General features: G+C 43.0%; 1 protein-coding gene across 1 annotated transcript; it reads left to right on the top strand.

The window, feature by feature from the left end:
- Window positions 1-51,584: 51,584 nt before the first annotated feature.
- On the top strand, window positions 51,585-117,351 carry CYTL1 (cytokine like 1). Its single transcript, XM_069202938.1, has 4 exons — window positions 51,585-51,818; window positions 51,931-51,975; window positions 115,700-115,828; window positions 115,948-117,351. Exons 1-4 carry the CDS (start codon window positions 51,675-51,677, stop codon window positions 116,044-116,046), a joined length of 417 nt encoding a protein of 138 aa, XP_069059039.1. The 5' UTR covers window positions 51,585-51,674; the 3' UTR covers window positions 116,047-117,351.
- Window positions 117,352-144,179: the final 26,828 nt, after the last annotated feature.

Here is a 144,179-nt window from a genome sequence, read left to right as displayed (position 1 = left end):
GTTACCATGGGGACGCGGAAGCGACGTGAGTGAGCCGGTCAAATGGTGCCGGCTCACGGAGGTAGGAGACGTGGTCACGGAGACCCGTCTACAGAGTGCAAGTACAACCTCTTTCCTGTTTGGAATATTAAACATTTGTCAGCTGTGTTCCTCATGATGATCCATTTAACGATTGAATAGACGTGACATGTACCTACCTAGACAACCAAAAGTAAAACAGGCTTTTCTAACTGCAATAGTCAATGCACTAGACTGGTGTCTGAAGTAAAGAAGTGAAGTGTTGTCGTGCTCATCTTCATAGAAAATGACTAGCTTCCATCACACAGGGGAGGATTAACTTACTCCAAGTCATTACGTCCTCTAGCAAGGGTTCCCTGCTTAACCAGCCACAAAAAACAGAGGAGTGCAAAACACACCCACAGAATTGTAAGGTTAGACCATCAGAACCCCCAATGCTCCAGGGTCAATACAAGTAAACAAGACTTCCACCTCTAATACATTTAGGGAAATTAAATCTTTGATCAACACACACTTAAGACCAGACCTACTCTCTTTCAGAAACGGCTAAATCACCTGACATGCCTGCAGTTCTGAGAGCAAACCAGTGAGAGCAGATCTTGCGAGCAATTGGACAGCACCAAGATCTACAACCCCATGAATATTAAACCCCAGTAACCTTTTGTCGGATTGTTAATAGTTTTACATTTGTGGCTTGCCTTTAATGTTGGATTCCTGGTTTTACAAATCCTTCAATGAAACAAAATAAATTGTAAGCCCTGTTGTCCACCACCTGTGTCATATCCTTGGTTTTGCAATCAGAGAAACTACAGTCAGATTGTGTGCTACACAAGCACCAATAAACAATAAAAACCATGTGTAATTGATAGTTTTACTCTATAGTTGTGATTCTCTATGCAATTCCGTTTTTCAAATTCGATCATTTTTGTAAACTGCTTGTAGCAGTTTAGAGCAAAGGCCTGGCCCGATAATACCATCTTTTTAGCCTTTTAACCTCTGGTTTGCAATCCCTATAAAACTATACACTACAACACTATACTAAATTATAAAACTATAATCCACTCTACAACACTATAACCACTCCACAACACTTTACAATTCTTTAACCTACTTCATAACAGGCTGGCCCTCTATGTGGTGTGCAAACTAGGCACACTGTGTAGAGGGTCCAGACAACCACATGTTGGTTTACAGAGGTAGACCATCTGATGCTTTAATTTTTATGGTAGCTAGGTCCAGCAGTTAGACTAATTTTGGAGAAGTGCAAAGCATTGTTGTGCATACAATATCAATAAAGCAAGACACACACTCAATAGAAAAACTCAAGACCATTTAAAAAAGTACTTCAGATTTTTATTAAAAAACGTTAAGAACAAGATCATCAGAATCAGGTTATGAATTTTTGAAGTTTAATGAAATTTTTCTGTAACTACGCACCATAGGAATCAATGGTGGAAATGCTTTAAAAATACATATAAAATCTGGTAGTGAGATTACCAAGTTCTCATTTTGCAGGTAAGTAGAGGTCATTTATGGCCGCTATTGGTCAGTGCAGCAGTTTGTGTGGCTCCCAGTTCCGGTGGGAGAAGTGAGAAGTAGTTTTTGGAGCTGGTGCCAGGCCACTGCGGGAGGCCACTTTGAAAAGTACTGCAGAGGCGGACATGAAGGTATGTCAAGGGGATCCCCTTGGAGTGTTGAGGTCGCAAGGGGTGGGAGACCCTTAGAGCACAGCTGGTTCTTCAGTGCAGGGTACAGGGCAGCTGGGTGCAGAGAGAATTGGTGAGCCCGGAGCTGTGCGTAAAGATGCCCTTGAAAGCATGAGGTAGGCTAGTTCAAGGGTCTCTTGCAGGTCAGCAGGGGCACTCTGGTGGGAGGTCCTGGTGTTTTCTAAAGTCCCTTGAATGGGGCTTCCTTGTGGTCATTTTACAGTCCAGAGTGGACTGTCATTCCGGGTGTCCGATGTGAGTTGACCACTACATGGTGTACTAGTGTGGTTCGGCCAATGGAGGGCGCAGTGCCAGCAAACTTGGCACACCAGTGGGGTTTATCCTAATGGTCTGCTGTGTGGATGTTGGTCCTGATGCAGTGTCCAGTGCCTTTGTCAGCAGTCAGTCAATGAAGTGGACCTCACTGGCTTGTTAGTTCCTTGTTGCTGTAGAGTAATGCCTTCACTCTGGAGGGAGGTTTCTGGCAAATTTCGAAGAGTGAAGGTCCTCTGGGGGTTTCAAGAGTTGTTCCAATGTCTAAGCAACCCCTCAGTGGTGATTATCAAATCCTGGTTGCAGCAGGCAGGGTTGGGTGCCTTTTCTTTGTGCAGCAGGTCTTCAGGTCTCGTGCCTTGGGTCTTCTTTGTTGTTGGTTTTCTTGTGTCCTTAGGCTCTGCTTTCTTGGTCTAGGGATGGCCACTAAATACTTCTTTTTAGGGGGTCCATAGTAGTGATCAGTGGGTCATCTACCTTAGGTTGGCTACACCCACTAAGAGACTACTTCCTGTAGACAGAGGTCACTTCCCTACACCTGATTGGCTATTTTTGGTCCATGCAAGATGGGGGGGAAATGAAATGGAGGGGTCACCTTGCATGCAACACCTTGGGGGTGGTGCAAGCTAGGACTGACCTCTCCTCCTGATCTTTGTCTGGTTTACCGGTGTTGCTCCCTCCAAAAGTGGGAGTTCGAAATGGGGACAACCATCTGCTGCTAGCAGCAGGCTTAGGGGTCAAGTTTCAAGGGTTGTAAACTCTTTGAAGCTTTCTAGCAGGACAGTGCACATTCCTGAGGGAGGGAGTGTTTTACACCTTCATCCAGGAAGGGCTTTGTTCTGAGTCCCGGAAGTAGGATCTCTCACCCCAGGGGTCCATAATCTTGTCTGGTGGAGGCAGGATGGTTGTGACCGTCCGGCAACAATGCCAGGGTAGATAGCTTTTGCCAGGGGCACCTCTAAGATGACACCTGGGCACATTTTGTGATTTTGTGATGAATCCAATACTGATACCAGTTTGGATTTATCATTTTGAGTTGTTTGATAACAACCCAGGGCTTAGAGTGGATATCATATAGCTGTGAAACTCATACAGACCAGTTTCCAGTACATGCATTTAAAAGGCTGCTCTGGTCACTTACTGTGTCCCAGGTCTGGCAAGGATATAGGAGGGGCATATTGCTCATGCAACTATGTCCTCAGACACAGTATAGTGCACCCTGCCTTAGGGCTAGAAGGCCTCCCAGAGGGTTACCTTACCTATTTAGCATGCAGTGTTTAGTGGGCAGGTCACACAAGCTGTCTGCCATGTTCAGTTTGCTGTTTAGGTCTGCACCAGGACACTCAGCCTGCAATGGCAGTGATGGATGCATCTGGATACATGGTCCTTGAGGGTGGCACAATTGTGCTGCTGCCCTCAGTGACCTACCCTTAGTACCCCAGGCCCTGAGTGCCTAAGTACCATTTACTAGGGAATTAGAGTGGCAGATAAAGGTGTTGTCAATTGCATCAATACCTTTGCAATTTTCTAGGGAATGAACACTAGCACTGTGGACCTAGTTAGCAGGATCCCAGTGCACTCCAGTCCAAGTTACATCCAGAAACAAGGCAACAATTTGAGAGGTACTGCAACAGAGTGCCAGTTTCCCTCACTACTCTTCACTCCTATCCACACCAGTAAACTCCACTATAGGGAGAGATACTATTGGCATTGCCATTGCTTGGTTTTTTTTGCAGTTTTATATATATCCTAAGGTACTGGGGTGCTTCACATGAGCACCTGTTACATTACACAACCACACATTCATTTTTGGAAGTCACAGGGAGATTAAGGCCCTCATTACAACCCTGGCTGTAAACACCACTTACCGCCGTGCTGACGGCCGCCAACATACCGTGACCGCTGCGGTAATCTGCCTCGGGTATTATGACCCACACATAGAAATCCGCCACTATACAGACACCCACACAAGTCTGCCACACCAAACTGGCAATAGCAAAATCCACACTGTTACACCAACAGGAGTACGCCCACAGTATCACGACCCATGAATCAATGCAGCGGTCTTTCAACTGTGGTAAACCATTGGCGGTACACACCACCGCGAAATACACACACACTTACAAGACTACACCACATTGGACAATTCAAACTACACACACCTGACACACATGCACACACCACACCCACACACCCAATCCAATTTAAAACACACACCCACATTACCCACAACCCTTTACGAGAAAAAAAAGATTGCGAACAGATAGAGACACAAGCCAGGAGCATCCACACAATCTGAGCCACAGAACACCATCACCCATACACCATCCATGCACCTCACAGCAAACACCACAACACAGCACCCCACACCTCACCCCACACATCCTCACACACACGGAGAATCGTGGACAGGGTCAACACCGTGGGACTGCATCCAAGAACCAGGGATGACATCAGGCAGAGGTGGAACAACCTACGGGGGAAGGTGCATTCTGTGGTTTTAAGACACCAGATTGCTGTACAGAGGACTGGCAGTGGACCCCCACCTCCTCCCCCACAACTAACAACATGGGAGGAGCAAGTCTTGGTGATCATGCATCCTGAGAGCCTCGCAGGAGTAGCAGGAGGACAGGACTGGTAAGTCAAAGCTTTACTACTATATCCCCCCTACCTGCATGCCATCACAAACTCGTACCCCCACCCCCATCACTCCACCAACTCACATATACCCCACTAACACAACCCACCCATTCCTATACCAAGCCCTGCATGCACCTGAATGTATTGACACCCATCACAGGCCTGCATGGACACCAATCACCCCAGCATGCCCAATACAGAGACTCACCCAGCCCACAAAACCACCACTCACACAAGGCCAAGCCAACAGGGAAATGACATTCACAGGGGGAAACACAGCCATGCACAAGATGGCACACGCAGATACATTAACAATGCATTTTCCTCCCAACAGGACCCCTACCCAACATCACCGGAGAGGAGGTGCCAGCCACATCCAGCCCCCCCCAGAAGAGGCCCACAGTGATGACAGCAGCTCTGCATGCCTGGACCACGATGACTAACCTGGCCCATCAGGAACCTCCGGACAGTCGGTTACCCTGCCACAGTCCCAAACCACCACTGAGCCTCCCCCCTCAGGAAACACCAGCACAGCACCCACCCAGCGGGCCCATGTCACTGTCCCCAGGACACATTAATCAGCAGTGTGTCCACCATTACAGGGACCCCAGGTAACCCCACAAACACAGGACAATCAGGGACCTGGGGTCAGTGGCAGTGGGCACACGGTTCAGGGGACAGAGTCACAGGACAACAGGGAAGCTGGGAGGACTGATGTGCGACAGGGGGAGGACAGGCCCAGGGAACCGACCCTCCGTGAGGCACTCTCAAACAGCATGGGAGTGTACCACCATTCCCAGGAGACCATGGGCCAGGTACTGGCCAAGTTACAGGAGACCCAGCGGCTGCAGGAGGGACAGTACCTGGGGGTCAGGGAGTACCTAACAAAAATATACACCATCCTATTCACCATTGCAGGGGTGCTGGCTGACATGGGCAAGACCATGAGTGAGGCAGTGGCACATTAAGAGTATATTTCTCAACCTTAGTTTCCGTTTCTCATCGCCACATGTCTAGTGGGAGTCTTTATCCCTATTTCTAATTCTCAATTTCTACTTCGTTTCACGTGCACATCAAACTTTTGGTGATATTTATAATAATAACAATTTTATTACTTGTGGTAGACTGTAATACCAGTTTTCTCTCTGTGGCTCCGTTTGGTAAAGTCACTTGATGATTTTAGACACTCACGTGGTTCTGGTGAAGGACTTGGCCACGATTTTAGTGCCAGGTATTAATTTTCCATAATCATGTATAACTACAGATTATGACCAAGCTCATTATTATGTTTCTTACAGCCCTGAGGAAGTCAATGAGATTAATTTCTCGGAGACGAAACATGTGTTGGCTGTTGGATGTTGTTGTGATGACCACATATGGAATCTTTCTGATGTGATGAACATGTATGAAAACCTCGCACAAGAATAAAGACACTGAACTGTAACTCTGTTTGGATTATATATTGATTCTCTGAAGACCAAGAACCTAACTGCACAGACTCTTATCTTATTTCATACGAGTGCCCTGGCCTTTTGAATCAGTTTGGTTTTTCCTTTGGAGAAACACTGGAGGTGCTGGGAGGACCCTCCGTTCGGGAGCACCGTATTTACTATTTATTGTTAAGAAATGTCTTGGTGATATTCTGTAAGCGCCTATCCCTATAGTTTTCCCCCCTTTTCTTCACAACTTTTAATGTCTAAAAGAGTACTGAAAAGTAAAGTTGAGTTACAGTCTCATACCTGTGTGTCACTGGAAGTACTGCTGTATAATGATTGATCTGTTGTCCACATTTTCTTCATCTGCCTCCTCTTCCTCACTGTCCACAGGCTCCACCACTGCCACAAGACCATCTCCAGGCTCATCCTCCTGCAGAAAAGGCACCTGATGTCTCAAGGTCAGGTTGTTTGACATACAACATGCCACGATGATCTGGAACACCTTCTTCGGTGAGTAGTACAGGGATCCACCTGTTAGATGGAGGCACCGGAACATGGCCTTCAGGAGGCCGAAGGTTCTCGCAATAATCCTCCTTGTACGCCCATGTGCCTCATTGTAACGTTCCTCTGCCCTTGTCCTGGGATTCCTCACTGGGGTCAGTAGCCATGAGAGGTTGGGGTAACTAGAGTCACCTGTAAATATCAAAGGACAACTGTTAGACACACACTAACCCTTAGGCACAACCCCATACCCAGACACCTACTTATAGTGGGTATAGACCTTGGGCTCACCTATTAGCCACACCCGGTCCCTCTGGAGTTGGCCCATCACATAAGGGATGCTTCTATTCCTCAAGATATAGGCGTCATGCACAGAGCCAGGATATTTGGCATTCACATGGGAGATGTACTGGTCTGCCAAACACACCATCTGCACATTCATCAAGTGATAGCTTTTCATATTCCTGTGAACCTGTGCATTTCTCCGGGGGGGGGGGGAACAAATGCCACTTGTGTACCATCAATGGCACCAATGCTGTTGGGGATATGTCCCAGGGCATAGAAGTCAGCTTTCACTGTGGCTAAATCATCCACCTGGGGGCAGTGCTTAATTTGTAAATAACAAGGTGCCGGCGCTCAAAGCCCTTCTCTTAAACACGCGGCTGCTGCAATTAAATGTGCGAACACGGAATACTGAGACAGCTTAATCCCGAAGCCATCTCAGGCCTCTTTAATCCATTTAAAACCACTCCCCACCCCTTCAGCTCACATTTGCAGCTTTCTGCTTTCTCTCATTGTGACGCTTTTTCGATTTTCTCTTCCTCCGTCTATCCCAAATGTGTCTTTTACTAGCTGCAAATGCTTGAGGCAGAAGACTAAGCACCGGCCCTCAAAAATAAACCGGAAGCAACAAGCACAAATTAAGCACTGCCTGGGGGAACACGATGTAACTGTGCATGTGTTTCAGCAGGGCAGACAACACTCTGGACAACACGTTGGAGAACATTGGCTGAGACATTCCTGATGCCATGGCCACTGTAGTTTGAAAGGAACCACTTGCCAGGAAAGGCAACACTGACAGAACCTGCACTAGTGGGGGTATTCCTGTGGGCTGGCGGATAGCTTACATCAGGTCTGGCTCTAATTCGGCACACAGTTCTTGAATTGTGGCACGATCAAGTCTGTCTGTGATGATAATGTGTCTGTCCTTCATTGTTGACAGGTCCACCAGGGGTCTGTACACCGGAGGATGGCGCCATCTCATCATCTGCCTCAGCGGTTGTAGCCTATGGAGGTGAACGGTGAGCAGAAGGTCATATTTCCACATAGAATGCACAACTGTTGCAGAATTTAGGTCACACAAGCAGTATATGAAGTCGAGAGTCAGTTAACGGGCCAATGTCTGCTGTGACGCAGTTAGGTGCTATGCCATGTGCCCCCCTAAAATGGCGGCTGCCTGACCTGTGAGGAGGGCCAAGTGGAAATGAGGTGAGTGTGCTGGCGTTGTGTGCCGTCGTGGTAGGCTGTCGATGACCACTGCGCAACTTCGCATTGGTAACATTGGGCCCAATGGGTTCCAGGAGGCAATGGTGATGTACGCCGGCGGTGACGGTACGCACCGCTGCGGACATCATCCCCATTTTCTAACTATTCACTCACTTGCTACCTGACCATCAGCTATTCACTCACTTGCTACCTGACCATCAACAAGAAAGGACCTACACTGCAAGTGCTGCTGTGACCTGAGTCTAGAAGCGACAATGGCTACCGTGTCTGGGGAAAGGGCCCCTGCCTTCACTCCAGAGGAGTTGGAGAAACTGGTGGAGGGGTCCTGCCCCAGTACACATTACTCTACAGTCCTTCAGACAAACAGGTGAGTTCACTGTGAGCATGATGTGTGGGCAATGCATGTTTGGAGTGGTGTGGATGTAAGCCACATGTTGGGGGGTGCTGATGCGTCCTGGCCTGAGTGCTGCCTGAGAGGTGGTCAGTGTATGTGGGTCAGGGCATGGGTGGGAACTGGTGGACAATGAGTATGCCGGTCCGGACGGGTGAGTAATTTCCTTTTCCACTATCTTTTCCCTCTAGGTCAGCGCCCACCAGAAAAATGGGTATTTGGCGTACCATCGCCAAGGAGGTGCGGACCCTGGGGGTCTATCACAGGCGGAGCACCCACTGCGGCAAGGGATGGCAGGACCTGCACTGCTGGACCAAGAAAGCGGCAGAGGCCCAGCCGAGGCTGGCCTCCCAACGTGGAAGGGGTGCCCGCCGCACCATGACCCCCCTGATGTTCCGCATCCTGGCGGTGGCCTATCCGGAGTTAGATGGGCGCTTAACTGCATCACAGCAGCCACAAGGGGGTGAGTACAGATCCTGACTTTGCACGCTTTAGGAGCTAGCTGGGTGGGGATGTGGGCTGTGGGTGCCCCTAGGCCAGGGCGATCATGGCAGGGTAGGTCCCTTGTGTGCAGGCTCTGAAGCACTCCAAACCCAATAGTGTAAGGGGGGCATATACTACTGGGCAGGGTCCTGTGGGTGTCAGGTGTGCAGATGCTGGCATTAGACATTGTACCCCATGGGCTTGTGACAACCTTAGTGACTGGTTGGGCATGGCCTAGTGCATAGGGCAGCTCCCTGTGTGTTGTGTACATCAACGGTAGTGTTGTTGCTGGCATTGCCCAATGTATCCTCTCTCTCTCACCCCCCTTTTTGTTTTGTCACCCTGTCTTTGTGTGCATTAGCATCATCTGGTGGAGGAGCAGAGGCACCGGTGACGGAGGGAGCTGCATCCCATGTGGCCCATGAGGCCGAATCCACCGAGGGTGAAGGCACCAGTGGGACAGAGGGCGAGGGGAGCACCACGACTGGGACAGGAGGGGAGACCAGTGAAAGTGACTCCTCCTCCGATGGAAGCTCCCTGGCGGTGGCAGACACCTCTGTGCCCACCCCAACAACAGGTACAGCCGCCATCCCCCCTACCAGCCCTTCAGCGTGTTTCCCGTGCCCGCTCACCCAGGAGGGTGGGCATCTCCTTTGCCTCAGGCACCTCAGGCCCTGTCCTAGTCAGCCCTGCTGCCCTCAGTTAGGAGGCTATGACCTACTGAGATCCCTAACTTTTGGGCAGTCAACCATTCTGAATGCCATCCAGGGTGTCGAGATGCATTTGCAACAAACAAATGCATACCTGGAGGGCATTCATTCTGGCGTGATGGCCCAACAGAGAGCAATTCAGGCCTCAGCACTAATGGCAGCCATTGTCCCTCTGTCTAGCCTCCCCCCTCCAACTTCCTCTACCCAGTCCCAATCCCCTCAACCCCAGCCTATCCTAAGCACACCTTCAGACCAACAAAAACCCGAATCAACACACAGAAGTGGCTCAGGCAAACACAAACACCACACTTCATCACACAGGCACTCACACAAGCACCATCCCCATGCAGACACACCAACATCCACTGCCTCCACTGTGTCCCCCTCCTCCTCCTCATCCACCCCCTCCCAGTATCGTCTCCACTCACACCTGCATGCCCTACACCCTCATCCACCACGTCCATCACCAGCACGCCCTTCACAACACACCGCTCACGAGCAGTCGTCACCCCCACAACCATGCACACGTCCCCCGTGTCCTCTCCCAGTGTGTCTGTGACCCCTCCTCCCAAAGTACACAAACACCCACCCACCCAACAGCCATCCACCTCACAACAGCATCCAGCCCATGCACCTCCACCCAAACTCAGCAGAAAGATACCTCCTACAACCACTCCCACTTCCTCCACTCCCAAACCCTCTCCATCTTCCCGTCCCCAATGTGTCTAAAAAACTTTTCCTTGCAAACTTTGACCTTCCCTACGAGTCAGCCCCCCCCCCCATCCTTCCCCTCGGGCCAGGGTGTCAAGATCCCAGACCAGCACCTCAGCCACCAAGTCAGCATCCACTGTGGTACCTGCAAGTCCCATGGGATCAAAGGAGGCGCCCATCAGGGCTGCCAGTGTGCCACTGACCCCTGCAAAGAACCAACACATTCCGCCACCTGCCAAGGTGAAGAAGGTGTCAGCATGCAGCATGGCCAAGAAGCACGACCCACCCAGCAAGGCCTCCTCCAAAACTGCAACGGCCAGTGTCAAGGTCCCAGCAACGTCTGCCAAGGTGGGAAGGGCAAGAAAACCCAAGGCAAGTCACTTCAGGGCTCGGAGCCTCCAGGTGAGGGACTGGTGCCCACCATCAGTACTGACAGCCCAGCAACCTGTACCGCGGAAAGCACTGCCACCTGCGCTGCCATCTGCCCCGCCATCTGCACCACCCCCTGCACATCCACCTGCACCGCCGCTGCCACAACAACAATCAGCAGCATCATCCCCAGTGGGCAGCCATCCGAGGCTGGAGGCGACGGCCTGGTGTTTCTCTCCACTACTACCAGCACCTGCACCACAGCCAGCACCGGCAGCATCTCCTCCTCAGACACCGCCGCAAGCACGCCACCTGCACCGACAAATGCCCAGCTGGTGCCACTACATCTGTCATCAGCAGCAACTCCAGTGGGCAGCCATCTGGGGATGCAGGAGGTGGCCTGGACCCTCCACCCACCACTTGAAGCACCACCACCAGCAACGGCACTACCAGCGGTTTGCAGCCTGAATTGCTGCAGGATGGAGTCTGGCTTGGCCTCCATGGAGTATCATGCTACCTGTTCCCTGCACATCTCATGCCTCAGACACCCAGGTGAGGGAATGGGAACTGCCACACCACAGGTGCAGCATCACTGGGCACAAGGCCCCCTCCAGAACCAGTGGAGATATGTATCCAGTAGCACTTTCCTTGGCAGGATGAAGCAGACTGGGAACAAGGCCCCCTCTAGAACCAGTGGAGATATGCATCCACTATCACTTTCCTTGGCAGGATGAAGCACACTGGGCTCAAGGCCCCCTTAGAACCAGTGGAGATATGCATCCACTATCACTTACCTTCACAGGATGAAGCACACTGGGCACTAAACCCCCTCCAGAACCAGTGGAACATGTCCCCCACTCGAGAGACTGTGGCTTTGCACTCCCCAGGACTAAGCAGTGGGCAAACCACCCACTTGAGAGACTTCAGAGACTGTGGCTTTGCACTCCACAGGAGCAAGCAGTGGGCAAACCACCCACATGAGAGACTATGGCTTTGCACTCCCCAGGACCAAGCAGTGGGCAGAGCACCCACTTGAGAGACTTGAGAGACTGTGGCTTTGCACTTCCCAGGACCAAGCAGTGGGCAGAGCACCCACTTGAGGGCTTTGCACTCCCCAGGAGCAAGCAGTGGGCAAACCACCCACTTGAGAGACTGTGGCTTTGCACTCCCCAGGACCAAGCAGTGGGCAGAGCACCCACTTGAGAGACTGTGGCTTTGCACTCCCCAGGACCAAGCGGTGGGCATGTTGGCCCCTCCAGGAGCAGTAGCATAGTACCAACTTACGGCTGAGGTACCCTCCCCCTGAGGTGCCTGTGTGTTTTCGACCTGATGCCCCTGCAGTGTTCTCTCCGTTTTGAGGCAGGAGTCAAGTGTGGGCTTCGACCATGTCTTTTTTTGCCCACTGGGGCACGGACATTTGCCAAGGACAGTCTACGGGCTTCTGTACATATTGTAAATATTTGTATATACTGTTGTTTACAATCATTAACTGTATCTGCATATTTCTAAACATCACTAGTTGCACTCAATTCCTTTTGTCCTTGCGTTCTTCCAGGGGGTTACGGGGTGTAAATGTAATGTTGATGCATGTTTTTGGGGGTATGGTGTTGTGGGTGAGGGTGGGGAGGGGGGTTGCGTGTGTGTGTCACTCTCTTTTTCCTCCCACCTCCCCTGTGTGCTAGGTTCAGTACTCCCCGTGGTCGTCGCCGCCACCTTCTTTGATATTCATGGTGTATTAGCCGATACCCCAGCATCGGCAGGACCTGTAGTTGAGGCTCAATGGCGTCCTGGTTCTCCGTTGAGTGTCGAAAGGTGAGCAGTTCCCCTTCTGTGTACTGTTTCCGCCGTGCTTTTGATGGCGTTGGTACCGCCCCGGAAAAGCTGGCGGATTGGTGGGTTGTGATAGGGTAGGTGGTACATTGTCTTCCGCCTGTCTGTTGGCTGTTACCACTGCAGTATTTGTTGCTACCGCCATGGCGGTCAGAGTGTTAAAGTGGCTGTCTGTGTTGGCGGTTTCCACGGTGGTTGTGATCCCATTTTTTTTACCGCCGGCCTGTTGGCAGTATTACTGCCGCTTTATCACCGAACCGCCAGGGTTGTAATGAAGGCCTAAGTGATTTACCCAGAATCACAGGAAGTGGAGCAGACACCAAGACTCGAGCCTAGTTCCCAGTGCTTAATTTGTAAACAAAAATGTGCTGGTTCCCAGAGCTCTCATCTCAGATACGCAGCTGCTGCAATTAAAAGTGCGAGCCCAGAACACTGAGGCATCGTAATCCTAAAGCCATCTTGGTCCTCCTTAATCCATTTGCAGCCACCCCTTCAGCTCACTCTTGTGATGCTTTTCCATCTTTCTCTTGCTCCGTCTTTCCCATTAGTGTCTTTTGATTGTATTGCCTGATGCAGGAAAATAAGTGCCGGCCCCCAAAAATAAGTGCTGGTGCCCTTTTTTGGCAACCGCTGTCTCAAATTAAGCACTGCTAGTTCGCCAGGTACAAAGTCGCCACCTCTGGTCCTTACTATCCATTGCATTCCATGAGTAATGTGTATAGACGGGCACTTCAGATGTTGTTAGTTTTACACACCTGCCCTCATCCCAACTGTGGGGGAGTATTATTATGTACAGGTCTTACATTCATCAAGTTGCATTGCAATTCCTCAGTCATTTGAAAAATAATATGTGACCTCATTTGGGGGTGGTGAGCAGTGCATTAGGGCAGTGGTGTAACGAATCTTAAGGGGGCCTCCCTGCAAATTACATGGAGGCCCCCCACTCCCAACTCGTTCAGGAGCTCTCAGGCCATGGTACTGTGCTGAGGGACCCCTCTGAAGCTCGCCCCCCCCCGCACCACAGGGGCTAAGGGGGCCTTTGTTACACCTTTGCATCAGGGGACTTTTGATTCCTTAGCTCACCACAACTGTCAGCTTTCAATGTTTGTTCTGTGTTGTCTCATCACTATAATGGCCTGCCCTATTTGATGAATGATTGCTTAATACATGGCTATGGTCTGAGTTTACATTGAAACATCTCGGGGTACAATCTGACTCCTGAGACACCACCATAACACTCACAAATATGGCAGTGAGAAGTGTATAATTGCAATTGTAAGCAATTTTAAGCAGATTAGACTGCACATCCTGTTGGACCTTTTACGGGTTTTCAAGCTTGTAAGTCACTCTCTGTGGTATAAATGCACTTTTGACATGTATGGATGCTCAATTGTGAACATTTTACCAGTGAGTTTTTTTTCTTCTAAATAGCATAAACATGCACAGTGTATGCATACATTGAGGTGTGGTTGTTCAAATAAAAGAAAGCCTGCTGTATTAAAATGCATTCCAGGCATGTTTAACTTGTCTAACAGCCATGAAGAGACTCAAAAAGGATGTCGCAAGTAATTACTTCTACTTGCTGGCTTTTGATGTAAACCTCTCTTTCCTAGTAAATAAGCTTGTTTTTACGGTGCTTGGTCTCTGAGAAACTTTATGAAATGATTCATTGATGTTTAAAACAGGAAATACAACTTTAAAAAGGAATTTGTTTTTATTGCGGAAATTCATGAAGGCCTCATACCCGAGGCTTGTGTTGACAAAACTAAAAATATCCAGCCCTTAATTCCAATGAGGCAAGTAGAATGCCTAGTGGTGCTCCCTTTACACGTAAATGTATGCAGTATTTTTCCAAAACACATTTTCTGCATTAAGGGGCCAGTGAATATCGCTGCGTTTATTTTTTTATTTTTTTTATTTTACGATTTAACGCGGGTATGTATTTGATTGGTAAAAGGTTAAAACGCACATTTGCAAATAGTTTGGTCTGAACACGTCTTACTTCCGCCCCGACTCTAAATTCACACCAATGAAGGCCCAAGCATAAGTATCCACATGTTGATTTCAAAAGTTGTTTTGGATTTTTTAAATCTTCAAAAATCTCAGATGCATTTCCACTTATGCTTAGGATAACAATTAATTTCTCTCTGAGACATTTACGCAGCTGAACTAGTAATCCTCTCATACTGACTACTTTCAAATAAATGGTTAGATGAGGCAAACAGGAGCACTTTCGCCACGTGTAACTTTATTTGTTTACTTTTTCTGCATTTAATGGCTTGTACATGGATGTGAGGTGGTAACTAGCCTCCATCTTGTGTGTTCTATACCATTTCTGTTGTACTAGAAACCTGATGTATAAGGCAAGTATTTTCACCATACGACTGTCAATACTCAATGTTTCTCATGTGGAACATCCATGTTCTCAACATTTTTCATGCACCTTCCTAATATTTGAGCACAAAACAAAACAAACTGCCTCAAAACGTATGGCTTTGCAGTATCTTATTTCAATACCCTCATAACCACATACTTGTTCGTTTTTTTCCTTGAGATTTGATTAATATAATTTCCCTTTTCTTCACCAAAGGACATACTTCATGTAAAAAAGACACGCAAGATAGTGTCAAGAGACCGATTCAAGTAGGAAATGTCTCTCTGAGATTTTTTCACTGCAAACTAATTTCTAATGAGCAAAATATACAAAATAAGAAAAGTATTATTTTGAGAAATTTCCAGAATTTCACAGAGTGCATAATTTAGGGATTCAGCATATAATTCAACTTTCGTCTAAGCATTCTCAACATGACAACTACGTAAATTATGATGATAAAGTGACATCTTTTATGTAAAAAAAAAATAACTAATAAGATACCAATTAATATGCAATGCATTTTATTTATTTATTTGATTTTGGTACTTGTGGGGAGTAAATACTTGTAAAAACTAGGCAAAAATATATAGAGAGCGTGGAGTGATACGACACAAAAATAACTTACAAAGGTTTGGGGAGTGTGAAGTGAACAGCATACTTTACAACTGAGAGGTAGGGGTGGTATTAGAATAAAGATGACAGTGATGAATCATTATTGCAGTTATATGCTGCATTGGTGGTATTTACATCAAAGTTACAACTTTGTGCCCTAATGGTAAAACTACCATTAGGGCAGAAAGAATTGTGCCACGGTAGACCATATTACATTCAATATTGACAGATGTGAAAAGCATGAGGAAGGTATCAGTGGTAATGCAATGACTGTCCTGCATCTTCTTTGCTTTGACATCCTACTTACTTTGTCAGTAGGCACACCAGGAGTCGTTGTGTGGAAAGTAATATACTGGATTGCATTGTATTAGAGATATGAAATTAACCAATTCCGACAACAACAACAAAAATCGAAAGGTATTAATTGAAAAAAGCTAAATATAAATTCGAATCTATCTGCTGCAGTGAGGCAGTACTGATGGCTGCAACTTCAATGCCACAGTTTCATCATTTTTTCAATGCAGTGATTGCTAGTTATGCCTTTCTGCTCAGGAGAGAGCACCAAACTCTAGTCTCCCCTACGCATTTCATCTTCCAGTTTCTTAGGCAGACCTCTATGAGCTACAACCCTTGCTGGCAGGTCACTTTTGCTACATCCGATATACTTTCTCATTTCCACTTCATGTCGTACGTTCCTCGGGCTTGCGTTCATGCCTATTCTGTCTTGCTTTGGCCCTCATCCTGTTTGAGTGTTGATATGATCCTTACCACTGTGAAGCTGCCACTTTTCTGCATGTCGCTCCAGCAGTAACAGTCAGGACACACGTATCACTCACCCACCATTAATCTAGCTTTGTTTGTAAGTGACAAAAACTGAGGCTCAAACAGTAATGAAAAGAATATGAAAGCGAATATGACGTAAGCGTGGATCCTACTTAATATTATTTAAGCAATCAGTGAGACTGTGCTATTAATAAACAAAAATGCCTATATAGGATTGTACAAAACGTATATATATTCCATAGTCCCCATTTATTTTCTTTGCCATCTGACATTTTGATACCTAAAGCAGCGGCTGGCTGCCTTCACTCTACCTAAAAATGAATAATATTTGTGTATTCAAAATTGAAATTTTTTACCATTTTGGTTATAGAATCTTGTTAGTAACAGACTACAACTTATCCCATAGGTGACAGGCAAACTAAGATAGGTAACTCCTTCCTCGACCGATGAGGGAATTTGCGTGCACACATAACAATTTCTCGCATTCATCGTCTCAACATACTCACTCAACAAGCGATAGAAATCATTAGAAGAAAGTTCCCCTTGTGCATTGTCTACGTGCAGATACTTCTCATCTAACCTAAACTTCTCTATCTCTGTTAATAATGCAGTAGTTGTCTCTAAAGCTGAAGTAAGGTTGGCAGGCACAATATCACACACACAATTGCCAAACAAACACTCATGTATTTATAGCACCTATTCTTCCAACCCTGTTGGCTAATGTTACTCATGATCTGTAAAAAATCAGAAAGCAGTAGAGAAAAATGTATAACTATGCAGCAAAATCATAAACAAAATATTCAATCTTCTTTCAGCAATTATCTACAGCTTTCAGTTTCACTTCCAGGATCCTTTGTCAAAATCGGTTTAGCAGCTTGTCAAATCAGGTTATCTTGTCACATCAGGTTATCAAAGTCTTTTCCAGTTATTTTCAAAAGTCTCTTTTTCTTCTTTGTATTTATCTCAGCTTGTAATTTCAACAATTCAGTTCATTGATTTCCTTCAATTACCAAATTATTGACCTGAAATGTCTCGATCAAAACAAAAAGACAAAAAATGTCTTTGACATTCACTAGTTGTTGCATACGCCCATTAAGGACCAGCGTATCTTCGACTTGCTATTCTCTTTCTTTTCAACTTTTGATCTCCATTCAATTTTCCTTCACTCAGATTGTCTCTCCTTGTCGTATCTACTTCTTCCTCGATTGTAGTCACAATAATTGCTTCCTTTCTTCTTGCTTGTGATACAGGCCATTTATTTCCTTTCAGTGGACCTTTGGTCAATGCTCTTTTCAGTGTTGAACTTGAGACTTCTTCATGCTCTGCAGGATTTTCGCTTGACGTACCTGCAATTGGTTCAGGAAGAGTCAGACCACATTGGCTTTGAGCCGCCTCAACTCCTTACCCCTTGGGGTCCGGCATTTGCTCTGTTTGTCACTCGACTTCATCTACTTCTGGGAGAGCCCTCCTCTGACCAGACTCTCCTGCTGCCTCAAATGAAATTTTCTCACTGTCACTCTCCTGGCGGTCTTCTCCTTCGTCTTCTACAGGAGTGACTGAACTGTTCTCAATGTGTTCAGAACCGGTTTCAGTTCCTCTTTCTTCTCTTTCCGGCTCTGAGGCTTGTCTGGTCGTTGTTGGTATTCTCAACAACTCCTCTTCATAGTCCTAAGGACATTCCACTTTTCTCTTGTGGCTTGTGTTAATCCAGTTCGGAACACCAGTGCACTTTACAGCTGTGGTAGTGGTCAGAAATACCTGGAAAGGGCCTTTCCACAGAGGTTCCAAAAACATCCTCCTCATGTGTTTTCGGACCACAACCCAGTCACCAGCTCTCAGGTTGTATCCTTGATCTTGAGACGGTTGCGGTGTGGTGGCTTCCACCTGCTGACTGCAAGAATGAATCTTTGCAATAGTCCAACACAACATCATCTGTTATGTTCACAAGAGCATTTGCAGGAACCCCTGGTAACCTCATTGCTCTAGCCATGAGGATCTCATGCAGTGACAATCCTGTCTTCCTGTTGGGTTGTTTCTCATTGTCAGCAGAACTAATGGTAGTGCATCAGGCCATTTCAGATTTGTGGACGCACACATTGTTGCCATTCAGGTCAGTTTTATTTGGGAAAATGTGATGTGTCCACATTGTGTTTTGGGGCATTTTCTCCTTGCGGGCACTATGCCTACCCACTCAAGTGAGGTACTATTTTTATCGGGAGACTTGGGGAAATGCTGAGTGGAAGGAAATTTGTGGGTCCTCTCAGATTCCAGAACTTTCTATCACTGAAATTTGAGGAAAAAGTGTTTTTTTGCCAAATTTTGAGGTTTCCAAAGGATTCTGGGTAACAGAACCTGGTGAGAGCCCCACAAGTCCTACCATCCTTGATTCCCCTAGGTGTCTAGTTTTAAAAAATGCACAGATTTGCTAGGCTTTCCTAAGTGCTGGCTGAGCTAGAGGCCAGAATCCACAGCTAGGCACTTTCCAAAAACCAAGTCAGATTTCATGTAAAAATGTGATGTGCCCATGTTGTGTTTCCTGTTGTGGGCATTAGGCCACCCAAGCAAGTGAGGTACTATTTTTATCGGGAGGCTTGGGGGAACAAAGGATAGAAGAACAAGTGTTATTGCCCCTTGTCTTTTTCTACATTTTTTCCATCCAAATATAAGACAGTGTGTAAAAATATGTGTATTTGAGACTGCCCTGTAATTCACATGCTGGTATGGAGACCCCGTAATTAAGAGATGTGCAAATAACCACTGCTTCTCAATACCTTATCTTGTGCCCAGTTTGGAAATATAAAGGTTTCCTTGATTCCTATTTTTCACTCTTTATATTTCAGCAAATGAATTGCTGTATACCCAGTATACAATGAAAACCCATTGCTAGGTGCAGCTCTTTTATTGGCACTGGGTACCTAGGGTTCTTGATAAACCTACAAGCCCTATATATCCCCGCAACCAGAAGAGTCCAGCAGATGTAACTGTATATTTCTTTCAAAAATCTGACATCACAGGAAAAAGATACAGAGTAAAACATGGAGAAAAATGGCACTTTTTTCACCTCAATTTCAATACTTTTTTATTTCAGCTGTTACTTTCTGTAGGAAAAGCTTGTAGGATCTACACAAATGACCCCTTGCTGAATTCAGAATTTTGTCAACTTTTCAGAAATGTTTAGCTGTCCAGGATCCAGCACTGGTTTCACACCCATTTCTGTCACTAACTGGAAGGAGGCTAGAAGCACAAAAATAGTAAAAATGGGGTATGTTCCAGTAAAATGTCAAAATTGTGTTGAAAAATGTTTTTTTTTTTATTCAAGTCTGCCTGTTCCTGAAAGCTTGGAAGATGGTTATTTTACTACCACAAACCCTTTGTTGATGCCATTTTCAGGACAAAAACCACAAGCCTTCTTCTGCAGCCCTTTTTCCTATTTTTTATACAATATTTTTGTGGTATTTTGGCTAATTTCTTGGTCTCCTCCGGGGGAACCAACAAACTCTGGGTACCTCTAGCATCCCTAAAATGTTTTACAAAAAGGACGCAAATAGGGTGTTGGTATCTTATGTGGACAAAAAGTTATGAGGGCCTAAGCGCAAACTGCCCCAAATAGCCAAAAAAAGGCCTGGCTCTTGGGGGGGGGGGGTGCGGAGGCCTAGCAGTGAAGGGTTTAAACAATATTGGTTCAATCCAAAATTTAGACAAGTTGCTGAAGCAGTTTGCCATCCTTACATCATTTGTCAACAAATGAATGCGGGAAAAGGAACAGTGGTCAATTTGAGCCACACCGCAAGAGCAGGAGGTCCATGAAGCAGAATGCAAATGGATTTTATTGAGATGCCTGTGTGTGGAGGATTGAGATATGTGTTAGTGATTGTCTGGATCTTTAGTCATTGGATTGAAGCTTACCGTACATGAAGAAATGACAGCCTCAAAGTAGCAAAATTACTGCTTAGGGAACTGATACCACATTTTGGGTTTCCAATCTCTTTAGAATCAGATAGAGGAAGTCACTTCAACAATGAAGTAGCCAAATTCCTATGTGCAGCCTTGAACATTGATCAAAAGTTGCATTTTAGTTTCTGCCCTGAAGCATCAGGACTAGTGGAACAATTCATCCTGTCACTGTACACATTTCATTTTGCTCCTTGATCGTTTTTCCTCCCTTTCAAAATTATTCTGCAGTGTTCTCAATTCTTCAATGTATCTATTACATGCAATGCATAACTTGGACATGCTTCATCTTCTTCAGGTAACAGTTCCCACTTATTCTTAAATGATATACAATTTAATGCGCAAAACCTTGCAACTCGATCCGCATATCCATTTCCCATTGACACAAAATCTAGTGATTTCAGATGTGCACTGCATTTCACAACTGCATTCTTTTCAGGCATTTAGATAGCTTGCAATAACTCTTGAATTCTCTCACCATTTATTACTGGTGAACCAGAAGAGGTCATGAAACCTCTCTGTGACCATAACTGGCCAAAGTTGTGCACTATTCCAAATCCATACTGGTTCTCCGTATAGATGGTAACTTTAAGCTACGCAGAAACATGGCACGCTCTAGTAAGGGCTACCAGTTCTGCTAATTGTGCAGAATAGAATCCTTGAAGCCAAGACGCTTCAAGTATACCAGAAATTGTGCACACAGCATATCCTGCTCTAGGTATTCCCGTATTGTCCCTTAGACAGGAACCGTCAAGAAAGATAATTTGCTAAAAAAAATTCCAATTGGGTGTCTCTAATATCAGGTCTCGGTTTTGTGCACAGATCAGTTACTTCAAGATGATCATGCTCAATGTCTTCCAACTTTTCGATTTCAACATTTTCATTCAGGAGTAAGGTTGCAGGGTTAAGCACTGTACAGTTTTTCAATGACCCATTAGGTGACCCTAAGCTCGTCCCGTAGCGCGTCAATCTGGCATCTTGGTTCTTGTAAGTAAAACTTAAATGGAGTGAGGGACCGTAATAGTCAGTGGATGTCCCATCACAATACCTTCACACTGTGCGAGGCTCTGTCCAACCACTGCAACTGCACGCAAACAGCCAGGTAAAGCTGCTGCAACTGGGTCCAAAGTAGCTGAAAAAATGCTACTGGCCTGTTTACACCTCCATGGACCTGCGTCAAAACAGACACTGAACATGTATCACGCTCATGAAAAAACAATGTGAAGGACTTGGTGTAGTCAGGCATTCCTAAAGCCGGAGCTTTGCACAGACTCTCTCTCAATTCAGAAAATGCTTTCATACAAGCCTGGTCTAACGCTAGGGGATCAGTGACTTTTTTGTGCATTAGCTTCTGCAATGGTTTGGAAATGGCTGAAAAATTGGGAATCCATTGGTGGCAGTAGCCTACCATCCCTAGGAACATCCTGTCATCTCTCTGTGTGGCTGGTGGATTCATCTGCAATATGGCTGTGACCCTTTCTCTGGATATTTTCCTTATTTCCGTCTCAATCTGGTGACCCAAGTATTTCACTTCTTTCTGACAGTTTTTTAATTTAAGTGGGGCACTTTATGACCATTCTTTCCCAAATGGTTCAGCAAGGTAACCGTGTCATACTTGCACTCTTCCTTCATTTTGGATGCAGTCAAAAAATCATCAATGTACTGTACCAATGTCAATTGGAACCGCATTTCTAATGACTCCAGGCTCTTTTTCAAGATTTGATTGAATATGAAAGATGATTCTGAAAACCCTTGAGGAATTCTACAGCAACAATAAACTCGATCTAAAAATTTGAAACAAAAGAGAAATTGACTATCTTCGTGAAGAGGCACAGAAAAGAAGGCTTGTGACAAGTCTATGATGGTGAACCATTCAGCATCACATAGAACCTGAAACAGATTCACGGCTGGATTTGGCATTAAGGGGCAACATTTGAACACAATGTCATTTATTTTTCTCACATTCTGGACAATTTGAGCTTTCCCACAGGGCTTTTTCCCATTATCGTTGAATTACATGGGCTGCTCAACACTTCTTTCAAGACTCCTTGGTTTACAAGTTCTGCAATTATGTGAGCAACTTTCACAAGGATGTGATACTGGGGAATCTGGGGAAAAATTATGTTTGGCTTTACAGGAACATTAACTGGATCAACTCCCTTTATCAGGCCAATCTCTTTCCCTGTCAAATCCCATACTCTCTCTTTAACCAATCCCTGTAAATCAGGAAGAAGCTCATTTACTGTGGGGTACTCCTCATTTATTGTCTCACACTCCGTATTTGAAACTGGGTCATCCTCATTGTCACTATTCGTCTGTATCTCGATTCCGTCATTTGAACAAGTAATTAAACACCTGGTTTTACACAGTAAGTCTCTCCCCAATAGTGATACAAGACTTTAATCACAGACTACAAATTTATGTAATCCTTTACAGTTTCCAATTTTAACCTGAACTAGTTTTGTGATTGGATTGGTCAAATACTGATTCGTTACTCCTACAATCTGGACTGACTTTCCTGAAAGGGGCAAGTTTCGAACTTCTGTAGTTTTCACTGTAGAGCGTGTACCTCCTGTGTCAACCAAGAATGAAACTTTATGACCCATTACTTTTCCCTTCACATATGGGCCTACTTCTAAAGACGCTGCAAGCACACATTCCTCTTCATCCAAACTCTTGCTTACCCAGTCCACGTTTATTCCATTCTCACTGTGTAATGGGAATTGGTGTACTGTGTTATTACTCAGGTAAAACTTCTGACCTGTGACCTGTTGAGGAAGCATCACCTGCTGCTGTTACATTGGGGCTTGAGGTATTTGAATTTACTGTCTAGGCACAATTTGAACCTGCTGTTGTATTGGCTGCAACTGTGTCATTTGTACACAAGGCATTTGCACCTGCTGCATGGGTTGAAAGTTTTGCATTTGACTCCCATTGTTATGAAAATTTGGATTATGACCTCTCAATCTTGGTCCTGTCATGTTTTGGAACAAATTGATGTCACTTGTTTGCTGAACAAAACCTTCTTGTACCACCATCAGACACTCCCACTTCCGACTGCTTCGCAAGCGTGACAAGGCAACAATCTCTTCATTCCCTGAACATCATTCTGAACCACTACAGTACCCAAATCGGGACTACGGTTTCCATTACCAATTCCTCTGTGACCTCTATCTCTCATCTGATGTTGAAATACCACATTTCCCTGCTGTTTCTGCTGCTGTGGAAAATGGCCCTGCATCCCTGTTTGTGGCGCTTTAATCTGCATAACCATCACCTTTTCTTTCAGCTCCCAATGCTTCAGCTCAGTCTCATTGTTAGAAATGGGGTTTCTGGTTGGCTAGGGTATGCACCTCAGCCAGGCAGAACCTACCCACTCTAGTCAGGGCTTGGGAGTTACACGTCCAAGATAACCCTTGCTCACCCCCTTGGTAGCTTGGCACGAGCAGTCAGGCTTAACCTGGAGGCAATGTGTAAAGCGTTTGCACAACACACAACACACGTGACGCAAGATGTACACCACAAAGTAAACACAACACTAAGCTATGTAAAAATAATCTGTATTGCACAAAACATAATTAGACCAACATTACACGTAAATAATACCCTGCTACCTTAGCAGTTGTCAGAAGGTTACACAAGTTACTATGCTCTGCAAGAATATGCAGTTGTCACATTAGAACACGTAAGTACTCAGGATTCTGCCACATAAGCAGTAGTCAGGAATTATAGTAAGAGGTATATGCACTTGTCATGAACAATTCTTAAATACCCATGAAAGGAACATTAGAGAATATACCACAAGTTATATACATACACATCAGCTAGGCATGCCTAGAAACTGAACATTAGCACATATATGTATCACCAGTAAACAAGTAGAAAATAGCAAACATCTGTAAGTTTGTATTAGGCTCCTAGAGCCAAAATTTTCTAAAGAGTACCTGTTTCTAGTGGATTAGGGCACTTCCAGTGCCTAAAGGTATGGGGTCCCCGGCGCTCCGGCGCGCAACACGGGGGCCACGTGATGTCTTGGAGGGAAGAGGGCGGTTAGCACCATCTCTTCCTGAACAGGCCCTTCCGGGGGCCTCCGTTCTGGGTGGGGGCCTGTCTCGGTCTCCGCACACCCTGTCCGTGGGGTGGGGGGCCGGGCGCGGCCCACTAAACAATTCTGGGGGGCCAAGGTGGGAAGGGACCTCCGTCGAGGCCTCCCTTCCTGATTTTAGAAGAAAGAAATGCCCCTGAAAAAGGAAAGGAGCGTCCCGCTCCTGTCGCAGTGACCGGGGAAGGGGGCGCTCCCTGCGCCTCACCCGGGTCCTGCCGCGCTGGTAGACTGAGACTCGGACCCCTCCGGGGGCCCAAGGAAACACTTGCCTGCACCCGATGTGGTGCACGAGTGAGGGAAGCCTCTCCCGAGCCGCCAGGAGGCTTCCTGGGGAATCAAAGGTGGCTGGTGCCCCGAGGGCGCTCCCGGATGCGGGAGGTGCCTCGGGGGTGCCGAGAGGAGCACGCTTGCTCCGAATCCTCTGTTATTGTGCCCCGGGGGCACTAGAAACAGCGCGAACCCGGCGCTGAAGGACAATTAAAAAAGCCAGGGTTGCGGCGGTGATCCTGGGCAGCCGAGCGCAGCGCTTTTCACAGCGCTAAAGGCAACTTGCAGCCTGGGCTGCGGCGGTGATCATTTCCAACAATTTTAAGGTCCCCAATATGGCGCTTTGTACAGCGCGGAAGCAAATGTTGGAGAGATCAATGCAGGGGTCAGGGGCACAGCACCCTGCCCCTGGGAGCAATCAAAAGTCCAAGGAAGCATAGGGCTGGAGGGCTCAACTACAGGCCAGCACAAGGGATGCAAATGGTGGCAGTTCCTCCTAGTGACCAGACAGGTCACAGGTCAGCACTTCAGTAGCACTCCAAGGTGGTTTACTGGTGAGTCCATTCATCAGCATCCTGTGTCCAGTTTCCAGTTCCAAGAATGTTCAAATTGTGGAGAAAATTCCCCTGTACTTATAGTCAGTTTTTACAGTGCTTCACAATGGTAGGGAGAGGAGGTTCCAGCCAGTTACAACTGGTTCTGGGAGTGCCCCCTCTCTCCTTTCAGCACAGGCTCCAAACATCAGTGGGGGGTTAACAACCCTATTGTGTGAGGCCAGGGCACAGTCTTTGCAAATGCAGGTGTGCCCCGCCTCTCCCTTCTCTCAGCCCAGGAAGGCTTTACCAGATGTAGATGCACATCTGTGTCACCTCCACCCTCCCTGTGTTCAGGCTGTCTGAGAAGTATGCACAAAGCCCCAACTGTCAGTCTGCCCAGACGTTGATTGGAGACAAGCTGAAAAACACCAAAGTTATAAGTACAGATAAATGCGCACTTTTTAGAAGTGGCATTTCTGTGATAGTAATCAAAAATACACTTACACCAGTAAGTAGCATTTCTTACCACGGTCACAACCATACCAAACATGCCTATGCTACCCCTCATAAATCAGACAATACCCCTTACACATAAGGCAGGGCATTTCCAATGCAATCCTATGAGAGGGCAGCACTCACAGTAGTGAGACACCAGTTAGGCAGTTTGTCACTACCAGGACAGGCCACGCAACATGGCACATGTCCTGCCTCGTACATACATGGCACCCTGCCCAGAGGGCTAGCTAGGGCGTACCTCAGGGGTGACTTACATGTAGTAAAAGGGGAGTTCTGGGCCTGGCAAGTAAATTTATAAGCCAGGTCCCTGTGGCAGGAAACTGCACACACAGGCTCTGCGCTAGCAGGCCTTAATTAGGTTTGACAGGCTACTTCAGTGGGTGGCGCAAGCAGCGCTGCAGGCCCACTGGTAGCATTTAATTTACAGGCCCAGGGTCTAGGGATACCACTTTACAAGGGACTTATAAGTAAATTAAATATGCCAATCAGGTATAATCCAATCCTACCAAATTTGTAAGAGAGAGCACATGCACTTTAGCACTGGTTAGCAGTGAAAAAGTGCTCAGAGTCAAAACGTCAGCCAACAAAGGTCAGAAAAATAAAGAGGCAAAAGCAAAAAGTCTGGGGAATGACCCTGTAAAAGGGCCAGGTCCAACACTCATCACTACAGTACTTTGCATACTGCAATACCTCATCAATCGGTTTTGCTTGCCAGCAAATCAAATGACTGTTAATCATCTGGTTAATTTCAGGTCTCAATTCTTCCACAAATCTAAACACTAAATGAATCATGTATTTTGGATCAATTGTCTCTGTACCACTGTTATGCTTAAATGCCTGCAACAATCGCTCGTAATACACATGTATTGATTCTTTCGCTTCCTGAGCCGTCCTGTCTATTCTCTGCCAGAGAATATTTTGGGCGAAATTCTCATTTACAAAAATTCAATCACTTTGTAATAGTATTTCATTACTTCAGGAGATGGCGCACCTGTAGCCTGATCTCTCTCTGGTTCTTTTGTTGGCCAATCTATACTCCTCTTGCACTCCATCCACAAATCAGCTAGAACCACTATCTCTAATTGAGTGTTCAAGTCATCCCACACACAGTTTGCAAGTTTCACAAACCTGTCTGTCTGTTGGTACCATTCTACTGGTTTCTCTCTCAACCTGGGATAATCATTTGTAAAGGATAGAATGTCACTTCTGCTCCAAGGGACATGAACCAAATCCCCCCATGGAATCTCTCTCATTGATAAAATGTTCACTGCATCCTTACTCTGCTGCAAATTTGCAGTCAGCTCCGCAGAATTCCTATTTCTTTTATCTCTTTTTTCTTCACCCATCTGCCTTCCCACTTGTCTAATGCTCCACACTTTGAAGTAATTTCCTAAGGTGTGCCTTCATTCCTGAAGATCTCATGCGTTTGAAATATTTTATGTGAAAATCTAACCTGTAATTTCTTTCAAATGTTTTGTTTTCTTTATTTCTATTCCGTATTTCTCTGCCACATATGCTAGCCTTTGATGTACACTGCTCGCTTCCCTCTTAATTTTCAGGCACAGATATCTCAATTCTGCTTCTGTTTAGGGTTCAAGTCTATTCACAGCCATAGTCCCTTCAATGAGCTCACCCGCTTCCACTCCTAGTCTCGTATAGTTCAAGTACTCCTCTCCCCTAGGAGCACTCTGTGGGATGTTCAGCTTATCTAACCATTCAGTCAATTGTTGGGCAGTCGACCTTGCAGCAAAATGTTGTTTGCCTGAGCATGTGGCAATAGTTGCACCACAACATTTGTAGACTGCGGTGTCAGTATTTTCAGTCTGTGACTAAAGTTCGACATTATTACAATATCCGGAGGAACTCCGATTGGGCTAAGTTATAGCAATGATCTCGATCCGTCAAAGGTCTGTCTCATAGGAGAGACTACTCGGGTATTCTTATTGAATCCTCCACTCATTGAATTCTGACTCAGGACTCCCTGTCCCTTTACACTGTTATTCTCTTGTGCAAACAAAGGAACAACAGGGCCAATAGTGACATGTACAGATACAGAATCTGGGCTTGGTCTGACACTCAAGTTCTGTGCGTGCATAATTCCCGTATTCTGGCTCATCAATACAGACACATCTGTCTGTGTTCGGAGTGTACTTTGGCATTGCTTGTGACTGTACATGAGGCAGTAAAAGTGGAGTTGGCTCTGTCTGAACCAATGTCGGTTTCAGGAAAACCTGTCCTGTTGGCACTATTAAGTTTGTGGCAGTTTCCACAATAGGTACATCTGGGTAAATTCTCCGGGCATTCGACTGTGGCACCTGATTTTGTGCTACCGGAGTAGAAGGTGCATTAAGATTGCTCTGCATTGGGCTCTGCATTATGCTAGGATTAATCTGCACTGGACGTGTCATCACGTTAACCTGTGTCGGTGCTGAGGGATTTACGCTAGTATTCGGACCGCTCTCTTGTGCTGCATGTGGGGAATAATTTCTCAATAAATGTAAAATAAACTTGTCATCGTCTGACTCTTCCTCAAGTGTAAAAGATCTTCTAGATTCCTTTGATCTCCACTCCCTACTCTCGGAGGGGCTTCTGTTTGTCTTTCTGGTAGCTTTCCTTCCTTCTCTCTTGCTTTCCTGGGTAATTGCAGGAAATAATTTAATCCCCTGTAAAGTCTCGGTTCTCAAGAATTTCTGATCGCTGTCCCATCTAGCCTCCACTAGTGTTTTCTCTGCCTTTCCCATTCTCCTCTCCAATTTCTGTTGCTATTGCTGTCTGGCTACCAATTCCCAGATTGTTAATGCCTTGAACTGTGCTGGTCTCTGAGGATGTTTCAGATCATACAGCACCCTCCTCAGATTCTCTAAGCTCCTCAAATTAAATGTTTCATGGGCAGGAAATGCTAAGCTCCCATTTTTCTCTGTCACATTGCACCACTGTTTCAGCCAAAGACATTGTGAGGCACCCTTTTCTTCGATTACAATGTAAGCTGGTGCACCTTCTGGTGGTGCAATATCCCCTATATTTGTTGTAATGTACGTATCTCCCCTTAAGGAACTGTTTAAAGCTTTGAAAACTTTCATTTTTGTGACCTTTATGTTATTCTAATTCAAATCAGGAAGTGACTTTTAATCACAGAATTCTCTTCACTACTCTTCTCAACCAATTGCGCTTCACGGTTGTCCGCCAATCCGACCCTTCTCAACAACCAATCTATCCCAGCGCAGCTCCAGTGACGCCACACTGACATGTACTGCAGCTGACAAAGTCTTGCAGCCTGTCCTCCCAACTCAGATTCACATGGAACTAATACAAATTATTGCGAGCACTAAATAAAATGAAAAAACAATGTGTCTATTTACTACAGGTGAGGTAAATACAAGTGCTTCAGAACCTTACGGATTTTTCACTCACGGCATTTCACTCTAACAGCTACTCCTTCTTTATCAGTTTCCCTGATTCACAAACAAAATTTGATCGGCAAATTTCACTCTCAACTGGTCAGTGGGTCTGTCCTGGTGCACATAGGACTCGCCAGATCTCAGTCAAAAACTTCTTTCACTCACTTTAACTCAAGCTCTGACTTGTCGACCATGCCCGATCAACCTATGAAACCAGAGAAATTGCAACAAAAACCAAGTGTCTCATACACTTTTCAATATACTTCGGAGTCTTAGACCACGCAGAGTCTGTATACCAACAACCACGTGGACAATTTTTTAGCACAAAGCGTCACACACATGTGAAGTTCGACGACTTCCCTACTCTCACACTTCAGAGTATGCAAATTCCTTGTACACCCTCATTTGGAGTACAGAAACTCCCAAAACCCACATGAACATTGCAATTCACCTGCGATTTGCATAAGATGGGCAAGCGCAAAACCTACTTCATTCACGCTGTTAGTAGAACACCAAGAACATCCTCAAACAATCATTGACAAGCTCCATGGTTCTAGTAAAGTAATTTTAAGTGCTTAGGGGCACATTTTCTTTCCACTTTGTAACATTGAATCTGAAAAATCCAAACTTTCCATCAATTTCACCATTCTGTGAATTACTTTGCTCTTTGTGGGAGGCTAACTCTTACCCCACTACCATCTCTGGGAAAATCTATTCTTCCCATCTCTGGGGCCAAATACTCTTCTGATGGGCTCTTAGAGAGACTTAACCATATACCGGGCTTTTATGATGAGCTCTTAAGGAGACAAACCATCATCTGCTACCATCTCTGTTAGCGCATCAGACCTTATTATGTTAACTTATAAGAGGATGCGTTGTAGGTCGAGGGACCTTTTGACTGCACTTCGAGTAGTTCCCACCAGGTAGCCCTGTACCAATACAAATCAATAGCAGTGACAATCAACGGCTTCAGTAATCAATAGGAGTCAGTAATTTCCACACACCGTGATCTCTCGGCCATGAATAACCACACCTTTGTGTAAAAGTTAGAATGTTTATTTCCCTATATTAGCAATGCTAATGTCACATAACTTAGTCTCAAAATCAAATGATAAACATACAGAAACAATACTGGCTGCCCAAAACGCCTAAAGAATTGCAATCTAATCAAAGCATGGGCCACTACACATTATAAGGTTATGGTACAAATTGATAGCAAGAATAACTGCGCAAACGAAATGGCGCACATTAAGATTCGGCAAATAAAAGACATCAACTGCTATTACAAGTGGTAAGCATCATCAGTGAGTTCCCTAACTAACCTCAGAATAGAATAAATGTTTGGTCTTCATGCAAAACAATTTAGTCGACACAAATTTGGAAAACATCTGACTATGGCTCTATCAAAATTAGCGGTTGGTACCTAGGGACAAAAGCAAATAGACATAACAATCAATAACATCGTCTTACACCTTGCCTCAGTATGGTTCAGCAAGATGTGACAGTCTTTGTCAATAGGACATCAGTTTGGTCAGCAAGGCATCCGAAGTCAGCATTAAGGTTCAGGAAAAGCAAAGTCTCTTCATGCAGTTCGGAAAAGAATAATAGCTAAACACTCAAGAAGAATAGGGAGAAAATCAGGGAATGGAGAATCTCCTCTCGGTGCAGTGTGGCTATGTTAGATTTCCAAAAACTACTTCCCACATCGTCATTGGTCAAAGAATCATACATTTGTTTTTAGTCCAATGAAAGTAAAACCCCAAATCTAGGAATTCACTAGACCACTTTTCAGATGTCGATGATTGGCTCCTCTTCTCCTGTTTTTGTCATTGCGCTTGTCAGGTAACAATATTGTATTGGCTTGTACTTCAGTCAGTGCATCCATTGTCTTCTCCTGGGAAGGTCGCTTCTATACATACTACGTTATACATTGTATCCCTAGCTAGTATAACATATTTTGCAAGCAGTTCTCATGAGAAAGAATTTCAGCTACGAGCATTTGATCAGTACAGTGGAAAATCCCAATTTAATTCACTAAGCAGCCATTTTATAATCACCTAAAAAATGCAGCTTGACATGAGGCCGTGCAACTAGGCCCAAGAACTCGCTAAAGTAAGGCTTATGAATAATAAAGCTAATACATGATACATAACCTTTAATATGACATACTACTACATTATTCCAACATTTGCTCAACATTTTACAGTAATGAGCTGTTAATAAGTACACTTCGTGAGCATTGACTGCCACTTAAGTAGGCACAATTTCCATTGCGTGCGTTATTTCTCTACGTTAATTCATTCTCTATGCAAATTCAACACTCAGAATGCATGAATATTCATTAGTAAAATTCAGCGTTAACAATAGTTGCCATACATTTTTCTGTGGACTGAAAATTGAGATATTTGGAATATTGTTACAAAGTAATCCAAGGAAAACATTTTTTCTAAAAGTTGGGAATTGAAAAGTTTCCATCTGTGAAGTACCCCAACACAGTACTAATGCCACTATAAAAAAAGACTTGAGCTTACCGGATGCATTTTGGCAGTTTGTTCCACTTATAAATCTTGACTGCAATTTTCAAGGCTATTTCAGGACTTCAAAAACAGATGTATAACCTTGAGGAGCTATGTATGCAACAGCTCCCTGCCTTGCCCACTGTGTTCTTTTGACTTTCAGAAATTCTCCTAATCTGAAGGTAAAATCTTTGCATGGGACAAACAATGAATGAAGCTAAACCTATTTAGTCATTAGTCAGACTTGAATGGTACTGACATCCCAGTCTTCCATTCCATAACCTCTGATCAGGGTGAACCACCACATTCTGTCTCATTGTACTTTATTGTCCTATCAGTCACAGACAGTACCTTACTCCTTACTACCGTACCTTGCTCCCACCCTATCTCATGTGGTTTGGGTTTGAATGTCCCATAGCTATATTTTTAATATCTAATGGTCTTTATATCCTATTTCCTTCATCTTTGTGTTATTTTGTTCATTATCTTTTTTCTAATTTAACTGCATTTGTTTGGGTTGTTTAAATCAATTGTTTCTTAATGGTAAATGTATTGAGGAAGGCCTATTGCTTGAGCAAAGTTACCAAGAATGAGACACATATTCCTCACAGAAACAAGTTTAGTTAATAGAGATCAAACTGTTTCCGCCTTGGGCAAGCTCAGTCACAGCTCACATTGACTCCTGGTACTCTGTGCCATGGGTTACCAATACGGGGTCCTACAATGTGTGACAAGTACTTGTTTGTGTCAAATAACAAATAATAATTGAAATGAAAAAGAAAAGAAAGTCATACTTGTATTTTTCACCTGCATAGTTCTGTTATTTGATTGAATCATTTAATTCAGACCATATTTTATATTTTTTTGAGATCGTAAAGACTCACACGGCTATGATACCATCCCTGCCAAGAGTGTTCCATGAAAGGGTGATCCAGATAAGCATGGAATCAGAGACACCTGAGCTCGGAAAGGCTCTGAGAGCCTATGAGAAAACAAACTATGTACTGATCACCTCATTGAAGGATGAAAAGCAGAAGAAGGACTCTGAGAGTCCAAGCCTGCATTGTCCCTGTTTTTTATGTTATCAGAGAATAAATCAGCATTTCTGAACAAAAATATCTCCCAACTAGTTACAGCTCACTTGCAAGCCAAAGAGACGGACATGAATCACAGAAAACCTAAACTGGGACAACTAATTTGTGAAAGATACACCACCTGTTTGGAGCTGGCGGCCCATCTTTCAAGGTGAGGCAGAGAATCTCATATGGGCTGGTGCACCTGCCTGCACTGGAATGACTGGGGGGATACATGGGACCCAGTGCTTAATTTGTGAGAAAGTAAGTGCCAGGGCCCTTCCCGGGAGGACACTGCAACTTCATTCCCCTGTTGCCCCTGCCAGCACTGCCATGACAGTACCAACAGAACTACTAACCTTCGTACCCTTTCAAGTGTGACAATTCAGACTGTGAGGCACAGATATTATTCTTTTTTATGGTATATTGATGTATTAAACACACTTGTGTTCATCTCACAATTAGGCAGACAACTCCACCATGTCGTCAACTGTCAATTAAGTGCTGGTGCTGAGCACCAAAAACCACCAGCACAAATTAAGCACTGATGGGACCCCTTACAAGTCATTTAATGGACATCCACAAGTGGAACACACTGTCAAGTTTCAGTATGCACTAGCGGTTGCCACAAGCCTTGTGGGAACACAATGGATGCAGCAAGGATGGTGCCAATTCCTTCATCAGGCTTCCACTGTGTCGAAGAAAATATATGTCTAACAAGGGAAAGGGGGAAGAGGGATGGGATGGCAGAGAGGAAATTCTTCAGTTGTTGATCGGCAGGAAAGTCATTGGAGTTGCTTAAGGTCTGTTCTCCTTTCTTCCCTGGTTAGCTGACACATAGCTCGATGCAGCTACCGAAAAAGAGTAAAATAGGGCCTATTTATACTTTTTTAGCGCTGCATTTGCCCTTCTTTTTGATGCAAAAAAACAGCTCAAACATACAAAATACATTTGTATTTTGCAAGTTTGAGCCGTTTTTGCGTCAATAAATGATGCAAATGCAGCGCTAAAAAAGTATAAAAATGGGCCTTAGTGTTTAATATTGTGCAATCCTTCCTGCAACTTCTGTCACTAAGCCTGCTCCCCTTTCCTCTATCTTAGTATTACCTCTTTCCTCCAGGTGCCTAAAGAATTAGACTACTTAATTGCAATTTACACACTTGTGAAACATCATACAGCTATTAGCCACGGTGTGATTAATGTGTGTCCAGTTGGTAAAACTTACATTCTTAAATTACTTGTTTACATGGTACGCTTCTCACAAGTCGGAATTCTTGGGTAGTAAATAACAGACAAGGGCACATATTATCTTTTCATTAATCTTTGCGTTGATGAGGTGCCAAATAATTCATTAAAAGAATACTAATGCATGAAATTGACCTCTTAATATGTGCTATATTACCTCCCACCATGAAAATGGATCTACCGTAAACAAAGGGCATGTTCTTTGGTTGTCCTTGAAAGGGCACATTTCTGTTAGGATTTTGAATTACTGCCATGTTGATGAATGTATAAATGTACACATGACTGACTGAATTAATTAGTAATTAGTTAATAGATATGGACCCTTACTAGTGGTGGCTTGAAAAATAGACCGGACTGAGCCTATCCCCTGGAGTAACTGATACCATGGTATTGGTGACTCTGGGAGTGCCAAAAATAAAATCCATGCCATTATGAGTTGGGCCCTTAGGGTTTCCTTAGAAATGGAGAGATAGCAGGGCAATCTGTAAGTCCGGATCAAATTCCCCTGTTAATGCCTCATTTCCCTGGTTTTTAGCTTTTTTATGCAAGAACACCATGGATCTCATAATTCCGATTGGCTTTTCCACTGAAGACTATGGAGGTCAGTTTTGTATCTGTATATGACATTTCTGTAACACAGTTCTGGCTAAAGGGTAGAGGCATTTACAAGTTCATTTCTGAAGAAGAGGTTCTTTGAAGCAGCTCCGATCTGGGATGTTATTGTTTTCTAAAAACAACCAACACATTACATAAAATAAGTATTGTTCCTAAACCACACTTTGCTGCTGACTTCTTCTTAGTTGTACTAGTATCATACGCATTATGCTGCATCTACCATATAGGTCTGGAGTGGGCATTGATATCAACCTATTGTATATTAGTTTGGTGTTGGAAATGGACCTTCTGCAGGGTTATCCCCAGACTTTTTGCCTTCCGCCTTCTCTTTTTCTGACTTTATTTTTGCTGGTTTTTAGACTCTGCGCACTTTACCACTGCTAACCAGTGCTAAAGTGCATATGCTCTCTCCCTTTAAACCTGGTGACATTGAATCATACCCGATTGGACTATTTAATTTACTTATAAGTCCCTAGTAGAGTGCACTATATGTGCCTAGGTCCTGTAGATTAAATGCTACTAGTGGGCCTGCAGCACTGGTTGTGCCACCGACTCTAGTAGCCCCTTTACCTTGTCTCAGGCCTTCCATTGCAAGGCCTGTGTGTGCAGTTTCACTGTCACTTCGACTTGGCATTTGAAAGTACTTGACAAGCCTAAAACTCCCCTTTTTCTATATATGTCACCCCTAATGTGTGCCCTAGGTAACCCCTAGAGCAGGGTGCTGTGTGGGTAAAAGGCAGGACATGTACCTGTGTAGTTTACATGTTCTGGTAGTGTAAAACTCCTAAATTCGTTTGTACACTACTGTGAGGCCTGCTCCCTTCATAGGCTAACATTGGGGCTGCCCTCATACATGATTGAAGTGGTAGCTGCTGATCTGAAAGAAGTAGGAAGGTCATATTTAGTATGGCCAGTATGGTAATACAAAATCCTGCTGACTGGTGAAGTTGGATTTAATATTACTATTTTAGAAATGCCACTTTTAGAAAGTGAGCATTTCTCTGCACTTAAATCTTTCTGTGCCTTACAATCCACGTCTGGCTGGGTTTAGTTGACAGCTCCTTGTGCATTCACTCAGACACACCCCAAACACAGGGTACTCAGCCTCACTTGCATACATCTGCATTTTGAATGGGTCTTCCTGGGCTGGGAGGGTGGAGGGCCTGCTCTCACACAAAGGACTGCCACACCCCCTACTGGGACCCTGGCAGACAGGATTGAATTGAAAGGGGACCTGGAGCACTTCTAAGCCACTCTTTGAAGTCTCCCCCACTTCAAAGGCACATTTGGGTATAAAACAGGGCCTCTTCCCTACCAAGTCAGACACTTCCTGGAGAATAAACTTGTAACCAGAACCTGCATCCTGCCAAGAAGAACTTCCTGGATGCCCAAAGGACTCACCTGACTGCTTTCTCTGAAGGACTGCTGCCTTGCTGTTGCCCTGCTGCCTTGCTGTTCCCTGGCTGTGGTGAAGAAGTGCTCTCCAAGGGCTTGGATAGAGCTTGCCTCCTGTTCCCTGAAGTCTCAGGACCAAAAAGACTTCTCTCTTGCAACTGGACTCCTAGTGCGGTGAAAAATTCGATGCACAGCTTGTTCCGCGGTGAAAAATTCACTGCATGCTGGACCGGAATGACACCGCTCGACTCAGCGAGGAAAAGATCGACGCGGCGCCTGCGGTGTGACCGGAACTTCAACGCACGGCCTGCCTGGAGAACGCCGCCCGACTTCCAGAGAGGAAATCGACACAGCGCCTGCCGTGAGGGAGAAAATTCCAGGCACAGCCCACAGGAACAACGCGCAGCCGGACTACAAGCCAAGGATTCCACGCACAGACCCCGGGGCGTCTGAAAACCCTGTGACCCACAGAGGAGACCTGTCCGCACGCCGGAAATCGACGCAACGTCTTCCACGCGTGAAAAATAATGACGCAAGTCCGTGTGTAAAGGGGCAAAACCGGCGCACACACCACTTTCCACGCATCTCCTCCTCTGTGGCCCTTTGCGAAGTTTTTCACTCCAAACCAGGTACTTTGTGCTTGAAAGAGACTTTGTTTGCTTTTTAAAGGCTACAATCTCTTATTGCATCTTTTATCGTTTTGACCTGCAAATATCCAGATAAATATCATATATTTTTCTCAACACTGTGTGGTGTATTTTTGTGGTGCTATATTGTGTTATTGTATGATTTATTGTGCAAATACTTTACACATTGCCTTCTAAGTTAAGCCTGACTGCTCAGTGCCAAGCTACCAGAGGGTGGGCACAGGATAATTTGGATTGTGTGTGACTTACCCTGACTAGAGTGAGGGTCCTTGCTTGGACAGGGGGTAACATTTCTAACATTTGGTATTGAGTCAATAGCTGCTACCCATTGTTTTGTTTATCGTTCAAAAGCCCTTTTTAGTGGATAACAGGTGGCTTCAAGGGTATATATTTTTTATGTACCTCACAGACGCTCACTTCAAATTTATAAAGCTCTTGTAACTGCATTTGTAGAGTTGCTAACTAATGATGTATATATCACTAATTACTGTTGTAGTGTACTGTGCTTCTTTTCACTTCAAATGTATTTATTTCTGTGTCCCATTATTGTACACAGCATGGCTCTGATCCACAGCATGGCTCTGATTCACAAAGGTGAAATTACACTTTGGTGTTAATTTGCTATTTTTTGATGTTCACAAACTGTGATTTTAATTGTACTATTAGTAATTTTACAACTGCGAAGACTCAGCATGTGCGGATTCTCCTCAGTCGTAAAGTATGTTATGGAAACTAAACTTGCAGTTTGCGACTACCAAAAAATGGTAAACTTCACAAAAGTGTAAGCCAGCGTAAACATGTACCCCTTTCATATGTTGTGAAAATCTTACTTTATAAATGAACCTTGGCTTGCCGCCTTCTGGTGTCTTGCAGTGCTATATAAAAACTAATAGGTAACTAAATAGCCTCAGTGTCATGGTTATATGGAGCACAACATATGGCTGAAGTCCATGATCTGTGATTTGCGATCCCTGCTATGTGATTTCCCAGCTGATGGCAAATGAAAGTGTTCAGTGCACCTTAAGTGAGTCTGTGAAATGTAAAAGAAGCTTAGAGGCAACTCTTTCAAGAGGCAGAAAATGTATTCTGCAGATATTACAGCACGTTATGAATTAAGAGCGCCCGCGGAGTAAAGAGCCTGAGGCCTAACTATACTTCTTATCTCTTCCGTAGGATGGTACAAATCGTGTTATTATTACCTGACTTTCTTTTACGCCTGGCCTAATGTTTGAGACTTACAACTTCACCCTTGAACACTCTGAACAAATTAAACATCGAAGTGGCATATAGAAAAGGCATTTCAGACTTATTATGAATGTATGTGCTCGCAGAGCAGAGCCATGCGCCTGTTTTTTATGAGCTTTAACTGTCTAGGCACATACATTCAACTCAGAATTTCACTAAGTTAGCGAAGGAGCTGTAGACAGCATCTCGGAAGCAGTGTTGCTCCTCTCGCTATTTCTAAGCTGTTTGACGCACTAACTCCAAGACTTTTTCAGTTAAATGTTCAGTCTTTAGACAGTGCACTTACATAAAAACGTGCAGATCAGCACTCTGTGCAACGGCAACGTTCTCCATGGATTTCTACTACTTAGAATTCATAGACAGGAAGGATGTGTTTCAACCAGTGTTGATGAATTTTCACGCAAATGTAATCAATACAAAAAAAAACTTTCAGACTTACCACTGGGAGGGAGGCGTAGGCACCACCCACATGTAGGTTCCCTCCCGAGTAGCTATTTATTTAATCTAAAGTTCTGTGCTTCCACTGAAAAAGGGTGCTTGTATTGCACTTTCTGGCTTAGGGAAAAGCGCATATCCAGAACAGCAAAAATGTGTTAGTTATGATGGCAAGACATTTAAGGAGTCTAAATCTTTGATTTGGTGGGGCGTGTGCTAGAAGGCAGACGTGTAGGACATGTTTTCGGTCTTGTGCACCCCCTAACTGGCAGCCAACATCATTCTGAGCAGCAGCTCTTGGGCTTAGGCACACCATAGAACAGAGGCAGCACTGAGCGTAGCTACTGAGGTGAACCTCGCTGCAAGTGTGAGCTGCCGCACGATGGGTCAGCGTGGAAAGAGGCCGGTCCCTCCACCCCCAACCCCTTTTATTCCCACCCCCTAAACCCACCCCCACTTACCTTTTCTCCAATCCCCTGTCCCGCCGACACTTTGTTCCCGAACCGGCCCGCTGGAAGACTAGAGCATTGCTCTTGCTTCCCGCGGGCCCCTCCATTAGCAGAGGATCGGGGTGACGGGGGCCATGAACATGAGAAGCCGCCTAACTGACCTGCTTATTTGACTGCACTGCATGGGCAGAGAGGAGACCTACTCAGCTGAGGAGTCTGTAGGCCCCAGTAATCAGGGCCTCGCCTTGCAGTGCCTGTAGCACAGAGACATCTCCCTGTCCCTAGAAAGGAGTGAGCGGTGAGTGCCTGAGGGCCCCATCTGAGAACAACCCTAGGCCACACAGATGAAGAACCCAGACCCACGAGCAGACTGGATCGGCCAGGCTTCTGATCCTATGGAAGAGAGGAGAGGCTGGACAGAGGGACCTCCAGCCATCACCCCAGAGTGGGTGAGTAGGGCCACCGCAGACTGGGCTGCCCATTCATCCCAGGCACCACACGCTGCCCGTAGATAACCCAGGAACTTGATAGACAATGCTCACTTGTGACAGAGGGTCTGAGGGGGGCCTTCTTCTCCAGACGTCGTTCCCCATGGGCGGGGGGAGGGGTGCTTGACCCTACTGGTTCCAGGTTATAGACTCCCACCCTGTGACCTACTTCCTTAGGGAACAGAACGTCTCCTACTCTTGGGGACCCCTGTTCTGTGTTATCTTCCACTGGGATGGGAAGGTCAACCACATTTGCCACCTTATTGCTGCTTTTGAATTGTTAGAGATCAACAAAGGCTCAGATAGAGAAACCTTATTCAGTCCCAAGAATCAGAGAGCCACAAAACATTTAAGATAGCAGCGGAGCCCCAACACACCCAGAGACCGGCAGCCCGACCCAGACACTATAGCTCAGTAGAGAAGAGCAATCCTAGAGACACTATCTGGGGACCCTGACATATGATCCATGGCTGGAAGTACTAGATGCCCCTGGTGGGATAACACTAGCAAAGTGGGGAGTGGGCTGCAAGAGGAGATGGGGGCTGCTCCAGACCGCAGCGAGATGCCGATGAAGGAAAGGATCCGGGCTGAGGACCTCGACTGCAGAGATACTACTGGAAAGCAAGTAACTCTGTTTGGAGCTCTTGTCCTACAAGGGATATTATGTTTGTTCTTGTTAAGTTGGAGTGTTAATTGGGGAGGGTACTCATTCAATTGGAAGAAACAACCATTCTGAGTCAGACTAACATTAAATGGCAACAATGGAACAGGTCACCAACTAGGAGAATTTGGAGTCTCTGAGAAAAATAAGCATCCCAATACATTCCTGCGATAGGCATGCACCATATGATAAGCTGCAAGTTATTTCCATTAATGTAAAAGGGCTGAATAACCCTGTAAGGAGAAAGGCCCTTCTTGTGTACCTAAAGCAAGCAAGGACTGATATATACTTAATCCAGGAGACACACTTGGTATCAGGCAACTGGCACCGTCTCAAATTTAGATCCTTTCCACAACAATTGTTTTTGTCCGAAGCTACCAAGAAAGCAGGGGTGGATATTTTGCTCTCTCGTACAGTCCAGGGCACAACTGAGGCGAAAATAGCTGACACTGGAGGATGACTCTTAGCATACCACATAGAAATACATGAATAGGATTTTATCCTATGTACCATATATGCCCCAAAGAAAGCCAGGAACCCTTCCTCTGCAGATCGATAGCGGAGATCATGACAACCAGAAATAGGCTGGTGCTACTAGGGGAAAATCTTAACATACTCTTTAATAATGATCTTGACTGCTCAGCACAGAGACAAGGTGGTTCTGGGGAATTATCCAAAGAGAGTATGCAATGGCTTCAAGAGATGGGGTTGAGGGATTAATGGACAGAACAAAATCTGAATTCTTGTGACTACACATTTTATTCACATACCCACAAAACCTATGCATGTCTTGATCATTGTCTAGAGACCAAGGAGATACAAAATCTGGTCACCCCGATAGATACTGAACCTCCATCTCTCTCAGATAACGCAGTGGTGGCTATGGACCTAGCACTCCTCTCGACGAGACACACACACCACCCATGGCAGATGCATAGAACACTCTTACATAAAATGGATGAGGTACAGCAGATCACAATGGCATACACCAACTACCAAGACACCAATGACATGACGGATACACCAATTTCTCCGTTGTGGGACACACTGAAAGCAGTGATAAGGGGGGTAATTCATGGCCATATCATCGGCAGAAAACAGAATGTGCAGGGAACAAAGAGACAAGATACAGAGCCAGGTGAGGGAGCTGGAGCATATTCATCATCACACCGGTATCCACAGAGTCTGGTGACAGCTTGAAGCTGATAGGAAACAACTAACGGGTTTGGATACAGATTGAGCCAAATACTCACTCTTGTGCCTTAAGCATACCTTCTACGTAGGGAGCAATAGTCTAGATGGCTATGAGTCCAAAGAGAGGCAGCAAGAATGGAGTCCCTGGAGGATGGGGAGGACATTGTGTCTGACAGCCCCATAGCAGCTCGCTTCTGAGGGTTTTAGGCAGAACAATACACAGCCCAATCCCTTCCAATGGACATCCCCGATCGGTACCTTCAGGGCACAAAAATGAATAGTATGAGCTGATCAAGCGATTGACCTAGATCGACCTATCTGAATTGAAGCGGTAATAGAGACAATAGCACAACTATAGCTTCATAAATCCCCGGGACCAGAAACATCCCTGGCCGCATTTTAGAAGACCTTTTGCTTGACATTGTCCCAGATTTTGACTAGACTGTTTAACTTATTTACAGAATCAACTTCAATGTCGCCTGCAATAATGGAAGCCTCTATCATTGTTATTCCAAAACCTGGGAAAAGACAGGAAGCAATGCGAATCCCATAGATCCATTTCTTTCCCTAATGCTGATACCAAGCTCTTTACGAGCATCTTAGTGGCCCGCCTGAACCCACTTATGCCTGGGCTGATAGCCTCACACCAGACAGGCTTTGTTCCCCACAGACAATGCAGTGACAAGACAAAGCTCCTTTACATTATGACAAAGCTCAGCGCTCCTCCTGACATATCATGCTCTTGTCCATATATGTCAAGAAGGCATTTGACCGAGTCCACTGGCCATAACTGGTGGCGATACTGGTCCATTTTGGCTTCGGGGAATGCTTCTGCTCATGGATTCTGAGTAGCTATAGTAGCAACAGTTCAAGTTACCGGCCAAACATCTGCCTCATCCACTATCAGCAGAGGAACGAGACAGTGGTGCCCCTTGTCCCCTCTGCTGTGTGCATTATACATGGAGCCATTTACCCAAAGAGTGTGAAATAGCCCTATCATTACAGTGGTCTGCTTCAGAGGGGAAGACCACACTATCAGTCTTTACACAGATGATGTACTAGTGGCCCTTAACAAACCCCTGAGTGCCCTTTCAGCATTTTTAACAGAAGTAGACACTTTTGAAGCAGTGGCTGGCTTCCGAATAAATATTTTAAGTCCCAAACCCTCAATCTCATGGTTCCACTAAATAGTGAAATGCAACTCTCTTGCAGAGTCCTCATAAAATGGACAAAGAAATGTATTGCATACTTGGGCATTCAGCTGACAATGACAGTGGCAGACACAGCAATACTTAACTATGGGAAGCTTCTCCAACAGGTCATTGAAGACCTAGCACAATTACATCTCTACCACCTTTCTTGGTTGGGATGAGTTGCAGCCATAAAAATGACTATTCTTCCACAAAGTATTTTCCTTTCTGAGACGCTACCAGTGGATCCACCCACTAGGATGATTCACTCCTTGCAAAAGGCCCTTCATGGCTTTGTGTGGGTGGGCAACTGCCTTCAGATGAGCAGAGATATGAGCTATTGTATGCCAGTAGAAGATGTCTGGGGATCCCGCACCTTCATTATCAGGCAGTGCAGCTCCAATATATGGCAGAAAGGTCACAGGCAGAACCAGGGAAACACTGGCTCTTCATGGACTGCACCATAGAGGGCACACACCTGTGGAAGGTCACATTCCTGAGAAGATCACAACAAGCTTGGGGTTTCTTCTCTTCCCCAGTCATGAGATTCTTCCTCCGGGTGTGGGATATTGTGGCTGTAGGTAAGGGGCTGACAACTTTCCCCATTCCTCTCACACCCATAATAGGCAACACAGACTTTATCCCAGGCCTGGACCAAGTAGCGTTCCTTCCCTGGCAAGGGGTGGTACGCGGACTGTCGGCCAGTTCTTTAACAAAGATGGCTCTATTCCCTTTGACCAAGTTAGAAGAGCCTACAAACTCCCAGAGAAGGAATGTCTACACTACATGCAGATTCAACACTGGCTCACTAACTCCACCACTCAAGCCGCAGAGTGTTGCCCCCTGACAGCTTATGAGCAAGGGCTTCTTACTAAAACCAATGATAAACGATTGATCACCATATTATGTGGCATTCTCCTACATGTTTCCTTATTACCCAAAGCACGCTAGGAATTCAAAATTGGCAGACAGTTATCTCCAGAGGAGAAGAATAAGGTGTACTACAGGGTCTGCCACCGGGCAAGTAACGCTGTAAACGTAGAGACAGCAGCCAAATTCATAACATACTGGTACCTTACGCCCCTTCCATTGCACAAAGGCAATCCCACACGTAGTCTGAATTTCTGGCATCACTGTGACCTAACGGGGACTCTGCTCCATATACTTTGTGACAGTCCCAAACTAGCACAATTCTGGGAGGCTGTCCTGACTGACATACATGACTGTCTAGACACCAACCTACCTCGATTCTCGGCATATATGGTTCTATGGCTTCCAAATGCACTCAATTAACCACTCAAATCCTGAAATGGCAGCCAAATTAGCATTGTTTTGGCAGCAGCTCATTGGATGATTCTTGAACACTGGGGGATGGATAAAATATGCACACATTTAGCTTGGCTCCGCCGCCTGTTGCATGTCCTAGAGATGGAGGAATTGACCCTGGTGTTGACCTCTCACGACGACTCCTATAGAGAATTGTGGAGTCTGTTAGAAATGGGGCCTTTGGTTGGCAGTCAGGTTATCCCCTGTCCAAGCAAGTACCCTCACTCTAGTCAGGGCAAAGGAGAAACACACATGGTTACTCACCTCCTTGGTGGCTTGGCGCGAACAGAAAGGCTTATCCCACAAGCAATGTGTAAAGTATTTGTACCAACACACACAGTAATACAGTGAAACACTACAAAATGGACAACACACAGGTTTAGAAAAATAGTAAATATTTATCTAAGCAGAACAAGACCAAATAAGATAAAAATCCACAATACATATGTTAATCTTTTTTGCTTATGCAGGGTCATCCCCAATCTTTTTGTCTCCTTCCTCCTATTTTTTCTGACCTGTTGCTGTTGGCTTTTGAACTCTGAGCACTTTACCACTGCTAACCAGTGCTAAAGTGCAGATGCCCTCTATGTAAATTGTAATGTTGATTGGTTTATTCATGATTGGCATATTTGATTTACTAGTAAGTCCCTAGTAAGGTGCACTAGAGGTGCCATGGCCTGTAAATCAAATGTTACTAGTGGGCCTGCAGCACTGGTTGTGCCACCCACATAAGTAGCTCTGTAATCATGTCTCAGACCTGCCACTGCAGTGTCTGTGTGTGCAGTTTTAACTGTAAATTCGACCTGGCAAGTGTACCCACTTGCCAGACCTAAACCTTCCTTTTTTGTACATGTAAGGCAGCCCTAAGGTAGGCCCTAGGTAGCCCCAAGGGCAGGGTGCAGTGTATGGTTAATGTAGGACATATAGGGGGTCATTACAACCCTGGCGGACGGTGTTAAAGCGGCAGTAAGACCGCCAACAGGCTTGCGGTCTTTTTTTGAGGATTATGACCATGGCGGTTACCGCCATGGTCATCGGCCGCTTCTCCGTTCCGCCCGCCAGGGCAGAGACGACCGCTGGGCTGGAGACATGGGTCTCCAGCCCGGCGGCCGTGACAATACCGCCGCCGGTATTTTGACCCGGCTTACCGCCGTGGATTTCCAGCGGTAGGAACCGCCATGAAATCCATGGCGGTAAGCACTATCAGTGCCAGGGAATTCTTTCCCTGGCACTGATAGGGGTCTCCCCCAACCCCCACACCGACTCCCTCCCCTACAACCCCCACCACACCTGCCACCCCCCAAAGGTGGCAGGACCCCTCTCCCCACCCCGACCCCGACATTACCTTACACATACACACCCGACACGCACGCAGGCACCACCAACACACAGACACGCACACACACCGACATACATGCCAACATCCACACACAGAGTCAGACACGCACACCCACATTCAAACATACATGCGCACATCCATACAGCCATACCTACAGACATACACACACTCATTCCCAAAACACGCAACACCCCTGCAAGCATACATGCACTCACACACCCCCTCTACATACACAGACGCACACCCCCATGCACCCACACAACACACAACACCCCCCACCCCTAACGTACAATCGACTTACCTGTTCCGTCGATCCTCCGGGAGGGGACGGGAGCCATGGGGGCAGCTCTGCCGACACCACACCGCCAACAGAACACCGCCGCTCCGAATCACAGGAAGTGATTCGCTGGGCGGTGTTCTGTTGGTGTGGCGGTGGAGCAACCTCCACTTCCCCGCCGCCCGTCACTATGGCTGTTGGCGGCTCTCCGTCGGAAAACGACGTAGAGCTGCCAACAGTCCTAATACGCCGAGCGGAAAACCGCCACCACTGGCGGTCTTCAGCACGGAGGCCCCTCGGCGGTCTTGTGAAAAGACCGCCGAGGTTGTAATGAGGGCCATAGTAATGTGTTTTAAATGTCCTGACAGTGAAATATTGCTAAACTCGTTTTTCACTGTTGCAAGGCCTGTCCATCCCATAGGTTAACATGGGGGCTACCTTTAAATCTGATTAAAGTGTAGATTCCCTTTGGGAGAGGATGGACATGTGGAGTTTGAGGTCTCTCAGCTCACAATTTAAAAATACATGTTTTAGTAAAGTTGATTTTAAGATTGTTTGTTTGAAAATGCCACTTTTAGAAAGTGGGCATTTTCTTTCTTATACCATTTCCGTGACTCTGCCTGTTTGTGTATTCCCTGTCTGGGTCAGTTTGACAGTTGGGCTGGTTGCACCTCCCACTAGACAGTGACACAAAGGGAGCTGGGGCCAGATGTAGCAAAGGTTTTTACCCATTCTCTGTCTATGGGAAAAAGTGTTTGTACATATGGCCCCTGGGGTGTAGTCTTCATTTCCTGATGAGCCATCTGTGCTAGGAGGGAGGGGAGGAGTGGTCACTTTCGCCTGAAAGGGCTGTGCCTGTCCTCACACAATGCCGTCTCTGACCCCCTGGTGAGTGTCTGGGGCCTGGCCTGGGAAAGGCAGAATTTCACATTCAAAGAGACTTTAATTTGAAGTAGGCCTACTTCAAAGGATACATTGGGTATAAGAAGGGCACCCAAAACCACAGACTTTAGAACACTTCTGGAAACAAGAGGAACCTCTGCCTGGAGAAGAGCTGAAGAGCTGAGGAGAAGTGCTGCCCTGCCTGTGACTGTGCTTTGTGGAGCTATCCTGCAGTTTCAGCTTCTGCCAGAGTAAGAGGGAAAAGACTGGACTTTGTGTGCCTTCCATCTTGTGAAGAAATCTCCAAGGGCTTGATTTAGAGCTTGCCTCCTGTTGTTTGAAGTCTCAGGGACAGCAAAGGCTTCTCTCTGCCAGCACCTAGAGTCTCTGGAGAGACTCCTGCTCTGACAAGTGGTGCCCTATCCAGTCCCTGGGCCCTTGAAAGGAAAGCTGGTGAAAATCCTAGGAGTTCGACTTCGGATGACTTCGGACCGGCGCTGCTGCTGAATCCGGTGACGCCGCATGCAACCGACTTCGTGATCTTCGCTGGAACGCAACGACCTTCGCAAGCCCGACTCCGCTGCAGCCCTGCTGAAGTCTGCAAATCCATGGAAGTCTCCGAACCACGTCGTGACCGACGCCACTTGAAGTGCGCAGATTCAACGTTTCGTACAGACGCCACAATCCCCGACTTCGCGCATCAACTTGTTTTCACTCTTCACCAAAGGTCCTGTACCTGGGGGTCTACGCGACTCCATGTCCGGCGCCGCTGGAGTCAGCTTGTTGGGAACGACTCCGTCACAACGCCGTGTTAACACCTCATTGAAGCATTTTGTGCTTCTAAGCGCTATTTTTGAGTTTAATCTTTAAAAATTCATAACGACTTGTGTATGTCGGATTTTTGTCTTTTGGTTTTATAAAATGGTGTTGTGTCATTTTGTAGTGTTTTCATTAAGTTACTGTGTGTGTTGGTACAAATACTTTACACCTAGCACTCTGAAGTTAAGCCTACTGCTCTGCCAAGCTACCAAGGGGTAAGCAGGGGTTAGCTGAGGCTGATTCTCTTTTACCCTGACTAGAGTGAGGGTCCTTGCTTGAACAGGGGGTAACCTGACTGTCAACCAAAGACCCCATTTCTAACAACACAAATAAAAATATAATCTTTGCAATAAAAGCACAAAAATAATGACTAGAAGCATGAATGCTGCAATTTGATGTTAAGCGGCATTGCTTCCCACAATGCGACACCACTGGCGTCATTTACAGAGTCACATGGACCCCCAAGTACAGTACCTTAGCAAAAGTAGGGAAAACAGACCTGTGCACAGAGTGGGGGAGTGAAGTGTCGCTGGATCTGAGGCGGTGTCAGTTCCGGTGCTGCAAGGTGAAGGAGCGGAGGCGTCACGAAGAGGCGCCGGGTCATTGCTGCGGAGCGGTGGAGGTGGGGCAGCATCGGTTGTGAGGAGTTGGTCCATGGGCATCTCCGGAAAATTCTAAGTCCAGCGAAGACACAATGCTACGGGGGACCTCACGGGGTCGCGGTCACATCATAGGGTCACAGGCATTGCAACGGAGTCGGGTGTCACGAACGTCGGTGCTACAACACTCCGATCTTGCGAGTTCTTGGGACGTCAGTGGCGTCGGTGATGTGGGGCCTGTGATATCAGTGGGGTCGTAGCGCTTCTGTGAGGTCCATGGCTTCAGGTGCAGTCGGTGTTCCGGGCAGCGAGATCCTTACCAAGTTGCACAGCATCGTCTGGCATCGTTTCACAGGATTTTACCAGAAATTCACTATCAGAGGCCCAGGAACTGGAATGGGCACCCTCTGACAAGCTAGAGATAACTGGCAGGCAGACTCAGAGACTGTTTGGTGAAGCCTTTGTTGTCCCTGAGGCTTCAAAAACAGGAGGCAAGCTAAATCCAAACCCTTGAAGATTCTTCACAAGCAGGAATATACCACAAAGTCCAGTCTTTGTCTCCTTTCACAGACAGAAGCTGCAACTGCAGGGTAGCCCAACAAAGCACAGTCACAGGCAGGGACAGCACTTCTCCTCAGCTCTTCTCCTTGGTACAGGTTCCTGTTGTCTCCAGAAGCAAATCTTGAAAGAATCTAAAGTCTGGGGTTTTGGGTCCACTACCTACACCCCTTTCTGCCTTTGAAGTTGCCCAACTTCAAAGAAAAGTCTCTGTTGTTTACAGGACCCTGCCTTTTTCCAGCGCAGGTCCCAGACACACACCAGGAGGTTGGAGACTGCATTGTGTGAGGGCAGGCACAGCTCATTCAGGTGTAAATGACCACTCCTCCCTCTACTCTAGCCCAGTTGGCTCATCAGGGTATGCAGGCTACACCCCAGCTCCCCTTGTCTCACTGTCCAGAGAAGATTCACAAACAGCCCAACTGCCAGTCTGACCCAAACAGCGAATCCACAAACAGACAGAGTCACAAATGGTTTCAGCAAGAAAATGCCCAATTTCTTGAAGTGGCATTTTCAAACTAACTATCTAAAAACCATCTTCACTAACAGGTGTATTTTTAAATTGTGAGTTCAGAGACCACAAACTCCACATCTCTATCTGCTCTCAAGGGGAAACTGCACTTTAAGAAGATTCAAACGCAGCCCCCATGTTAACCTATGGGAGAGATAGGCCTCGCAACAGAGAAACACAAATTTGGCAGTATTTCACTGTTAGGACGTGTAAAACAAAACAGTACATGTCCAACCTTTGAGATACACTGCACCCTGCCCATAGGGCTACCTAGGGCCGACCTTAGGGGTGCCTTACATGTATACAAATAGAAGATTTGGCCTGACAAATGAGTACACTTGCCAGGTCAAGTTGGCAGTTTACAAATTGCACACACAGACACTGCAGCGGCAGGTCTGAGCCTGTTTACTGGCCTACTCATGTGGGTGGAAGAATCAGTGCTGCAGGCCCAGTAGTAGTATTTGATTTACAGGCCCTAGGCTCCTCTAGTGCACTTTACTAGGGACTTACTAGTACATCAAATGTGCCAATTATGAAAAAGCCAATTACACATACAATTTCACATAGGGAGCACTTGCACTGTAACACTGGTAAAGTGCCCAGAGTAACAAAAAAAGCAAAAACAGAGTCTAACACACATTAACAACCTGGGAAGCAGAGGCAAGTTGGAGGGGTCATTAATTTATTTTTGAATCTACCACTGCTGCACCGATCACACCCCAGAGGCCTCTGGTTGTAGGTGGGTGTATGCGTATCCAAAAAAGCGTTTTAATAAAACTGAGCTAAACCATATATCTCTGATGATTTTACTAAGAAAAGTGCTGATAAAGGCTGTAGGTCTTTAATATTTGTAGTGAAAAGAATGTGTAAAACACCAGTAGGCTTTTAAGGGTGGATTGTTATAACTCTGTAATGAGCCTGCACAGAGGTATTTTGTCATATGTAATCTCACAGAGTACCATAGTCTGCAAAAATTTGTTTTGCTGGTTATTCCCATAGATAAGCCATGACAATAAATGCCTTTCCTTTTGCTAAGCTTGTTAGGCCTTCGTAGGAGAAATAGTATTTGGCTTTGACAACTATAATTTTGCATACTTTTGTAATTTGTTTACTATATGTCTGATGGTTGCCGTATAGTAAAGCTTAATCTCAATGCTGTAAATCCGAGTTGGTCATGGTGACAAGCCAATGATTTAGGACTATAGAACTGATTGGTCCACTGAGAAAGTTACTATAGGTCTGACCTATTTATTATGAAAAGTTAAGACAAAGATGGTAGGTCTGTCTTATGTGTGTGAAAATCAAGTTTTAAATCCAATAGGCCTTTAACAATAGATTATTAATGTTGTTATAGGTCCTATACAGTATTTTCTTCATGTAATTTCCCAGGTAACTGTAGTAAGCAAGGGATTTGATGTTGATAACCTTCTATTCCAAGCTCTGAGGCTTGATGATTTTCAGTATGATATTGTTAGGCCCTTTTGAAAGGGGTCGTGCATCATTTTGCCAACTGTAATTTTCAACATATCTGTAATTTTATAATTGTGTGCACGATTGCTGCCAGTTTATGCAAGTGTGAGTAGGTATGTATTGGTTATGATGTTAAACAAATGGTAAACGCCGTAGGCCTTATGAGTTAATTGGGAAACATTACATCAAATTCCATGGGTTTATCATTTTATTATGACAAGCTATGACAAAGCCTGTAGGCCTGACTTTTATATTGTGAAAAGCATGTGTTATATGCAATAGTCTCATAAGGGTGAATAGTTATTACACTGTGCTAAAGTGTGTAGGCAGGTATTTGGTTACATGGAATCTCACAGATTACCATAATAGGTAAGGTTTTTGTGGCCCACTCAAACAAACTGTGGAGACAGAAGATTTGCACTATGGGAATACTTATCTGGCACTCTTAAGAAGGACTTTATATTATTTGACATCTGTAATTTTGTACACATTTATAATTTTACTGTAATATAGCTGGTGGATCTTTTGTAGGAGAACTTATGCTCGATAAAATATGTCTGAGTTGGCTATGATGGCACTCCAAAGATGGAGGCTACACAAACTGTTAAGAGCAGTCATTTAGAGGCCTGAAGGAGATGGGGTACTCAGTGTTACTGGTACTATCCTGCATTACCATTGCCTCCAAGAATGCTCCGGTGATGCAGGGTGCCATAGCATTTTCAAGGCCGGTGCCTCTTTAGTTATGTGCCCACTGAGTTTGTCATGCTGAAGGAGGGTGCCTCTCTGCAGGCTCCCCCGCGGCTATAGGGGTCTCCATACAGGCCTTCTCAGGGGATGCCAGGTGAAGTGGCCAGCGCCTCAAATTGTCAACTCCCCCATTGCTGTGTTGTCCTTCGTTCCGCTTTGGTCTTGCCTCCCGGGTCCACCGAAGGGCACAGACCAGCTCCGTGATCTCTCTTGGTCTACTACATGACCATCAGCCACTTTGGCTCTTCCTTGGCCTGCAGGGCACTCGTTGCACCATGCGGAGGAGGGCGTGACTCCCCGCTGTTTTGGGAGAATGGGGAAAATCTGTCGATTTTGAGCCAAGATTTATGATGGGCGGCGCGATTGGTGCAAAGCTCTGAATAGTGTGTCCCGTGAAACCGCCACCTTGGCTATTATCCCGTTTATTCTTGTATCCTATATGTCGTTGAGTTTGTATGTATAGCTTCTTGTGTTTCTGTAAGTGGCAGAATGCAAGAATGAGTCAGTGAATGAAATGCACGCATGTGCAGAAAGGTAACAAAGTGAATGCATAATAACTTACTGAGTGCCTAAACCCATACAGACAGAAAAAAACACTTTCATAGCACTTTTAAATGTCAGATTTATTAGCATTGCCAGTGCTTGTTTACTGCATTCCATTTCATTGGAAAATCTAAGGCATGTCCGGATTTTCGCAATGGTTGAAAATGAGGCTCAAGAGCAAGCAGTGTGATGGAACAAGGTCAAAATGTTGTGCTTTTCTCCTTGTTGACATACTGTCGCGGACAGTATAAATGAATGCAAGCGGGCATTGAATCCATCACATTTCAGCAAGGACTTGGAACTGGAAACAGGTTTTTTCGGGGTTTCCAGCATAATGAGGCTGCTGTTGACTTTCGCTGTGGTGCACCTAGCGTTTCTCTGCACGTACTCTGCTCCTCCAACGTGTTATTCCAGAGTTTTGACACTGAGTAAAGAAATCATGGACACTTTTCAAATGCTGCAGAAATCTGTCCCTGTGGTGAGTATTTTTAATAGTTAGTATGAAAGGGGGTTTTGTGTCCAGCATTATTAAATTTTAAATTAAAGAAAACACTTATTAAATTGTGTATCGCTTTTTATTTTTACGATAGGGGCCTTGTATGGAGGCAGTTCCTAATCTTTACTTGGACATACATGTGAGTATAAGATTTGTTTTGTGACAGTCGTTTAGTATTTGTAGATCTGTATTTTCTATCTGCAACTGAGCGACTCCAAGTGGTGTGAGATTCTGCTTATTATTAAAATATGAATAGTTTTTACTATAGCACTATCACCCTCATAACCTTGATAATGTGTGTACTGCTTGAAAATAAGGATCTTTTTAGTTGGTTTTTATACAAGCAGAAATATTTTCTTAAAACATGTCAAAAGAAGTAAGTAGTACGCTGGGAAACCGTATATAAATATGCACATAAACACGAAAATGCGCACCCACGTGCCACCCTCCATAATAGTTCCATCACTTAACCCTAGTTTCATTTACGTTTCTAAACTTTAAATATGTATGTGGCTTGAAATATCTATCTGATGAAAACATGTATTTTCTCTGGAATGGGTGCGTGGTTGGTGTGTGTGTGTGTGTGTGTAGAATGCATAACTTGTATCTGCAATGTGGTCCAATATTGCATTAAGGCTGAATGATTTGTAAATGTCACTAGAACTCTGAGATAACAATACAGGATCATATTACAAGTTACCCATTATTTAATTTTATATTGTGTGTTTATTGTCAGGTAGTTAGCATGAAAATTATTTTTTTAAGGCACTGATTGAATTTAGAATGTTTAGGTTTTGTTTAACTTTCAATAATGAATTATTTTATAAAACAACTGAGATCTGTTAGTGCTAGTGGATCTATGTGATTCTGTGACTGTAGTGTATTTAATGCAAATTATCCATTTAGTGTTTTGCCATATAATTTTTAGATTTCTCAAAAATGTTTTTTAGCTCAAATTAATAATAATAATAATACTGCCAGAGAATGTTCTACATAATTTGCATTTCTGTCTCATTATTTAGCTGATTTTGCAGCATAATTTGTTCTTCTAACCGCATAATTCTAGTAGCCCTTACAGCTCCAAATAATATTTTTTGGGTTGCCATTAGCATGATGAAATTCAGAGGGAACATCCACACACACATATTTATTAAACTATCATCGCAATAGAGCAACACGAACTTCATAAAACACCATTTACTGCCTCACAGACTGCATGTCATAGTGACTTTACATAGGGAAACAACTCTGCTAATAGTCACCGGCCCCTTAGATGTGCGTTTACTTCACTGCATAAATATATAACCTTGCATCATGGTGTTGGTAAAACACATTATTAAAACCATGAAAACAGCCATGGAATGACTGTTATTTATTACCTTTGAGAAAGGGACATCATGCCATGATTGAAGCATTGACCCTTCCCACACTCAACAATACTAATAGGTAGCGCATTGCAATGTACATCTGCTTGAGACTTTAGATAGTGTTGGTTAGGGAACCTGACCATATTCTTCCATATGGACTCAATTGTTCTTTAGAAAATAAAATATAGTATTTAAAAAATAAATATAGTATCTAATTGGCTCTCCTCGGAGATTTACAGCCAGTGCTTAATTTGTAAAATATTAAGTGCCAGTGCCCATAGTTTTTATGGGAGCCCATAACTGGTGCAGAAGTGTGTCTGGATTCCTGAATACCAAGGCAGAGTAGTAAAGATTGCACCTTCCCCCTCTTCTTCCGACTACCCGCCCGTTTATTTCAGTTGTTAGTCCTTGTTGTCTGCCTTTGTCACTGTTTTTCTTTCTTTCTCCTCCTCTTTATGTGTTTTTTCGCTCTTGCCCTGAGTGAAAGTGTCATGAGGAAAAAAAGTGCTGGTCCACAAAAGTAAGTGCTGGTGGGTCCCTCCTGCAACCACCGGCTCAAACTAAGCACTGTTTATAGCGCCTGAAGCGATTATGTGTCAAAAGAAAAGTTAAAATCGATAAGATAAATAGAATCTTTAATAGCGATGGCAATCAGAGAAGAAAGAGAAGTATACATCTATCTTTCTTAGTTTATTTACTGTTTCCATATTGCTTTCTTAATAGGGAAGTATACCGATAAAAATAAAGTTTACTGGCTGTTCATTTGCTCCAAATCTATGCTCGGCACATACAATGCACGACGAGCTTTATTTTATGGCAAAAGAACAGACTTTCTGCACAATTGAATACTTTATTAAAAGGTACAGTGTGACAATAATTTTCTGATTAAAGGGGCTATTACACATCCAGTCATCTACCCCATGAAAAATAGCTTTCTTCAATTCCCCTCTATTCCTTAGCATTCACCATAAAATGCTGTGGACCTTGGGGCTCAAAAATGCACCACATGGTTTTCATCACATCAGCATCGTCATTATTTCTAGTGCTTGTATATTTTTAACCGAACACTGTACGTTGTTTTCATTGTGTTAACACTTTGTTTGTGTGGTTTATCTTTAATTTTACATAACTTTCATGGTATGCGGCGACGCATATGTTCTGTATTACACATAGTAATACTTTTAGGTAACTGCACCTTTGTAAAACGCTTACTTTTCTCTTGCATATCTTTGGATTTGGAAGGAAGAAAGAAATCAAATATCTAAGTCTCGGTATGAAAATAAAGCCAGAAATGAGTACATTATTAGTCACTTGGTGTATTTTTCATTAATAAATCCATTAATGGCCAAAGTACTATGTCACGATGCAAAATAAAAATAAATATGTCTTGCATGCTCGTCACATAAATAATAAAATAGCAAAATAAAAAAATAAAAAACAATCAGAGCCAATAAATTACATTAACCTTATTACAGGGCACACGCAGACAGGCAACGCTAAAGGAGCATCCTATGACCCATATTTTTACTTTTTTAGCGCCGCATTTGCGCCGCTTTTTTACGCAAAAGCGGCGCAAACTTAATTGTATTTTGTAAGTTTGCGCCGCTTTTGTGTAAAAAAATGATGCTAATACAGCACTAAAAATGTATAAATATGGGGGTGCATAAATATTTCCCACCGTGCCAGAGGCGTAACAAAACTTGAGGGGGACCTCCAGCAAAAGTACATGGAGAGGGCCCACCACGCACCATTTTTGCTGAGGGTGCCCCCTGGTGCTCAGGGGTCCCCGTACTGCGGGGTTTACGGGGGCTTGTGTCACTGACACGTGACAAAATTACAGGCGCACACAGGACATACTCAGACAGGCGCACGTGTTCACGCTGCACCTATCCAAATCCGTTTATAATCTGAGGTGGCCAGTTTCACTCAAATTAAACAAACTAAGTGAAACTAAATTACGAATGTTAGTTCACTCCTCGTCTACATCTCTAATGCAGGGTCATCTAGACCAAAAACAGAAGATGAGAGTTAGTCTTCAAGGCATACCCTAATCTGCTTTTCTGAGTATTAGTCAAAAAACAAAACACACTTCTTAAATTAGTTCAGAATATTCTGTATTGTTTCATCAGAACTGCTATGTCAGAGGCTATGAAGGTACGCTCCGACACTCAGTTCCTCACTGATTCTGGTCTTTTTAAGCTCTTATAATGTATCAGAAGGTTAATTTACCTGTCAATTCAATGTCTTTGCGCATCGCAGGTTTGAATTACAGCAATGTCAAGTGATTCACTCCAAGATGATAGATAGCACCCAGAAATCATTCTCAATTATTTCAATGTTGTGATCATTTAGGTGATGTGCAGATTCCTCTAATGTAGGTTATTTATGAGAATGAAATGTTAGCCTGGGTTCCGAAGGTTCATTTATCCAGCCGGTCTTGTGGGTGGTGCTCATAATTTTAAATATAATCTTTAATTTCAATGGAAAAAAATAGAAGTCTTTCAAGGTCAGTTGCACATGTTTACATTTCCAGGTGCAAAGCAAGGATTCAATGTATGGTTTTATGGTCCTTGTGGCCTCTCAATATTTTTTTTGGGCGCTCAGCGTGAATCTTCTTACTGTTTTGTTTGCATAAATTGTAGCAAGTTTAGGAGTGAGCACATTTGTAAGTTAATGCCACTACATCTTTAACTTATGTACCAAACGAAAGATGTAAATTGAAGAGTAACTCATAGGCTTTTACATTTCTGAGATGAGGTTGGTGGGGAGCCCAAGCTCATGAACCTATCAAAAGCGGTTTTAGAACTTTACTTTGCACGAGCTACATTGGGAGTCATTACATTAAATTATAGAAGTGGCATTGGGAGTCTTACAGTGCTAGTAAGCTTTCAGTCTTTTAATTACTAGACTTTTACTTAGCAGGTAATTCAGTTTCAAGTGGTGTTAAGTGAATATGTGTGTGTGTGTGTGTGTGTGTGTGCGTGTGTGTGTGTGTGTGTGGGTGTGTGTGTAAGCCTGTGGGGAATTTAAATCACACTGCTATAATGCATGTAATGTGGGGAATTTTGCCTTACATTCTTACGAAAAATTCCTGAAATTTTGCTATGATGCCATTTTGGGAAATTACGCACCATTCATGGTAAAAACTACCAAAAACGTGCCATATTCAGTAAACATTTATAGTGAACGCACTGGAATAACAGAACGTGACTCGCTGTTCTTTTGTTTTTTTGCTCTGTTTTATTAGCACAAAATGCCTATGTATCAAGAATTGACATCAGGATGCATTTTTGGTAAAATGTAGTATTAAATGACAGATTTGCATTTCAAGTAATTTCACATAATTTTGCTGAAATTTCCTGCAATTACTCAAAAGTAAACAATACAAATTACCTTACTGGTAAGGATAGGGCACTTAATACTGTCATAAAAAACTAAATTAAATTTGAGTACTTATTAAGTAAAAAGCAATTTAATTTTAAGTATATTTGTTCAATAGTAGACAATCAGCAACTCTTTAAAACATATTTATATATAAATATATATATATGTGTGACAAAGGGCTTCTTTCGCCATGATTAGCCCCCAACTTTTTGCCTGGAACATGATGTGGTTTCGAACTGTAAGTGACCTGGGCCCCTGCCAAACAGGTTCCCAGGGCCAGATCTCTTTCCCCAAAACTGTACTTTGACTGGCAACTTCAGGTACCCTTGTAAGTCCCTAGTAAATGGTACCCCTTTTACCTAGGGCATGGATACTGAAAAAATGAAAAAGATGAAATGGTTTCAAAGAAATAAAAAATATGAACTAATTTAAGGATACGATACCTAGACAAAAACGTTTTTTCTAGAATTTAGAATTGCTGTGGAAGTCAAGGCATACACTTCCCCCGGATGGCCAAATTGGTACTTATTATTTAATTACCCAGGTCTAAGGGTTATTGGGGTTTGGCTCATTTTTTAGAACAACACTTTCTAAAAGTGGGATTTCTAAAATAGTAATATTAAATCCAACTTCACCAGTCAGCAGGATTTTGTATTACCAGTCTGGCCATACTAAATATGACCTTGTTACTCCTTTCAGACCTGAATCTACCACTCAAACTGTATATGAGGTAGCCCTAATGTTAGCCTATGAAAGGAGCACTCCTCACAGCAGTGTAAAAACAGATGTAGGAGTTTTCCACTACCAGGACATATAAACTGCACAGGTACATGTCCAGCCTTTTAGTTACATAGCACCCTGCCCTATGGGTTATCTAGGTCCTATCTTAGGGGTGACTTATATGTAGAAAAAGGGGAGTTCAAGGCTTGGAAAGTACTTTAAAATGCCAAGTCGAAGTGGCAGTGAAACCGCACACACAGGCCGTGCAATGGCAGGCCTGAGGCATGGTTAAGAGGCTACTTATGTGGGTGGCACAAACAGTGCTGCAGGCCCACCAGTAGCATTTAGGGGCATATTTATACTCCGTTTGCGCCGAATTTGCGTCGTTTTTTTCGACGCAAATTCGACGCAAAACTAACTCCATATTTATACTTTGGCGTTAGACGCGTCTAGCGCCAAAGTTCATGGAGTTAGCGTCATTTTTTTGCGTGAACACCTTCCTTGCGTTAATGATATGCAAGGTAGGCGTTCCCGTCTTAAAAAATGACTGCGATGCATATGCGTCGTATTTATACTCCCGGGCAAAAATGACGCCCGGGAGTGGGCGGGTCTAAAAAACCCGCATTTGCGCTGGATTTTAGCGCCTGGGTCAGGGCAGGCGTTAAGGGACCTGTGGGCTCAGAATGAGCCCAGAGGTGCCCTCCCCTGCCCCCAGGGACACCCCCTGCCACCCTTGCCCACCCCAGGAGGACACCCAAGGATGGAGGGACCCACCCCAGGGACATTAAGGTAAGTCCAGGTAAGTATTTTTTTATATTTTTTTTTGTGGCATAGGGGGGCCTGATTTGTGCCCCCCTACATGCCACTATGCCCAATGACCATGCCCAGGGGACAAAAGTCCCCTGGGCATGGCCATTGGGCAAGGGGGCATGACTCCTGTCTTTGCTAAGACAGGAGTCATTTCAATGGGGGATGGGCGTCGTAAAAAAATGGCGCAAATCGGGTTGTGGCGATTTTTTTGCCTCAGCCTGACTTGCACCATTTGTGGACGCCCATACACCATTTTCCCCCTACGCCGGCGCTGCCTGGTGTACGTCGTTTTTTTCAACGCACACCAGACAGCGCCGGCGGCTAACGTCGGCTAACGTCATTGAATAAATACGGCGCCCGCATGGCGCTTCACAATGGCGTTAGCCGGCGCTAATTTTTTTGGCGCAAAACTGCGTTAGCGCAGTTTTGCGTCAAAAAGTATAAATATGGCCCTTAATATACAGGCCTTGGGCACTTGTAGTGCACTTTACTAGGGTCTTACAAGTAGATTAAATAAGTCAGTTGGGTATAAACCAATGTCACCATGTTTTAAGGGAGAGAGGAAATGCACATTAGCATGGCAAAAACAGTGTCCAGAAAGTGGAGGGAAGCAGGCAAAAATGTAGGGGTGTCCACCCTAAGGCTGTCATGTCTAACAGTAGGCTTCCCTAATATTCAATGGTTTGGTATCCGTTCCTCACACGAGTCTGAAGACCAATTGTATGTCTTGGAGGATATAAGTGTACTTCCTCGTATCTGCTTTGTAATCTCTTTCCCTTTCCACAAACTATCAATAGCTTTGAAGTTCTTCCAATAGGGGGTTTTCTTCTGGAGGGATGTAATGACAGTGTGTTTAACATTGCCTTGAACAGATCCACTTGAGATGGATATATTAAACATTTTTGTGTTGTCAGCCACAACTGAAAACAAAATGCCCCAGGCAGGCTGCAGGACAGGGTTTAACATCCTGATGGAAGCCCTCGGGTTTATGGAAAAGATAAACAATGTGGTTAATTTCCCCTTGTTTTAAGTATGCTAGAGAGGATGATCGTTGTTGAATTGATTATTAAAGTTGGAAAATGTTCATGGTTTGTTATTTTTGGTCATCAAAGCCAGGTGTTTGAGATTGTATACACAAAGAACCTCAATAGATCCCCACACTGCTATTTAGAAGTGCAAGGGGCAAGTTATGGCATCTGTTACTCCTAGTTTTTGGTAAATGCTGAGCGTTTGTTAGGTTGGTTGGTGATGTTAGGGCTGTAAGCTTTGCTGCATGATGTACAGCAATGAAGACTCCTCTGCTGTGTTTCTTCAAACATATTTTATTCTCTTCTGACATTATTTGCACCAAATATGATCCAAATTCCAACATTCGCATTTCTGATTGATCAGTGTTCTAGTGAAACACTCATTTAAGGTGTTTTCCCCAGAATTCTTCTTATGCCGTTTCTGGGGCCATGTTGCTGAGGATGTCTCTGCATTTAGGAAGACTTTTGATTCCCTACTGAAAGTGTAGTACAGGGCTTTAAAATCATCTTCAGCGCAATAATTGTCACATTTGCGGCTTGTGGTCATTGAGTTTGACTTGAATTGTGATATTTGAAAACAAAGTGTGTTTGTAGCATTAACCATCATTAGAAAATAGTCAGTTCCTATCAGTGGTTGTACAAGAGGGATTGTTATTTTCATACTGAACTTTATCAACAGCGCTAGAATGTTGCCTGAAGAATTTGCATGTTAACTAATGATTTGATTCAAGCTTAGGTTTTGGATAAGGTCCGAAGCTGGTTTCGAGTCATGTTGGCTGAACAACAGGTTAAAATATCTTATTAAGAGGATTTTCAGAACTGTACACTGAAAGTATAAGAGTATATCTAGAATATTTTCTAAGAAGGTGGGGCAATGGCTTAGGGCTTGGGTAATTCTAATACATGAAGTGGCATGCCACATACATATATACTGAGCATTACATGAATGAGGAAATGGGAAATCAGCTAAACATGACCACAATCACACATATATGAGGCAGCAGTAACAATCAGAAGTGTATAAATACAACCCACACAGGGAGCCTGGCCTTCCTATCCTTTCCATGTACATCGTATGGATGCAGGGTGGCTCTTCGACAGTCAAGATGCAGCATTGTCCACTCAGGAGGAAGAGGAACTTCACTGATGTTGAGAATGAACTTGCGGACAATTTTGTACCTAACTACTCAGGTACCACATGAACTGACTTGACACACTCACAATCGAGCTAAGAAGCTTGCCAAGTGGCAGGACATAGATTACTGATTGCAAGTCTTTAGCCATAAAGACCAAATCTTTGGGTGCTTATTCCAGTTATGAAGGACTCAGCTACTCCAACCATTCACACTGCAGGTATCCCAGCCAAAACCACAATTCCACCATCTGAATTAGGTGTATCTCCCTTGTTCCCTGCAGCATTACATGCAAAGGAAAATTCAGGTGAGATCTGGGAGTCTCCCGTTCGCGCATTTACCAAGTAGCACCCCCCCTAAGTCAGCCCTCCACCTCCTGCCCAACCAGGTGGCTGAGTGACATCACCACACATGTCTTGTACTTTAAGATGGGGAAAGGTTGGTCTCTCAGAGGACTTCTTAGTTCAACATGACTCATATGATGTGCTATGTCAACATGGTAGAGTCCATGTGCTCCAATACCATCTATGACCTTGAAACACTAACTGTATAACCACATGCATTTGATAGAGCACCACAACCAGTCTCTGCAATAGATTTGTAGATGCACTAGTAACATCTCCAAATGGTGAGTGAGGAAAACATCAGGTTGCATAATAAGATCCCCAAATTCAATTGATCTCGGGCCGACAGGTCATGTTTTATTTCTGTAGAACCTAGTGACATCCCTGGTACATCTGGGCCATATCAAGAGTGTGTGTTCAAACAGGGTACTACTGTGCACCTGTATGTATGTCATTGTCCTTATTAAGGTTTGGCTTTATCTGAGAACTTTCAGTCAGCACAGCTCAAAAACAGTAAGCCGTAAGTGTCTCTTTCTGTTTTCATGCTATGATCGTGGCTGCACATGAACTTAGTCAGAGAAAATCAGAGTTAAATGTATGAATTTTAGAGAGTGTAATCACATAAAACAGGTACACAGCTGTGCCCTGCACAAACACTTTCATCATACATGCTCTGGTGGGCAACAGCTGTCTGCAGGGCCATTCAGACTCAATCACCTACCTGGTATGAGTGCGGAGCCTGATTTAAATAGAAACCTAGGCCTAATACTGTATTTCCCACAATCCCCACCACAATAAACAAATATGAAAAACACACATATCATCATTATCCTTGCAAACACATACATCTTGTATGTTTAACTTCAGTCAGAATCTACACATGTAATAGTACCTACTTCTAATCCTTATAACAACAAAATGTTTTTGCAGCAATCTATATGTCACCTTTCATCTCTATTGCAGAGGAACTTTGAACCTGAAGTATAAACCTATTTAATGGTTGCAATCTGCAATTTACAAATAACAGGGTTTCTGATCACAAATCGCAAGTATGCAGATATAGTTAGGACCTAGTTTCCATAGAAAAAGCATTTATTGATGTGGCTATTTTCTTGGCACCGCTAAACTAATCTTCTCTAAATTGTCCAAAAAAGTGTCAAGTTGGGTCTTGTTGTGCATAAAAGGGTTCAGGGTGATCTCTCAAGCAGGGCCAAGAAAAAGGAGGGGGGTCAAAAAAAGTGTGTTTCCCATGTTAGTTCCTATAGACACTTTAGACACCCTGCACCCTGAACCACTGGCTGGAATTACACCAAATTTGGCAGCAATGTAACTTGTGGTCAGCAGATCGCACTTTGTGTTATTCGGTGTAAATCTGTTCCGTAGTTTTTGAGTTATTAAAGGAAATGCAAATTTGTATATCTAGAAGTGTGAATACTTCGTGAATAGTCCTGGGCTGAGATTTGATTGTCTGTCAACACTTCAATCAAGATGGGATAGCAGCCATTTTAGGACTCAGCTTCAGCCAAGTCCCAAAAAACAGAAAAAAAGAAAAGGAGGCAGGATGTGGCTACCCTAACACCCTAGCCTTAGAGTTCCCCCAGGGACGCCACCAGAGCAAAAAAGCATGTCTTTTAAAATTCACGGCAAAATTCGCAAATATTTGCGAATGTCACCATGATTTTGAAAAAAAAAAGAGAGATCACCCCTGCCTTCTTTTAATGTTGCCCTAGGGTGTGCCAGGTCCCAAGGGCATGGATTGTTAGTAAAAACAAGGAGGTAGTGCATAGGGCCCACCTTCTAGACCTCTGGGGACCACCATATCCTCGGGGCAAAATGGCATAAATATGTGAGGAGCTGTGTGGAACCCCCAGTTGTCAGGGACCACCACCTCCCTTGGGAAATGACATAAAATGAAAAGGCGGGTGCCTGCTGACCCCCGCTGGGCCCAAGGGACCACCAACTCCCTGAGGCTATTTTTGAAAATTATGCGGGGGACTGCATGGACCCCCTGGGCCCCGGGGACCACCACCTCCCAGTGGCTACATATTTTGAAAGAAATAGGGGGGACCTGTGGACCTCCATGAGGCTAATTTATTAAAAAAGAGGAGGAGGGCTGTGCTGAACCATCCCAGGCCTCATGGGGACCAAAAACGTATTTTAAATATAGGATTGGGTGCGCAGCCCGCCTCCTGGGCCATGTATGGCCCCTGGACCACCACCTCTCTGGTGCAGGCCCATGAAGATCAAAGGAGGGGGGTCTGCAGGCCCCTCCTGGAGCTATATATAACCCTGGGGAGCACCATCCCCCAAGACCTGCTCCTGCTACCTCCTGAGGTTCCCACGGCTGAGAGGTAGCTGTTTGCTTTTGCTTGACGGGAGCTGTGACAACTCTTGCCATTTCATCTCATTCTGAGGGCCTGACTGGAATACCCAGAGGACTGGAGTCTGGTAGGTCACTAACACTCCCCTGGCACAAACTACTCCTGTCCAGCATGCTTCCTCACCATCCTATCACTCCCCAAATCACCCTATCAACCACTCCAACTCATACTCAATCACCTAATACCCCTCCCCTGCATGCAACAACACCACCCAGGCACAATGCCCACACATTCCCTCCCAAGAGCATGGATAGCAATGCCAATAACAATCACTATGACTCCCACAATGCACCTGCACATCCACTGCAAAACATGTTAACCGGGCTGCACAATACAACACCTGCATGTACAACCCTTGCACCCCTCACACCAACTGGATGCATAGAATGAGGAAAAGTCATGGCAATGACAGCTCTGCAATTCCCATACCCCATTTCACAATGTAATGTGTCATCCCCCTTACAATCCACAAACAATGCCTGCAGTGCTGCATCTGTCATTGCCATAAGTGGGAATCCGGGAAGCCACTGTAAGCATCAGACAAACAGACAATCAATCACACCTTCACCAGGTAACACTCTTCCACTCCTTTCACAGGTACCCCAACCACTTGCAGCATGGATACAATGCCAGAGACAGCCAGCCCTCCACAGGATGAAAGCCCCAGTGACCACTATACCCCAGGATGCATGGACAGTGACAACTTACCTGGCCCATCAGGGACATCTGGTCAGTCCTCCACTCCCAGCCTCACCCTGCCCACAACCAACCCCCACACCTAGTAGCAACAACATCACAGCCAACCCCTCGTCCCCAGACCTGTGTTATAAGGACAATCAATTTTGTGCCCCGCAGTACAGAACATTTATGTTTAGAAAGACTCTCCATGGTATCTCTGAGGAATATGTCTGTGCTTCAAGAACTGTTTTCAGACATATAGTCCCTCATTACAACCCTGGCGGTCAAAGACCGCCCGGGCTGTTTTGGAGTTTGTACCCCCAACAGGCTGGCGGTACAAACTTGGGCATTATGACCGTGGCGGAAGCCACCTTTGTCCCGGCGGTTGTAATCCCCCAGGGCAGCCCAGGGGATTACGAGTCCCCCTCCCGCCAGCCTTTTCATGGCGGTATGAACGGCCATGAAAAGGCTGGCAGAAAGGGGAGTCGTGGGGCACCTGGGGGCTCCTGCACTTCCCATGCCACTGGCATGGTCAATGCAGGGTCCCCCTGCCACGGCCCCATGGAGCTTTTCACTGTCTGCATAGCAGACAGTGAAAAGCGCGACGGGTGCAACTGCACCGGCGCAACACCGCCACCTCCATTTGGAGCCGGTTCCCATGTTGCAGCCGAGATCCCTGCTGGGCCGGCGGGCGGAAACCAGGTTTCCGCCTGCCGGCCCAGCGGGGATCTCAAAATAGACCTGTCGCGCCGCACCACGCGGCGCGAGCCGAACATTCAGCTTGCGCCGTGCAGCGCGTCCCCAGGACGCGGTGCGCCCCGAGCCTGCTGTGTACCGAGCGAGGCCCCAGATTTTACTTGGGGCCTCGCTCTGCCTTCTGTTGCGTCCCTGTTTCCCTCTGACCCCTCCTTACCTGTTCTTTTTCTTCTTTTTCTTCTTTGCTTTCTGAGGCATTTTTCTTGTCCTTTCTTTATGTCTTTCCCCCCTTCCCATATTACCTTTTTCCTCCCAGCATTCCCTGTTCCCTATTTTCTATGGTTTCTGTTCTATTCTGTCCTATGTACTTCTTCCCTATCTAAGATGGCGTCTTTACTTCCTGTTTGGTCATTTCCTGTTTCTTGGTATATAAGGGCTCTGTTTTCTCCCTTTCCTTGCGCTGCAACACTATCTGCTCTGATTGTGTCATCGCTCCTGATTCTTAGCCTTCGGTTCTGAATCTTGTCAAACTCGTGTTTACCTGCATTTTTGTTTCTTTTTGATTCCTGTTTTTTTGTTCTTGTTTCAGGAATCCACTGTTTGGAGGTTTTTTCCCCTTTTGGGGTTTTTTCCCTCTGGCACTATTTCTAAAGGGCACGGTCTGTTCTTGGCGGTTCCATTGCCTACAGCACCGTGGCTACTAGAAAGAGTCGCCCCTTTCTGGGCCAAAGCCGAACCTTCAAGACCCACGCCACAAGATCTGCGGTTTCCAGGCGCAAGCAGCACGTGAGTCGTGACAAGACCCCGCAGGAGTGCGGCTGCACTGGCGGCCACCCGGCGGTTTCAACTTGGCAGGTGGCGGTTGCCGCCCGCCAAAGTTGAAATGAGGGCCATAATGTCATTCAACTGCAACCACTATTGGCAAAAAATATAAAGATATGTTACTATTCAATCTTCATAGTCACACAAATATAACTATGGTTATTGCTTATATTGTAAGTCTGTATTACAATGTAGTAAATATCCTTTTAACTTTTTTTTTTACTGTTCTCAGCTTTTATACTCCTTCACCATAAACTGTGGTCTGTATAAAACATCATCTTCGAACAGTGGGGAAAATCAATCAATGGATTGTAAAAAAAATACTCAAAGCTGCATAGTAGATTACTACAAATAAGTGATACTATGCATTGCACTCACTAGAATTCATTAAGTAGTGGCTATTTCTGGAGTTGCTACAGTAATCTAAACATGCAGTTCTTGAATAATATTTCCTGTACAATAACAGAAATAAATTTGAAGTACTTTTCAATTTTAGAGATCTTTGTGAAAAACATCATCCCTGTTAGGCCAAATGATTTCTAAAGTGCTGATAATCCATTTATACACAGTAGTCTTTTTCCTCAATTAGGATGTCAAAGTTTGATTTGAGAAACAAAAGAGGACTTTTTTTTGTTTTGAAATAATTTTGTTCTTTAAAATTTGGGCAGCTGTCTTAGGAGTATGTTCTTCCATTTTCAGACTTTAATTAGAGAGCGTTGGATAGACTTGATACGTTAACTGCTTTATGGAACATTTCAAGGACTCTTGACATTTGAGGTTCTTTTTCAAGATATTACTCTTAATAGGCTGAATAATGTCAAAAAAATACATGAACATGTAGAGGAAACACAGTGCACCACTTTTTTAACCATAATTTTTCCTTAGAACTTTGGTTGAAGAAAGAGAATATATTAGTTTGGTAGTTTGAAGGGAAGTTTTAGTTTCTATTTCAGGTTGCTGTCATTGCATTTTATCCATCCAATTTCACTTTTTAAATATACAGTGTGGTGTCCAGAGGTAGTCCGAACTCCTTCATGAAAGATGATAGCCAAAGTAGTAAAGGTTCTTGATGAAAGTGATATTTATCCAGCTGTGAAGTTTGTAATTTGAGTTTCCAATTTGGAACCACCTGGTCTGCATCACTGCAGCATTAATGTAAGGTATGTTCGTGTTCTTTGTGAAGCAATGTAGAGGTAAGCTCAAATCTGCAGCTTGGGCAGGTCATTGTTTGGTTAGCATTTCTGTACAATTTATCAACAGGCACAGTTTTAGAATCTGGTAATGTTAAGTAAAGAAATTGTTCAGAATCAATCTCAGTGCCAGATATAAAAGAGCAGTCTTCACAGTCATTGTTATATTTGTAACTGAGTCCAAGTAGACCATCAGTATTTCCTTCTTCTTCTAAGACTCAAAGGATTACCATAATAAAGTTGTGTGTGTCTTGTTAAGTTTTGAGAGTGGACATTATTGATCCTGTACATATATCTAAAAAGTGTTGGATCCCTGAAGCAGAATGTATTACAGTTCTGTCCCTTAATAAAGGTTGTAGTAAATGATATAGTGCAGAAGACATTCTCCTATCTGATTTTTGTTCAATTTCATTTACTCATGTGGTAAATGGAATAGTACATTGAGAACAACATTTGCATAGCACCTAAACTGTTTTCAGACTGGTAACCTACAATTTTACGGTCATGTTCCAGTTTTCTCTTCTTAGCACTCTCTGTGTTGTCCTTTTGTCCTTTCTTTTCTTGAGGGTCCATAGACTGTTTTGTAATCTTCCACTTCAGACAGAGTATCAGTTTCTGATAAACAGAGTACTGACCTGAGTGAAGAGCGTATACAGTTTTTAACCAATTCTACTCTCTTACACAGCTTACTTCAGCACTAACTTTGCCCTCATCAAAGTCAATCAAAAACAAACCAGATAATGTTCTAATTCACAACAATGATACATATGACATTTCTTCTTTGAATACAGAACTTCCAATATTAACCAAAGCGGCATCAACACTTAAACCTTGTAATTTATGGATGGTTACAGAATATGCTAAAGGAAACTGTTGCATTCGGAAATAGAAGTCTTCCACAAGCAAAAAACATAAAATACATTGGCGAAGCTTCTTCACATCATGTATCTGATCAAACTTTATAGCCAAATATTCTACCTCATCTCTATCTGGAAAATTAATGAAATCAATAACTTTATTCATTGCACCATTAACTAAGCCTTTCCCTAAACTTGAAGTTACATCACAAAATAAGTTGACAAATTTTGCAGATACATAAACATTTTTCTAATCCTGCTGTCTTGGATACTGTTTTCTCCAAAGAATCCAATTTTGCTTCAAGTTCATCTGTCAGTAGCATTGTGACTCCCTGATGTTCCATTTTATCAATTGCTGTATTTTCAAAAATTTCTTGTTTCTCTAGTTGTAGTAATCTTTCATTGACGTTGGAGAACTCTTGAAGTATTGGCATTAAACAAACTATAGATTTCTCTTCTTTAATGAAATTGAACATTAGTTCTGATGCTTTAATGTTAGATGGGAATAGACTCTTGATAAACTGACTTTCCAAATATGTTTCCCCGTTTCATCTGGACTCCCACTTTAATGCCTTTTAGTATATCTCCATATTCCATATCAGATGCTTGGCAGATGTTCTTCACTCATTACTTGTATGCAAAGTTTAACCATATGTTCACTTTGCCAATACTTCCCGGGGAATTTCTTGTTTCATCATTCAAAAGTGTTTTGAAAACAGGTTGTCCTTTTATAGGTGTACGTTGGAACAGGTCACCAAAGACAATTAAATGCTTTCCTCCAAAGAGTACATCATGGTTTGTTCTTCTGCTGCATTCGTAAGTCTATGAAGGCAAGGTTAATGTTTGCTACCATGCTCACTTCATCAATGATTAGTAGCTTCATTTGTTTCAATACTCTTGAAACTTCATGGCAACCATCACCAGATAATTTCTGATATTCTAGTGTATTGTCATGTTCAACAGGTAGCATTAGTAGTCAATGTAGAGTAATTCCTTTAATGTTATGTGCAACTAATCCTGTTGGTGCTGCTACAGCACATGACAAATCTGAATATGTAGTCTTCTGTAGATAACTGGTAAGAACTTTAATGAGGAAACGTTCCCCAGTCCCAGCTTGTCCACTGATTTACAGTAATATTGGTCTATATGAAGAACTTTCACATAGATTCTTCTCATGGAGAAATCCATGTTCTATTTTACCTTTAACTTCATTATAAATTACTCTTTGGTCATTGTTCAGTTGCCCTACTAACTGTTCGAAATCCACAGTTTCCTCTATAGCCTGTTGCATTGCAATCTCCACCTCATTCATAGCTATCGCCGCTTCATTTTCAATTAATGGTTCTCCAAGAGGACCTGGACTTGCTGGGTCATAACTTTGGCCGCTTTGTGAACTCTTCCTGGCTATCTCAGCTTCAATGATTTCTTCTTGTTCAATCTCATCTTTCAACATCTGGAAGTACATTGGAAAGACGGAACACTGAATACTATCTTTTACAGTGTTGAATGAGTCTTCATACCAATCATAGTTTCCAAGTATATCAGTTAGAGAGAGTCTTAGGAAATTACATTGGTTACCAGTGGTGCAGCATATCCAGTTTAAGTCGCTCTGTCTTACTTTTAAGGCAGTTCATGGAATAGGACCATGGTACCTGACTTCCAGACTCCTCCTGCATGTACCTAAAAGAAGATTGAGGTCTTCCCATGCTCACTTGAGTCAGGTCCCTCGCACACATAAAGCCAAATGGGGAAACAAAGCTTTTACAGTAGCTGCAGCCAGAGGATGGAACTCTCTCCCACAGAATATTAGGCAAGAATCAGGTTATATGAAATTTAGGAAAATGGTGAAAACTTGGCTCTTTCCTCATAAAATTTTTGGTACATCAAGATCAGGGTCTTTGATTTAGTTTGTTTCAGTTTCTTCTATTGGATGTTTTTCTATCTTCATTATTTCTGTTATTTTTCTTATCCTCTGTCTATTTTCTACTACGTGCTTTCTTCCCAGCGCTTCAATGCTCTTTGAGTAGGAACGCGCTTTATAAATCTCGAATTACATTACATTACAAACCAATCATAGTTTCCAAGTGAATCTGAGTCAGAACACCATGGCTTGAAGAGTTGCAAAAGTGCCAAATAGAAAAACTCTCTTCTCTCTGCAGTTTAGCAAGTAAGCTTTCTGTGGTTAATTAGATTTCCTTTGTTGTGTTTAACCAAACAACCCTCATATCCAATGACTGCAAACCTTCCTTCTCATATATTTTCAGTTGCACTACTTCTATAAGTGTAAGGCTGCAGTACTTCATAGAGACACATGTTTTCAAGATGACGTCTCCTTCTTGGGTAGTATGTATCCAGCGTTTTTGTCTTTAGAATGGTCTGTACTCTGAGGATCAAATACTGCGAAGTACTGTATTTCTGAAAAAATACTTTAATACTTTATTAGGAGTGTTTGCAAGGTCTAGGCTTACTCACACAATTCTTATAGAGCTACAGAACAAACTTGATGAGCTCAACATATCCACACATTCCTAAGTTTCAATTTCTCTGTAGGAAGGAATTTTCAAACTGAAACTGTATAATTTCTTGGTAAGACTTTTTTATGCAGAAATCTCCTCCCACACCTCTTTCATCTTTGATGTCCCTGACTTTGTGATATAAGAAGTCATATAGCAAGAAACAGTATTATTGGTGTCTGCAACAAATTGTACATCTGTGTTTGCATTCCATATGTTCAGAATAACATGGTTGTAGTCATTTATATATTTCAAAGCTTCTGTTCTTGTAAGATCCTAAGTATTTTTTGGTGATTTCCGTGTTAGAGTGTGTCTCACTGCTGACAAAAAGCTGTTCACTCTTCCCTCTGAGATGACAGGTTGTGGTAATCTAAAACACCATCTTAAGTGTAAAATATTGTTTTAGATCTATATTTTTGATGATAGTATTTACCACACCTGTGGTTTTGAAATCGTAAAACTTGTTGTCTCAATCCTTTGCCAGCAGTTTCTGTTGGGTTGGAGCATGTTACATACTGTTCTATGAAAGACAAGACAGACCCATCAGTATCTGTTCCAAACCTCATGGCATCTTTTACCCATAACAGCATGTGAATATGAGGAGCACCTCTAGCTTGGTACTCTTTGTGCCACAATAAATCTGTCACTTCACCAAGAGGAAACAGTTGTGGAAAACAGTGAGCTTCTAAGCTTTTCTCCTATACACTTAAGTGAGCACCTTTTGCTTTTTTTATCTGAAAGAGATCAATAGCATCTCCAATAATCTCTTTGGAATGGAAATGATAAATACTGTAGTAGTACATTTCTTCTGCTCTTAAATGATCTATCCTTTCACTTTGACCTATTGATGAAACTGTGGCATCCGCTACATGTGTAATATCTTGAACATCATCTACATTTTTAGTGTAAATATTATTTTGTCCCAGATATAATGTGGCTTTTTTTACGTTACTTTCAAAGCTTTCCTCTACAAATAAATATGCTGCAAAATCTTGACACTTATCTCTAGTCCCTTAATCAGTTTTTGAAGACACAACACCATAATGAGCTTGACTTTTGTAGTGAGTGCATCAACAACATATACAAACACAGTCTAGTTTCTCAGAACAGACTGTTTTAAACTTACTCATCTCTTCATGAAAGTTATCAACAGTAATACCTGTGTCTTGTTCTGCTACACCTGCAGATATTAAGGCTTCATTTTCTCTATACTCTTCTTCAGAAGCAAAGAAACAAAATTGTACATCATCACAAACCTTTTCTGTGTCTGACACTGTGCCATGCATGAGAGTTCTATCCATTTGTTGGAAACATATTTCAGGAGTCATCACATGGTAAAGTCTCCTCACTAAAGTTCACATTTGAGATTGATGGACTGCTAACATTCTAATATCATGAAAGGTGCTTTGGCAAACTTTCTTTGATAGACATGCTAGTGAGTGTCCCTGTAAATTTATATATTTCCTTACTTTGCGTGGATCTAATCCTTGCAAAATTTAAATTTTCTGTTTAAGACATTTGCATGGAAAGATACATAGAAAATTTTTCAGTATCTCAATTGGTTGCTTTCGATCACTACAACTACTGCTACAGTACCACTTATATACAGGGGCCTGTCTATGCCTTCCCTGTACCTATTCAGCTATGACTTCATCTACATTTCCAGGAACCACTACCACTTTTCAATAGGAGAACCAACTTTTACCTCATAACAATGTCCAGATTCATCAACTGCATGCACCAATGTGCTCTCTTATAAGTAGCTCTCTTCATTAAAGAAAGGCTCAGTTCTAGAAGTATGTCTCCATTTACCACTGAAAACTTTGCAAAAGCTCTATTGACTAATCTTTTCTTTTGACTTTTTCCCCTCATACTCAACACCATTTTATCTAGTGTTTTCATTCTGTTTAGAATCATAGTAAAAAGCTTCCTTTTCAGGGTAAATGCCTTAACATCCACACCCTCAACACGTTCCTTTTGTGACACAGTTTCTCTCCTTCTTTTATACTTCTTCATGTGTCTCAGTAGATTTTGAATTACTCTGCTACGAAACATTCTAACTCTAATTGCCTTTAACTGGTGATGTATTCTAGTTAAACTCTGTGCTTCATTGTAGAATGTTTTACTTCTTATGTCATGTACTTTTACTTGTTTCTTAGTTGATGTCAAACTTTGTTTCTTATGTACTTCATTTTTCTGTCTTTCAAGTTGACCACATACTATTTTAGGAAATGTTTTTGTTCTCTTACCCTCAGGTTTTTTTCTTCCACTACTTTTTCTGCATTTTGCCCCTTTTGTTTCTCAGTTGTGAGGAGAAACTATTGTTGTCTCTGTTTCTTTCTTCTCTGACTTTTTACCAGCATTGTAAATGTGCGTTATTAAGAAGAAATGAATATCTGAAAACAAACAAAAAAGTAGATTTTTGTTTTAATTATATACATTTGCATTAAACATTTTAATTGTGTAACACCAATGTAAACAACTGTCTTATTATAATATCAATACCATTGTTATTTTAGTTATGAAGTTTATATTAATGTGTATTTATCTCAACAAAAGACTTTCACAGGCCAACTTGAGATAGGCAGTGAGAGAGCACACACACGTTCTGCACTACTAGGCATCACCCATGATTAGAGCAGGATTTTTTCAAAATACATGATAAGATTGTGTCAGTACTTATCTATATAGCTCAGTAGATGTATGTCCCCACCTGTAGTAGTTCCCTGAGGCGTTTCAGTATATCTGCTGGTATGTGAGTGCCTCTTTTAGTACCTGTAGAGCTCTGTAAATGTGTGTATAACTGGTTGAACAAATATCTTAGTGCCTGTGTTAGCGAATACAGGGTGTGTTGGTGTGTCTGCAATTGCCTTTCATAATACTGCATTTATAAGTACTTTTATGAGTATGTGAATAAATGTAGAAGTCTCTGTCTCTGTTTCACTGGCTGAGACACAGGACCCATGTTTTGGAAACATGACTATTAGTTTCTTGATGAGTGTCATGCTCTATATAGTGCTTGGTTTAGGGGTTTGCAGGTGCATGAGTATGTTTATAAAACTGAAAAGTAAATTTCTTAATCACTTATGCACAGTGCACCATGCTTGATGGCATACCTACAGCATATCACAGAGATGTGTTATTTGTAATAAAACAGGAGTTTGAGACTTGACAAAGGGGTTTTACAGATCAACTTGTGATAGGCAGTGAGAGAGCACACACAGGCTCTACACCACTTGGCCTCATCCATGATTAAAGCAATATTTACCTAAATACATGAGAAGACCGTGTCAGTATGCACCTATGTATCTCAGTGAATGTTTGTATGATCCTGTAGTAGTGGCCTGAGACGTTTCAGTTCATCTCCTGAAATGTAAGTGCCTGTTTTACTACCTGCATGGCTCTGTAAATGTGTACATAAGTGGCTCAACAAATATCTTAGTGCCTCTGTTAAGAAATACAGGGGTTGGTAGTATGTCTGCAATTGCCTTTGATAGTGCTGCATATATGAATAGTCTCACTGAATGTACAATGTAGAAGTCTCTCTGTCGCTCTTTCACTGGCTGACACACAGGATCCATGCTTTGGAAACATGAATGTCAGTTGCTTGATGATAGCCAGTAAGAGATTATACACAAATTCTGCATTACTAGGCCTCACCCATGATTAAATCATTATTTCTCTAAATACATGACAAGATTGTGTCAGAACTTGCCTATATATATATATATATATATATCAGTGAATATAGGTGTCCACCTGTAGTGCCCTGAGACATTTCAGTACATCTGCTGGCATGTGAGTGGCTGTTTTACTACACTCTCTAACTGTGTAAATAAGTCACTGAACAAAATACCTTAGTGCCCGTGTTAGGGAATACAGGGGTATGTGAGTGTGTCTGCAATTGTCTGTGGTAGTGATGCATATATGTAGTACTTGGCATAGAATTGTGCAAGTGCATAAATAACTTATTCATCTTAAAAACAAAATCTCTTTGAAACACAAAGCACCACAGATTATGAGATACCAACATTATATTTCAGAAATGGGTAATGGCTACTAAAACATGGGTTTCAACACTAACATAACCTTGCACATGCCATAAGAAGTTGCCTGTGTGACACCATAGACAGGGTCTGCAGTATTAGGGCTGAACCATATTTAAATACCTCATGTTTAAGTATGCTAACCAGTCTTGTGCTACACATCTGACTAAGTATTACTTTAAAGAACAAATATTAGCATCTAAGCACATTCAAATCTGGCTTATAATTTACCAACACCTACCCAAACGAGTACCTAATACATTGCTGTCACCTTCAACAGGTTCAAGTTTCAAATACACCTATAGTGCACGTTTTTCCCTTTCAATTTTTAGTCTTGTAATCTTCTTTTAAATTGAATAAATAGGACTACAAGTCCCAGAATTCAAAGAAAAACATTCTTTCTGAACAGCACATCATGTATAGACATGTAAAAACATTTCACATCAATTAATACATTGTTAAGTATAACTTTAACCCTTAGTGTACCATTTTTTTCTACTAATTACACCATGAAGTAAAGCCGCACATATACAACATGCAGTTCCATGACAACATTTTGTGAACCAACCTCTCACACACCCAGTCTACACCTCAGAGAATTGCATCTTAGTCACCTATTAATAATTATATAAAAGCACTCACACTACCACTCATAGATTGTCTTTGAATATGTTTCTATATATTTCATACTCTCTTTTTAACATTCTCACATAGACATATACATTTTTAATGATTTTTCTCAGAATTAAATGTAATTAACATACATGAAGATTGAGTTAATTGGTGAAATAGTTTTTTCCTCTTATTAGATAGATTCAAAAGTCTCAGGAATCGTAAAAACAAAGCATAAGAATGACACACCACTCTCATTCAAAGGAACTATGAATGGCAACCTCTTCAACTTTGCACTGTCTGATAGTGTGAAAGTTAACATATGAAAAACATACCTTTTCATATTTTACTTTGTAATTTGCAGTATAGAATGGTTAGTATGTGTTAACCCTTCTGTGCACTTTTCTAAATAAGCCTAACTTGGTGGAATTTTTGTCCATATTCCCGTCTTAATCATGATTGATGCAACAAATTCACAAAAAACAGCAGGTGTCCAAAAACATAAGTAACTTGATCTTTGTATGACTTTAGGAGTACAGTACACTTTATTGGCAGTCCCTCACTAAGAAATTAAACACATAATAAACAATAATGAGTACAAACACCTTTAGGCCCATATTTATACTTATTAGCACCGAATTTGCATCATTTTTTGACGCAATAGTTTGCACCATTTTTGCATCAAAAAGCGGCACAAATGCTGCGCTAAAAAAGTATAAATATGGGCCTTAATTTTTTACAAAGACAGAACTGTCTCTTTAACACCCTTCCCCCAGTACACTCTTAGCACAGTCTCCATAGCAACCCACTACAACCAGTAAGTCACAAGTTTGCAGAACATTTTGGAAGGGGCATACTAGCTACAAAATCAGCTGCAGCCAGTGTGGTTTACTGTACAGATTTAAAAGCATATCCAAGACTGTATTTCACTTTTTTATTATTTGTAGACCCAATCATAGACCAACCTAGTAATCCTTTCAAGTCACTACCTAATTTTATTCACTAGCACATTCACAGTATCCAATCAAATTTTTTTAAGCCTGAAGCACATCTCCATTTTAACTGCCTTTCATTTTCAAAATGACCCCATTCACCCCAGCTTTCTCCTGTCTGCTACTACTGCTTCACTTCAAAATGGTTATAGTGTGGATTTTTGGCCACAACTATGTTTTTTGAGCTAGGGAGGATGCTCAATTGCCCCCTTGGTTAAAAGCATTAGAGATTGCCAACCCCCTGACCTCATGAGTGTGCACTGTGGTGGTAATGACCTGGGCACAGTGACTGGGGTAGGACTGGAAATCCTAATGAAGGGTACCTTTGCACAACTGATGCCACTTTTCCCTCACACTGCCTTGGTGTACTCTAATTTAGGCCAAAGACAGAAGTGGAAGAAGTGGTCAAATAAGTCTGTTCATAGAATGACTAAGCCAGGAAACATGTTAATAAAACTGTTTCTGCATTCCTCAGAGACCAAAACAAGGGGTGTATCTACAACAACAATCTGTGCTTTGACATGAATGGAATCTATAGAATTGACAGTGTGCACTTTACAGACAAAGGCAACATGGTGTGTTTTAGCAACCTGAAACTTTGCATCTGATCTTACATCTAACTGTCACATACACACAATGGACACAAAGGCTCTTCTCAGGGACACCCTATTATCTAAAACTCTTGTTCATTTTCTTTATATTTTTTTGTACATTTTTTTAACTTTTGGCAGCAATGCCATGATCATCACAACTATGCAAACCAAAAGCAGGCTTTCAATACACACCAGACCATTTAAAATGTATAACTATATGTATAGAGTTAATTTTCTACAACAGACTACAAAGATCGACTTCAAAATGACTCTCTACATTCATATATAACTCTCTGACCGTGCATGTCACTGCATGTAACAGACTTTCAGTGGGTCTGCCATTGAAGTCAAAACTGTCTTGCAACCTCTTTCAGTGAGTGTAATAAAGTTTCAAGTGGGTCTCTCAGTAAAGTATATGAGTGTCCTAGTAGGTCTGTAAGTAGGTACATAAGTGTTTCAGTGAGTCTGTGAGTCTGTGCATGAGGGTCTCGGTGGGTCTGTGAGTGGGTGCATCAGTGTGAGTGGGTCTGTGAGTGGGTGTGTCAGTGTCTGAGTGGATCTGTGAGTGGGTGTGTGAGTCTCTGAGTGGGTCTGTGAGTGGGTGCATAAGTCTCTGTATGGGTCTATGGCTGAGTGCATGAGTCTGTGAGTAAGTGTGCGAGTCTTTGATTGGGTGTCTGAGTGGGTGGATGAGTGTGTGCATGAGTGAGCAGAGCTATGAGTAGGTGCTTGAGTGTCTGAGAGGGTCTGTGAGTGGGTATGTGAGAGTCTGAGTGGGTGTGTGAGTGGGTGCATGAATGTCCGAGTGGGTGCAACAGTGTCTGACTGGGTCTTTGATTGAGTGCATACGTCTCTGAGTAGTTCTGTGAGTAAGTGCATGAGTCTTTGAGTGGCTCTGTGAGTGGGTGCATGAGGGTCTGAGTGGGTCTGTCAGCGAGTGTACGAGGGCCTGAGTGGGTCTGTGAGTGGGTGCATTAGTCTCTGAGTGGGTCTGTGAGTGCATGCATAATGGTCTGAGTGAGTCTATGAGTGGATTCATGAGTGTCTGAGTGGGTCTGTGAGTTGCCTTGTGAGTGCCTGAATGGGCCTATGAGTGAGTGAGTGCATGGGCCTCTGAGTGGATGTGTCAGTGGGTATATCAATGTCTGAGTGGGTCAGTGACTGGGTGCATGAGGGTCTGATATGTGAGTAGGTGCATATGTCTCTGTATGGTTCTCTGAGTGAGTGCCTGAGTTTCTGAGTAGATATGTGAGTAAATGTGTGACTTTGAGTGCATCTCTGAGTGGGTGCATAAGGGTGTGAGTGGGTCTGTGAGGGGGTACATGGAAGTCTGAATGAGTCTGTCAGTGGTTGCATTAGTCTCTGACTGGGTCTGCGAGTAGGTGTATAAGGGTCTGACTGGGTCTGTGAGCGGGTGGGTGGGTGCGTGCATGTCTAAGTGGGTCTGTAAGTGGGTGCATCTGTCTCTGAGTGGGTGTATGAGGGTCTCAGTGGGTCTGTGAGTGGGTGCATTTGTGTCTCAGTGGGTCTGTCAGTGGGTACTTGAGTTTCTAACTGCTACTATGAGCGAATGAATTAGTGTATGAATAAGTCTATGAATGTTTTTTGTTGCCACTGATATTCATGAATTTGCAGCAATGGTATAAAGTGGGGGCCGCACTGAGCATCATAAAATATTTGGGAATATCGCACTGTGTGAAAAAATTATTTTAAGGACATAATCTGACCCTCAAACACCAATATATCACACCATTGGGGTCAGGGTAACTCCACCCTGACCCCTTATGCCACTTATCAAATTTATTTCAGCCCCAGTGACCGTGTACCGTAACATAAAATGGTGGCTGCAACTCTCTAGTAAGGTTGCGGCCATCCAATTACAGCATTACTGTTGGCACACGCATTCACAAATTTGCCGTGATCACCATAAAAACATTGCATCCTAGATATACAAATCTATTTTCCCTTTAATATCTCAAAAACTACTGAATGGATTTACACCATATATCCCAAAGCACAATCTATGGAACAAAATCTAGTTTTCTGCCAAATTTGGTGTAATTCTGTCTGGCAGTTTGGGCTGTAGTCATGTTCAAAACTCCTATGGAAATTAACATGGGAAACACACATTTTTTGGCCCACCCTTTTTCTCGGCCCCCACTTAACAGATCACCCGAAGCTTCCCAAATTTCGTGAAGATTCGTCAAACGATGCCAAAGAAATAGGCAAGTCAAAAAATGCTGTTTCTATGGAAACATGGTCCAAACTATAATACCAAGTGGCGACCGCCAGTAGCTAATTATATATATATATAAATATATATATATATATATATATTTATATATATATAGATATATATATAGAGAGAGAAACCTATATTACCTACTGGCATCAACACTAGGGGGCATATTTATGATGCCTCTAGCGCCACCTTGCACCACATTTGCATCATTTTCTTTTTAAGCAAATGTGGCTTTGAGGTGGCATTTTCCCTACACCATATTTAGAAAGTAGTGCGTGCAGGCATTGTGCCACTTTGTAAACCCTTGCATCACAATGTGCCTGCACCAGGCATAATGTATGCCAGGGGGGCATTCTCACTTAGGCAGGCCCAGAAAAATGGCCCAGTGAAATTTACTAGATTTCACTGTGCCGCTTTTAGCATCATTATTAATGCCTGCCTAAGGCAGGTGTTAAGATCATGCTCCCATTGAAAGCAATCGGCCTCCCTGTGCTTTGCTGCATTAGGGGCACAATTTATGGTGCTAATCCATCAAAGCACCACATATGCAACACAAATTATGATGCCCATGTGGAAACCACCTCCGTGGTGTGCCATATAAATACTGCGCATACATGGTGTCGTTAGTGGGACAAAATGGGGTGCTAGAATGATAGATTGATGAATGATGCACCACTTTACTATTAATATGGCCCTAGGCAGGTATAGATGGGACCTAGTTTCCATAGGAAAATATCTTTGGCACCTTTGGGTGAACCTTCACAACATTTTTTTAATTAGTACAGCAGCCAGTTCAACTGCACTGTTGACAATTTCGGGGTTATTCACCAAGTGGGGGGTTGAGAAAAAGGGGGTCCCAAAACACTTTTTTTCTCATGCAAATTCCAATAGGGATTTTGAACACAACTGCAGCCCGAACCTCTGGACAAAATTATACCAATTTTGGAAGAAGAGTAGGTCTTGGTCCAGGAAGCAAGTTTTTTATTATTTGGTGTAAATCCATTAAGCAGTGTTTCAGATATTAAAGGAAAGATAAATGTGTATATCTGTACAATTGATGTTCAGATATACTCTGATTGGCCATTTTAAAGGAGAATTGTCAATCCTGATTGGTTGAGGACAACCATAAAAATATGTTTTGGCAGCCATTACAAGACTCAGGGACTTGGTCCCTGTGTCCTCAAAATGGATGAAACAAAATATGCAAGTGGGCAGGGTGAGCAAACCCAGACCCCAAAGGGTATATATGGGGGTCCCAAATGGAAACCACCACCCCTTCATTGTCTGGCCACAACATGGACAAAATGCTGTTGCAGCTCTTACAGGACTCTGAGATATGGTCCCTATTGAAATACATTATAGTGAATGGCAGGTTTTGAGGGTCACAAAACAGAAAATGGATGAAGTGTAACACCAAATTTTAGCTACAATGTAAATCATTCGTTGATGGTATCATACTAATTTTAGTAGGTTACGCATGCACCACGTGTGTGCTGTTTGGTGTGTTTCACATGTTTACATGTTTAAAAGTAGTATGTCTTGTACTTTTGATTGTGAGAGTACTTTAGTCTCTCAGTCCTGATATTCACAAGTGCCGTTCCCCATGAGTGGGGTGCAGTTTGCAAATAGGTGGCACCACACCCACAAACAACATATATAGCTTCCCATTACAAATGGGGGCTATGATAACTATGCCTCTCTTGTATTTCCACAGGTATCAATGAGGGACACCATAAACAATAGGTATTATCTTATGACACCACACTAGTACGGTGAATTGCACCATATCACAGAGCATGTATTATTTATGCTTTCATTAGGAGTAGTCAAACAAGGAGTGGTACCAGGGAGTCTACTTTGGTCCTGAAGGGGAGCCTAGGGGTAAGGCTCCGAAACATGTAGAGTATGAAGTCAGGTACATTACATCCCCCACTTTAGCAGCCCGTTTTTAATCATACCGCCTCCAAGAGATCTATTACTTCATTGGAATTACTAGGAGACAGGTATTTTTACCTCACCCAAGACTCCACCACTCCTATCCCTCCTGTGATTCACATTGACAAGACTACATCAGTGCTCCTACATATTGCGTAGGTTGTAGCACGCCCGCTCTGTAGCGGAAGAGAAAGAAACCCAATGGTGAAGCATGCCACCAAGGGGTAACCCTGTGCATGAGGGTTTTTCGAACAGGAAAATCCTTTTTCCTATCCATCCTGTGGTAGTTATTTTTGCTGGGCCTCTTTTGTAATGTTATAATCCTGTTAAAGCCAGCCACTTAGGAGAGACTACTAGCTGGCTTAAGTTTGGCTTACAGAAAAGAAAGTCTTATAACTTCTTTACTGTATTAGTTATGACAAATTCAACAGTGGCAAGTTCATGGATTTCTCATTGCCAATCTTTTGAGTCCTTGAATGATACAGTCAGCCCCTTCCTATCAATATCGATGCTTATATGAAATAATTCCAATGTTAGCTAATGGAGCTAAGTATTTACAACATTAGTACATGAAATGGTCAGTTTTTCTCTCACCAGGGCATATAAAACATATTTTATAATGTCCCTGCTTATAGTTACATGACACTGCACCCCTGGGGCACCTAGGGGAGACCTCAGGGGAGACATGTATCTAAAAATAAGGTAGATTATCACTTTGCAAGTACATTTAATTCCAAAGTAGAATTTGCACACATTTTACTTTTTGAAAACAGTCTGCAAAGCAGGTCTGCCTTTAAAAAAATGCCATAGTGCACACTCCGGTGCAGGAAATCTTCTGGGGCTCTAAACCTTCCTGCCATATTATATTCTAGGAATGTATAGGTAGTTTGAATCCTCCTTGTCCTATTATATGCTAGGGAGTTATAGGAGTCTGTCACTGCCAATTGTAATTGTACCACATTACCATATTCCTTGTGATCAGAGCCCTGAGCCTAGCTAACAGAGCTTTCTCACTGTAGCTATATATATATATATATATATATATATATATATATATATATATATATATATATATATATATACAGTGAGAAGGCTTATAATTAGGCTGCATGAGGGGAATTATGCTCAGGAGAGCAGGGGAAATAGTGGCAAACTGCCGAAGCACATTTCAATCTCACGAGGGGTTCGCCAAGGCACCCACCCTGTTCACATTACATATTAATGATGCGGTTAAGCTGCTATTGCAATTTGTTCATGATTCTCCAATTTTGAATGGGATCAAAACACCCATTCTATTGTTTGCTGAGGACTCCCTTTTAATCCCTAGATTTCCACTGGCCCTGTAAAATTTGCTGGAAAATTCATGGAGTTTTTTGAGGAAAGGCAATTATAACTAAATAAGAGCAAAACTAAGTTCATGGTCTTTGGTTAAAATGCAGCCAAAAGCTGTGTTATCAAGGCTGGTACTGAGCGTTTGAAAAGGGTTTATGGGTATGATTACCTGGGGGTGGCCTTGACTAATAAATATGAATGGGGGGTCACAAATTAATAAAGGCTCATTGGTAATCTCACATAGATCCAAGGCCATACTTCGATTTCAAAAGAATACCTTCTCCTGCTCCATTTCCCCAGCAATAGAGGCTTATAGGGCTACATCTCAGAGTGCTGCTCTATATGGGGCAGACATTTGAGGTTATGTTCATTTACAGAAGTTGCAGGTGGCTGAGAGCAACTTCATAGAGCCCTGGTTTGTATACCAGTAAGTACCCATCTCATTCCACTTAATTTTGATCTGGGTCTGAGACGAGTGGCCGACTTGGCTCAATTAAAGCCCTTGTTTTGGATCTGGATGAACCCTGAATTACTGAACTTCAGGGACACCTTGAAAAATCTGCTAGCCCACAAGGAAGCAGCAAAGGTCATGTGGTTAAGTTTAATTCAAAGGTGGTGTATTTAGAATTTGGGAAGCACCACAGTCTATCTCTAAAGGGGTCGAAAGACTTTTAAAAACGTTTTTAGGTCCTATGTGAATAATGATATAAATGATATAAATACAGGTGAGAAAGCAGTTGTTGGTATGATATAAATACAAGTGAGAAGAGTGAGAACAGTTTTTGGTATTCAAACCAGGTCCGGTTTTTGAACCCTACTTGGATCTCAATACTTCATCACTGGCCAAGAGCTTGTATGTGAGGTTTAGACTTGGTAGCTTTCCTACAAGTGTGGGTACAGTAAAGTGGCAAGGAGATGAAGCTTCTATAGTTTGTCCAGTGTGTGGTTTAGCCTCTGATACAATGGAGCATGTAATATTCGTATATTCAGGGTACCACGATCTGCATAGGAAATGGCTTCGTCCACTATGTCTAAACTTAGGGGTTACCCGTTGTATTGATGCCCAATGTATATTGAGATCTGATACATCAACTTCAGTCACATTTCCATCAGCTGCTTTTTGTTTAATGTCTGGATAAAGTGTAGGAAGCTAAAGAAATAATATATATCAATGTATTGTGTATTCCCAGATTGTGATAAATGCAAAAAGTAACCATTATCTTTAATGCACTTTCTCGGCAAGCACTTTATTGTTAATTGCTCTTTGATGGCAGTTTTAGGCATGGGTGTCATGCTTGTTTTATTTGTATAATCAATTGCTGGTTTTATTCACTGTATGGGTATCTTATGGATCTATTTATATAGGTATTATAGTTATGTATTTGTTGATGTGATTAACATTGATCAATTGTTATATTGAGTTATGTATGTTATCGTAGTAGTGTATCTATTCATTGTGAACAACATAAACCAGTCAGTATAAGGCATTACTAATAGGAGTATTATATTGCATGCACTTTTTGGTAACTATTATCTAATGGTAACCAGAATGATACAGATAATTTGATTTATTGTCATGGTTTTTCTCCAGGAAGACCAGTCAATGAGGAACACATGATGTGTATGTTTAGTTGATTAAACTTGTCAACATTTTGTGCAGGCATCCCTGGTGCACTGGCATTTTGCATTTTATAATGATTTTATTTTGACCTTTTAAGGCAGTTTGATCTGTATAATTTTTTGAGTTTCAACAACGAGATTTTTTGGGAGTGATGAATCATGTAATATGATGTATGTTATTAACTTTGGTGGTTTAAGCATCGAATAAAGTTTTGGATTGATACATAAACATATATGTAATTTCTCAAAAATTTATTTCGAAGAACGCTCGAACACAAAATGAAGTCCAAAATGCCTCCTCGCATACAACTCGTTTCAGCCGTAGCCTTGTTCACGTACAGGCTGGTGCTTTACTACACATATTAAATACCCTTACCAAACGACTAACACAAACAAAGGACTACACAGCCCAATACCTTGCAATCCACAGACACCATGGGCGCCATATTTAAACACCCAAGTATATATCTTGTAGTAGGTGTTGCTTATATATATGCGTGTCCTGATAATATTTCTAATTGTATTAGAGAATACAATTAATTCAATTCCTAATACTCTACCCATAATATAAAATTAAATTATATGAATTCAAGCAAACCTTCACACTAAAACTACCAACTTGATCGCTAAATAGCAACGCCTTTCTCAATGATTCTGTGATGCCTGTACAAATATTACTCAACAACCACATACCTGTACTCTACCACCCATATTCCATATTAACATGTGTGCTAACCCCAGACCCACATATATACATATATAAATACCCAATGTATAAAAAAAAATCAAACAAATATTGAATTCAAAATACAAAATGACACCAGCACCTCATTTTATCCTAAATGTACATTCATTTCCTCACTGGAATTAAGACCCACGTGGCTCAGGGTGTTGAGCCTGATTATCATCTTGGATTTCAAGAGCCTCATTTTTCTTTCTCTATCACCACCCCGAGCAGTAGGCTTAATCTGGTCTATGACCGCGAAACTTAGCAGCCGCTCATCCCCATTATGTTTCTCATAGAAATATCTTACTACCTGGTAATTGCGATCATAATTACGAATGGCTCTAATATGTTCCAGAACCCTTTTCTTTGCTCTATGTATTGTACTGCCCACATACAATTTCTTGCATGGGCATCTCAAACAATATATACACAAATCTGTAGTACAATTGTAATGACCTCGAATTTGATGCATTAGATGTCCATTGTCCCCAATTACTTGAAAACAATTGTCACTGTACCTGCAAGCTTTACATTGTTTGCAACAACAAAAAACCTGCAGGGTTTTTTGTTGTTGGTGCACTCTCAAGACCACTTTTGACAATATTGTGACTTAAATCATCACGTAATTATCTATTCTTCCGAAAGGTGACCAAAGGCATATCAGTTATGATATTGCTTAAAATAGACTCTGTATGTTATATATGCCAACTCTTATTTAAGATGTGTCTGATAGTCTGTGATTGATTAGAATATGTAGTGATAAATCTGACATTCTGCTCTGTGCTGTCTGTTTCTGACTTATGGTACAGCAAGACATCCCTCTCTATATTATCTGCCTTTCTTTTGGCTTGTAGGATAACCTTACTGTTGTACCCTCTCTCTTGAAATCTCATGCACATGATTTCGCCTTCTTTCTGATAATCTTCCCATGTACTGCAAATCCTATGGGCTCTTATGACATGCATATATATAAGCAACACATAATACAAGATATATACTTGGACGTCTAAATATGGCGCCCATGGTGTCTGTGAATTGCAAGGTATTGTGCTGTGTAGTTCTTTGTTTGTGTTAGTCGTTTGGTAAGGGTATTTAATATGTGTAGTAAAGCACCAGCCTGTACTTGAACAAGGCTACGGCTGAGACGCGTTGAATGCGAGGAGGCATTTTGTATTAAAGCATATCATTTTTTTGGACTTCATTTTGTGTTCGAGTGTTCTTCGAAATAATTTTTGGAGAAATGGTTGGAATGTTTGTGGAGAGCCAGATCCACGCTCGGACTACCACCGATATAGCAGCCTCGGGTGCCTGGCACTCGTAAGATATATATATATATATATATATATATATATATATATATATATATATATATATATATATATAAACATACCACATATCTCTGTACAGCATTGTATAATCTCCAGGCTAGAGCGATCACATATGATTCACTTACATCAGCTAGCTAGCAGAAAATGATCTCAAATGAGAGTTAGGGAAAAACACCATGAAAGACTTGGTACAAAGAGTCACAAATGGTGTTGCAATAGAGATGCTCACATTTATATTACGAATGGAGATATTGGAAAGGAAGCAAAGTCCGTGCGTACATGTAATCTCAACACAAGCAACTATTAGTTCAGTGGATAAAATACACCATTATTCTCAAATTGGAACCTTTTCATTGTTTTTATAAACAGTTGTAGCGGATGTTGCGTAGTACAAAAGTACAATAAATACTTTGTTGTGCATATTTAGAACACTCAATGACCACCCAGAATGGTAGAAAAGAAAGTAAGAAAGCAAAGCATTCAAGTGATAGTAACTATCCCAACAAACAGTGACCCTCCAAAACACCATTTCAATAGTATAACATTGTCAATGAGGATTGTATTTCCCCCATTAAACACACTTTAAATTTCAAAGAAGATTCAGTCAGGGAATTAAACACATGGCACGTCTCTCTGAGTGTCTGTCACTTTGAGGTGCCGGGAAAGGCTTGCACCTAATCAAAGGGGTCGAAGCTCACAGCTTTTTACATCTGAATGCCTGTCAGTTCCCTAGGTTTTCTTTTGAGGATCCCACTGTACTCCCCTCTGCTACCACGTAAGATCTCAGCATGCCCCATGTATCTTTTAATTTAGCTGTGGCAGGCTGCAGAGCTGCATACGATTTGTCTCTGAAATTGCACGTTGCCAAGTCTTTGATGCATTCAGTTGTGGTAAGTGCCGAACCCCTAAACTATGACTTGGTTACTCTAGGATTTGCCAGCAGGAGAACTAGAGCGGCCAATCACCTAGTGGGCTGTGGCAGTGGCTTTACAGATTCCACAATGTCACCAAGAGTATCGCCAATTGACGCTCATTCATCTTGGACAGCATTTAAACTACTTGTTGCCAGCATTCATGTGCCACTGGGACACGACCAAGCCAAGTGGATGAAATCTGCTTGGACAGTCCTACAAATTGACAGCTTTGTCTTCTTGAGGGATGTATTTTATACATTGTTACAGGAGTGTGATATGCTCGATGTAAGATATTAAAATGCAGTAATTTGTGTGTGAATTAAACTATACTTGTTTGTGTACATCAATAAGTCCAGCAATACCATTTATGACTTCTCTAGTAGGGATTCATTCCTTCACTCCTTTCTTAGCACAGAGTACAATTTGTCCATCCAATGTATAAATAATCATACTGTATTATCTGTGTTAGAGGTTTGAATTTGTTTGGTTCATTTAGAAATTCTGGAGCCATCTAACACAGTAGTTCCCAAACTTTTGACTTCTTTGGACCCCCACTTTGTCAAAACTGTGTCCCGGGGACCCCACTTAATTATTATGAGAATCCGGGGACCCCCCCACTGAGTCATTACTGAAAGCTGGGGACCCAATCTGTTAATATTATTTAATTTTCTAAGTAGTCGTGGACCCCCTGAGGAGGCTTTGGGGACCCGCAGGGGTCCCGAGACCACAGGTAGGGAACCACTGATCTAACATGAATGTATGTGAAGGGGAGCTGCCCTTGTCCACCTTGTATTTTTGAAGTGTTGGGTTGCTGCCCGTGTTCTCATTTTGTAGTTTGAGATGTCGAGCCTAAGCACTAGATGAAACCAGTGTCTAGCAAAATGGCTGTGGGCACCAAAATGCAAAATTCCAAATCAGAGATATCAAAACAGTCCTTCCAATATGGTAGAACTAAAATCTCCCATCTAATTTTCCCTCTCACAGCAATAAAAATTTAGCAATTTAAGAGTGCAGAAAAATAATTTCATAAGTGGGATTAATAGGTAAGTAAAAATATATAAAATTAGCGAGGTGCTGTCATTTCAATGGGTGCAATCCAATCTGCCATAGAAAGAGGAAACTTGAGCCAGGCGTCTATGTTATGTATATTTTATCGATTACTGGCCCACTGTTTGTTCTGATGATGGTCTGCTCATCTCTGTGGAGTACCACTCCTAGGTGACTGACAGAATCTTTGCACCCGTGAGCCAAGCAATCTAACTCTGGTCTGCAAGTATTCCCAGGAGAACAAAATTGGATTTTCCCCAGTTAATGGAAATTGCTGACTATCCGACTAAGTAGATTATCATTTTGTGGATTATTGAAGAAAGATATTCAGATGGCTCTCTGACAAAAAGATTATCATGGGCATACATGGATATTAGAATAACACCAGCTTCGAAGTGGATGCCCTTCTTAATTTTCTTCTCCTGGTATGCCAAAGGTTCAATGGCTACAGTGTCCCCACTGATAATAATTGTGTCAGATGTTATTCCATTGAGCTGCACCTGGTTGTGTAAAGAAAGGAAATCAGCTGTAACATGTAAGCCCTCCACACTAATCTTCTGACTGTAGTCATAAAAAAGGGAACATAGGGTTTTAAATGCCTCCTCAGTGTCAAGGAGAACCACAGCTTCTGGCTCTCGGTTTAGCTGATTCGGTATATTGCTAAATGTATGTGCAAGAAGAACGATTAAGTCAGTTATATGCTGTGAGAAAACAGGGCTGATTGCAGAGGCCCCATAACTTTTTGCCCCCATTTTCCACTTTATGCTGGTGTTTTCCTGACTCTGATGGTGCCCTATGTACTGCTAACCAGTCCCAGGGCCTGTGCTCTGTGTAAAATGGATATGCAAATTAGGCTAATTATAATTGGCTAAGTTAACCTACCTATAAGTCCCTAGTATATGGTAGGGCATGTAGGTTTAGGGACCACAGCATAGGTGGTGCACACCTAGGTGCATTGCTGAGGTGCCCAGTGTCATTTTAAAAGCAAGCCTGCCTTGCTGGCTGCTTTTAAATTAAAGTTATATGCAAATTCGACTTTGGAATTAAAGGTACTTCCAAAGTCTTAAACTACCTTATTTTTACATATAAGTCACCCCTAAGGTGTGCCCTATGTGCCCCTAGGGCTGGGTGCCATGTAACTATAAGCAGGGACTTTATAAAAATAGATTTATAAGCCCTGGTGAGGTAAAAACAGCCAAATTTGTTTTTCCCTCATTGAAGTAAATGGCCTTCATAGGCTAGAATGGGCAGACTTGATTTTAAATTTTAAAGTCTCCTTAAATGTTACATACCAAGAATTTGGTATCAAATTGATTGTTGTAATAAATCCCACAACTTCCAGTTGTTGGATTTAATATAACTTGTCCAGGTAAAAAGTTTAGACTTTACCTAAAAAGTTGCCAATTTCAGCTCTGCATTGTTTTTGCTGCTGTGCTCTGATTGGCCAGCCTGCAGCAGCTTCTGCCAGGCTACCTTGATGAGGTGTGAAGTGGCCTGACTTCACACAAAGGAATGTGCTTGGGGGAGAGAATCTCCCCTCAGCAGATGGTGAGGCAGGAAGGGGGAGGGCGGCCAAACTGGTCTTCAAAGGCAGAGAAGGACATTTGGAGCACCCAGCAACACCCCCACATCCTGCAACCCCAGACAATTAGGTGCCCCCTTGATTAGATTAGGAGAGGGCAGGAGAGGGGTGTGTTTATGATTTTTAGCCACACCAGTGGGTGGGCTCAGCCAGATGTAACCTCCAAAAATCAGATTCATCCATGTTGGATTTTTAGAGACTGTTGCCTTCTGGGATGGATTTTTGCCACACTTCCCAGGAAGTGGTCATCACAGGGGGACGACCCTGTCCCTGATTGGAGAACCAGGGCCCCCCTGCTTTTCACCCAGGAGCAAGGATAAAACTGGCAGACCTGCACCCACGCCTCAGATCCCCTCCAGAATTCAACAAGAAAGGAACTAAAGAAGAAGAAGGACTGCCCTGCTGGACCCCTGGCCTGCACCTGGACCCTGCACTCAGAAGGACTGCACCAGCTGCACACTTGGGCTTCACCACAAGAAGGACTTTGCCTGGCTTCAACTGGTTCAAGGAGGGACTCCCTGTTGGCTACAGGGGAAAAATTGCTAAACCAGAGTCCCCTGCACCAACTCCTGAAGAAAGCGACCAGCTGACCACTGTCCAGTGGCCAAAAAGGAGTTTGCGCCAGGTGCATTCTGGGAGTTGAAGTCCGCACCCCCCAAGGACCATCACAGAACTTCTGGACCCTTGTGGTGAGCTGTGGACCCCAAAAGAACCTTAAAAGAACATCTGGGTGAAGCCCCAGAAGTTTGGAGAAGATTTGACAAATTTTGTAAAAAAGCTCCAGAGAGGGACCGACCCGCCGCGGAAATTCTAGCCGGCTTGCCTCAACCGCGACCCGGCCTGACTTCGTGGTTCGTCCCGGTAAAGAAAAACATCCAAAAAAGAGACTAAGTCCGAACATAAAAAGTTGACCGGGACCTCCCAGCCATCGTATCCGAGAAGGGCTCCATGGACGTCGGATCAAGATCCAGGTTTACCCCGGTCGAAGGATTTTCATCTCGAAAAAACGACTAAGTCTGAAGGTAAAAGTCTCCACCGAGGAAACCCACATCGCGTATCCGGACAAGGGCTCCAGGAGGTCGGATTCAACTGGCAGGTTCGTCCCGGTGAAGAAAAACTTCAAAATAAAGACTAAGTCAGAAGGTAACTTTTTAACCGAGGCCTCCCGCGACCTGTAGCCGAGCAGGGCTCCATCGCGGTCGGCCTGAAAGTTTGACTTTGCCCCGGTCGAGGTGCAACCAGATGACCCGATTGGCGCTTTTTGTTTCTAAGCGCTAGAAAAGTAATAATTCTTTAAAAATTCATATCTCCGGTTCCCCTGAACCGATTTTAATCGTTTTTGTGTCATTTTAAAGATAAAAATATGAACTATTTTTATAAATTGGTTTTGGATTTTTAAACTGTTTCCTGTTTTTTATTTAATTACTGTTTTGTGATATTTGAATGCTTTACACTTTGTCTCCTAAGTTAAGCCATGACGCTCGTTGCCAAGCTACCAAGGGTTGAGCTGGGATTAATTTACTGAGACCTAACTGTACCTATGTGGAGGTTAGTGGCTTGTTGCTAGGTGTAGGTACCTACCTGCCCTACCAATAACCCATTTTCCAACATAATTGGAAGCAGCGACGGGATCCTGTACTTGTGTTCAATATCACGTTACAGTTTTAGGTAAAACAAATTAAAAATCCTTTAAATTGTCCTAGTGCAAAAATTGTTTTTTAATTTTTAATTTGGATTAATTTCAATTATTGATTTATTGTAATTTTTCTAAATTCTTGTTTCCAATTTTTGCAAAAAGTTTTTGTTGACACAAAACTAGGGAACCATGGAGCTTGATCTGGCTAGCCTACCCACACTGACAGTAGTCCAGCTTAGGGGGTTGTGTATTGAAAGAGGGTTGCCTGCAACCACTGATCTCAGGAAGCAAATCCTGATCACATCCCTGACAGCATGGGCTGAGGCCCAAGAGGTAGAGTCAGAAGAAGCTCCAGAGGAGGGAGAAAGAAGGGAGGATGCTAGCTCTAACCACTCAGGGGAGGGAAGGCATCTGAGCCTAAGTGAGGATGAGGAAGAACGGTCCTCAGTAAATACAGTCACTAGGGGCAGATCCAAAGCTAGTGGTGGGAAGGGGGTCCTTTCAGGAGAAGAGAACCCATCCATCAGAGAAAGAGAGCTGGAGGCCCAGCTAGCATACATAGCTTTGGAAGCAGAGAAGCTGGCCCTAGAAAAGAAAAAGTGGGCATACAAAGAGAAAAGAGATGGAAGCAGCGATAAAGAAGCTGAGGTGTCCATGGGTGGGGGAGGTTGCCCCAGATTACCCAAGGGGGTGGCTCCTGCTTATGTAGAGGGGGATGACATAGATAAGTGGCTGGGGGCCTTTGAGAGGGCACTCCAAATGAGAAGGGTTAGGCCTCAATACTGGGGTTCCCTTTTGTGGGAGTTGGTCCCCAACTCAGGGAGGGATAGGCTTCTGACCTTAAGGGGGGAGGAGGCAGATTCATACCCTAGTATGAAGAGGTGCTTAGCCAAGAAGTTTGGTCTGACCCCAGAGCAATATAGAATGAAGTTCAGGGACACCCAGAAGGTCAGTACCCAGTCTTGGGTTGACTTTGTGGACATTTCACAAAAGGCACTAGAGGGCTGGATTATTGGTAACAAAGTAGATACTTATGAGGGGTTATACAATCTGATCATGAGAGAGCACATCTTGACCAATTGTACCCAAGAAAGGTTACGCCAGCATCTAGTGGACTCTAAGCAGACCAACCCTAGAGAGCTAGGGGAGGCAGCTGATGAGTGGTTGAGAACCAGGGTGGTTGTCAAGTCCCAGGGGGGAGACTCCAAGAAGGGGGGGACAGGTCCCCAAAAACCTAAGGAGGGAGGTGGTAAGCCCACCACAGAGACTCCCTCTGTACCCCAGAACCCTAAGAAGGAGGAGAGTAAATCCCACTCCCACTCTGACAAGCAGAGACAGGGAGACCCAGGGTTAAAACAACTCTTGGACAGTAGGGCTTGCTTTGACTGTCAGCAGACAGGTCACTTCAGAGGAGATGCAGCCTGTCCAAGGAAGGTGGTTAGCACTGGGCTGTCCAGTGTAGCCATAGAGGAGGATTCCTCAGATGATGAAGTCCTCCTAGCATTGTGCTGGGAGACAGGACCAGATGGTAAGCTGGTGATCCCTAAGGGTGGGAGTAGGCACTTCCACCACATTCAAGTGAATGGGATCCCTACCACTGGCCTGAGAGACACCTGTGCCAGTCACACTATAGTGAGTGACCGGTTAGTGACCCCAGACATGTATGTCCCAGGAAAGACAAAGAAAGTCAGGATAGCCACAGGGGAGGTCACCTCCAAACCTGTAGCCATAGTGCCCCTAGAGAGGGAGGGTATCCTTGACTGGATTAGGGTGGTAGTCAGTGCTGACCTTCCCCTAGATTGTATCCTGGGCAATGACCTCCCAGAGGTGAGTCTGGTCACAGATGGGGTGGTCGCCCAGGGTGCCCCCCCAACCCAAAGTCCTGGGGAGCCAGTCCCTACATTTAGGAGACAGGGGTCCCCAAGAAAAGGAAAGAAGAAAAGGGAGGGTAGGCCACTCTTAAAGAGAGTTCCAGGGAGCCAAAGGCCTTCTGCCCCAGTAGGGGGGGAGCCCAGAGTTGGCACTGGTGAGGCCTCACATGACCCCAAGGAAGTCCTGAGTAGTCAGGCAGCTGTCCAGATGCAAGGTGTTGCCCCTGCACTGACAGAAGGGAGAGTGGAAGGAGGGTGTCTGCCACAGGAGGTGGTAGCCCCCCACTCTAGACAGCAAGAGGGGTGCCAGGACCCAAAAGTTGCCCTTGAAGCAGCTCAGCCACCTGTCAGTGGAGAGCTTAGGGTGTGGTTCTGGGTACTGACAGCTGTCAGTAGCCTCTGCTGGGTGCTAGCCTTCCTGGCAGCACTGTACTTGGCCTGGGAGGCAGACCCCAGGGCCAATAGCAAAGTAGGCCCCCTGACCCTGTTGGTCATGGTGGGGTTGCTCAAGTGTTGGGTGACCTCTTTGGGTAAGCTAGGTGTTGCCCTAGCAAAGTTAGGAGTAGGGGAGGTGGGCACCTCACTACCCAAGTTGGCAGAGAGAGAGGAGGAAGACCCCCCTAGAGGGAAGTTTCAGTTTGAGTTGGGTCCTTTTACTGTTGGGATGGCTTCACTACCCAGAGGGAGTGACCCTGACAGGAGGATATAAGGCAGAGTAGGCCCTGCAAAGGGACAGCCAGTTTTCTTCACTGTCTTCCTCGCCTAACAAGCCAGGAAGACTCTCCCAGGGTTGGGCTGAGTCTCCTGGGCGTGTGGGCTGGGGGGGGGGGGTTGTGTGAGAAAACAGGGCTGATTGCAGAGGCCCCATAACTTTTTGCCCCCATTTTCCACTTTATGCTGGTGTTTTCCTGACTCTGATGGTGCCCTATGTACTGCTAACCAGTCCCAGGGCCTGTGCTCTGTGTAAAATGGATATGCAAATTAGGCTAATTATAATTGGCTAAGTTAACCTACCTATAAGTCCCTACTATATGGTAGGGCATGTAGGTTTAGGGACCACAGCATAGGTGGTGCACACCTAGGTGCATTGCTGAGGTGCCCAGTGTCATTTTAAAAACAAGCCTGCCTTGCTGGCTGCTTTTAAATTAAAGTTATATGCAAATTCGACTTTGGAATTAAAGGTACTTCCAAAGTCTTAAACTACCTTATTTTTACATATAAGTCACCCCTAAGGTGTGCCCTATGTGCCCCTAGGGCTGGGTGCCATGTAACTATAAGCAGGGACTTTATAAAAATAGATTTATAAGCCCTGGTGAGGTAAAAACAGCCAAATTTGTTTTTCCCTCATTGAAGTAAATGGCCTTCATAGGCTAGAATGGGCAGACTTTATTTTAAATTTTAAAGTCTCCTTAAATGTTACATACCAAGAATTTGGTATCAAATTGATTGTTGTAATAAATCCCACAACTTCCAGTTGTTGGATTTAATATAACTTGTCCAGGTAAAAAGTTTAGACTTTACCTAAAAAGTTGCCAATTTCAGCTCTGCATTGTTTTTGCTGCTGTGCTCTGATTGGCCAGCCTGCAGCAGCTTCTGCCAGGCTACCTTGATGAGGTGTGAAGTGGCCTGACTTCACACAAAGGAATGTGCTTGGGGGAGAGAATCTCCCCTCAGCAGACGGTGAGGCAGGAAGGGGGAGGGCGGCCAAACTGGTCTTCAAAGGCAGAGAAGGACATTTGGAGCACCCAGCAACACCCCCACATCCTGCAACCCCAGACAATTAGGTGCCCCCTTGATTAGATTAGGAGAGGAGAGGAGAGGGGTGTGTTTATGATTTTTAGCCACACCAGTGGGTGGGCTCAGCCAGATGTAACCTCCAAAAATCAGATTCATCCATGTTGGATTTTTAGAGACTGTTGCCTTCTGGGATGGATTTTTGCCACACTTCCCAGGAAGTGGTCATCAAAGGGGGACGACCCTGTCCCTGATTGGAGAACCAGGGCCCCCCTGCTTTTCACCCAGGAGCAAGGATAAAACTGGCAGACCTGCACCCACGCCTCAGATCCCCTCCAGAATTCAACAAGAAAGGAACTAAAGAAGAAGAAGGACTGCCCTGCTGGACCCCTGGCCTGCACCTGGACCCTGCACTCAGAAAGACTGCACCAGCTGCACACTTGGGCTTCACCACAAGAAGGACTTTGCCTGGCTTCAACTGGTTCAAGGAGGGACTCCCTGTTGGCTACAGGTGAAAAATTGCTAAACCAGAGTCCCCTGCACCAACTCCTGAAGAAAGCGACCAGCTGACCACTGTCCAGTGGCCAAAAAGGAGTTTGCGCCAGGTGCATTCTGGGAGTTGAAGTCCGCACCCCCCAAGGACCATCACAGAACTTCTGGACCCTTGTGGTGAGCTGTGGACCCCAAAAGAACCTTAAAAGAACATCTGGGTGAAGCCCCAGAAGTTTGGAGAAGATTTGACAAATTTTGTAAAAAAGCTCCAGAGAGGGACCGACCCGCCGCGGAAATTCTAGCCGGCTTGCCTCAACCGCGACCCGGCCTGACTTCGTGGTTCGTCCCGGTAAAGAAAAACATCCAAAAAAGAGACTAAGTCCGAACATAAAAAGTTGACCGGGACCTCCCAGCCATCGTATCCGAGAAGGGCTCCATGGACGTCGGATCAAGATCCAGGTTTACCCCGGTCGAAGGATTTTCATCTCGAAAAAACGACTAAGTCCGAAGGTAAAAGTCTCCACCGAGGAAACCCACATCGCGTATCCGGACAAGGGCTCCAGGAGGTCGGATTCAACTGGCAGGTTCGTCCCGGTGAAGAAAAACTTCAAAATAAAGACTAAGTCAGAAGGTAACTTTTTAACCGAGGCCTCCCGCGACCTGTAGCCGAGCAGGGCTCCATCGCGGTCGGCCTGAAAGTTTGACTTTGCCCCGGTCGAGGTGCAACCAGATGACCCGATTGGCGCTTTTTGTTTCTGAGCGCTAGAAAAGTAATAATTCTTTAAAAATTCATATCTCCGGTTCCCCTGAACCGATTTTAATCGTTTTTGTGTCATTTTAAAGATAAAAATATAAACTATTTTTATAAATTGGTTTTGGATTTTTAAACTGTTTCCTGTGTTTTATTTAATTACTGTTTTGTGATATTTGAATGCTTTACACTTTGTCTCCTAAGTTAAGCCTTGACGCTCGTTGCCAAGCTACCAAGGGTTGAGCTGGGATTAATTTACTGAGACCTAACTGTACCTATGTGGAGGTTAGTGGCTTGTTGCTAGGTGTAGGTACCTACCTGCCCTACCAATAACCCATTTTCCAACATATGCATTGATGATTCTTTTTCACCTTCAAATGAACATATAACAGCGATGGACAAAATTGTCCCTCAGACAAAATTAATTCCAAACTAGTACATAGATTTATATTGTGCAGACAGAACAGCAATAAATTCTTCAGTGATAAGGCTGCTGAGGTGAAGTGATTCATAGACCTTTGTCCACAATCTTAACCGCTGTATAATATGTCTTCATTGTGGCCATCACAATTGTTGCATGCCAGTAAATGCCTCGGAAAGCATCATCAGCAGAGAGACCAGCAGTTAGGCGTTCCCCCACTCCTTCGAAAGTGAGCCAGTGTGCAGTCATGCACACATAATCTGCTGCTTGACAAATAGTCCACATGTCTTCTGTGAAGTGCATTCATTGAACAGCTGTCTACGCCACAGCTTCATCAACCAATTGCAGCATTTGATGCTGCAGTGCTGACACAGCAACAGTTAAAAAGTAGCTCCAGCTTGGAACATTCTCCTTTTGGTAGAAAGTTTCCACAAAAATCAAGAAACCCCTCTCCTTCCATGAAAGGAGAAGGGGGAGCTAAAGCACCATCATTTTGGCCAGCTTCCTATTGTATAAATTGATTTTTGCTTGGGTTCGGTGATACAGCAACTCCTTAGAGAACACAGCCTTGATAGTTGGATGCTGTGACTGCTTTCTTCAAGATACCTTTGCAAGTGACCTACAGGGAGGCTGCTTGGGTGCTTTGGGATGACTGTATCCCTACCTCCCTTATGTAACCTTGTGGTTGCTATGGGTAATAACTGCACACTACGGACGTTAATCAAAGGGCTTCTTCCTGAACACCACTTCTTTCTGTCAGTTGATAATCTTCTTTCTCACCACCACAACCAGAACCACACCACCAGCTATGGTTTTGAAATGCTCTTCCTGAATGATTGCGTGTTGATTTTTCAGATGGAGCTTCTGGACCTGATACCATAATGCCCACCTGGCTTACCAATACGAACTTTGTTTCTGGCAAATTAAGCATAATGCAATGTGAAACCGCTGCTCTAAACACAAACAGCAGTTCTTATTCCCAACACACATTGTTTAGGTAAATTCTTACCTGAGTGAATCGTTCTGATAATTCTTTTGTGCAAAATGATATTTCTTAATTAGTGGAAACTGCCATTGATCCTGGGTAGTTAATGTACATACAGTGGAAACTTCCTTTTCCTGTCCAAAAGACTGCTCCCTCTGCTTTGTTCAGCCACTGGTTATTTTAGATTTGACTTTTGTAGGGAAAACAGCATTCACTTTTTGACTGCAATCTCTACTGCATCTACACCCGTGAAATCTTCATTTTTGCGAAGCATCTGTGAAGAACAATACAGTACTTTGCAAAAAAAATATTTTTTGAGGGAGGGCAGGCATCATTGTTTTTGTTACATTTTTTCTTTTTGTTTGCTGTTGTATGACCTGAATTTTGGACTAGAGGCCCTTATTGTTATGTTTTTTAGGAGATGTTTGCACATTTCTGGATGGTGGACGCCTGGTGTTATAAAATACATTTCCTCTGTTTCCTTGTGTTTGTTTGAGAAGTTGAAACAGATTTGTTAATCATTTTACTGTGTTGGTGTTTAGCTCTTTTGAACCTACTCTATCATACAGTATGCCTTGGGTGTATTTTGGAATATATTTTTCACGTTACGACTGCTGCTGTTCTATAGGCTTCTGGATTATCTTTTATTCATTCACAATGCAGGTTATTTTTGTCTGCATGCACCTCTTGGTGGATAGGGTCTGGGTAGTTCCTTGATTCCAGGTCCGAGAAGGCAGACATTTAGGGGCATATTTATACTCCGTTTGCGCCGGAATTGCGTCTTTTTTTTTGACACAATTTCGACGCAAAACTAACTCCATATTTATACTTTGGCGTTAGACGCGTCTAGCGCCAAAGTCCATGGAGTTAGCGTAATTTTTTAGCGTGGACACCTACTTTGCGTTAATTATATGCAAGGTAGGCGTTCCCGTCTAAAAAATCGACTCCGAGGCATGTGCGTCGGGTTTATACTCCCGGGCAAAATTCACGCCCGGGAGTGGGCGGGTCAAAAAAAATGACGTACGGCCGCTTTTGCGCCGTTTTTTAGCGCCTGCAAAAGGCAGGCGTTAAGGGACCTGTGTAGTATTGCCGCGTCCTCGTGACTCCTGTTCTACGTCTCGAGCTCGTGTTAGAGAGAGCTCGAGACACTCGGAGTCAAGAGGACGGTTGAGGCGGTAGCTGCGACATCGCAGCGGTCTATTTACAGATTAAAAGATATTTACTTTACCTACTCCTGTAGTCTTGATCACTACAAGTATTTCTGGCGACGAGGAGACCGCTGCATCGGACCCATTTTCCTCGTCAAAACAAAGCAGGAAGTACAGCTAATAATAACGTCAATCTAGGTTCATGATTGGTTATTTATTTTCTGTTTTCACGAAGAACTGAAGCAGTTAGTTTGAATTTTTGGTCCAACACTGCCATCTCATGGATTTAAGACATACTGCACTTTGATTTTATGAAGGAAATTAATTTTGACAGTTCGTTTTTTTGTTTGCTGCTTATATTACAAGGAAACTTCAGCGTTTTTTTTTAACTGTGATCTGCTGTGGATCTTATATTGATATTGGCGTAAAAGTAAAGGAGGTTAAGTAAAAATTCTGACTGGGTTTCTTCAGCTTTCATTGTCTTCTGCGTCACACACCCTGTGATATTACTTACCTTCTGCATTTGTACTGTTTTAAGAATGCAGTCTGTGAATCCACCTCCATTTTTTTTGGAAACACCGGGTAACCCTCCAATTCCATGGAAAAATTGGTATGATGCATTTGAGATGTACTTAGGAGCAATTGGTGCAGCACGCTTCCGTCCTGAAAGAAAAAAAATTATTTTACTCCATTCCCTGGGATTCGAAGGGAGATCTGTTTTTAAATATCTTCCTGCCTTGGTATTGGAAGAAGGAGAAGAGACTGAGAGTATGCCGAAACAGTAAAAAAATTGGAACTGAGGTTTGACATACAACCCAGTTTAGTCGTTATTAGGCACAAGTTTTTCAAAAGAGAACAAAATCCTGGTGAAGACGTGGATACCTTTGTATCAGCACTGAGAAAACTTGCAGCTGATTGCCAATTTCAGGCGTTTAGTGACCAGCTGGTCAGAGACCAATTTATTGCTAAATGCACGGACAAGACTATCCAACAAAAACTTCTTTCTTTGAGCAATCCGTCACTGGATGAGACATTACGATTGGCAAAGAGTATTGAGACGTCTAAAGTGTCTGTGAAGGAACTGGAATCCAGAACGACAGAAAATATAGGATTAGTGAATTCTCAGGATGGAAAAATGTTAAAATCAACTAAGACTTTTTCCAAACCATTTTTTAAGCAAAGCAACATCTGTTTTCGGTGTGGTAATCAGAACCGTATTAAGAGTGGCAGAGGATGTCCTGCTAAGAATGCCACATGCAGTAAGTGCAACAAAGTTGGACACTTTGCCAAAGTGTGTCAGAGTGGCACAATGAGTGTTGGTTATCAACAGGGTTCAGGGAGGTTTTCAAATAGTTCAGGGGTGGCGTATGTTACAGAAGTAGATGATAATGATGTAGATAGAATCCAAGAAGAATTCAGAGACATGGTGATGATTGTCACTGAGGATCACATAGTAACTGGAGATCCTACTAGGTGTGTGGATCCTTATGTTGAAATTGGTGTTAGTGACAAAGTGATCAAACTTTTGGTGGATTCTGGAGCTCGGATCACAATGATTACTCAAGAGCTGTGCAAGGAGGTTTGGGGAGAGAGAACTCTCTGTGCACCTGACAGAGCACCTGTCTCTTATGAAGGGAGAAAGATTGAATTGGCTGGTTAGTTCGAAGATGTACTTGAGTTCAAGGGAAGAAGAATTTTTGGCAAGGTTTATGTGGCGATAAAGGGACTAAGGCCCGTATTTATACTTTTTGACGCTAAACTGCGCTAACGCAGTTTAGCCTCAAAAAGTTTAGCGCCGGCTAACGCCATTCTGAAGCGCCATGCGGGCGCCGTATTTATTGAATGGCGTTAGCCGGCGCTAGCAGACCGGCGCTGCCTGGTGTGCGTGGAAAAAAACCACGTACACCAGGCAGCGCCGGCATAGGGAAAAATGGCGTTAGGGCGTCTTAAAATGGTGCAAGTCAGGTTGACGCAAAAAAATCGCCTCCACCCGATTTGTGCCATTTTTAACGACGCCCAGATGCCATTTACATGACTCCTGTCTTAGTAAAGACAGGAGTCATGCCCCCTTGCCCAATGGCCATGCCCAGGGGACTTCTGTCCCCTGGGCATGGTCATTGGGCATTGTGGCATGTAGGGGGGCACAAATCAGGCCCCCCTATGCCAAAAAAGATTATAAAAAAAAATATATATATATACTTACCTGAACTTACCTGAATGTCCCTGGGATGGGTCCCTCCATCCTTGGGTGTCCTCCTGGGGTGGGCAAGAGTGGCAGGGGGGGTCCCTGGGGGCATGGGAGGGCAGCTGTGGGCTCATTTTGAGCCCACAGGTCCCTTAACGCCTGCCCTGACCCAGGCGTTAAAAAGAGGCGCAAATGCGGGATTTTTTGCCCCGCCCACTCCCGGGCGTGATTTTTGCCCGGGAGTATAAATACGACGCATTTGCGTCGCAGTCATTTTTTTAGACGGGAACGCCTACCTTGCATCTCATTAACGCAAGGAAGGTGTTCACGCAAAAAAATGACGCTCTTTCCTCCTACTTTGGCGCTAGACGCGTCTAACGCCAAAGTATAAATATGGCGTTAGTTTTGCGCCGAATTTGCGTCGAAAAAAACGACGCAAATTTAGCGCAAACGGAGTATAATTATGCCCCTAAACATTTTAGGTTGGTTCCATCAAGGTTTATTCCAAATGGTTTTGAGGCCAGGCACTAAGGAACAGGTATCTGTTGTAGAATCAAACGATTATGCAGCCAGTCTGATAAAGGATTTTCCTTTGGTGTTTTCTGAAACGTTGGGCACCATTGAAGGATTTGCTCATGTGATAAAAGTAAAAGAGGGAGCCATTCCAGTGAAACACAAATTTAGGAGTGTACCATTCAGTGTGAGGGACAAATTGGAAAAGGAGTTGAAGGACTTGTGTATGAAAGGTATCATTGAACCTATAGATTCCTCTTTGTGGTTGTCTCCCTCGGTTATTGCAAGGAAGAAAAATGGTGATTTGAGGGTATGTGTGGATTTGCGCAGTTTGAATAAACATATTTGGGTAGACTCGCATCCTTTACCTAATATTACGGAAATGCTGGCTACTATTGGTGAATCAAGATGGTTTTCCAAGTTGGATCTAGCTACAGCATATCATCAGATTGTTCTAGACCCGGCCTCAAGGCATCTTACTGCTTTTGTTTCACCTTTAGGCACATTTCAGTATTGCAGGATGCCTTTTGGGTTAGCCTCAGCAGCAGCTGTTTTTCAGCGAGTAATGTCTCAGATGTTAAAGGACATAAAAGGGGTAGCTGTATTTCAAGATGATGTGTTGATCCATGCAGCGTCCAAAGAGGAACATGATCACATTGTAAGGGAAGTGTTAAGAATCATGCAGGAGAAAGGAGTGGTCCTAAAAAGTGAAAAATGCCAATTTTTTGCGTAATAGAGTCAAATATTTAGGACATGTTGTTTCTGAACAAGGGATTGAACCCAAACCAGGGTTGGTCAAAGCAATTATGAATGCTTCTCCACCATCAGACAAAACAGGATTGAAGTCTTTTATTGGTTTGTGTGAATTTTATTCACGGTTCATGAGTGATTACGCTACTAAAACTAAACCCTTAACGAATTTGTTAAAGAAAAATGTTGTTTTTGTTTGGAGTAAGGATTGTCAGGAAGCGTTTGAGTGGATTAAGTCGCAACTAGTTGTGCCTAAAATCCTGAAACCTTTTGATCCAGACGTTCAGTGTATCATAACTGTTGATGCAAGCAGTTTCGGTGTGGGTGCTGTGTTGACTCAGGTGAAAGAAGGTACGGAAAAAACTTTGGGATATGCCTCAAGAGTTTTGAGAGGGTCTGAATTAAACTTTTCTGTTATTGAGAAAGAATTGTTGGCATGTTGGTGGGCTATAAGGAAATTTCATCTGTATGTCTGGGGAAACAAGTTTGTGTTGTGCACAGATCATAGTCCTCTTATTCCTATTCTGACTGGAGACAAAATCAGAGAATCAACACCTCACATTTGTAGATTGGTCACAAAATTATTGCAATATGATTTTGAAGTCCGTTATGTTCCAGGTAACAAGAATGTTAGAGCGGATTTTCTATCCAGATTTCCTCTGGTTGAGGGTGCGGGTGTTGGTGAGGATGAAGATGAAGATGATGTTGATAATTGTTTTATAGCAGCTGTTGATCTGGAAGATATGTGCGCAATAAGTGAATGTGAGTGGAAAAGGGAATTGGCGAAAGACTTGGTGTTGGCTCAAATTGTGAAATTTATAAAAGAAGGGTGGCCCAGAGAAAGAAATGTACCTATTCAATTTCAAACTTTTGTCAAGGTGTCAGGTGAAATGTCAGTTGAGGATGACGTTCTGATGAGGGGTGAGAGATTTGTTCCCCCGGAGAGCCTGAGGAAAAGAATAGTTGCTGCTGCGCATGAGGGACACTTGGGTAGGACACTTACCAAGCGCAGATTACGTGAAACGTTTTGGTGGCCTGGAATGGACCAATGTGTTGATGTCTGTGTGGATGAATGTGTGATTTGCAACAGTTGTGAAAAGGGGCTCAAGGTGAGGACTCCACCGTTACAACCTATAGAACTACCCGCTAGGCCGTGGGAAAAGCTGGGAATTGATCTTATTGGTCCTTTCTATGCTTTGCCAAGTCCATGTAGATTTGCTGTAGTCTTAATTGACTACTATTCTAAGTGGCCTGAAATCAAGTTTATAGGTGAACCTTCATCAAAAAATGTGATTGAATTCTTGAGAGATGTATTTCTACGGGAGGGGTTCCCTTCGGCCATTGTTTCTGACAATGGTGTGCAATATGTTAGTCAGGAATTTAAAGAATTTTTACTAGAAGGTGATGTTAAACACATAAGGAGTTCACTATATCATCCTCAAACCAATGGCCTTGTAGAGTGCATGAATCGAGTGTTGGGGAATTGTGTACAATGGGCTATTGCTAACAAGTCAAATGTTCAAATTTCTGTACGTACTATGCTTTGGTTTTATCACACAACCCCCCATTCTTCTACAGGTGTTTCTCCATTTGAACTGTTGCGTGGAAGGAAACCATCTTCAAGGATCTGTCCCGGTTGGATGTCTAAGTGGGTGAAACAAAGTGATTGGAGTGTAATTGATGATACTGTCAGAAATAATGTCCGGAGGGCACAAACTAAGCAGAAGGAATACTTTGACTTATCAAAGAGGGTCTACTCCCATGAATTTGAAGTAGGGGACAAGATTAGAATCAAACTTCCTGTTCACAGGAAGAAAGGAGAAAAGAGATTTTCAGAACCCTTGATAATTGACAAAGTATGTGGTAATGCTGTTAGGGTTAATTTGCGGAATTGGTGGAATGTTGACAGGGTAGTTAAAGTTAAGGAAATTCCTAACAAAATGTGTAAGTCTGATCTTTCTATGGAATGTCTCAACAAACCTTTTCACAGTGAACCAGTTACTGATGTAATGAATCCTATGGATGTTGATAAAGTTGTTTTTGAACATTATGTACGCAGGAGAGGCAGACAAAGAGTGAAACCTTTGAGATACCGTTAATTCTGTGACATGTATTTGAGTTATGATTTTGATTTCATCTTTCTTCATAATTTGTATCTTTACATTTATTTTTATTTATTTTGTTGTTATTGTTTTTCTGTAGACTGTTGTCTTATTGAGTAATGGTTAAATTGTTATTTCCTCGTTTGTAAGGGAAGAAGATAATGTAGTATTGCCGCGTCCTCGTGACTCCTGTTCTACGTCTCGAGCTCGTGTTAGAGAGAGCTCGAGACACTCAGAGTCAAGTGGACGGTTGAGGCGGTAGCTGCGACATCGCAGCGGTCTATTTACAGATTAAAAGATATTTACTTTACCTACTCCTGTAGTCTTGATCACTACAACCTGTGGGCTCTGAAGGAGCCCAGAGGTGCCCTCCCATGCCCCCAGGGACACCCCCTGTAACCCTTGCCCACCCCAGGAGGACACCCAAGGCTGGAGGGACCCATCCCAGGGACATTAAGGTAAGTTCAGGTAAGTGTTTTTTTATTTTTTTTTGTGGCATAGGGGGGCCTGATTTGTGCCCCCCTACATGCCACTATGCCCAATGAGCATGCCCAGGGGACATAAGTCCCCTGGGCATGGCCATTGGGCAAGGGGGCATGACTCCTGTCTTAGCAAAGACAGGAGTCATTTCTATGGGGGTTGGGAGTGAAAAAAAATGGCGCAAATAGGGTTGAGGCGAAAAAATTGCCTCAACCTGACTTGCCCCATTTCTTGACGCCCAAGCCCCATATCCCCCTACGCCGGCGCTGCCTGGTGTACGTTGTTTTTTTTAACGCACACCAGACGGCGCCGGCGGCTAACGCCGGCTAACGTCATTCAATAAATACGGCGCCCGCATGGCGCTTCAGAATGGCGTTAGCCGGCGCTAATTTATTTTACGCAAAACTGCGTTAGCGCAGTTTTGCGTCAAAAAGTATAAATATGGGCCTTATTCACCTTTGTTGTCAACTACCTTGGTCCCCAGGTACTTGCCAAAGCAGGCCAGGGATACAAAAGTCTCAAACTGGGCAGGACAGCATTTTTATCCATCCAACGCCAGAAAAACATGTTGAGATGGAATAGGACAGTACTGCTGGTCTTTCTCTGGGGTGGGTTCTGACTGTGGTTTGGGTGGTACATAATGTGTTGTAAACTTGGTAATATTGTGCAAATTTCATTACTCAAAATTATGCAAACCATGTTACTGATTACAATTTTGCTTAAGCCTTCTAGATTAAAAAGAAAAAAAAGATTAAAAAGAAGCAAAACAATTTCAGAATCATTTGTGTAGAAATTTTGCTTGTTCATCTGGAAGAGTTGGTGAAATTGGATTTTTTCAAGGTCCACTACATTTTAGTGCTGTGGTAACTTGTACGATTTTGTGGAGGACTTCTGTGTAGCATATGAAGCAGTAGACAGTGGATCCTTGTATTATAACTTTAAGCCATGAGGTTGTCCGCAGGTTTTATTTCTCTGGCTTCACTTTTTATAAATGTCCAACTAGGCAGAGAAGGAGAAAGTAGTATGTAGTACTTCATACAGTAAGAAAGTGAAAACATACCACAGAAGGGGTCCAATGCCAGATTAGAAAAATAGAGCAATTTTTAGTAAATACAGCAACACCAAAATGACAAAATTCCAATCAGTAGAACTGAAGATAAGCAATTTTAAATCTTTTAGTAAAAATAGCAGCAAAAAGTGCAAAGAGGCAACTTTGGTTATCTGGTCATATCGGACCTGGACAAAGTCACAAGTTCATACCAACCACAAGGGAGTGCAGCCAGCTACAAGGTCCCAAATAGGCCCACTGAACAAGAGTACTTATAAACCTGGTTTGCGGAGCATTGCAAGGTCACGCATCAAGGATGCATTGAACGGCTGTGGAAATGCGTCGGTTCTCAGGAACTGCGGGGCTGCGATGCAAAGGCCTACATCATCATTGAGAACCCTGCCGACAAGGGCTTGCATTGTTGAGTCTAGCACAGAGAATGTGCCATGCAACAGAGGAGATGCATCAGTTCTGAGAAGCTGTGAGTCTACGATACAGAGTCCTGGTGCTGGGAGAAATCCACACAGCAGAGGTGATGCGTTGGTTCCCTTGGGGTTGTGCTATGCAGCAGAGTAGATAGTAGGTACTGCTAGATCCACAAATGGTCTGGCATATCACCGTCAGACCCACTTCCAAGATTCCAGGACTGGAGGGGCACCACTTGGCATGTTAGGACTCACAGCTGAAGAGTCAAGGTGCTAGTTACAAGAGACTTGGCCATTGGAGTCATTCTGGTGGTCCTGGGTGCAGGTTAAACATCAAGTCCTTCTCACCCAGGTAGGAGGGCAGCAGATAAGCACAGCAGAGCAGCAGTCCTTGCAGCAGCACAATCACCCTTCATCCTGGCAGAATCTACCACAGGTCCAGGAGTGTAATGAAGAGTTGGTGTATGAGGTCCAATATTTATACCTGGTGCCTCCTTTGCAATGGAAAAAACTCTAGAGGTTTCCCTTTGAAGTAAATCGGTTACTTGCCAATCTTGTCCTGACTCCACACTAACTACAGGGGGTAGGCAATCTGTTGTGTGAAGACAGGACATAGCCTATTCATTTGTAAGTAGGGCTGTGCCTGACTCTACTTTCCAATCCTGCCAGTAACGGTCCATCCAGGCACATCTAAGTACTTTTGTGTGCCTATTTAGGAGAAACACGCAATGTCCAACTGACAACTACACGCAACCATGTTATCGAGAGACAGGCTACACTCACTAAATAGCTAAGGTAGGAAAATGCCATCCTTCCAAAAGTGTCATTTTCAAAATTGCAATGAAACATCTGGCTTCACCAAAAAAGAGAATTTTTCATTACAGTTCAAAATATACTAAACATGAACCGTTTGTCTGTTCCCATTTGGAGGCTGCAGCTAATCAAATGCAATATAGTGTTGTTATCCTATCGAAGAGATATGCCTTGAAAAAGTGAAAAATGAATGTAAGAGTTTTTTAATATCAGTACATGTAAAACTTAAAAGTAAATGTATTAAATTTTATGGACGTTGCACCCTATTGTGTGGGCTATTTAGAGCCAACCCTAGGGTGACTTATTTGTATTAAAAAGGAAGGTTTAGGCCTGGCAGGAAGTTTATTTTGCAAGGTCAAATGGCAGTTTAAAACTGCACACACAGACTGCAATGGCAGGTCATCTGAGACATTGTTAAAACTGTTACTTAAGTAGATGGCACAATCAGTGCTACAAGCCCACTAGGAGTTTTTAATGTACAGGTCCTGGGCATGGTAGTACCAATTTACTAGGGACTTTTAGGTAAATGAAATATATCAACTGGGGACAAGCCAATATTAACATGTGTTAAGGAGGTAGCACACATACTTTAGCACTGGTTAGCAGTGGTGAAGCACACAAAGCCGTAAGGCCAACAAAAACCAGATCAGAAAATATTGGATGAGTAAGGCAAAAATGTTTTAGGGAAGACAACTCTACGGCTAACAGGTTTAGCAGGTCTTTATTCGTTTTACAGTGTAGTGACATGAAGAGAAGCAAACACAACCTATACAGTATACATGCATATCACTACTCCACCACAAGGTGTCATACATATAATTAGCAACCATTTTATTCTCACACCATTTTATGTGGGTGGTGCCAAGTGCACAGCTTAGTTTTGGGGCTGGCATATGGCATGAGGTAAATAGCAATGAATTGGAGGGGTAGTTGTTGCCTAAGAGCACAAGTGGACTATTTCAGAATTGTAATGTAGTGTTCTTTAAAGTGGTATGCCTTGAACACATTCCTAAAGTGGGCCAGGGTTGAGACAGTCCTGGTGGATATGGGGATGTAGTTACAAAAATGATTGCACTGATGAAGGTGGCTTGTTCTTCGAATCATCTACATTTCTTCATCTCCAGTCTGAGATTTTCCTTTTCCTGGCTGCAGGTGTATCAAGAGTGTAAGAAGATGGTGAGTTTATTAACCAGATTGGCAGAGGTGCTGGCTGTGAAGCTTTGTAGAAGATGAGGCTGGTTTTGAAGATGGTGCTGGCCAGCAAGGGGTGTCAGTGTTGTTCTATCAGACTATGGGTCACATTTCTTAAGGCAAATGATGAAGTGTCCTATGGTGTGAGAAATTGGGTTGTTGGGTCACGTTCAACATATGTCTTGTAGATTACCCGTATGAGTGGCCAGTGCAGAGTTTTGGGGCTGTGAAGAACGGTATTGCCACCAATCAGATACCTTGAATGGAAGCTCTGAAGGAATGATTTCATTGTCTTTAGTAGAGACAGAGATGATATCAGGTCATATTGGTTTTCTTGGGGATGTGTTCCTTGTGGGTGAGTTAGCTGACTAGGCTGAATCCAAGACTTTTAGATGTATTTTACATAAATATGATCTGGCTACCAATGCAATTTACCATTCTAGACAACTTCCTTTTACTAAATAGGTCCCAGATTTACTTTTATGTTTGTGTGGGTGTTCATGCAACACAAAGCAGTGCATAATTATACAAATGGGAGCACTGATCATTGAAACATAAGTAGACTGAAGTGCTGCACCAAACTCCCTTTCTGCATGAAGTGCCAGCCCCCTTAAAATCTATGTAAATGGGGCAAAGTCGGATCAACAAAAACAGAGTACTAGGGCGGTATGTGGAATTTGAACACTAGAGGAGACTATACGCAAAGAAGCACCCTGCGCTATTGTGTGATAGTCCGACCCATAAGATGTGTAGCTCATGCAAACTTGCACATGTTATATAGCTTATGCCATGGTTATCTCCAGTGTGCTAAAATATGATAAAAGATGCACAGAAACTATGAAGACTACGAATTTTGATTTATTGTGTAACATTTCCCTTCTGTGGTTTTTGCATGTTATTGGAGGTGGTATTCTTCAAGTAAGTTGCATTTAAGACAAACGTGAATTGAAAAGTGTGTCAGGTCATTGCTAAATTTGTAAAACAAAAAAAAAAAAAGCCTGAGGGCAAATCTATTAAATGTCAGGGCTCTTTAATCCATTTATAGACACTTATTGTCCCTTTATCTCACTTTTCAGGACCCTGTTTTCTCACTTTGTGACAGTTTTTCCATTTAATTCCTTCTTCCCTTTTTCCCGTTGGTGTTTTTTCCCTCATTTTGGGCCTCACTTCCAGTGTGGCAGTCCGAGGCTGGCCACACTCATGTTGAGGGTCAGACTCCTGCACTCCAGGTTGTTCGACCATTCAATTACAACCCTGGCTGGCAGACCAGCCAGAGAACCACTGTCCCCGCCGGGAACATGGTTCCCAATGGCATGATGGCGAACAGAGTTGTACTTATTCAGGGCGATGGTGAACTCAGTGGCGCCTGCCTGATTACAACTCACCTCACTGCCAGCCTTTCAATGGTGGGCTGACGGCATGGAAAGGCTGGCAGTGCGGGTGTGCTGGGAGCCACCGGGGCATGGGCAGTGAGGGGCCTCATTCTGAGGGTGCTGATCGGCCCCTTCCCTGCTACGAGATAGCACTCAGGTTTTTTAAGGGAGCTGACGGCTATCTCATACCACTGTCCCTGCCAGTCTGACCAGCGGGAACATTGTAATAGGGCAGTTGGGGACACCACAGCCGTTGGCAGTCAATGAGACTGCCAAACTCATAATAAGATCCTGAGTCTTGTTTAATATCTCATGAGCAAAAGTAAGTGCTAGTCCCCAGAAACAAGTGGTGGTGCTCCTCATTGCCAACCGCCAGCTCAAATTAAGTACTTTGGTGGGTTCCTACTCATTGGGCCCTCGACCTCAGGTTCATAAAACAGAAATATGCTGAGCTTCAGAAATCCAACTGGACTATTTTTTCCCTATCATATTTATACAGTTAGTAGTGGTTCTTGTATAACCTGAAAAGAGATGGGCATCTCACCTGGCAGTACTGAGCATACTTGTGCTTAGACCAGTAATATCAAGTAAAACACCACATTCAGGGAACTCCTATCTAATTCTTCATAGATAACAGGAACAACAATTAATTAAAAATGTTCTATACCTCTAAACCCAATTGCCTTAGATTATTGATCCACACACTAGCAGTATCCTAGAACGTCTGGCAAGCTCAGCATGAAACCAGCCTATGAATGTCATTCACTGCTTTTACTTGTCAGTTTAGCTACTTAACGTAATTATTTAACTGTTAAATATTTAATATCTCCTCAATCATATCCAGAAAAGTCCATTTAAAATAATAATGTTGGAAATGTTTAACACAATTCGTTCAATCGATTTGTGTGTAGAATTTCTACATATTTTCAATATGATGAAATCATCTGAGGCTTTCATGTTGTCCCTCTCACCATGAAAAATGGCTTTTATATTTTACTGTTTAGTCTTTATTAAGGTTCCATGGCCTGATGTCAGATTATTCAGCAGAGAGTGATTGCACAAAATTGTCCGGACATCTCTTTGGATAATCTAAGTATTCTATACATCTATGGGGGATGTTCAAAATGTAAGTGCTAAGCTGTTCACACAATGTTGGGAGGTGGAGTCACTTAAACACAATTTGAAAAGGGCAGTACAGGAACCACACATTACCGTTTTCATTAATAAGGATAAAAAAAAGTAGCCTTGTTCAAAAAATGGGAAGAGAATTTGGAAAACAGTGCCAATAAAGTATGCATATTCTGGCAATGTTTACTGACATAGAACACTACAGGACAGTGAGAGAAATAATTAAGCCTATGATCAAACTGATTGCAAGGTTACTTAAATGAACATGTCAGAAGCACTTTGGCAAAATTGTCTGTCAATTGAGAGAGACATCTATCATAAATTAATAGCATCACAATTTCAGGGACCAGAAGGACAATGAATGTGTTCACATCTACAAAAGACACTCAGAAATTATTACTTTCATTAGAAAAAATAATGTTAAACAATAGGTGACACAAAAAGTGTTGCCCTAGCTCTCCAGAACTGTTCTAATAATGCAATTGGTTTATAAAATAATTAATATTTCAAAAACCAAAAGGGTTATGCCTAGGGCTCTACCAGTTGTTAAAGACATTGAACCAGAGTTATAGCATGTAATGAGGGTGTCGCCATTGGCTCTCACTGTACCAATGAGGCTGCTGGATTTGGGTGGCAGCATCACCTGAATTCTGAGGAACTGAGTTTGATCCCATACCATGTGACAACTGTTGGCCTAATCTGTTTCCAGCCAGCTAGCAGCGCCTCACCTATTCCCAAGAGCAGGGGTGATTTGTGGCAGCTGGGCGCATGACATTGTGACTTCTCAGGAAAATTGTGGTGGATCAGGTCTTATCCTTTTCTCCCAGTTACAATTGTCTCACAGATGCAAAAAGTTTTATTGCTTTAGCTGTGTTTTGGAGAAAAAAGACATGGACACCAATAAATAGAATGATAAAACATCTAAAAACAGAATGGTGACAAGAAAAGTGAAACACAAGAAAAGTCCCACCATACTGTTATTATGTGAGATGTATGATTCCTACCTACACCATTAATGTTCTCTGTTAGAACACAGCAGGATAAGCCATAGTCCGCCCTTCAGGACCCCTAGGAAGACATCATCCCCCATACCTGAGTATGGCAATAGTGAAGAAGCCTGTCTATTGAGACACCTTCCCTACATAGGCGAGGGAAAAAACAGTCTCAGCAAGCAGCTGTATCGAAGTCAAACAGCATGCAGTGGCAGTCATCTGGCTGGAACCTCCCTCTAACATACAGGAGGCAGAGAGATGTTTTATAATAATACAGCTGGTGTTCTGAGAAAAGTGTTTCCATGTAAGAATATTATGTTCTGTAAAATGTTAGAGCTGCAATGTACCCCTTTGTGCTGGCAACCCTACCTTGTTGGAGCCTTGAACAAAGCACAGAGTAAAAGAATGTTGTGTTAAGAAACGTAAATGCATTCCTTGGTGAAAGTACAGCAAGATAGAGGAAATAAAACATCACCACTAATGTGATAATAAAATGTAATGTAATAGACTAAAGGGCACACTCAACAGGCCTATTTGCTAAAATAACGTGCCCAAAAACACAAGTAAAATGGCTTCACTCCAAGGGAGAAGGCCTTTAACAACAGGCATAGCCAGATACAGAAGGTCCATAAGGCTACTAGAACATTCCACCTAGTAAGTGTAAGATTGTCTACATTGAAAGAGAGAAACAGAAAGACAACCATTGAAATGCTAAGGCAGAAGGCTTATACCAGCAACGTGAAGCCCTGAGCCACTTCATACTCATTAGTGGCACTTCCAACATTCCAATGTTCTAACTGTATATAGAAATGTATTCCCATTAGCCGCTTTTTCTATACTGCTTCAAACTTCATTATGCTTCGGTCTGTAATAGTGATAAGCAATAAATGAAGATAGGAAGTTTGGGATGATGAAAATAATTTACAGCTGCCATATTGCACATATGATTGTGTCTGAAGAAGTTTGTGAGGACAGATAGCAATATGTTTTAAACTGTGCCCAATTTTTAATTTACCTAAATTCCCTGGTCGATTTTGGCAGGGACAGTGATTGAGTGGTGATATTTAATGTCCATGTGCAAGACATTCTCTTTTTTCCAAGCACTTTCTTTTTGGGCACTCAAACATTTATCTCAATCCATTACCCTTTCTGATCAAAATGAAAGATTCAAAGTTTCAGTCCAAAAGTTGAAAATATGGTAATTTCAGGAGATGTTTCAATTCTATCACTTTGTTCCTCTCTAGTATTTTATCCTAATCAATATAAGCTACATATTAGTCTATGGCTCCAATAACATCATGTGTTATCTCAGGAATAGGTGTTCCTCACACGCAAGCTTTTAAAAATAAATAAATGCTACAAATGCATCTTACACACTTAGGTCGGATATCCGGCAGTAGCCATACTTGCGGATGGTGGTTCTCTTGTGTTGCTACCACCTGCACCACCCCACTAGTAGGACCACTAGTACGGCCTGGCGGAGTCCTGCTGGCAGATCGCTGCCGGCGGTGGAAGTGCCCCTTCCCGTTCCCTGCCGGACAACCTCCTAGCCGGACAAGGTAAGTTGGGCATCTGACAGAGGAGGGGGGTGGGCGGGTGGGGGTTGTTGTGTGTGCGTGTGTGAATGTGACTGTGAGTGTTGTGGTGCATTCGTGATTGTATTCATGTGAGTGAATGCATGTATAAATGTTGAAGTGAGTGTGCGTTTGCATGTCAGTGTGTATGCATGTGTGTATGCGTGTATGGATGAGTGTGAGTATGTGTGAGTGGATGTGTGTATGGATGAATGTGAGCATGTGTAAGTGGATGCATGTCTGGAAGTGTAGGTGAATGGGTGTATGCGTGGTGCGTGTGGGTGTCTGTGTGCATGTATGGGGTGGGGATCGTTATGTGAGTAGGGGTGGGGGGCACTGTGACTGTAGGGGGTCTGGTGAAAGAATTATCTTTCACCGCTAACCCTACCGCCATGGTTTTAGTGGCAGTGTTAGCGCTGCAGAGACCATGGCAGTAGGCCAGCTCATAATACTGCCGGCGGCACTCTGTGGCCCGCTGGGTCAGAAATGAACATCTCTGGCCCAGCGGTTCATACCGCCATGGAGGTATGAGTGGAGATGTGGCAGGTTGGCATCGGCAAAACCAGCACACTCATAATGTGGCGGTCTTCACCGCCAGCCTGTTGGAGGTGATACCACCACATTAACAATGGCCGTCGGAAGACCGCCAGGGTCATAATAAGTTTTGTCAACATCAATGTGTAGAGCTCATGTACAAAATCAGGATGTTGAATGAAAGCAACAGAAAGTGCCCGTGTTTTGAAAGGTTAAAGCTAAGTTGTATGGTGGTGAAAATAAAATGAGTAAATTGCTTTGTGCAGTTCTATTAAAAAATATTCATTTTCATAGGTAATCCTTGGCACATGGCAATGCTAAAAAAATATGGTGGCCAAATCAGAGATTTGAAATTGTTTTGAAAGTGTTTCTAAAAAGCTATACAATGCGGAAATTCACTTGAAAATATTTAAAAATATTCCTCATCTAGTCAGACAGATTTAACAATTCAGCTTGAAGAAGGATTCAATACCTGCTGAAATATATTGAGTGAAGCTCTGTCTTGCAGTGTTCGCCTGGCGCTCTATCACCAAATGCAAAAAAGGCACTGGTGATCATTTAGGGTAAGGTTTTACGATGAAGGAATTTTATTGATATGGCATTGGGCCTCCATTTTTGATTTTCATATCTTTGTTGAATTTCCCCAGAGGCAATCATTTTGTTATTAGATCGTGTTCTATTCCCTTTTTCTAAAATCAGAAACTAGAGAGAGACCTTCATTTACTTTTACTGCCTGTTTTACAAAAAAAGACCATTTTGGTTGAAAAAGAGAAAAGTATAGGATTCACATTTTTAAATATGGTGACAAAGACATTAAGGCCCTCATTACGATTCTGGCAGTCCTAGGACCACCAGACTCACAGTGGCAGTCTCACCACCGCCAAAGCGGTGGTTCGACTGCTTTGGCGACGATCAGACCGCCACATTGTGACTGTGGTGGTTCGGCCATGGTCGAACTGCCAGCACCGCCAGTTTCTGGGGATTATGACTCACCTCTCCGCCAGCTTTTACAAGGCGCTTGCACTGCCATGTAAATGCTGGTGGAGACGGGGTGCATGGGGGGCCCATGGCGGCCCCTGCACTGCCCATGCACTTGGTATGGGCAAGTGCAGAGGCCCCCATGGGCACCCCTCTCATGGTTTTCACTGTCGAAAACCGCAACGGTTGCTGTAGCACTCTACTCACCGCAACGTTGCAGCTGCCTCGATGTTGAGGGCTGTTTCTTGCTGGGCCAGCGGGTGGAAAATCTGTTTCCGCCTGCTGACCCAGTGGGAAACTTGTAATAGGGCTACAGGAAGGTCACTGCACTGGCGGTGACCTGACCACGGCAGTTTGGCAGGTGGCCTTTTCTGCCCGCCAAACTTGTGATGAGGGCTTAAATGTTCTACATGGGAAATCATGAAAAGTACTTCTTTGAGGAAATTGAGAATGTTTCCAAAGTTAAATATTTATGATATTCAAGTCATCTCACATTTGTATTTAAGAGTGTATATAGTATTTTGATTTGGCATTGTCTAAGAATATATATTTCTGAATTTTTTTTTGAGAGTCAATAAATGAAACCATTACTTTGTATTTCAATTATGTTGGAACACTGCATTTTTAAAGATAATTTGTAGGTCCATATATGTACAGAAAGCAATGCTATGCTAAACACAAGTCATCCTTCATCATTACAAAATGTTTGTTTTGGGTTATTTGACAGTGATATTGTCTAGGTTATGTAGGAGAGGCAAATTTACTGATTTGGGGCCAGTCTTTTCAGCAAATGCCATTTGTAATGGTCCACAAATGTCATCTTATAAACGTTGGAGGAACGGTTTTGTTATAATCTTTGGTTTGGTAGGGTTATTTTTTTTGAGAGAATTGACAATAATAAGGTGAGATATTCTTAGGTCACCTCTAAAGGCTTTCTTTTGAGTTTGTTAGGACTGTGTCCACAACAAGCTAAGCCACGTTTACTTTCCTTTATCAACGGCTGCTAATTCATTTTTATAATATACCACTTTTTTCTTTTGCATCTCATACTGTCAATAACAAGGCTAACTTATCTTAAATATTTTATTTATATGGTATTAGTAGTCAATTATGAGGTATAATTGTATATTTAATATGCACTATTTTTTCTGTATATCTCATAAGGTTTGTTTAGTTTGTATCATTTTTAAAAAAAATATATAAATTTTTATCATCCCATACAGCATTTGTTTCTGTTCTTACTGGTTGCTGTTATGGCAACATGCTTATTCTTAGTATACTCAGCATATATAATAATAGTTTCAAGAATAAGAAATAAAGACCAATGTGCACTTGACTCATAATCATGGGATATACTCACACCAGAAGGCCTAGTGGCATAAACTTTCTTATAGTACCTCCATGGTGTAGTGACTTGAGTAAATTGAAAAGCATGCAGAGTTTAGACATACTTGAAAGGTTAGTTGGCAATATGAGGCATGTTGTTGTTGTCAGTTAGTTGGATCCTCACCTTTGCTGGCTCTGTAAATAAACTACAAGTAATCAAACTCTACTCTTGAAGTTCCTGCTGTCACGCTGTTCATCAAGACCTATTTCTACTTAAAACGTTGTAGATGGATTATGTTAAAATAAGTTTTTAAAAAAATTGTGCAGAAGATTTTCAACGCTAACAAGAAAAAGAATAAACAACATTTTAAATCTCTGACATTTCAAGAAATATATCAAATATCTTGTCATAACTTACAACAAAATGTTTTTTTTTAGATTCATAGTAGCAGTAAAACAGCAATTTTGTAAATTTGTGAAGCAAATACAGTTATATTAATTTATGTTTGACTTTTTCCAGAATTCATGCGTCATTGCAAAGCTGCGCAATTTCATTTCTGCACCAAGATGTGGGAGATTTCCTAGAATGACTGCTCTTAAGGAAAAAGCTAGGAGCCTATATATTATTATGAACGGCGTCTGCAGAAGGGTATGTCAATAATTATGGCTCCTCTTTGCACTTACCTCTGATATTTTTTTGTTTCTGTTTTGAACTTCTTGAGTTTCTTTATGTCCAATTTTCAAATGTATTTCTCATTTTTTCTCCAGGATTTAGTATTCTTTTACCATGACTGTAATGCTCTGGAAATTCCAAGGCATCTTCCGACTCCTACTCCGCTAATGAGGACACAGAGGAGTATCTCCTGAAAACATCCCTGTCTTTGAATATTTTTCATGGCTTTAATGAGTAGAAGGGCCACAATTTGTAACAACTTGTAACAATTTGTAGACATTTGACTTATGCTCTGCTAGTGATGTCTGTGTCTACTACATCAATTGTTATGCATGGAGAGAAATTATGAGAAGCATAATCTTTAAATCTATTAGGAAACCAAGTATAGATTGTGTTTCTTTCTTCTATCCTTTGAATTCAAAGATGTGGATATGTGGCTACTCTTTAACATAAGGTGTACCGCCACCACCGTACTCTACCATACTAAAGCTGCTCATGAGTAAAAGTGTTAAACATTTGTACCTTCACATTGATTGTTCACTGTTTATCATCAATTTAGTAGAGGTAACAGTGATAAGTACTTCTTGTTTGAGATACTAAGCTTTAAAAACAGCATATTACATAGGGAAACATTTAAAAATATGCACTTCTTTTTGTCTGTTTTTCTTTTAGTCCGTTGATTTCTTTCTTCATTTGTTTGCCTGTTGCTCAGCATGTCTCTATTTATCTTCTTTAAGCTGTCTGTCAGACTGTCTGTAGATTGCTCAGTCTGGCTCTGAGATGTTTTCTCTTCTCAGATGGTTGATGATGAATTTGTCATTTATTTACTAACATCTTAATAATCAATTACTTACTTCTGATATATAATCGATCATCTATCTATTCTCCCTTGCACTCTATTGCCTGTCTGAAGTGAATGATTTGCAAGTAAGACAGGTTTATCCTGTATGTACTAGCAATCCTCTATATATCATTTATCCTGCTCACCTCTAGTAGCAGCTTTATACACTTCTTTTAATTTTTGAAAAGGTAAAGCTTTTATGTATTGATGCAAATTGTTCATATTTTTCTAGTGTATTTTCATATTTAAAAAAATGTCATTTATGATAAAAAAATAATTGCATCTAAAAATGTAGTGCAGTGAGTTATAGATGAGAAGACAGGGAATTCAATGCATTGTCAGACATTATCAGAAACATTTCTTTGTTCTCTAGTTTATTAAAGTATTCTGTGGTTAAAGGCAACAAGGAAAGCAATGGTACCAAGTGCAGTCTGAGGAAAGACTATTTGTAGGTATTTTACTTAGATGTGCATGGTCTAAATATCATTTTTGTCCAAACGTAATAAAACTGTATTCACATTTTTCGCAATGTTATTTTCTCAGGCATCATTTTACATATATAGCACATTCTTAATTGTTCAAAAGTGCCTTTCTTCGCTTTCTTTGTGTTATATGCCAAAGAACTGGGTACAACTAAAATAAAATATTCTATTCACGAGGGGTGAGTTTGTGATTCTCAAAACTGTCATATAACTATAGTTAGTTAACTACTAATAAAATGTGTAATATTGACAACCCACTGTGTCTGTTCATACGTACATACCGATGTTAATCGCAGTAGTTCTATAATTTGATGAATACATAGCAAATTTAAGCTAATATTTCACAGAATTGAGGTATAAACTATCAATTATTTGCCGTCATTCACAGGGCCGAGGTGTGCAATATTTAGCCTTCTAAGCAAATACAAAAGGTGAATAAATGGCCAACAAAGCATTTCTTCTTTCTTTCAATGCTGCTAAGAATGCTTTCACAATGTTAGTGATGCTCTCAGACCATTAAGCAACACATGTGAGAAGCTAGCATCTACCAATGAATCTGCCCAACTGTGTGAAAATACACATTGTAAATGCAGAACCGCCTTCGCAAAAAAAAAAGTCCCATATAGCACTGTATTTTCTTTCTTTATATAGGTCTTGTTAAACCTACTGGGTAGAGTCAATGACTTACAAAAGACTAACACATTTTAGAATATATTTTTCATTTCCTTACAATGTGATTGCTTTAAAACATGGATGTAGAATGATGCAGATTGTTGAATAAAACACATTTTAAATAAAAACCCAACAAAACCACACATTTCTGAAATATTTGACAGGCATATCTATGGTCCCAGGTAGACAATGAATACTAAATGGTTGTTGTCATAAATCTTTCTAAAGAGTAAAAAATCCAATTAGTAAATCATGTAATATAATAAATACTGAGCAATATGTGTATTATTGACCTATATTGCCATTTCAGTCACATTCAGCCTCCACTTTGTTTATAAATGCCATCAGAACTCCTAGATCAGAATATAGGCACATATTACATAGTTACCCATTCTGTATTTCATGATACATACTTATATTCAAAAGAAAGGTCAGCACAAAAAAACCCAGTACTCTGCCCTCCAATGTGTAGCAAAGTGCACATTTATTGAAACAACAAAGTTGTGATGGTGACGCCTTCTCCAGGTGCATTTCAGCCTATTGTGGCCTTGTTCAAGGAATGAATTGTTTGAGTACTTTTCCTCTGTTCAGTGCATACATTTTAAAAAACAGCACTTCTATCTTTCCTCTGGGATAGTAGAAGTAGTAGTTCATCCAATCACCAGGTCTTAATCTAAAGTGCAAACTTTGCTTGTGAGATTAAAAAAAAACTAGAAAATAAGCATTACAATAAAATATCTATGTAGGGAACCCTCCCACCTCACCTGATCCACCCTGCACTCAGTGGAGGGGACTTTAATTGTGTAGGAAACCCAGACATTGATAGGTCGCACCCCCCCCTTTGAGAACACCCGGTACACCAAACAGCCTTTACTTTCACAGACTGGCAAACCAGATGGGGCCTTACAGACACTTGGCCCCATCTTTACCCACAAGCAAAAGATAACTCATTCCTCTTGAGCTTACATGAGGTGCACATCCACCTAGACACATTCCTAAGCACACCAGAAGTACATAGTCAAGTACAAGATGTGGAGTATAACAAGAACAATTTCCTACCACAACCCTGTCTGATTACATTTACGATGGGAGCGCACCAGAACCCGCATCCCAACCTGACCACTGAAGCCTGACTGGTTGAAGACCCGACCTACCACATGGCAGTAGGTGACCAAATAAGATATTACTTTGTAGAGACTCATAACAGTATCCTCCCCGCCCCGGTGACACGGGATACCTTCAAAACAGTAATCCAAGGCAAATGCATAGCAGAATCTGTGGGAATCAGGGGCACATTTCTGCGCAGGGTAGAGGAGGCAGAAAAGGAGCTGAGAACCCTGGAACAAAGATGTCCACGTCGTCCTGATCTACAAAGTGCTGTGCTTGAAGTTGCAGAACATGTAGAGAGACTCCTCTTTTCAGTTTCAATAACTATATGAAGAGAGCACATGACGAGAGGGACACATCAGACTCATTGCTGTGTGGCTAGCAAACCAGAGTAAAAGAGGGTTGTCCATAGTAGAAATCAACACGACACTGGGGAGAGACTCTTCAGGCAGGAAGAGATTAATCTACACTTTACCCACTACTACACTATTCTTTATACCAGCGTTGCAAGGGGCACGGAGGTCGACATACAGACCTTCCTCTTGGTATTACCTACACCAGACCTCACTCAAGAGGAAATTCAGACAATAGGTGGGGACATAGACTTACCAGATGTTAAAGTGGCAATAAAGGAACTAGCTAGGGAAAAGACACGCTGTACAGACTGCCTCCCCTTTGATTTCTATGCCACATATGTGGATGAGTTAGCTCCTAAATTATTGGAACTGTACAAAATGGCCAAATACAGGGGGTACTTAGCTGAGTCACAAGCGAGGAGTGAATAATACCACTGCTGAAACTCAACAAGCCGGCACAGTATAGTAAAACCTTCTGACCCCTATTGATGCCCAATACTGATTATAAAATCCTTAGCCGGATCCTGACAATCAGTCTGTTGGCCCTTAGGCCCTTCTACCAGGACGCAATACACCAAAAACATTAGTCGCCTCTTCACCTTCATGGAAGCAGATCTCCAGGGAAAAAGTGAAGTAGCATTATTTGCCATCTACATTGAGAAAGCGTTCTACAGTCTAAAATGGAAATTCCTACATGGGATAGTAGAAAACCTATGGCTAGGCAGAGGCTTCCTCACATGGACAAAGTTGCTTTATGCCGACTCTACAGAATGGACAGGTGGCACATTTCCAATGCTTATAGTGTGGAGTAGGGGACTAGACAGGGGTGCCCCCTGTCGCCTCTGCTGTTCACACTAGCCATGGACCCCCTAGGCTGCCAACGCGAGAGCGGGCTTCTGGTATCAGGGATTAGAATGTGGCATGATCCCTCACTACATAGCACTCTATGCAGATGATCTGCTGATGTTGCTAAAGAGTGCATCGACTGAACCAAAAGGTGCCAAGAACCTCATGGAGAAAGTTGGCTCATTATCAAGCTTCCAGGTCAACTGGCAGAAAATGAAACTATTCCCAATGACACCAGCTTGAGAACACCCTGCAGACCTGGACCTGGTCTGCTGGGAGCCACGGTGCCTACCGTACCTGGGGCTAAAGATAAACCATGATCAGACTGATCTCCTTGAAGACAATATGGGATAGTCAATAAGAGTGCTGAAAACTAATTTGGACTTCTGGCAAACACTACCATTATCTGAACAGGGAAAGTAGCATTGCTCAAGATGGTGGCCCTCCCTCATTTACTATTTCACAGTCCTGCCACTTTTGATCTCGAAAGCAACATTCCGAGAACTGTACTCACTGATAACAGCATTTCTCTGTGGCTCAGTTCGGAGAAGAGTAGCACTCTGAAGAGACCGAGCAGAGAAGGTGGACAAGCAGTCTCAGACTTCGAATCGTACTACCTAGCAGCGCAGCTGCAATGGTTCATGCAATGTATGGCAGAGAGTCAGACCCCTGGATGCGAGCTGGGATTGTTTGTCCCCAGTCTTCCCCAACTGACAAAGATACTGTTGAAAATAAACTGCCCCATGCCAATGGATACCAAGAAATTTAGGGTTATACAAATGTTGAATTTCTTGCACCAAGGTGGAGACTGGGGGGCCTAGATGACGGAATTATAGCAGGTGCAACGAAACTGGAGGATCTCTACGTGGGTCGGAGGCTCCTTCCTGTTTAGGACTTCCAAACAAAGTTGAACCTCCCCCGGGCCACTTCCTTCAACACAGAGCTGTCACAATGATGCTCTGGAAACATTTGAAAACTAGTCTGCTCGAGCTTTCTCCCTACAAAGTATGTCAGTATGTAGTACTATTATCGGGCACTTTCAAGGCAGTGATGGGCCTAAATAGGGCAATCCGGACTGATACAGTACAACCTCTGGATAGCTTGAGGGTTAGATGGGATGGAGACTTAGGCCTATCCATACCAGAGAAGGACTGGGAGTCGATACTAGAGAGAATGTCAAAGATATCTAGAAATGCTCATTTTAAATTAATTAACTTTTTATGTACTACACAGAGCCTATCTCACTCCATCTTAACAGGCATTTTCCCACAACAGGGCAAAATGTCCCAGATGCGGGGAAGTAAATGCAGCATTATTACACATGCTTTGGGCCTGTCCGACCCTGAATGCTTACTGTGAGGCGGTGACCACAACAGTAGCAGAGGCCACATCACAAGACATTCCCTGCACCCCAGGGAACTGTTTCCCTCACACTTCTAAGACTAACGTCACAGGACGATTCCAGGACCTGGCATACAACCAGGCGAGATACGGGAGATAACTAAGAACTGTAAGGCCCCTGGAGGACCAAAATTCAGAGTTGGTTAAATGAACTGTTACGATGGGCAAAATATGAGGAAGAGATCCTCCCGTGGGAGGCCAGGAGGAGAAGGGGCTCTCAGGTAGTGGCCCGGGCCTGTGAGCTTCTGGCAGACTCTTGAAGGATCAAGAACTGCAGTCTCCGCTGAGTTCCCGGGAGACATCACCCACCATATCTCCTCACTAACTCCTACAGATGACCAACTCACAACAACTTTTAGGACACATACCTAATGCCCATCTACACTACACACTCAAAAAAAACAATGTATGATATGGTAGAAGCAGAAAAACGCCATAACACCGACTACTTTATATGATGACAACTACAGGGTGAACACAGCACAGGAATATGGAGGGACTGGAATTTTAAGGGGGTTTTTAAAGGGGTTGAAGTATAAATGCAGTAATGCTTTACTAAGTTCAGTACAAAGTATCTTTAAGAACCTGTTGTAACAAACAGCTATGCAAAACCTAATAAAATTTGTTTTAAAAAAATCACAATAAAATATCTTGGCGGGGAAGTCAATATTAAAGTCAATCCCAATGTTTCTGGTTTATGCGTTCTGTTTTTATATCAGTGACTTGATCACACAAATCGAGCGACTCACTAATGGAAATAGTATTGTGCAGAAAGTGAAAACAATCGGACTGTTTACCGATGCTATTGCCACAGTCAAAATAAATTGAGACAAACCGGAGTGCTAGTACTACAATGCTTTTTAACGAATCCTCATTTTATCTCTCTGGAGTCCTAAATAGAATATCTATGATAATAGGAATCCCCTTGTTTATTTCTAAACACAATGCTTTAGGCTTTACATCTTTGATTTTATCAGGATGGCTTTAGGTGAGCCACACTTTTGCTATAAATGCAAAATGTCAGCACGCCAGTTCCTCATCGTACTACTGTGGTTAACTGACAGACTGGCGTTGGACTCTGCATGTCAGAATGTTTTCCTGAAATGCATGAGGAAGATATTTGAGAGCTCATAGAAAATATGTCTTCATTTTAACTTTCTAGAGCACTAATCATATTTTCTATGACAAATGAACTCCCTCATGGTGTTCATTTCTAAAGGAAGAACTTTAGGGTTTACAGCTTTGATTCCATCAAAGCTGATTCTGGTGTTTGTCATAAATACAGGATAGTTGGTGCTGCTAATATAGGGAGTACACGTTTCACTCTGCATAGCAGAACATTTATTTGAATGAATAAGGAAGATTGTAGCATTACAGAGAAGAGTCCAATGCGGTTAAAAGACCAATTGAAAATAACTGCCAGCCAGATCGAACCTTCATATCAACATTCTAAAGTCACCAATAGTGACAACAGGAGCTAAGAATGTAATCTGAACTTCATAGAATAAACATGACAACATGAAAATTACAACATGACAGCGTATAAATTCCTACTTGACTTTTCCCCTAATCTGTATAAAATTTACATAAGATAACATAACTTTCCACTTTAGAAAGCATGTATCCAGAAACAAAATAACATTAAACATATCAAATAACAAAACAAGAGCAAAAAAGTAAAATTAAAAACTATACAAAGAAGAAAATAAACAATACAAGGGACAAAATTAATTTAATCACAAGAACACTAAAATGGAATAAAACCTCACGGATTAATAGAACGTAATGGGTCTTCTCTTAATACGAGTACTTCCACGAATAGAATGAATACCACCATTCTTCTTCTTCTAAGACTACTTGCTAATTGGCATAGGCCCAGGTCTAATGGTTTTCAGAACTCTCTCAACATTCCACCAATTGCATTTCCACACCCTTTGTCAACCACCGATGGCTCTCCAAATTTTGCTGCACCTTTTTTAATGTGAATCGCCATTTTCATAGCAAAAACAATGCTATGACAATGTTCAGCATTCCGTCCATCACTTGTTGTTTTTGCTTTGTCGCCCTAAGTGGGAAGGGTATGCCCAGACGTGGGTCCCGTGCTTCCCATGCCACTGGATTCAAGCTAGCCTGGCTGATGAGGGGTGAAACCCCGAAACCGGTCCCAGGATGCTTGTTTCCAGTCCAGGGAAGGCCTGGCCTAGCAGTTCGGGCTGGACTGTTCCCATGGGGAACAGGGTCAAGACTGATTTGCATATGGCTGGGTCCAAACTGGAATGGCATGGGCAGCAAAAAAAACCGATGGATTTAGGCCCAGATCACTGTACTGGGGGTGAATGTTTGACAATGTTCAGCATTCCGTCCATCACTTGTTGTTTTTGCTTTGTCGCCCTAAGTGGGAAGGGTATGCCCAGACGTGGGTCCCGTGCTTCCCATGCCACTGGATTCAAGCTAGCCTGGCTGATGAGGGGTGAAACCCCGAATTCGGTCCCAGGATGCTTGTTTCCAGTCCAGGGAAGGCCTGGCCTAGCAGTTCGGGCTGGACTGTTCCCATGGGGAACAGGGTCAAGACTGATTTGCATATGGCTGGGTCCAAACTGGAATGGCATGGGCAGCAAAAAAAACGATGGATTTAGGCCCAGATCACTGTACTGGGGGTGAATGTTTGACAATGTTCAGCATTCCGTCCATCACTTGTTGTTTTTGCTTTGTCGCCCTAAGTGGGAAGGGTATGCCCAGACGTGGGTCCCGTGCTTCCCATGCCACTGGATTCAAGCTAGCCTGGCTGATGAGGGGTGAAACCCCGAAACCGGTCCCAGGATGCTTGTTTCCAGTCCAGGGAAGTCCTGGCCTAGCAGTTCGGGCTGGACTGTTCCCATGGGGAACAGGGTCAAGACTGATTTGCATATGGCTGGGTCCAAACTGGAATGGCATGGGCAGCAAAAAAAACGATGGATTTAGGCCCAGATCACTGTACTGGGGGTGAATGTTTGACAATGTTCAGCATTCCGTCCATCACTTGTTGTTTTTGCTTTGTCGCCCTAAGTGGGAAGGGTATGCCCAGACGTGGGTCCCGTGCTTCCCATGCCACTGGATTCAAGCTAGCCTGGCTGATGAGGGGTGAAACCCCGAAACCGGTCCCAGGATGCTTGTTTCCAGTCCAGGGAAGGCCTGGCCTAGCAGTTCGGGCTGGACTGTTCCCATGGGGAACAGGGTCAAGACTGATTTGCATATGGCTGGTTCCAAACTGGAATGGCATGGGCAGCAAAAAAAACGATGGATTTAGGCCCAGATCACTGTACTGGGGGTGAATGTTTGACAATGTTCAGCATTCCGTGGGAAGGGTATGCCCAGACGTGGGTCCCGTGCTTCCCATGCCACTGGATTCAAGCTAGCCTGGCTGATGAGGGGTGAAACCCCGAAACCGGTCCCAGGATGCTTGTTTCCAGTCCAGGGAAGGCCTGGCCTAGCAGTTCGGGCTGGACTGTTCCCATGGGGAACAGGGTCAAGACTGATTTGCATATGGCTGGGTCCAAACTGGAATGGCATGGGCAGCAAAAAAAACGATGGATTTAGGCCCAGATCACTGTACTGGGGGTGAATGTTTGACAATGTTCAGCATTCCGTCCATCACTTGTTGTTTTTGCATTTTCATATGCATGGCATCTCCTACAATAAAAGAAGGAGCCCATACATTCTACTTTGCACCAAAAGACACTTTTTTAGCTTCCACCTCAGACGCATTTCTTTTGACTGAATAATCAATGTCATTTATTTACCCATGTTTCGCCCACCTATATATCCACAGAGGGCAAAGTTTTGAAGATGGTTTCTGTCTTCTTAACATTTGAAAAGGGAATGCCTTGTGTGAGAGCTGACATCCTTGGTGTTGTATTTTCCTAAAACATTTTGCCTTCGCTCCTCCTGTTTTGCTCAATTCAATTCTATTGGTTTTAGGACTCTGTGTATTCTACCACTGCTAAGTAGTGCTAAAGAGCTTGTCCTCTTCTCTTCAAACATGGTAACATTGGCTTACACATAATTGGCACATTTAATTTACTTGAAAGTCCATAGAAGATGACACTACATTTTCCGAGGGCCTGTACATTGAAAGCTACTAGGGGACTTGCAGCTGTTATTGTGCCACCCACTAAAAGTTGCCCTTTTAAAATACTTCTCAGCTCTGTCACAATAGCCTGTAGTGCAGTTCTAAACTGCCATTTCGACCTGGCCAAATAAACATTTTGCCAGACCTACATTTTCCTTTTTAATACTTATAAGTCACCCCTAAGGTAGGCCCTACCCACCCAGAGGGCAGGATGCATTGTATTTACAAAGTAGGAATGTGTACTTACGCTTTACATGTCATGGCAGTGAAAAACACCTACTGTCCTTTTTCACTGCGGTAAGGTCTACCTCTCCCATTAAGGAACACTTGGTTACCTTATTATACTTAATAGAACTTTTAGAAAGTTAGCATTTTATTTTCCCAACCATTTATCCCTTTTCCAGCATCCTGGGTCACATGACTGTGAATGGCTTTGCATCTGGGATTTGTGTATTGCTTCTAGACAGTGATACAAAGGGAGGTGGCTTAGGTGTGGTCAGGATGGGCAGTCCTGGCAAGAATACTGGCAGTGGCTGTTCCTGGCCCCACTTACACTTCAAAGGGCTTTGCTTCCTACACACACAAAGGAACCTGTCACCAGGCCTACAGAAGAAGGACTGCCCTGCCGCTTGAGGACTGTGTTGCTCTCGAAAAGCAACAATTGGCCATGCTTGCCTTCATCCCAGGCTACCCCAGAGTTATTCCTAGGGTCCATTTGCTGACTTCTTGTGTGAGCTACAAGAACATAAAAATCTTCAGGGGCCTCCAAGCAACTGCCCAGGTGATCAACTGCAACTAGACCTACCTGGTCCTGCAACTGGACATGCCTGAGCCCTGCTGGTCCCTCTTGGAGTGAGTCCCTGATCACGAAAAGGTACCTCCATATGTGGTGGACTCTTGGATGGCATCAGAGTGTACTCCTCTGCAGGAAAAGCTGGAATTAATGATGTTTGGGCTCCTCCCAACCGCTAACAGGCCCGTTCATGCCAAGACTCCATCACCCATGACAACTAGCAATGTGAATCTTCTGTGAAACTTGCTCTTCGACCGACAGCGATCACCAGTGACACCTGGCAGCTCAAGAGCTGCACTATGAACTATAGCAGAGATAGTTCACTGTGACCATATTACCGGCTATTTGCATTACAGGGAGGACAGGATCCAAAGCCCAACCTGCTCTTAGTGCTACAGTGAGACCCCCACAACATTGTACCTGCTCCTCATGGCCTCCACTGAGAATGGACCTTTTAATGCCTGATTCAGAAAGTACCTTTACAGAAGGACTAACTTGGCCCCTGTCTCTGATCCATGCTCTATTATGGTCAGCCTGAACTTGGGACTTTTCCCACCAGTTAAGCGTGAACAGATGACTGTGAGTGGCACTTTGTGCTTCTAGGCTTTATTATTACATAAACATTTAAAATTGCATATCTCCGGTTTTAAATTGAATTTTGTTGTTCTGGTATCATTGTACTTATTACAATTTACTCTATTTTTCTGAATGGGTCTAGGCTTTTTCTTATCTTTTGTTTTCCCTTTATCACTGTTTGAATGATAGATAAGTACTTTACACAGAGGCTCTACGTTAAGCCTGACTGCTATGTACCAAGTTACCTGAGGGTTGAGCACATATAATCTAGTGACTTTTGAAGTCACCCTCATAAGGAATGTGGTTGTTTTTTAGTGGGGCTTCCACCTCCCCTCAATCAACAACCCAAATTCTTACACCTTGGCAGTACAATGAGGGGTTGTGCACTAAAACCATACCATTGAATGTATAGCATTGAGGACTTCACAATTTGTTAGCCAAAGCCCAATGAACACAGTCAACCAAAATATGGTTCACGCATTCCGCTATACCATTGGCCTGAGAGTGATAAAAATAACTTTCTAGTTGTTTAACATCACTTTGTTTAAAAAACTATTTTTGCTCCTCAGTGATAAATTGAACTCTGGTATCAAAACCAAAGAGGATAGAAATCTCTCCCTAAGGAAAATATCCTCCAGAAATTAAATAATTTTTTTTAAATGAGGTTCTCCCAAAAAATCAAATTGCAGGCCACTTTAAACAGAAATCAAGTAGAACCAAAGCAAATTATGAATGGCTATATCACCCAAATGCTAATCAACATGCCAATACCTATTAGTTGTATTAGTGTCATATTGATTATACTTTTGTGCCTATGTGTAGTCCTGCCTTAGGACATCTACCAAAGCACCATGCTCAATTCATGAATAATTGATGTAAGTATATATGTTACATCTAAGAGAGGACATACCCCACAAGTTCACTCTACTGTGACAATCTGAGGTCATCTTTAAATTGTTATCACTATCATGTAAAGACTCAATAGAACAATTTTCTTTTTTTTAAACAAACATGCTGATCCTTGCCAGGGACCAGAACATCTCACTCTGCCTATGTTTATTGAGAGCTCTTTCATGGGCACCATTGATTATTCTGCATTGCGAACTCTCTGGGGGCACAAATTTCTCAACATGTGTGAGAATGCCCTCTTCAACTGATAGCTTACTTGCAATTTCACAAACAGCTGACAAGGATAGGAAACATTTTTCTCTTCAGCGAATCTTTTTTAACAAAAGTTAAGGCCTGGCACATCAACAAATCTTTGAGTGACTGTTCCCTCCATTCACTCTCACTAATAGCACACACATTTCCCAAAACACTGGATGGAAAGCTTGATAAATAATCACCACTGACATTCTTATCTTCTGGTAAATATAAAATGTCAAACTTGTACTGCAATTGTTTCATGGAGAATCATCCAATGTGAGGAGTGTGTGAGTTGTGGAGTGAGTGTGAGGAGTAATTTTCTCCCTCAACAAAATGGCAACTAAAGGTATATGGCCAGTTCTTATCATGAACTTGCTTCCCCATACATAAGAATGAAATGTCCTCATGGACCTCCAACATGCTAGGAAATCCTCCTCAATGACAGAAAAATGAATCTCAGTGCCAATCAAAACATACGATGTAAACCTTATAATGTTCTCCACTCCATCTTTTTTTTGGGTCAAAACCACACCTACACCAACATTGCTAGCATCGACTGTGAAAGTGCTTTGCAAATTAGGAACATAGGGTTTAAGAGTCTTTGACCCTTATTGTATTTTATCCAATCAAACAGTTCCAGACAAATCTTATCCTGAAATTCTTCTTAAGCAAATAGGTCAAAGGTTTGGCATGAAAAGCATAACCAGAAATAAACTGTGATTAAAACTCACAGAGACCAAAGACTAGCTAGAGTCCTGATATGTCACCCAGTGCAGCGCCACTTTCCTTGCACCTCTTACTGTCCCCCCTACCGCCACCATGTGTGTCGTGCACAAAATATGGCTCACCATGGCGCAGGATAGGGGCCAATAGAGTAATTTTTTTAATGCAATTGATGTACTCTGTTGGAATAGCGCCAACATTTTGGTGCTACTCCTTCAGAGTACATAGGGGCCCATTGTATTCAATGGCATGCCGCCTTTTAACGCCTGCTCTGAGCAGGCATTAAAAGTGCTGAGAAAAATGGTGCAAGGAAATCTCCTAGATTTCCTTGCGCCATTTTTTCACCCCCACCCCAATGGGGGAATGTACCTTTTGCATACATTATGCCTGACGCAGGCATAATGTAGCGCAAAGGGTTACAAAGTGGCTCAATGCATGCATTGCTCCACTTTGTAAATATGGTGCAGCGATTTTGGCCATCTAACTCCACATTAGCGTAAAAAAATTATGTTAATGTGTCATTAGGATGGTGCTAGGGGCTCTTAAATCAGCCCCTTAGTCTCAGTTCAACCCCACTCTCAGACAGAACATGCCCTAGATATTCAACTTTGTCCATTAGAAACTCACTTTTGCCTTAAGAACAAGTCTGTGTTTTTGCATAATGCCTAAAATGTTTCCAAGAAAACAGTCATGTTCCTCTCTAGCGGTGGCATATATTAACACATCATCCTGGAAAACTGCCCCTCCTTTACATGTTTAAACATCTGGAACATGACCCTCTGGCAAATAGCAGCTGCTGAACGGAACCAAAAGGCATTCTGCAATTGAAATGTGCCAATAGGAGAGATGAAAGCTGTAAGATGTCTAGACGGACAATCAAGTGCAACATGGTGGTATGCAGCAGCCAAATCAACTTTAGAGAACCCTCTCAAGCCCCCTATCATGGTAGTTCAGTGATCTTTGGAAGAGGATGGAAAGCATTTCATATTTGTTGCAAGTGGGTGCCACCCATTCAGTATGCCAAGATTGTTTTGCTTTTGGATCACCTGTTTTGGTCTTTTTATTGTGGGTGAGTCTCACTACCAGTGTCTCACCTACAGTAATCACACAGCAGACTGTGCATGTTTACTGCCAGTGTCTGCCTTTGCAGATAAGGCTGCTGCAACACAGAAAGGGTGAGGGACACTTCGCTTGTTACACATGAGCACGTCATACATATGTGCACACATGTGTGAGCTGCGTATGGGAGACTAATGTCGTTCTCAGCCAGGTAACTTCACACAGTTAACCTGGAGCAATGATGACTGCGCAGGATTAGATATTCACCTGGGAAAGGCCTTATTATGTTAGTGTACAGTAATAGGGAAAGACAGTGTGATTTACTGGTTTATCTATAGTGACACTCTATGATACACCTAGGGAAAGAACTGCCTTAGAGTAAAGTTTTGCTCCCCTTTGGCCTACAGAGACCATTAAAGAGTAACCTCTGCAGGAAAATCAATTATGTAACTTTCAAAATTATGTCTGTACACTTTATGGGTCATCCAGCGTTTTCATACTCTGAGTCAGTTCAGAATCAGAGCCCAAGCGTTTTGTCACCCTGCTGCACCCAATTAATTAAGTTTCATTCCAGCAGCACAAAAAAGGCTTCCCCACACAAAGGGAGCAATTAACAATACTTCACCCAGCTCCTGAGGACGAAAAGGTGAGTCGGAATGATCTGCATCAATCACTCAGCTGTCACACTGTAGCATGGATGGGCCTGCCCAATCCCATTGAATAAAGGAGAGAACAAAGACAACTGGAGCCAACCCAGGAGGGGGCTCTCTTTGAAATTTTGATGTACAAGGCTATGGCAGTGATTTCAGCAATGGGTGGAACTGAGACCCCAGGAGCTGATGTGACCAGTGACTCCTAGATGATTCGATTTTGGACTGTCTCAGCATGCTATGTAGGAGGGTTGGAACAGGGGTAGAGAGGTGATGTGGCACACTAGGAATGGTTCAACCTCAAACTTGAGTTCACTTTTTTTTTACAGCTTTATCAAACTCATCATCATTTTCGACAACTTCATTCAAAACAAGTAGTGGTGGAAAATATTGGAAACTTCACTCTAAGCGTAAAGTGTGAAGAAGGAACAATATTTTCCTTCTGGGAAAAACAAGATGCACCAATGGCCACTGAGTACATTTAAAATACATCAAGCCAGCTCCTCCATTCAACAGGTGGATTAGATGGGGTTTCAAAGACAGGGGGAGTAGGATTCAAAGACTGCAAATTTCAGTCCATAATCACAACCAATGAAAAAACATCTAACACATCAAAGCCTAAAATAGAACAGCAGTGCTTGTAAATGTATAGCCACACATTTCTTTCAAATGCACTTTTATGGTAAGCGCAAAAAAGGGTGTGTGTGTGCCACTATTGACTGAAGGATGTTGACACACTGTGAATATTTTAAGTGTTGCATTATCACCATTAAGCACAGAAAAATTAAAGTGTGTGCATCGTGGGTGAATAGTATTCCATGCACATGTGAATTATTTAACAGTTGCTAAAGTGATGTTAGCATCACAGTGAAACACAAATAGCAAGAAAAGAGGTGTGCACATCACCATGACACACTGCTGATGTACTGTGTACCTGGTCAACCGGGAGCTGTTCCTTTTCCCTCCTGAGCTATTTTTTACTCAAACTTTCACATCAACATTCTAACATTGCCCATAGTGACAACAGGAGCTAGGAACTTAACCTGAACCTAACAGAACACACATGACAGCATGCAAATTACTACATGACAGGATATCTATTACCACAAATACATTTGAGAACTCATAGAAAGTATGTCCTCATTTTAACTTTTAGAGCCCTACCTATACTTTCTATGACACCCCTTCTTTTTGTTAATGTTTTAAAGAAAATGTTTTAAGTTTGATAGCTTTTATTCCATCTAAATGGTTTTAGGTGTGCTATACTTTTGCCATAAATGCAGAATGTAAATGCTCAAGATGTTGATTGTAGCACTGAGGGAAGCTTCAGTACAACAATAGTGACTCAACTGTCAGGTAGCTGCTCCTGTTGAGAATACATTGTTTCTCAGAATATCAGACTTTATTCTAAACCTAAACTTTTTGAGGAAAACAGTGTGACCTAATAGAAAACGTGCTCTCATTTTAGCCTCCGGACCAACTTCTATACCCTCTGTGAGAAATCATGATAGAAAGCCATTTTCTTTCAAGCAAGATTCATCAAATCACAGCAGAGAGGCAGCATTTTCCACATGAGAAAATCACCTGAGAACATGCCACAAATTGTAAAATTAGTATGGTACCACTAACAGATTGCTAATATGGTGACTAAAATCAGCTATCACCCTTTGTGTGTGCTCCTTTTTGTGACCCTCAAATCCTGGCATTCACTACAATGCATTTCAATGAGAATTCGTAATGTGTTCCCGTCATAGACATGGAGTTGAAGTTAAATTTGGATTTATTAAATTCCTGTAAGAGTTGTGGAACTTAGTTGGTATTCTATTATCTAATATTCTGCTTTTTGTTCCTTTAACACTCGTCTTCTTGTGAGAAAAGAATTTCCCGTCATACATTTATCTTGTTGCTTACAATAACCTGTTTAAGGATACTGAATCGTTTTTATCTCTATAGAAATTAGTCAGATTTGTTTGCAAAGCAGCGTTTTCCTAAGGTAGTCTGTATTTGTAAATATTCATACGGCAACATCCTTGGCTGCACATCACCAGTTGTATACTTAGAGATGGAAGGGCAGGGACATGGTTAGATGTCCCTAGCACAATAGCAACATTCACTAAATAGTGCAATTGCATAGTGGTGTTCAGATAAAATGCCAATACTTGTGTGGTTATCCGATGGTCACATTAAGCAAATATGTATTCTCTAGAACATGGGTGTGTAATTCTTCATATATCCACCAGCAGGTAGTCACTAATGAGATCCATGATGATACTCATGTCTCCAGCATTGTTAGTGCCAAATTTATGCTATCAACAATTGGGTCTACTGTTAAATTCCAGTTCCTATTAATGATGAGTTTATATCTGCTAAGCTCTTAAGGTAGTCAACTTTAAGAAAAATGTTTTTCCCCAATTGCAGGCAGAAATGGATCCAACAATGAGATTTTACACTTTAATTGATAGTTAAATGAAGGCAAACCTACCCATCATCTGATTACGTCTTTGGAATCAAGACCAAACATTATTATTTTTTAAAGTATGACTACCCACTCCCCATTTGCAGGTTGCATAACTGAGCATAGTCCCCTCCTCTGTCCCAATGTTAAAGGGTAGTAACTCAAACCCCCACCCCCCCAGTATCTTTTCAACTTTTGAGTCTCTATTAGGGAGAAATGATTTGACTTAACACATCTGTTTACCAAGGTGCAACTCCATATACCTATGAACCAATGGTAATGTCAGTAACAACAAAGGAAAGCTGGTTCCTACAGATTTATGGTTGGCAGAAGCTCTGTCATCAGCTAGAGCGGACTCTCTTATTAGAATAAAACAAAGAACAAAGAAATCATGTATGGACATATATTTAGGGCTAAATAGAATTACTAAATGACATATATCAAACAAAGGTGCTCCTAGTGCATACGCAGTACAAGTGACAAAAGTGATGAAATGAGGAGTCAAGCATAAAAGAAATCCTTTGTTAGTACCAACATTATAGTCTGTCATGAAGTTCTACCCACAAGCAATGTGCTGTGAAATACTGAAACTAAAGTCAAGCTCAGAGGAAAGTAATCTAGAAGCATCTAGTAATTATCCCTCAGTACTAAGTCAGATCAAAACAATCAAGTGACAAGAGTAATGTGGGGATAAACAAATGTAATAAAAAAAAATTGGATGTAAACAATAATTACCAAGCCTCTCATGGATCTAGTATTGGCCAACGGATAAAAATTGATTATTTCCTAGTTTCACATGACTGGGTGATTGGGGGGCAAAGAGGTGTAAAGTGAAAGTGGTATTGGGATAGGGTATTTAATGGTAAGGGTTGCACTGCCATCTGATGGAAAGTTCCTGTAAGCTACTTTTAAGAAAATGGGTAATTAGTTGGAGAGGATGCAAACCATAGCCCCTGGTAGGTATGACAAAGACCAGAAATTGAAGGACACGCAAAGTATTTAGCAGTTTAAAAAGTCAAGCTATACCACATTCAAAGTCCCACAACCAATTTCTAATAATAGAAAATAAATGTAGTAAGAAATAATGACATCAAAATGACTGCAATCCAATGAGAGGAAACAGAGATAAGATTTTTCAAACATTTTGAGCAAAAGGCCAAGAAAAAGTAAAGAGCCAATCAGAACTCTCTGTTCATGGATGATCAGGACCATGGTGCAATTTCTGTCCACACTTAATAGATCAGGGGTTGGATACACCAAGTGAGTCATTCAGGTCAAATAATTTCCCTACTGACTTTTTTTTTGGAAATCAAAACCATATTGTGGGGCCTGGTTAAAGACTGTATTCGGGGAAGCCTTCTCAAAGTCAGATAGCCATTGGATGATATCCCTCTGAAGCTGTTGGTTTTGGTGGGAAATGCTCTGAGTATGAAAATTCAAATGACTTGCCTCCCTAAGGTCAATCATTGGTCAGATACTTTTTGCACCTACGTCTGGTCTAGATTTCCCCCTTCAGAGTTAGTCTCTTTTTTGGAGCTCAGACTCCTCCAGTGGGCAAACCTGCCAAAGTCTTCTAGGAATCAGAGATCTTTGCACCAAAGTCCTGCTGAAGTTCCAGAGGACTTGCAAGTCCAAACATTTTCTAGGCCCCAACTTTTCAGTATTTCTTGAGCGGCTCCTGCTGATCACTTCTAAGGCTCCCAGGACCTCAGAGACAGCATTATAGATCAGGACATACTCTGTCAGAGGCCAGCAGTAGTGTCCTTCTAGGTCCATTAGATATTGGTCAGCTGCTCACTCCAGGAAAAGGACCTTTTGCAGCTTGTTGTGGTCATGTAGTAACGCAGGAGGTCAGCCAAGTAAGTCCTAGGAACAAGTTAGTGCAGGTCCAGCGCTTTTGGTTTCCACACAAGTCACATACAGCAGATTCACTCCTCTTTTGTTTATCCACAGGCCCAGATGTGTTCTGAGTAATTGAGGTTCAGGTGACACTTTTATATAATTTACTGGCCAGTGCAAGGGGGTGCCTCTTGGCCACTCTCTAACAAATGAGAAAACAGTTAAACCTGCCCCTTTTTGTAGTACAACCTTTTTGTGAAATATATCACAGTGCATCCTTCCTAGGAAAATCCAAAATCATTGCAGAAGGAGGTTGGTGGCCGACCTAGGGGGTGTCTACGGAAATGAGCAGTTCCTCCCTTAAACACACCAAATTGCTTCTGGAAGCTGCTCCCTTGCCCACTGAGGTGGTGCCAGGATGGCTACACTGTGCTCTGGGATAAAAAGGCCTCTCACCCTAGTGCTAATTAGCCCATTGGAGAATCAGGCAGACAAATTCTAAAGTTACTTTGACAATAGATTTATCAAACATCTAACTTCACCACTGAATTGATTATTTCATAAATATTAAAAACATTGTTTGATTGATTTTAGGAGCTTATCTAAAATTTTAAGTTACCAAAATAGTGTTTAAATAGCACTTTTCCTGATCAGCTAAAAACCTGTGTAAAGGAAAATAGCTTCTGGGGTGTAGGCACTGAAAGAATATCCAACATTACCCCATGAGGAGGCTGAAGGCACTGAAGGAAGATGCAAACATTACATTCTCATGCATTCCACTTTAAATACTAGACAACTTACTTTGTGAGATGTTAAGGGGGTTATGTTGGTTTGGCTTCAAGTTTAAAAACTGCAGCAATCATAACCTGAAGCCATGTTTTCATTCACACCTTAAATTTCATGTTGGATGGCACAACATATGCTGTTGCAAACAAGTGCTATTTTGCTTTTCATGCCAACAGTGTATTTTCCTGCACTTACTGGAAAATTAAATGGGCCATTTGGGAATTTTAAAATTTTACCATGCTTTAGGGGTTAGTGCACATATGTCAGGGGCCAGACTGCAGTTCCTCATTAATCAGAGGTCAAAACAAGCAGCATCATTCCACACTAACTGGAGAAAACGTTCTCACACTAATTGTAACTTTTGGGTAGTAGTAATTTTCATTCTCTGTTCCTGTTTATCAGCAATGAGTCCAAGTAGGGTAATACTGAAGGTAGGTACTATACCTGTATCTATTTGACCCATGGCCAATTCTCAAGCAGAATCTACGATTGTCAACACGGCACATCAGGGGCTGTCTTTTAAACACTCAATAACCACAGCTGTCTAATACTATAAAAAAAGATTAACCAAAAGCTATTACAAAGAAGACCAGAGAATTAAGCAACTTAAATTTATCACCAGAACTAGGAGGAAAGTATGGAACATCAACAATAAATATACTTAAGCACATCCTCTCCAAAACTTGATTATCAGCCCTTTATCAATTTGCTTAAAGGTAACCATCTCAAAATTGTCCATTGTCTTTCAAAAACAACAATTGCCATGAAATTCTTTATTAGTATGTATAGTAATTAGCATAGTATACGGTTCCAGGAGACAAAAATGGCCCAACAAAAGAAAGCATCTGGTCTTGTTCCAATTGCTTTGTTACCCTAGAAAGTCTTAAGCTGTCTTCAGGGCTCAGGTCCCTTAAGTGCACCACTTTCCTATGCAGCACAACTATTATTGTTCCCAAGGCATTAGAGTTGGCCATTTGTTCCAGCTGAGATTTTTCTGGAAATTGGAAATAACAGTATATATTGTTTTGATTTTGACATTAGTTTTGTGGTGCTTTCTTGAACTGAAACAGTCTTTCTCAAAGTCCCTCCCGATGAGCTCTCTGGGTGTGTCTAGATACCAATCCAGTTTGTTTGGACCCATTTCTGTTCACTCCTCCCACAGGTCATCTGTGCTCTTCCAAAGGCCAGTGCTACACTGCAATGACCCTGTCCCTACTGTGGCCCCCATTCCTATGCACCACTGCCGGTCTCCTCCATGCACCCATCTGCATCTTAGTAGTTGCCCGGTTGGCAGGTGATGTACCTCCAACAGTACAGCCCTAGCATTCTCAAAAGACACACAACTTGTTCCTTCAGCACTTTTCACTCACATTTGTGTTGTCCAGCACTCCATAGACATCTGTGGCAATGTGTGAGATGTTTTATCTGTTCAGTGCAGCACAGGCAACCTCGTACAATTATACCATTACAACCATGTCTGTTTTCACAGCACAAAACACTGCTATCTGCTGTACATTGTCTTCCAAAGCCGTCACAACTTTTCTCATTCCTGATCCCGAAATTCATCAGGTTGAGCCCAGAGTACTCTATAGCTTGAGTCAGTGGAGGCAATCTTGCGTGGCTATGCCCAGCCTCCTTGAATAAATGCAATATGATGATGACTATGACCTTATATAATGGAAAAAGATGATGGAAAGTGAGTCTTGAATAAAGAAATCAATTCACTACCATTGTGAACTCGTAGGGACATCCTAATAATCCTATCATTTCCCTTAATTTAAGAGGTAAATAGGTTATAGCCATCTAGCAAAATACACGGCATTGTTAATGCACAATGACCACCTTTGTATGGTTTACTTCCAGAATTTTTCCATGTCTGATTTTGCGGGCTGTAAAACTATGTGCACATAACCACTGCTAACCAGTAGCAAAGTGCCTGTGTTCCCTCTTTAACATGGATGAATTGGCATAACCCTTATTAGCATAGTCAACATACCTATAAGTCCAGAGTATATCGTACAAGGTGTACCTAGGGCCTGTAAGTTAAATGTCACTGTGGCAGTGAAAACATGATTTCAGGCCCAATACTGTAGCTTGACTGCAGCAGTTTAAAAAAAGTGTCATTTACGTGCCAAAATAAACCCTTTGACACATCTAAACCTTCCTTTTAAATATGAATAAGTCACACCTCAGTATGTCTTATAGGTCATAATGCTGGGTGGATTTTTATTTAAAAGTAGGACATGTAGAAAACCAATTTTAATCATGTCTTTAAGTGACTAGCACCAGAAAACTATTTGTACTGTAGTACAGCTGTCTGTTCCCTAGAGGAACGCTGGAATGTACTTTTAAATTGAATAATGCTACATTGCCTGAGAAACACCTCAACATATTGTTCAAGAAGTCTTTATAATATTTATTAAAAGCTCTCTTCAATGGAGTAGTCAGATTTTAGTATATATTAAGGACAATTTTAGAAAGTTACCTTTTCCTTGTTTAGAGCCTCTGGAGGCTCTGGAGGCTATTGGCATTAGCCACCACCTGCAGACTTTTAAGTAATCAAGCCATGAATAAGGGCCATGAAATCCTTGGACAGCCACAGACCTCCGGAGGACTGGGACAAACCTGCTAAGCAGATCTGATCAAGGTGCATTTCCTCTGGGCTGAAGATTCAGGGTTCCCTCATGCTGAAAATCCTCTGCAGCTAAACCTTGCTCTTGGAGCCGTTTGGCTACAGCCTAGCCCTTCTAGAGGAATAAGTACTCCAAAAAAAGTGACGAAGGCCCTCATTCTGACCTTGGCGGTCTTTTCGCAAGACCGCCGAGTTACCGCCGCGGTGAAGACCGCCGACCGCGGCGGTATGCCGCTGTGCGCATTCTGACCGCTGGGAGCGTTCCGCCGGAAAACCGCCAGCAGCCACACTGGCGGTCGGCGGGAAAGTGGAGACTGGTCAACCTCCACCGCCACGCCAGCAGAACACCGCCCACAGAATTACGACCCACATTTCTGTGTGGCGGTCTTCTGTTGGCGGTCTTCTGTTGGCGGTCACCTCCCCATGGCTCCCGTCGCCTCCCGGAGGACCAACGCACAAGGTAAGTTGACCGTCCGTGAGGGGAGGGGGTGGGGGGGTGTTGTGTGATGTGGGCGTGCATGGGGGTGTGCGTGTGAGTGTGTAGAGGGGGTGTGTGAGTGCGTGTATGCGGGCGGGGGGTGCTGCTGTGTCTATGGGTAATGTGTGCTGTTCGGCAGGTGCGCATGTCTGCATGTATGTGTGCGGGTATGTGTCCCCGTTGTGTATGTGTGTGTAGGGGGTGTGTATATGTGCATGTTCGGGGTGTGTGCATGTCGGGGTGCATGTATGTGCATGTCGGGGTGGGGGTGGGGAGGGGGTTCGTACCACCTCTGGGGGGTGGCAGGGGGGTGGAGGGTGTGGGGGGAGGACTCGGGTGGGTAGTGGGGGGTGGGGGAGACCCCTATCAGTGCCAGGGAAGGAATTCCCTGGCCCCGATAGTGCTTACCGCCATGGTTCGCACAGCGGTTCCCGCCCGCAAGAAACCGCGGCGGTAGGCAGGGTCATAATACCCTTGGCGGTCTTGGGACGACCGCCGGGCCGGAGTGCGCAAACTCCAGCCCCGCGGTCATGACCGCCGTGGCGGTCGGAGTGGAGAAGTGGCGGTCGGTCGCGGCGGGGACCGCCGCAGTCAGAATGCCATTTTTAATACCGCCGGTCTGTTCGCGGTCCGACCGCCGTCTCTCCGCCGACCGCCAGGGTCAGAATGAGGGCCTAAGTGTGAATGAAGAAATCTTGACTGGGCTAAGGCACCAAAAGAATCCGTCCTGAAAGGGACCTTTCCCGGGTGTGAAATTCAAATTTCTCCTGCTTGGAACTTTCCAAATAAAAATCAGCTGCTTCACCTTTATTGTGTTCATTCCTGCTATACTGTACACTGCTCTCCAACTTCCTGTCTTCCTCCTCAGCTACAGACAACTGCCTTCTCAGCTGAATGATTTTGGACTTCCATTTTGGGGACTGAGGGCCAGATGTAGCAAGGCATTAGCGCCTCGCAAATGGCGAAAAACGGCGTTTGCGAGGCGCTAATGCCCGCCTGCGATGCAGAAACGCATTTTGCGAGTCGGAACCAACACTCAAAATGCGTTTCCGAATCGCAAATAGGAAGGGTTGTTCCCTTCCTATTTGCGACTCGCACCATTTGCGACCGCAAAAGCGGTCGCAAATCAACTCGCAGTTACCATCCACTTGAAGTGGATGGTAACTCATTCGTAAACGGGAGGGGGTCCCCATGGGACCCCTTCCCCTTTGTGAATGATCACAATTTTTTTTTTTCAGAGCAGGCAGTGGTCCTATGGACCACTGCCTACTCTGAAAAAAACCGAAACAAAAGGTTTCGGTATTTTTTTCTATGTGCAGCTCGTTTTCCTTTAAGGAAAACTGGCAGCAGATAGAAAAAAAAAAACTGCTTTATGTAAAAGCAGTCACGGACATGGTGGTCTGCTGTCTCCAGCAGGCCACCATCCCCGTGAGTGCCCAGACTCGCTATGGGATCGCAAACTGAGACCCACCTCATTAATATTAATGAGGTGAGTCTTTGTGACCCCCATAGCGAGTCGCAGAAGGTGTCTGAGACACCTTTCTGCATAGCAAATTGCGAGTTGCAATTTGCGAGTCGCTCAGACTTGCAAATTGCAAGTCGCAATTTGCTGTCTACCTACATCTGGCCCTAAGTCCCAAGGTAATTCCTCAGAATGTGTTGATCCTGTTTCCAACCTGTGCTCCATCACATTCGGCCTCACATCGCGCATGTATCCCATTCTGCTGTGACCAGTTGACCATGGTTGGCACTTAATTCTTTTTGGGCACTATTTTTATTTAAAAGTTTAACAAATATATCTCCAGTTCCCCTCACTGCATTTTTTATGTTTATGTGTAATTCTATTGACTAAATTATAATTTTCCAATTAAGTTTAGAATTTTTATTGTGTTTTAATGGTATTACTTCTTTGGCACTGCATAAATGCTTTACAAATTGCCTTTAAGTTAAGCGTGTAAGTTCTGTGCCATAACCACCAGAGGACTGACCTCAGGTTAATTTACTGACTTTAGTAGTTCACACTGCAAAGGACTGGGTTTATTACTTGAGGTATGAGATCACCCCACTAAAGTAATACGACAATTTCTTACAGTTGTGTAATAAAATCAAAAAATATTGTTTGGGCAGCTGAAGAAGACTGCTGCAAACTTACAGTAATTGATAGCTAAATGAATAAGGGCCTGATTTAGAAGTTGGAGGTCACACTGCCAAGCCTCTCTGGGCATGGACCAGAAAATACCATCACAACAACGGTATTTCACAGTTGTATTTAGATGTTACAGTTCTGCTGGCGGTCTGAATGGTGGAGGGTCGCTGATGGTGAGATACTCTATGGACTTTGTACAATGACAGGGGCTATGGAAGAGAGGTAAGTGACATACACACGTCTGCCTTAGCAATAGGTGTACCGCCACACTACACTACACAACACATGCACACAATAACACATTGCCATTCTGAAACAACACAACCCGTACATGCCAAAAACATACATCGACATACATCCATGACACAATATACACACACCATTGACATTGCACCCACACACGACACGACCACAACAAACCACACAACTACACATCTGCTCCCCCACCTCAACCAGCCAATCACATTGCATGTGCGTACTGACTTACACACAGCTCGCAGCACATGACAGGTACAGGTCCTTTGGCAATGTGCACACTTGGACATAGTTGGCAGATATGAATGTACCATCAATGTGGTGCCACCATTCATTTTTCAATGAATGCTGGCATATAATGACAGTTGTGTATGTATGCAATATGTGTTGTTTACCAATGTGTCCCCATCCGTTTCTGTCAAACTCGTGTCCCCAACATCTGCATGTCATAGTGATTAAAAATAATTGCTGTCACATATACATATCCCAAGTGCTCCCCACCTCTTCTGCAGCGCCCCAATGTACATTGGCAATACGGTGTCCCTACCTTGTAGTTCGTCGATGGTGGGGGTTGTGTTTTCTCTATGGGTCAGTGGCAGCAGCGATGGCAGATCTTATCCAGTCGAAGATGGGGGAAATGTAAAAAAAGGTGAGATTTCCCCATTTTCCCCCCAAGCTGCCAACTAAGGAGCTGATATCTGACTCCCACTTTTTCCTTGGCATTAAGGCACATCCAAATCTGCATGGGCGGAAGGCTGTCCCACTGTAGCGGTCACTGTCCTACTGTAGCGGTCCCACCAGCATCCCCTTTTCCCTTTCCTGCTGTTGACGTGGTGGTGTTTTTTGTTGGAGACAGCGGTTCAAATGCAGTCTTTTGTCTATGCTACCACCAACATCTAAATACAGTGACCAGGATGTTGTAGTGGCGGGCAGGTTTTCAGTCGAAAAATCAAAGATGGGACCGTTACAGCCAACATCTAAAAAAGGCCCTAAATGATTTTGGTTGACACAATGTTGCCAATTCCAAAGACAACTATAAAAAAAGGGATTATTGGCACAGCTTTGATTGGAGCCTGAACGAGATAACAACAAATCTTAGAAAATTGGTGTTATATACATGATACATTCTACATTCAAATGTCTTAGGTACGTGTTAAATAAAGTGGGACTTAAAGACGATTCTTGAGGTACCAACTGGCTGACAGGTCTGAACTTTGAGCAAAAAAGGGGAAGATGAATGATGTGACTTCTATTTTCAAGGTAAGACACCCACCACCTTAAAGCTGGTCTCTGACTTGACCTCTGACAATCTGTTGATAGTGGTGATAGCACTTTTGTGGAGATGGGGTCAAAAGAGATTTAATAATACAAGAGCCACAAAGTGACTATTGCCTACAGCCATATGAAGGTAATCGAGAATGCAGACCAGGGAAGATTCAATGCCATGAATGAGGTGTAATCCAGATTGAACAACACCAAAGAAATTATGTTTTTCCATGAAATTAGAATAGAACCTATTCACAAACATTTCCTGAATTGTTATGAGAAATGGCAGAAGAGCAATAGGCAGGAAATTGCTGAGGTTGAAAGGATCAGCTGTGGGGTTTTTCAGTAGTGGAACTACCTTGCCTTTTTTCCACTCTCCAGGCATGGATCCCATGGATAAAAATGATTGCAAATGGACAATCAGCCAAAGTTGAGGCTATTTCTTTCCAGATCAGTAAAGGATCAAAAGAGGATTCAGAGAAGATGGTGTTTACTAGTTTTTTTTAAAGAAGGTATCTAGCTGTAGTATGTTGTCTTATGTTATTGACAATGCTCTGAATTATGTTGTCAAAGAGAAAACCGAGGTCATCACAGAGGGATTGGGAGTGTTTAACCATTTGTGAAGTGCAAGCTGGGTTCGCTAGAGAACACAAAATAAGGATCTTCTTAACTGGATTTAGAGTGTCCAACCTTTTCTCAGCATAATAGACAGCTTTGGAAGCAATGATGGATTTCTTGAAGGATGTCACTTCTGCCTTAAGTGTATGTTCAAAATCAGAAATATAGTTCGAGCGTCAAAGATTTTCACACCTTTTACATTCAAGCTTAGCAGCTCTAAAAGCCTCACTATAGCAGGGGACAGCAGGTCATGAGTGTTGTCGTATTTTCTTTTCAATAGAATGAATTTGTGAAGACTGTTGTCTAGTAGTAAGCGTATCAGAGAAGATCCTATGGCATTGTTCGCAGAAAAGACAATCTTGGCCACTTTAGTAACTGGGCATTAGATTCCACCAGGAAGAGAAGAAGGGTCTAACAGCAGGCAAAATATAAATCCTACTAGGCAAGCACGTGTTCACAATAGGCGGTAATTGTGGCGGAAAGGATCCTTCACCACTTGTCAATGGTGGCGGGTGAGCAGGACTGCATAATATAACTACTCAGTACCAATGCAGTCCAGCAACTGTCTCCACAAGTTTCGAAATTTGAGATTACTAAAACGTCACACTGAGGAAGCATACTGTTGAATGGTGAACACACTGTTTTTTACCACCATGTACTATTTGGTCTAGTCTGCAGTTGGAAAGCTCTAGGCAACCCTATGTTCTCTTCTGGATACATGAGATAGAGGTCTGCTCTGTGAACTAGAGACCAGATGGCTCCACTGCTAGTTCTCCTGGGTGGAAATTCCCATAGCAAGGCTACCCCAACAATCATATTTGCCTGTGCATGAGTTGATCTGTATAAAAGTCCCCTGCTAATGCAATATTGCTAATTGGCATTACCAGTAGGCAGCGTGTTGTAGACGTAAAAGCCAGGACTAGTTGAATGGCCACCCAGGTCACAGATCAAATTCACAACTGCAGTTTGTAATATGTAAAGTAGTACTACCACAGTATTTTTCGCATATTCCAAAATGCAACTTACAAACCTACAGGCAGGGACTTCCGGTTCTTAAATCTTTTTTATGTGGGGATATACGCCAAAGTGGCA

Source organism: Pleurodeles waltl, chromosome 1_2, assembly GCF_031143425.1.
Source record: "Pleurodeles waltl isolate 20211129_DDA chromosome 1_2, aPleWal1.hap1.20221129, whole genome shotgun sequence".
Taxonomy (NCBI): domain Eukaryota; kingdom Metazoa; phylum Chordata; class Amphibia; order Caudata; family Salamandridae; genus Pleurodeles; species Pleurodeles waltl.
Note: the sequence above shows the minus strand (reverse complement) of the source record. Positions and strands in the feature narration are given on the sequence as shown.

Coding starts and splice junctions, on each gene's coding strand:
- CYTL1 (XM_069202938.1), top strand. CDS start 51,675: ATGAGGCTGCTGTTGACTTTCGCTGTGGTGCACCTAGCGTTTCTCTGC. Junction 51,976..115,699: donor ATCTTTACTTGGACATACAT/GTGAGTATAAGA, acceptor GACTTTTTCCAG/AATTCATGCGTCATTGCAAA. Junction 115,829..115,947: donor TGAACGGCGTCTGCAGAAGG/GTATGTCAATAA, acceptor TTTTTTCTCCAG/GATTTAGTATTCTTTTACCA.